The sequence below is a fragment of the Topomyia yanbarensis genome, chromosome 2 (assembly GCF_030247195.1).
Source record: "Topomyia yanbarensis strain Yona2022 chromosome 2, ASM3024719v1, whole genome shotgun sequence".
In the NCBI taxonomy this organism is placed as follows: domain Eukaryota; kingdom Metazoa; phylum Arthropoda; class Insecta; order Diptera; family Culicidae; genus Topomyia; species Topomyia yanbarensis.
In genome coordinates this window covers 157535199-157677312 of record NC_080671.1, presented here as the reverse complement: position 1 = coordinate 157677312, position 142114 = coordinate 157535199, and the positions used below count along the sequence as shown (strand labels likewise).

The 142114-nt window shown below is 38.3% G+C and overlaps 5 protein-coding genes across 10 annotated transcripts; 2 read left to right on the top strand and 3 right to left on the bottom strand.

The window, feature by feature from the left end:
- Nucleotides 1-19381: 19381 nt before the first annotated feature.
- Nucleotides 19382-30190, top strand: LOC131681865 (Golgi phosphoprotein 3 homolog sauron). Of its 2 annotated transcripts, none has more exons than XM_058962932.1 (5): nucleotides 19382-19517; nucleotides 19579-19852; nucleotides 25745-25991; nucleotides 28526-28701; nucleotides 28764-30190. In XM_058962932.1, exons 2-5 carry the CDS (start codon nucleotides 19652-19654, stop codon nucleotides 29010-29012), a joined length of 873 nt encoding a protein of 290 aa, XP_058818915.1. In that variant the 5' UTR covers nucleotides 19382-19517; nucleotides 19579-19651; the 3' UTR covers nucleotides 29013-30190. The 2 variants fall into 2 exon arrangements, with proteins under 2 accessions (XP_058818915.1, XP_058818916.1); XM_058962933.1 differs by having other exon boundaries at nucleotides 19383-19517; nucleotides 19605-19852.
- Nucleotides 30191-30633: 443 nt separating this feature from the next.
- On the bottom strand, nucleotides 30634-32352 carry LOC131681866 (uncharacterized). Of its 4 annotated transcripts, XR_009303990.1 has the most exons (3): nucleotides 32307-32352; nucleotides 32026-32052; nucleotides 31131-31163 (listed from the first exon to the last, which is right to left on the bottom strand). XR_009303990.1 is itself a non-coding variant. In XM_058962935.1 (2 exons), exons 1-2 carry the CDS (start codon nucleotides 32086-32088, stop codon nucleotides 30693-30695), a joined length of 534 nt encoding a protein of 177 aa, XP_058818918.1. In that variant the 5' UTR covers nucleotides 32089-32209; the 3' UTR covers nucleotides 30634-30692. The 4 variants fall into 4 exon arrangements, 3 of the variants coding, with proteins under 3 accessions (XP_058818918.1, XP_058818917.1, XP_058818919.1); XM_058962935.1 differs by lacking the exon at nucleotides 32307-32352 and having other exon boundaries at nucleotides 30634-31163; nucleotides 32026-32209; XM_058962934.1 differs by lacking the exons at nucleotides 32026-32052; nucleotides 32307-32352 and adding an exon at nucleotides 31275-31550 and having other exon boundaries at nucleotides 30634-31163.
- A 7334-nt stretch (nucleotides 32353-39686) lies between these two features.
- LOC131681864 (cullin-associated NEDD8-dissociated protein 1) lies at nucleotides 39687-55058 on the top strand. Its single transcript, XM_058962931.1, has 9 exons — nucleotides 39687-39977; nucleotides 50395-50564; nucleotides 50634-51137; nucleotides 51196-51358; nucleotides 51415-51673; nucleotides 51728-53123; nucleotides 53189-54078; nucleotides 54137-54283; nucleotides 54343-55058. Exons 1-9 carry the CDS (start codon nucleotides 39942-39944, stop codon nucleotides 54480-54482), a joined length of 3705 nt encoding a protein of 1234 aa, XP_058818914.1. The 5' UTR covers nucleotides 39687-39941; the 3' UTR covers nucleotides 54483-55058.
- Nucleotides 55059-68754: 13696 nt separating this feature from the next.
- LOC131681863 (uncharacterized) lies at nucleotides 68755-132068 on the bottom strand. The gene is made up of 13 exons (XM_058962929.1): nucleotides 131422-132068; nucleotides 92379-92622; nucleotides 91862-92321; nucleotides 90888-91786; nucleotides 90677-90824; nucleotides 90302-90608; nucleotides 89345-89598; nucleotides 89132-89260; nucleotides 80928-80987; nucleotides 80741-80872; nucleotides 78883-80163; nucleotides 76193-78750; nucleotides 68755-69438 (listed from the first exon to the last, which is right to left on the bottom strand). Exons 1-12 carry the CDS (start codon nucleotides 131607-131609, stop codon nucleotides 76493-76495), a joined length of 6360 nt encoding a protein of 2119 aa, XP_058818912.1. The 5' UTR covers nucleotides 131610-132068; the 3' UTR covers nucleotides 68755-69438; nucleotides 76193-76492.
- Nucleotides 124027-126450, bottom strand: LOC131681862 (uncharacterized). 2 transcript variants are annotated; one of them, XM_058962928.1, is made up of 3 exons: nucleotides 126223-126450; nucleotides 125230-126160; nucleotides 124027-125018 (listed from the first exon to the last, which is right to left on the bottom strand). In XM_058962928.1, exons 2-3 carry the CDS (start codon nucleotides 126148-126150, stop codon nucleotides 124668-124670), a joined length of 1272 nt encoding a protein of 423 aa, XP_058818911.1. In that variant the 5' UTR covers nucleotides 126151-126160; nucleotides 126223-126450; the 3' UTR covers nucleotides 124027-124667. The 2 variants fall into 2 exon arrangements, with proteins under 2 accessions (XP_058818911.1, XP_058818910.1); XM_058962927.1 differs by having other exon boundaries at nucleotides 125230-126450.
- Nucleotides 132069-142114: the final 10046 nt, after the last annotated feature.

The window sequence follows — 142114 nt, the reverse complement described above, 5'->3', positions numbered from 1 at the left end:
TAGCTCAATTGGTAGGATGAATAAGGGCACGTTATACACGACTTTTCGCTTCGCTCAAACGCGAGCATTTTACAATTTCAAGGGAAAATTTTTAACTATAGTGCTTCTTAGAAATGAAGCAAAGATGATGATACCTATTTAAGCGCAATCCAGTCTCTCTAGGTCGAGTTATCAAGTGTGACATCCTAACTAATAAGATGAATAAGGACTCGTCTACCCTATTTAACTGTCGAAACTAAAAAATGCTCAACGAATGAGAGATACAGCTAATGGTATCACTAGCGGCAATCCTGCCTAGTCAACACTCAAAAAAAAGTAAAAGTTATGCCTATTGATTTTACACATAGATTTTTGCAATTAACGGTGGCATATAGACACTATTTGCTGGCACATAAACCTAATGTGTGTATTTACAAGAAATATTAATCTTACATTCACATTTCATAACATTAGGCACATAAAACCCCATTCTATAACAATATGCACATATAACTTATGTGTGTGCATACATAGTTTATACAGTTGACACATAGAAGATATGTGTGCGCGAGATAACAATCGCATTTCTTCTTCATATGAATTTTAAGCGGTTTGAAGCAAATAGAATTAACGTTTGGATTTTTTTCAATCTTAATATATACCCGTACCGGTTCGTTATCCTGTATGGATTCCAGCTCAAATAAAAGAGCCGATTCCGAATCCGACTGATACAATTACTTGCCAAATTGAGAGTAAAATATCAATAAAAAACATTTCCAACGAATGCTGAAATTATCATCGCGTATATACTTGTAATATTTCTGTGTAAAATTCATTTGATGGTTTTCGTATATGAGGTTTGCCGCAGCCATCCGAAATAATCCAAATTGTCGTCATACTTCCAAACGTATGGATCAGTACCCATAGTTTCACCAGTGATTTTCCGCACAGCAGCAAATTCTCATTAAAATTGCAGTTAGGGCTAACTACTACTCTGCTACACTGTTAATCGATCAAACAATATTACTTACTGTGCTGTATCAATTTGTTAAATTATCACTACTAGACAATCTTTCAGTCGAATAACTGCAGTGAGAGATCAACAATTTTCATACGATCTGTTGACCAGTGACATTTAGCTTGGCGAGATTATGAAGGTAAAATAATTGGTCCAACCGGTGATTTGGAGTTACACTATACGTATTGCACTATTGGCATGAACTGCATCGAAATATCGTTTAATTTCAATATCCTATAAGAGGAATAATATACTGTCATTGGTTCAAGTGAACCGAGTAGATATTGTAGAAACGAATGTTCTGATGTTTTTCAGACCTAATACACTTATGTTTTACATCTTAAGTGACAATTAAATCAGAATGACAGCATCAGGGATGCCAGATATGAAAACATATCTTCATTTTGAATATGCTCGAAATTATTCTAATATTACATTTTAATGACTTATTGATTAGTGAAAACTTTTTTTTTCCAGAATTCAGAATTGTGGTTGGTTTCTGGAAGAATTCATGCACAAAAACAGCAACCGATTCCAAGTACTGGTCATTGAAGATATTTTTTTTTATTAAATAAAATATGGATAAATGTAAAACTGTAGCTAGTATCTCGGGCCGCATTGTAACAATGGGAGAGAAAACCATATGATCGGTATTAAATCAGAGCGGCCTAAGTAGTAAAATCTCAAAAGATGAGATAATGAGAGCATTCGATCGATTATTTCTTCAGCTACATTTTACTTTTGTCGATTTAGGAAATGTTACCATGAAAAGCTGGGGCATAAATCAAGGCAAAAATTAATTTTGAATGATAACGTTAAGAATGTAATCAAACTTTACTCGTTTTTCCTTGAAACTTAAACAAAACGTAAAATATTACTTAGTCTGTCTTAACACTTATCAGCTAATTTGAAGCAAACTATTATGACAGTGTTTCTTTTGGAACCACTGGAATTGCCAAATCCTCAGAGCAGCGATGCCAGATTTTTTTTGTTGGATGCCAGATTTACAGACATGTCTGTATTTTACAGACATTTAACAGCCTCCTACAGACGTAGCCAGAGATCTCCAGATTTTTCAAAGAGTAACAGTGTTTAACAAAATTGCACTAGAATAACTGTATTCGAATACGAGTGATTCCTTCTTAATAGAATTCTATTTTGTTACTATGTTTTAATTGCCGCAAGGTTCTACTGTATCGATTTTGTTGGCTATTTTCGGCAAATTTGAGACTAAGAGAAACGAAAGCAATGAAATTGAAAGACGGATAGGTATTCTAGAGCGAATCAGTTATAAACTTAGAACGGAAAACTAGAACTAGGCAGGCTCGGCGTCGGCGGTAAAACATGATGATGAGTTATGTTCTACCATAGACCATGCGGTAGACTTGGGTGGAACGCCCAACTCCTACTATGCAGAAGGCAAAAAATTCTTCACATTTCCTTTCGATCATGCCCATATGAGCCTGCCTAGTTCTAGTTTTCCGTTCTAAGTTTATAACTGATTCGCTCTAGAATACCTATCCGTCTTTCAATTTCATTGCTTTCGTTTCTCTTAGTCTCAAATTTGCCGAAAATAGCCAACAAAATCGATACAGTAGAATTCTATTTTCAATCTACTTTTAAAGTAATATTCTAGTGTAACTAGGATTTACACAACCATCTACAGACTTTTGCAGACATTTTAATTATTCTTATACAGACATTTATAAAAAACATGTGGCATCACTGCCTCAGAGTTGGATGTTTTATTTTAGCTGGAACTCCAACAGAAATTAAATTTTTGATTCTGAATTGAAAACTATTATTGCATTTGAACTTGAATCTGGAATAAAAGTTTAAATTCTGGCTAGTTTGACTGGGTGTAAACATTCGAATAAAGCAACTTACCTAGAAAATTCCCGATACTTTCATCCGACATACCGAAGGATGTTAAAAGCTGATAGAGCTCAATTTGACTTTCATTGAGATGATCGAATTTGACCTCTTCGATAAGGTCTTCCATTCCATGCATTTTATGCTATACTACCTGGGTCCGAAATTCGTTAGTAAACGAAAAATGGATTAATACACAATCCCCATTACCTCAAAAAAGTTTTATCCAACTATATTAATGAACACACAATAAACTATATTAATAATCATGTAAATACTTTCGAATCTTGTAAATAAGAGAATTTATTAAATGATTCCATAAATTATTTAGCATTAGTATTTTTTCGAAAATTTAAGTTAATTTTTCAAATTTTTAGTGGCGAAACAATGGCAAAACTAGTAACACAGTGATACTTACACGACGAAGCTTACGATGAACCACACACTACAATTACACTACAATCGTCAATTAAATTATATTATAATTTATTATATTAATTATAATAATTAAACTTTTTTAGCCGCTTACCACCATCGACAATATCGCGAACTTTTTGCACCGAGTGAAAATCGAGAATTAATCGTTGCAAAATGGGTTGCACGTGTAAGCAACTTTTAATTTTGTTGAACTGTTTCTTTATTTTGTCATGTCAGTCTACTAAGTGTTGCCAGAATAATGCTGTCAGTTATTTTGAATCAATTGCTAGCATTTTTTGTTTACAACAAAAAATTCAAGGTTCAAAATAAAGAAACAAATTATTGAAACAAACATGGATAATTCTTTTGCGTGAACGTATAGTAAAATTGACAAGGATATGCTACGATCATTTTATCTAGACGTTTTTCTTCGCTTGGGCACAGAGATGCCAGATTTTCAGACTTTTAATTTTAGCTGCAGTTTTTTTTCGATGACGCAGATATTTGCAGATTTTTTAGTTTGGTTGCAGATTTTTTAGTTTTCAGATATTTACAAATTTTTGAATATAAAGGCTTTTGGTTACACTAGCTTTCCTGACATTTCTTGTTCTTCCCAGACTTTTAAAATTATTATTGCAGACATTTGAAAAAAATATCTGGCAACTCTGCTTGGGCATCAAATATAATCGAACAAACAATGCATTCCAACAGGCAATCGTATAGTATTTTGAGCTGCTGTCCAGATTTGTTGGAAACACTTACTCCAACACATACCTTTTAAGCTAATAGTAATTTGAAGAGCGGTAATATTTACAGATCTACCTCGTTGGCTCTTCTATACACGGAAACGAAAAACTACCTAAAATTGATATCGTTCCGCCGAACGATCTTTCGCCGCAGAAGGGGGTGCTGGGTCTAGTTAGAAGCGTCCTGCGGTACAAGCCACTTCTAATTCTAGACTAAGTATAGTTTGTGGCACCTGCGTTACAAATACCACACGCTATAGCTTAATAAGCCGGGAATTCCTCGTCCAGTTAGTATCGTTCTGCGTAACAAACCAATACTAATTCTGGTCGTAAGACAATTTGCTTCCCCGCTTGCGTTACAAACAAGGAAGTAATTTGACTTTGGATTTAACAAGGTGGAAAACCAACGAAGAACTCCAGGGTCTGGACACGAAGTAAAGGATTTTCGACTGAGTGAAGTGGTACTTTCGACTGCTCGATTTCAACTTGATTTTATTATACAATTTTTTGGTTTATATACCTACTTTCCTAAAGCTAGCTATTTACAAATAATCGATTTTTGAATCGATTTTATTTGGATTTGTTTTGGTACAGAATGTTAACAATGAATATTGTTGTCAACTCTGCACAAATGTTTTATTATCCAAGCCACCGCGCGAAGTCAAATATCGATATAATTATCGTCTTCGAATGCGCTGTGACCGGCAGTGGCACCGAAAATGCCGATGAAGCATATATGACCCTTGCGTGAGCGCGCATTGACTCATCATTGGGCGCACTTGAATGTAATTTGATTTTCCTTCTGCCTCTTTAGGTCAGAACGAACTGTTCTATGTTGCGGTGGTTTGTTTTGATTCTGCCGAACGGTTTTCTTGTGCTCGCTGCGAACAGCTGTTTATGATTTTGCGTCGGCGACATATTGCCCCCCGTAAGTCTATCCCATAGACCTTACGAAAAACTAGCCGACGCGCCGATGGTCATCTTGCTTGTCGAGATTTTCGATGCCTATTTGATTATAAAGGTTCATATAATATTTACTTTTGTTACCTACTAATGATTTATGTTTTTGGAGCCTAGTTTAATATTTAATAAATGATAACGTTCCTATCTTTCAAGTTATTTTTTAATATTTGTTTAAGTTATTAATGCACTTGCTTTAAATTTGTGTAACACTATTTGCAGCTGTTGTTCGTGGAATTATTCTCGGTGGTCGTCTTGGAAGTGGAGTTGGTCTGCTCGATGTTCTAATGGTGTAACGTCGACTGCCTTTCTTATAGTAAAGGGCGCTGATTATCGTGGCCACAACAAGTACTGATGATACCGCTGCTACTATGACCGGAACATGATGATTTATCGCCTTTGTTTCAGGATCGTTGTGATAGGATGAATGGGTTGCAGCTATCGGATCAAGTTCTGTTGTTTCCCAAGTGTCTTCTGACGCATTGAAATTGTCGTTTTTCCATTGAGGTATTTGATCGTGGCGTTTGAAGTATATTTTTTGTTGCTTTGAAGTTCCGCCAATGCTAGCGTACGTTACGCTGTGCTTGGTTCGTATTTCACAACCAGGATCTAATTTTACAACCGCTATGTTGTATGAGGTGAAATTCAATTCCTTATTGCAGAGTATCGTGATTGTATTTGGATCTTTTGCGTAGTATAGTAGTGTGTTTGGTTGTGATAATATGATTACTTCCGCGTAATCGGTGGGCAGGTTATCGAAAGTTGTAATATTGCAGTTTCTTACGGGACGCTTGTGAAATATTGCTGCTGGCACGCATGACATTTCCATCTGTATTGTTGGCTTGAAGCAGAGGAAGTGTGTTTCGTTTAGTTTCCTTGCCTCATTAGAGGGATAGAAATACTGGTTGTGCTGATTGATGGCGATTCTTGGTTGATCAACATGAATTTTTGTTCTGTTTTCAAAGTCTGGTATAGCTATAACCTTGAAATTTTCGAATGATTCTCTTAGTATCACAATAGATCTCATCGTGATGTGATACGAATCATTCTTTATTTTGAGTTTATAATGGGTTGCAAACTCATCCTCGGGTATGTAGTGATTTGCAGGAAGTCGCAGGTTCGCTTGTTGGATGAATTCATTTCTTTCTTCTATGGTGACGGGTATACGTTTCAATTTTCTGTGACGTGTGAGAATACTCTCGATCAGTTGTTTAGCCACCATTATTGTGTCCATCAGATGGTTGGCTAGAGTTTCTGCATAGTTCATCGCGAACTGTTTGTTCAAAAGTTTGATTCCATCTAATGCGTGGTGAATCCGTTGTTCAAATTGATTGTTTTGTTGCAGGGTTCTTTCCCTTAGCTGATTCATGCTATGTGTGACGTCATGAATTTTTTGTTCTTCGTTCATTCGGATAGCCTCGATTTGCTCTGTCAGGTCATCGCCTCCGAATAGTATGTCTTTAAGGAATCCAAAAATTCCCTTTCCTCTTTTTACTCGAGCTGGTTCCAAAATTTCCTGCTTCGCGGCGTAACACTGTTGTTCAATCGAGGTAGCCAAGTCGATGAGTGTTGGATTTTTGTCGTGACTAACGACTTACCTTTCAATATAGGGGCCCCTTTTCAAAATTTCGGAAGAAAAATGATGTAAGATTTTGAACGCTTATATCTTTTGTTGTACTGAATGGATTTAATCAATTTATTCGGCATTTTGTCGAAAATATTTGTACCAATGTTGTATTAAATTTTGGAATATGTAGGATATTCATTATCAACGGAAAAATAGTGTTTTGAAAAATCTTTCGAAAACGACTCGGAAAAGTGAAAATTTTCAGCCCATCCCGCACAGAGCCGTCAAAATGGTGCAGCAAATGAACAATAAAATAATGAAAAGTTTATATAAAGGTCCACTACATGTTTGTTCCTATGATTATTCGTATTGGGTTGCTTGACGAGAGCAGTTGGTGGGGGAAAGCCGGGATATTAATTTTGGTTAAGCCATTAGAAGTCGGACGGAAAGGAAAGGCTCATGCACGCCACGAGAACGAGCGAGAAAGCGATAGTAGTGCATATTAGCGAAAGCGTTACGTACATTTTGAACCTTAATAACTTTTCTTCTACAAAACGGATTGCCAATCTTGTTTCATAAATCGGAAGGAAAACGTTCAATGCTTGCTACCGATGCGTTCTTTGCTATATAAAATTTGTTTAAATAGTTCGAAAACTACTTTAAATGAAATCAACATTAATGATAAAACCTATAAATAGGGGTGTCGCAGCTTTTCTCTAAGCCAGACGTGTGTAAGACGCAGTGCATAACAGACGTGCGTGGTCGTGAGAAGCTGCATCGGACGACCAATCAAATCAGCTACCATCGGAGAGAAGAAGAAAAACGTTGGTGGAGGTGGTGGCGGTGAGAAGTCCAAAAAGCCAAAGGCTAAGAAACGCAGTCACTGAAAAGGCGGTAGTAACTGCCACTAAAAATGCCACCAAAACATCGAAGGCTGCAAAGCGTACTCATTCGGTGTGAGCTGCGAAAGGGGAAAGATCGTACGGATGTACGCAGTAAAAACAATCGTCGGCAAGGTTTGAATTGTTTTAAAAGATTCCCGTCTTGTATCAACATAGTTATCTACAAACCGTCCTTATTAGGACGAATACAAAATGGAAAAAGAATTTAATTAGAAAGTTTCTTTTATTAACTGGTATTAAGTTTGCGCTTGGTAATTCTGTACTTTTACCAGTGAATCATAAGAAAATGTTTTTCTAATTTACAAACCCGAAGGTTTTTGCAAATCCTTCCAAGAAAATCAGTGAATGTGCCAACTCTGCCACTAAGCGAAAGCTACACCAAAACGAATGATGAAAATATTTTCATTTATCGAACAAAAGGACGTCCTTCCATCTGCATTGTAAAGCCAATAAATAGGAACACCATGATGAAAACCGTGCTCATTCGGTGTGAGCTGCGAAAGGGGAAAGATCGTACGGATGTACGCAGTAAAAACAATCGTCGGCAAGGTTTGAATTGTTTTAAAAGATTCCCGTCTTGTATCAACATAGTTATCAACAAACCGTCCTTATTAGGACGAAGGCAAAATGGAAAAAGAATTTAATTAGAAAGTTTCTTTTATTAACTAGTATTAAGTTTGCGCTTGGTAATTCTGTACTTTTACCAGTGAATCAGAAAATGTTTTTCTTATCTACAAACCCGAAGGTTTTTGCAAATCCTTCCAAAAAAATCAGTGAATGTGGCAACTCTACCACTAAGCGAAAGCTACACCAAAACGAATGATGAAAATATTTTCATTTATCGAACAAAAGGACGTCCTTCCATCTGCATTGTAAAGTCAATAAATAGGAACACCATGATGAAAACCGTGCTCATTCGGTGTGAGCTGCGAAAGGGGAAAGATCGTACGGATGTACGCAGTAAAAACAATCGTCGGCAAGGTTTGAATTGTTTTAAAAGATTCCCGTCTTGTATCAACATAGTTATCCACAAACCGTCCTTATTAGGACGAAGGCAAAATGGAAAAAGAATTTAATTAGAAAGTTTCTTTTATTAACTAGTATTAAGTTTGCACTTGGTAATTCTGTACTTTTACCAGTGAATCATAAGAAAATGTTTTTCCAATCTACAAACCCGAAGGTTTTTGCAAATCCTTCCAAGAAAATCAGTGAATGTGGCAACTCTGCCACTAAGCGAAAGCTACACCAAAACGAATGATGAAAATATTTTCATTTATCGAACAAAAGGACGTCCTTCCATCTGCATTGTAAAGCCAATAAATAGGAACACCATGATGAAAACCGTGCTCATTCGGTGTGAGCTGCGAAAGGGGAAAGATCGTACGGATGTACGCAGTAAAAACAATCGTCGGCAAGGTTTGAATTGTTTTAAAAGATTCCCGTCTTGTATCAACATAGTTATCAACAAACCGTCCTTATTAGGACGAAGGCAAAATGGAAAAAGAATTTAATTAGAAAGTTTCTTTTATTAACTAGTATTAAGTTTGCGCTTGGTAATTCTGTACTTTTACCAGTGAATCAGAAAATGTTTTTCTTATCTACAAACCCGAAGGTTTTTGCAAATCCTTCCAAAAAAATCAGTGAATGTGGCAACTCTACCACTAAGCGAAAGCTACACCAAAACGAATGATGAAAATATTTTCATTTATCGAACAAAAGGACGTCCTTCCATCTGCATTGTAAAGTCAATAAATAGGAACACCATGATGAAAACCGTGCTCATTCGGTGTGAGCTGCGAAAGGGGAAAGATCGTACGGATGTACGCAGTAAAAACAATCGTCGGCAAGGTTTGAATTGTTTTAAAAGATTCCCGTCTTGTATCAACATAGTTATCCACAAACCGTCCTTATTAGGACGAAGGCAAAATGGAAAAAGAATTTAATTAGAAAGTTTCTTTTATTAACTAGTATTAAGTTTGCACTTGGTAATTCTGTACTTTTACCAGTGAATCAGAAAATGTTTTTCTTATCTACAAACCCGAAGGTTTTTGCAAATCCTTCTGAAAAAATCAGTGAATGTGGCAACTCTGCCACTAAGCGAAAGCTACACCAAAACGAATGATGAAAATATTTTCATTTATCGAACAAAAGGACGTCCTTCCATCTGCATTGTAAAGCCAATAAATAGGAACACCATGATGAAAACCGTGCTCATTCGGTGTGAGCTGCGAAAGGGGAAAGATCGTACGGATGTACGCAGTAAAAACAATCGTCGGCAAGGTTTGAATTGTTTTAAAAGATTCCCGTCTTGTATCAACATAGTTATCAACAAACCGTCCTTATTAGGACGAAGGCAAAATGGAAAAAGAATTTAATTAGAAAGTTTCTTTTATTAACTAGTATTAAGTTTGCGCTTGGTAATTCTGTACTTTTACCAGTGAATCAGAAAATGTTTTTCTTATCTACAAACCCGAAGGTTTTTGCAAATCCTTCCAAAAAAATCAGTGAATGTGGCAACTCTACCACTAAGCGAAAGCTACACCAAAACGAATGATGAAAATATTTTCATTTATCGAACAAAAGGACGTCCTTCCATCTGCATTGTAAAGTCAATAAATAGGAACACCATGATGAAAACCGTGCTCATTCGGTGTGAGCTGCGAAAGGGGAAAGATCGTACGGAAGTACGCAGTAAAAACAATCGTCGGCAAGGTTTGAATTGTTTTAAAAGATTCCCGTCTTGTATCAACATAGTTATCCACAAACCGTCCTTATTAGGACGAAGGCAAAATGGAAAAAGAATTTAATTAGAAAGTTTCTTTTATTAACTAGTATTAAGTTTGCACTTGGTAATTCTGTACTTTTACCAGTGAATCATAAGAAAATGTTTTTCCAATCTACAAACCCGAAGGTTTTTGCAAATCCTTCCAAGAAAATCAGTGAATGTGGCAACTCTGCCACTAAGCGAAAGCTACACCAAAACGAATGATGAAAATATTTTCATTTATCGAACAAAAGGACGTCCTTCCATCTGCATTGTAAAGTCAATAAATAGGAACAGCTTGATGAAAAGTGTGCTCATTCGGCGTGAGCTGCGAAAGGGGAAAGATCGTATGGATGTACGCAGTAAAAACAATCGTCTGCAAGGTTTGAATTGTTTTAAAAGATTCCCGTCTTGTATCAACATAGTTATCCACAAACCGTCCTTATTAGGACAAAGGCAAAATGGAAAGAGATGGGTTGGTAATGTATATGACATAACAGGGGTGTCGTGACCACACTTCGAAGTTATTTCAAATCTTGCAAAGCATAAATTGACATAATTTCAATGATTGTTCCTTTATGAATGAAATAACAAATTTTCAGGTCAACGCGGCAATAACTTTGCAATTTATAGAACAATTTTATATTTTTAGTTATCATATATTAACTGTCATCTCTTCCAAACAACTTAACCCTCTGCTGCCAACCACGTGGTTTTGCAGGGTTAAGGAGAATCATTGTAAAATGTCCAATACATGATTTTATGTTGTTACCTCCACTAAAACCACTTCAGAACACTCCCACCTGTCATACATGTACATTGTCTGCATGTTGAAATCATTATATGAAATTATTGACCTGTATTCAACGCGGAGAACTCGGTAATAAAATTGTTTTGCTGAATATACTAACGAACGGGATCCCCAGGAAAATTTCGCTGAGCCCGGTGAATCGAACTTAATGCGCAAAATTTAGCCATTTGAAGGAGATACAAGCAGAATTTTAAGAATATGAGCATCGCGGTTATGTCCCGGACATTACCCGCCCCTAGTTTTTCGCTAAGCGTGTTCATTTCTGTACGGAAAAGATTCCGATGGTTGTTTCGAGAGATTTTAACATTGATAGTTCAAAGCAAGAAAATATGAAATTTGTTCATTTCATGAATGAATGTCTCAACGAGCTTAGAATCCAGCGCATCCCCGATCAACGCAGACGCCAACAACAAAGGTTCTTTTCAGAACCACCATAATTATTATAAAGAATAACTTGAAACATTCCCACATATTTCATTGAGTATCATTCGATTTGAATTACAAGTCAAACGAGTAGTCACGACACTCCGGTTATGTCCTAGACATTACCCACCCATCTTTTTATTTTCTGCTTTAGTCCATTTATAGCGTCTTCGATGTTTCTGTGTATCGTGTCAATGAGTTTTACATCGTCGGTGGGAGATATGTTTGTAGTAATTTGTGTGTCCCAAATTCCGGTTTGTATTAAATAGGTAGCTTCGTGATCGAATAAAAGTCCCGCATTTGGTACGGGTTTGATGGTCATACTAGACGTTGTATTTAAAGATAGTACTGCTGCTGTAGTGACGAGCATTTTTGCCCACATGTTTGGCCTAGCTCGAATAGTTTTCTTTTTCGGTTTGGTTGGATGAGCGGCTTTGTGCTTTTCTGCTAGTTGTTTTACTAGCTCTATGTCGATTTTTTGTCGCTTACCCCAATCTGTCATATTTGCCTTTGCATTTGAGCTACTATTTTGCGGGAAGACGTCTTTTCGTTTTGGTGATATTTCCTGTATGTGACCGGTGAATACCGTATCTGCCTTTACGTCTAATTTGGCCAATTTTACAGTTGGCCTAACTAATTTAGAGTTTTCAGTGCGAACGACCGCAGACCTTGTTTGGCCATCCTGCGCCTTCCTTACTTCGGTTATAATTCCTTTATGAAACTTCCCTTTCCGTTGTTCGTCTGGAAAAACAACGACATCATCAGGCTGGAGTGGTTCTGTGTTCTGTTTCCATTTTTCTCGTTTGTTCAGTTTAGGAAGGTATTCTGTACTCCACCGATCCCAAAATTTAGTAGTTGCCATTTGAGCCTTTTTCCAGTGTTCTCTTGTTGCCTCGGCTCGCGACGTGTCGTCGAGTGAAGGATACGTTCCTCCTGCGCATCCAATCAAAAAATGATTTGGTGTCAGGGGTTCATCATCGTTGGAGCTTAATGGTATATGTGTTAACGGGCGACTGTTCAGGAGATGCTCTATCTCGATTAGAGCATTCCTAAGTACGCTCTCCTTGGGTTTTGATACTGGCCATAACTTTTCATTTAGTAATTTTTTAACCTCTTGTATCATACGTTCCCATGCTCCTCCAAAGTGTGGAGCTGATGGTGGAATAAAATTCCATTTTATTCCTTCGATCGCTGTTCTGATTTCTAATTCCTTCATCTGATTACTTGCGCCAACCATATTGGTGCCGTTATCGCTGTACATTTCACAGACCTTGCCGCGCCTGTTTTGTAAGTTTTTTATGCAGATGAGAAGCGCGTCTGTACTTAAGTCGTCTGCTAGTTCCAGGTGTATAGCTCGAGTAGCCATACAGGTGAAGAGTGCACCCCAGCGTTTTTCACATCTTCTTCCTACTGTAACTTCCATTGGTCCAAAGAAGTCTATACCGGTGTGTGTAAATGGTTTTAAATTTGGAGTGGTGCGGCAGCTTGGCAATGTGCCCATTTTTGGAGGGTGAGGGCTTGCCTTCTTGTTTCTGCAGAGTTGACATCTTGCATTCACTCTTTTTACTGCCGCCCTAATCTTGATTATCCAGAAATGCTGTCGTATTTGAGCTATAACTGCTTCTGTTTCACGGTGTAGAAATTTCTCGTGGTATTGTTTTATGATCAAATTCGTTATATGTCCCTTGTTTGGTAATAGTACTGGAGTCATGTTTTGTATTCGTCCGCTGATTCGGATGAGACGGTTTTCATCTAATGCAAGCTCGTGATCTGCTACAGAGCTGTTCTGGTAAATACCTTCGCCGTTGATCAGAGCCACTAGCTCGGATGGAAAAGCTTCTTGCTGTGCTTGTTGTAACAATAGGATTTCTGCTCGCTTATAATGATCAGAAGTAATTGTCTCATCATATCTGGAGTTTGATACTTTCGTCCTCAATTTTTCCATGTATTTGAGCCAGTAACAAACTGCCTTCTTTAGTCGTCCCCAATCCGAGCACCAAGTTGTGTGCATAATAATGTTCGCAGGTTGTATTTCTTGAACGCTGCAAACCCTTTTTTCTTCTGAAGTTTCAATGACTGCACCTTTCTCCTTTGGCCATGATTCCACTTTTGTATTTAGGTACGTCGCTCCTGTATACCATATAGATTCCGTAGGTTGGATGTTCCGTGTTGCTTCGTCTGCCGGATTCATTCCTGATGGTACCCACCTCCATTGGGAGATCGTTGTGTCGTCGAGTATTTCGCTTACTCGGTTGGCTACAAATGTTTTATACCTGCGATGGTCACTTCGTATCCAGGAGAGTACAGTGGTGCTATCTGTCCACATGGTTACGTTTGTAATATTCAATCGAAGTTCCTTTAAAACGGTTGTTTTCAATCGTGTGCCTAACACCACGGCTTGAAGTTCTAGCCTTGGAATTGACATGGCTTTATTTGGTGCAACTCTCGTTTTTGCTGCTATTAGGCTTACGTCGTATCCATGTAAGGTTTCTGCTCGTATATATGCTGCCGCGGCGAACGCTGATTCTGATGCATCAACAAAGATATGCAATTCCAATGATTTTGCGTCCGGTATGTTGGGAGAGAAACACCTAGAAATTCTCAGATGTGATATTGTGGATAGTCTATTTGTCCAAATCGTCCAATCTTCCATTAATTTCGTAGATATTTTCTCATCCCAGTCTATACCTTCTTTCCAGGCTTGTTGCATTAGTAATTTACCTCCAATCGTAATATGCGCTATTAATCCAAGAGGGTCGAAGATTCTGGCAATTGTTGAGAGGACTTCTCTTTTGGTCGGTATGGCGTTGGACTTGAAGTCTGCTATTCTATACCCAATTGTGTCTTGGGTCGTGTCCCAGTATACTCCGAGGACTTTCTCTGATGTTGCAGTTTTTTCAATAAATTCCTTTTGGGTGGATTGTCTCGCGACGTTGCGTTCAGGTAGGACGTCCAGCATGTCGGCATCGTTTGAAATGATGTTTCTTAGTGTGAAGTGTGCAGCTTCATGAATTTTTATAACTCCGAACGTAACTGCACTGGCTTCCTCCGCTGTCGAGAAACTGTCCAGATAATCGTCAACATAGTGTTGTTTTATAATGGCGTTGGCTGCCACCGGATCGCAATCTCGGTAGTTCTCTGCGTTTGCATTCTTTACTGCTTGGGCACATGCAGGTGAGCAGGTTGCTCCAAACGTCATTACCTGCATTACGTAGTGTCCCATGGTATTTGAAGCCTTACCGTCCCTCCATAAGAATCGTTGAGCCTCCTGGTCCTCTTTGCGTATTTTAATTTGTGAGAACATCTCTTGGATGTCTCCTGCTACTGCGTACTTTCCTTCTCGGAATCTCAGTAAAATTCCAAAGAGCGATGTCAAGTTATCGGGACCAGAGAGTAATTCAGTGTTGAGCGATAATCCTTGTACCTTGGCAGCTGCGTCAAATACAAGTCGCGGTTTTAAAGGTGTTTTATTAGGATTTACGACAGCGAAATGAGGCAAATAGTATGTTTTATCGGTTGTTAGTGTTATCTCGTTTGCTGTTAATTTTCGTGCGTATCCCTTTTCAACGTATTCCTTAATTTTGTCCGTGTACCATTGGGCAAACTCAGGGTTTTTCCTCATCTTAGTTTCAGTGTATTCTAACCTCTTTAATGCTCCCTTGAAGCTTTCTGATTTTGGCATTATGGGCCTGGCTTGTTTCCATAAAAGGCCAATTTCGTATTGACTCCCGTCATACTTCATTGTTTCTTTTATCAATTTTTCAGCTCGTCTATCCTCCTCGCTCTGTTGGTTAGTGGTGCTAACCTTAACGCCAAACTCTTCCGTTGAGAAGTATTTCCTCATTTCTTCTCGTAGTGAGTCTTGCTCCTCTACTACACAGGAATATATTTCTCCTTGATGTCGGGAGTTGGTCCTTCCGTAAATGACCCATCCTATTGGTGTTTTAGCGGCAACTGGACCGACTTTGCTTGCTCTCTGTTTTGTTGCTGTTAATAGTCGGGGATGATCAAGTCCAATAAGTAATGTCGGCTCAGCATTCTCGTATCCTTGAATAGGAAGGTTTTTAAGATGGTTGTAGTTGTCATGAAGATCCTTGTAGTCAAGTGTCTGTCGTGGCAAGGATAATTTTTTTACTGTACGTACACTTTCCATTTGGTATCGAATTTTGTTGTCGCCTGATATTTTGAAACATACGCTTTGGCTTTCGTTATCTTCGTGTACGGAGTCATTTGTCCATTTTATGCATAATGGTGATACTGGCCCTTGCAAACCTAAATCTTTGGCCAAGTCGTCGAGGATTAGACTGTTCGATGAGCCGTGATCCAAAAATGCGAAGGTTTCTAATTGTCTTCCTTGCGCATAAAGTGTAACCGGCAGTATTTGGTAGTAGACCTTATTTCTTTTGGTAGCCTGTATGTTAGTGCGCACATCTTCTTGTTCCTTCGAGGTGGACGATGTTGGAGCTTGCGCATCTATTTCTTTCACTTCCTTCTTATCTTGGTTCTTCTTGTTGTCTTTTGATTGTCCTGAAGGTTCCTTGATTTTTTGTTTTGTTTCCTCCTTTTGGGAGGCTCGTTTTTCATCATTTGTTTTTGGTCTGACGTGAAGAAATGTGTGATGATATGCTGTACATCCTTCTGTTCTGCAGTTTGGCCTCATTTGACAGTTTCTAAAGGAGTGTCCTTGGCGTAAACAGTTAAAGCACATGCGTTTCTCTAGTGCCAGTTCTCGTCTTTTTTCCACACTCATCTTTTTAAAGACCGGGCATGCTACTATCCAGTGTTGTTGACTACAACAGGAACATTTGGCTTGGGATCTGGATGTTGTTTCAGCGTGCATATTGACTCTTGATTGGCGCTCATTTTTCGGGTTTTCCTTCTCAGATTGACACACCTTTTGTGCAATAAGAAGTGTTGCTCTTTGCTGTTGCGGTTTCAAAAACTCGTGTAATTCCTTTAGTGTGAGTTTTTGCCGTGGTCGTCCTTCTTGCGGAATCATTGCTTCTGCTTCCTTGTCCGCCCATTGTTCTCTTAAGTTCAGTGGTAAGCGGCAAACAAGTTCAGCCATCTGCAACGGATTAGTTAAATAATCCTCACACTGTATCATGGACATGTTGGACACCAAATTTCCGAGAGTCACTACGAAGTCCACCATGCTTTGAGGGTATTCCATGCGTGGGTTCCGTAACTTTGCCAAATCCTTCCATAGTTCGTTGTATATAGCCAACGGTTGTCCGTAAATACTATCCAGAGTTTCTACTACATGTTTCTCGTTTCCTGGATCCATCAGCAAGGCACTTACGTGTACCTTTGCTGCCTTGCCTAGACTTGCCATAAGTCTGTTTATGTTGTCGGTATCGCTGAATTGACCTTCTCGTTTGCTTTGTTCGTAAAGCCGTTTGAAATTTGGCCAATCCTTGTAATTTCCGTTGAAAACTGGGAGGGGTGTTGCTGTTTGCCTCCTCAGTAAGTTTGTAATTTCATCCGGCAATTTGATTGTCGGAGCCATTTGTTGTCCCGCTTCGGGGTCCATTTTTACTTGGTGCATTTTGGTTGCCATCTCAATCATGGCTTTTTGAAATGCCTCATCACGCAATTTTTGGCTTTCCATTTGTGCCTCAAATTGGCGTCTTAGCAGCTCTACAGTGTCTGCTGGTCCGCGTTCCTTGGACACACTCCGGGTAGTCTTCTTCTTTTGATCCTCCAGCTCCTTTCTTAGTTGCTGGAGCTCCATTATTTCCTCTTTGCACTTTGGGCAGTGCCAGAGGTCCTTAGTGGAGGGTCTTTTCTCAAGTTTGGTGCAGGTCATGTGGAACCAGTTCCAACACTTTGAGCACTCGACCATCCATTCGTCCGCGCTGTCCTTATCCTTGCACAGGCGGCAATTCCCATTCGGGTTGTGCGCGTATCCTCCAGATGCCATCCTTTAGATCCGCTTTCTCTTTCGGCTTGTTTTAGATTCACTAGTGATATATCGCACGGTGTGATATATATTGTGATATCTTATTCAAGCACTGTTTGTTTTCACCGAATCCGCTATTGGCTGCGGATACGCCTTATTAGCGATTTTGTAAGTGACGCGTATTGCAATGCGTATTACTGTCCGTTATAAGCTACGGACACGCTGTGTTTCTAGCGTTTTTCCACCACAGTTTGTAGGTGTTCGCTTAATGTTTATGCCTTTTTCCACTACCGTAGCTTGGTCAGTGTAGGACTTAGTAGTTTTTCTTTACTTCGTGCCTTCTGTGGCGAGAATTGTGAGGATAAATCCTCTCTGGAGCCACCATATATCGCTCCTCCGTACGATCTTTCGCCGCAGAAGGGGGTGCTGGGTCTAGTTAGAAGCGTCCTGCGGTACAAGCCACTTCTAATTCTAGACTAAGTATAGTTTGTGGCACCTGCGTTACAAATACCACACGCTATAGCTTAATAAGCCGGGAATTCCTCGTCCAGTTAGTATCGTTCTGCGTAACAAACCAATACTAATTCTGGTCGTAAGACAATTTGCTTCCCCGCTTGCGTTACAAACAAGGAAGTAATTTGACTTTGGATTTAACAAGGTGGAAAACCAACGAAGAACTCCAGGGTCTGGACACGAAGTAAAGGATTTTCGACTGAGTGAAGTGGTACTTTCGACTGCTCGATTTCAACTTGATTTTATTATACAATTTTTTGGTTTATATACCTACTTTCCTAAAGCTAGCTATTTACAAATAATCGATTTTTGAATCGATTTTATTTGGATTTGTTTTGGTACAGAATGTTAACAATGAATATTGTTGTCAACTCTGCACAAATGTTTTATTATCCAAGCCACCGCGCGAAGTCAAATATCGATATAATTATCGTCTTCGAATGCGCTGTGACCGGCAGTGGCACCGAAAATGCCGATGAAGCATATATGACCCTTGCGTGAGCGCGCATTGACTCATCATTGGGCGCACTTGAATGTAATTTGATTTTCCTTCTGCCTCTTTAGGTCAGAACGAACTGTTCTATGTTGCGGTGGTTTGTTTTGATTCTGCCGAACGGTTTTCTTGTGCTCGCTGCGAACAGCTGTTTATGATTTTGCGTCGGCGACAATTGAGTTCCTTTGACTCAATCTCGTGGTATCGTGGGGGAACTTAAAATTAGGTAAACCGTGTTGAAGGTCTCATTTAACCACGGCAAAAATTACAACTCATTGATAGGTTTTTTATGCTCAAATTTAAGTTGAATTTACCTAATTTTGAGTATACCCCAAACAACTCAAAAGTACCTTTCTCCACGGAAGACCTCAACTGAGTCGAATCTTTCGTTTTGTTTTTGACAACACTAATGAGTGCGAAAGCGACGCACAACTCAAAAGTAATGTAAAAGAACTTATGCTGCAGGTTGTTTTATTTAACCGTGTATAACATGACCTGCACGGTTAAATAAAACAACCTGCAGAATAAGTTCTTTTAACTTACTTTTGAGTTGTGCGTCGCTTTCGCACTTATTAGTGTTGTCAAAAACAAAACGAGAGGTTCGACTCAGTCGAGGTCTTCCGTGGAGGAAGGTACTTTTGAGTTGTTTGGGGTGAACTCAAAATTAGGTAAATTCAACTTAAATTTGAGTATAAAAAACCTATCAATGAGTTGTAATTTTTGCCGTGGTTAAATGGAAACTACCTTCAACACGGTTTACCTAATTTTAAGTTCCCCCACGATACCACGAGATTGAGTCAAAGGAACTCAATTTTAGGTAGTTTTTCGTTTCCGTGTGATGTATAGTGTAAACTAACAGATTTTCGTACGCAATAAAATGACAAATTATAAATTACATTTTTTTAGGAGAATTGGATCAATGTTACCCTAGAATGTTAATAGTGGTGTATGAGCGTGTGAGGGTCCGAATAATATGACACAAAATTGCTCCCACCTTTGTATTTTTAACCATCTTCATTTCTGTCTCTGCAATTTACATTCCGCCATGTTTTTTCTGTGATTCGTGTCAAGTTGTTGAAAAATTTCTCCGTGAAAACAGCTGAAAATCAAGCGCTTCAACGCTAGTTTTTGTCGATTTGTCCTGAAAATTGTAGGTACCCTCCAACCTTTCTAGAAAGTGTTTTGTGATCGGTTATATTCTCGGTTTTAAGTGATACACACATAAATACTTCAACAGTACGATATTTGCGATAAACAACACTGCGGAAAAGTCATTGCTACGCGATGAATCGGAGCGAGGGCCTTGTCCGACGTGTAAAAGCTCGTGACACCGAATCGAATAGTGGCGGTGGCTCATCGACTAGCAATAATTTTGACCAAGAGGGCAAAAACGATATCGAAGAGGAGTTGGATGATTGCGATTCGAAGGAAACGCGGCTCACCCTGATGGAGGAAGTGCTGCTGCTCGGACTTAAAGATAAGGAGGTAAGTTGCTTTGTGTAGTTGTGTCTTTATCGTCAGATACGCGATTGTAATTTTTTAGATGGTATTCATGCTTTTGGGTGTAGCAATGGATAGAACAAACATTTGTTTTTTTTTTTTCAAAAATGTAATAAAATTTGCAGTCTTCCAAAAAGCTGTTCAAACGCCGTAATGTTTTGCGATGTGTCTTCATTTTATTAGAATGACACGTTTCAGAATGACATAATGCTCACAATCTGTGAACAGAACGATTGTGTCTCAGGTTTATCGGGTCTTATACAGTTGCGTCGGTATTGACTTGCGTCCGTGTTGACCTGACGTAAGGTATACAAATGTAACCAACATGGTGTCGTAATAAATAATAAATTAATTAGATTTTTAAGCTTGGAAGAATTCGAATTATTTGGACAAGAAATCGGGGGACAATCAAACAACTTCTGGATTTATGGAGAGTGCGGTAGCGCAAGAGTATATTTGTCTCATGTATTTTGGTATTCCCAATTCAAATGGGACAATAGCATGCTGAGACCGGCAACGTAGATCCCACTTCAAGTAGAGTTGTAAAGAGAAAACCAACGTATGCAATCCTTTTCTTTGTAGCTCCAGGCTTTTTTTTCTCGTTGGGTTAGATAAATTTCTTTGATTGTCGTACTCCAACTGTTCTTTATAGTTGCATTTTGAGGGCACTCGGTGAGACTTCACAGAATGGTTTTGGGCCGAAAAAATTAGTGGAAGACCCTCTTCTTGCTAGCTCATGGTTTTTTAGAATTTGACAGTATTCAATATGCCTTTCCAGATTTCCAAATATTTGTAAGGTGCTTGTAGCACCTTTTAATAATAGATTTGATACAGTTTGTAAATACGAAAAATTAAAAAAAAATTAATACTGACTAGTAAAAAACAGCAAATTAATGAAGAAATCTCAAAAACAGGAGCTCGGCAGTAAAAACTATGTTCATTTTTGAACTCAGCGCATCCGATTTACCCTAAAAACTACTATCACAACCCTGCACCAAAATGGCTATCGACCAGTGTTATTTGTTCAACTAATCGTTAAGGTACGAGGAATACTCATGTACTAATGGAATTTTTTGAGTTTTGGGATTTTGGTTGATCTATTGGTTTTTAATCGTGATCACCGCAAACCTATTAAATAAAAAAGGGTTTCGGGGAAAAAGCCATAACTCCGCCAATTATTAATATATTTTTATAAACTTATGCTTGTTTATTTCACTGAAAATGTACTACCAAAATATTATAAGTTTGATGTACTGAAATTATTGCTTTATGCTTTTACGTAAACACAAACCTTTTTGACATTTTTCTCACAAAAAGATATGTAACCCCTTAAGGGATCTCGGTCCGTCCCGAGAGACAAAATTTGCAACATCGGACAAATTAGCAACTGTCTGCCAAGTAAACACCGGTCCTCGGGAGGGGGACTAAAATCTGCGCCTGTTTGTCTCGAAGTGTGAAACGTCAAGTCCTCTAATGTTGTCTAGTCTAAGGTATTCTATTCCTAAGAACGCGCGCTAAGTCGTCAGTGACGCAACTAAACTTCGCATTGATTCCGCTTGTCTTTTTCCTGATCTCCTCTTGGGTCCCCTAGGTCTGAAGCGGCTCGATCGACTATTAAGTAAATCTTATAGTCAATTCTTAGAAATTAAGTATTAACCGTAATGTCCACGAGTACTAAATTCCCTCCAGCTATTCTACCAGTTATTCTTTGTGTTCTAGTGTGCATTAATGATAGTTTAATCGGTGGTTGCATCAGATTTAATTATTATGTTGTGCCACCACTCTTATAACAGAACTCGATAATCCCTGTTCTAGTCAATATACGTATTCATTACATTATGGACCAAGCGAATCCTAGAATTTTTCAATTATCATTATGCTGAGTAGCTAGACGAGTGAAGGTATTTTAGGACTTCAAAAAAAATCTCTGCTCAGGGTACGGGCATAACGTAGTTGGCAAATTGATTGCCCCGTACGCAACTCATCTGGGTTCGACTCCCAACCTCGTACACAGGGCTAGAGATTCTTCCAAAAGAAATTTCTCGAAAAGAGGCAAATGACCCTAAGATTAAAACCTCTATAATAAAAAAAAACAGAAATCTCTGCCCAAAAAGGACGTAAATATTTATCCACTATTCTCCCTTAAAGTTTGCTCGAACGGAATGTCCGCCTGGTTCGACTCGAACAGACCACGCCGACCCGAAGGGGCTGCTTATCATTTCTGAGCCGGTGTGCTTGGTCAAGTTAAATAATCATAGGGACATGCCCTGAATAATTAACTATCTCTTAGGTGCCAGTCCTGCACTCCTTTGCTGAACTAGCCTCATACCCAAGGTCAAAAGAGTCGACAACTAACATAGTCCACATGTCCCCCACCCAAGCGAATTAATCGAACAACTTGCAAGTAGGAGCACATATCTACCAACCAGCCAAGAAGACTTGCGAACCAATGAGAATGGGCCAAGCCAGTCGAAGGCCACAGGCCCTGCGCAATCTCGTACGGTTCCTGAAATGTTTGTTAGTGCTACTTACAGATTTCGTTTTGTTGGTAGTAAGTGTCTCATTCCCTCTCGAAAAACTCGCTTACCGCTACTCGTCTCTACCGGCATTTCGACGCCGCCGGTCGACCATCTCATAGAAGAGATCTCTTTCATCTAATCATTTATATTTTTGAATCTTGAATGAGGAAGAAACGAGGACAACCGTACCGACCGTTTCAGTTTATAGGGGATTGGGATATATCGTTGGGAGTGACTTGGCTAGGAAGGTTAATGTCACTCCTTTGGTGCTTGGGATTTACTCCTTGCCCTGGCCAATAAGCCTAGGTCAAAGCGCCTTTACTCGCTCTGCAGGTCCATTTTGTTTCTTTTCAATCAAACACAAATATTGAGGCAAGAGCGACTGAAAAATAGAATAACGCTGATCGCATTATTCTATTCTCCAGTTGCTGCAACCTCATCATTTGCGTTTGACTGGAAAAAACAAAATGTAACAGATACACTTCATCTAATTTCATGCTATAAGCACCACAATGGCTGTCTGTGAAGCAAAGAATCAATTACTTGACAATGGTGTTCATTTTCAAAATGTTTGCCCTGGGTTGGCAGTAGGCAACTTTCACTAAAGGAGTCTGATGTCGATGATACAACTCGACCGGATTCACTGCCACTAGGTACGTCATTTCTCACCCTAGCAGGTGGTAGTGCCAATGTCTTGGTCAGGCGAGAGGAATCCTATAGGGTATCATCGGAAACGGAAGCCATTATATTCAACTCCCTATTCCATCAAGTATGCTCCCGGAATGGAAACATTCTTGATGGACCCAGGTTGTTGACGGATCATTCAAAATGCATCTAGTTACTCCATTGAAGGAAAGGTCATGTCTGCAAACAAAACCAGTCCGTTGTTTTGTTAACTTGTATTACCCTTCTCCTCTACAAACTCCTCCCACGAACGCCGCTTCATATTCAGGAAAGTACCAGCAAACCTCACTGAAGCACTAACAATGAACCCCTGTTTCTGATTACCACTATGGCTATTAACCCAACAGAACCATCCAAGACAAAAGCAACAACAAAAACGAAAGTCCCATGGCATGACAGCAGGAATCCAATGGATCGATCCCTGGTTCCAGTCGCTTGATGCCTGTATCTAGGTTCCAGTCGCTTGATGCCTGTATCTAGGCTGATTTGATCCAGAACAAAGGTGTTATCAACCTACTAGTGGCCTTAATTCCCTCGCCAAGTTTTTAATGGAATAAATGAACAATATAATTTCAAGAACGATCGCTAAAAAAAGATAGAAGATATAACTAGAACGGGCTAACCAGTAATAAAGTTCCAAATTATTTAACTCCGCTACCATCACTTGGGACTATACCAGAGGCGACGCGTCGGTGCGTTCAACCTGTTCATTGAACAGATAGGAACAATCAAACGACCCAAAACTAATTTTGAGTTAACATGAACAGCAGTAGCACGCAAACTATTTTTGATGAAAGTAATAATCTCCAAACCTTGAAGTTCGACAATTTGATCTGAACGATAAATCAACCTAGCGTCTGTAGAGAGTAGAATTCAGAAATTTTCTGCTTTCCTACGACCGGTTCAACCAGAAACATACACGCATCTCGTAATCTCACCGCATACATGGATGGAGCAGCAGCATGAACGACGGCTGGAATAGCAGCGTGAGTGTCATGGCTCTGTCTATTCCCGTTTGCACCGGTTCAAATCAATTATTGAACCAGTGTGCATTGCTGCAATGTACTTATGGGCATTGGAGCTGTTTGTAAAACGAGAGCTGTGTGCAAACCTTGCGCCGTACGTTCACAGTTGTTGTCGACCAACGCTTTTTTCTTGGGTAGCGTATGTATTTAGATACTTCGACGATAATAATGAACCGTCTACTTTTGCGCCAAAGAAAACGTATGTTCTTTGCATTTACATACTAAAAATATGTCTACTGAAGCTTTAAAATAGACAAATTCAAATCAGGGGTTGTTTTATTCATGAACGCGTAGATGTTAAATGTTTCCCACGATAATTTGCGAGGAAAATAAGTTTTTTTGATTTAATGAATTGCATGTGGAACGTTCAAATTTCTATCAAATTTGAAAGAATTAAGGTATGATTTTAAACCGGTTGACAAATGTTTCAATATATCTTAAACAGAAGGACGAATAATTATCGGTGTGTAGAAAATTAGATTCTACATTGCAAGTCAATTCAAATCATACAACGATATATAAGTATTCAATAATCCTATTATACATGATTGTATTGCTTATGTTTCAGTTAAGAAATCTTTTTTCAAGTCTAATTAAGTGGTAGCCTTCTCGGATATGATATATATTGTTTGTTCTTTTTCTATGGTAAATTAAACATTCTACAAGACGTTTATTGGACAATTAACTGGTGGTTTTTGTTTTGGTCAGCTCCAGCGAAAAGTTTGCTGTCAACGAACATTGGTCCTAATCGTTAGATGTTGGATTTAATCTATGACGAAAAAATCAGCTGAACAGAAACGTCTCATGGAATCGCATTAGAGATGATTGCAATGTTTTAAGCGCTTTGTGGTATATTGAACAGGTTGACAATGGAACCACACGTCGCCTCTGGACTATACTATTCCAGTAGCGAAGAGCTCTTCTCCTCTTACTCCTAATTTCCTCAGTCGTCACCGAAAGGTATTTTTACTTTTACCACAAATCAGTTTTCCCGATATTTAAAATTTTCACCGAAAAACAAATTAACGACAACGACAAATTTTCGCACCCGACGCACATGGTTACTACGATCAATCATCGCTGTTCAAACCTCTAAAAATTGTATTTAAAAATTCTCATCTACAAAACGGGTGAAAGGAGAAAGGTGTTTATATGGTGTTCATGTGCTAATTTGTCTTATCAACTTCAAACTTGGATTGAGGGGGGGGGGCACGCATCATTGGTTAGGGCAGAAATGCTGATCAGACCCGTTCTACGCCAAAAATGCACTATAATGAAACCTTAAATTAATCTGCAGACGAGGCAACAGGACACGCCACAAAATATATTCACTATGGATTTAGCTCTATTTATTCACACGCTGTTGCTATTGCTGCATTAGAATAGCTAGATAAAAATCTATAGGGAATATTTTTTGTAGTGTGTGTCTTGTAGCCTGTAGTAATCCATGCCAACCTACCTTCAATTAGCTTGTTGCAAAGAGCTATAATGTTTTTCAAATTGTCTCGCTCACTTACCCTAATTATACACACAAAATCTATCTTTTTGTATAGCCAGCACTTTGACAAAGACAACTTTTGAAAGCATGATACATCACATTATTATATCAAATATTTGCATACCTATAGTATAGTACCTTTTTTATTTAGGGCTACACATCTTTCTGGAATGACTGCATATCTAGTGGTTTGCGAGGATGCATCCTTATAGAATTGGGCCTTCGTGGCCGCGTCGAGCTTGAGCGAGCGGGTATGCGACGGAAGGGATTATGCACGCGTAAAATAATCCTAAAATCGGATACACCCACCGGAGATGTTCTGCTGGACGAAGCGTTGAAGCACATCAAAGAAACCGAACCACCGGAAACCATACAAAACTGGATTGAATATCTGAGCGGTGAGTCCCCGATACCTTTTGATTGATTTACTGTACAACGCACAGAAAATATAATGGGTCAAACAAAAGATGGGTAAGTAATGTCAGGTACATAACCAAACTGAAGTAGAATGCTGCAATTTTTACCATCTGCTGCATGGTTGCATTAAAATCAGTTATTTCGGTATATCGCGTGAAAATTCCGATATAATGGTACACGTACATTGGTAATATGTTATACTTATGATTATTGACCGGGCCAGCGTCACAATTTTTAGCCCGACTGGGTAGTAAGATATGCATAGTCTGAGCGGTTTATTGTTGGGAATATGTTGCATTTTCACAATACATGCGCTTGCATAAATCACCTGCAATGCGTTTGTGTAAATGGAATTGTGGCCCCCTCACGAAAATTTCAAGCGTGCGAATTGTGTGTTTGTTCAGCTCCGAAAGAAAGAGCGTTCCACTTTTTCTGTGGTGTGTGGTGATTGTATGCATGGAACTGGCACTGTAATGATGCTTGGCGGCAGTCATGCAATATATTCCTACCGAAGAGTTTGAGCAGACATAAAACGTAGCTGCTACTACGAAGTTAGAAAACAATCTAAAGAAGTTTTATGTTCCATTTTTGCACGTGTATTGCAGTTCATTGGATGAAAAAGGGACAGTCCTAGCAACACTCGCTGGTTGGTCAAATTGTACGGACCAATTATGGCGCAGATAATTTTTGTTTCACAGTATCCGTTATTTTTAGTTATTGTTCATTCTACGGAATTTAGTTACGAAATTGTTGTGCACATTTCAAATAAGATAGTGTGAACATCTTTTTTTTATCTGGGCAAATGTAGTTATTCACGTTAAAAAATCAGGAGAAATTGTGGCCGAAAATTTTGAAACGAGCCTCCTATATTGGAATGTTTGAAGTATTCTACTTTCCTTTCATTTGGTTTACATTTCATAATTTTACTTTTCTAACTGAAGTATTGAAGTTTAGGAATTTTTTTGAATAAAAGTCATTTGGAATAAAGGCCATTTTGTATAATGGTTATTTGGCATAATCACTGCACTGAAATGAAAACTTTAGACAGAATATTAATCACAAAATCATGTTGCGATTACAGGTTTGCTTGCGAAGTACTGCCGCTTCCGGCACCATAAATAAATTTAAAAAAAAACTTGCCAACCGTGCTGTCCGGCTTCGCTACCGCTCTGTCGGACTTAACCTAACTGTAGCCCCTATGTTTGAGTAATCTGGCCACACGAGTGGATTTCAGATTTACTTGCGATGTATTGTTGCTTACAATGCTATAAATAAAATATTTGCCACCGTCGATTGTATGTCGTTTCCCGGAATAACATTTCCCGGAAAACCTTTTCCCGGAATGCCATTTCCCGGAATGTCCCATTTCCCGGAATGGCCCATTTCCCGGAATATCGTTTCCCGGAATGCACCATTTCCCGGAATACTATTTCCCGGAATGTACCATTTCCCGGAATACCATTTCCCGGAACGTACTTTTTCTCGGCAATTTGTTGTACTATTGAAATCTGAAGTACTTTGAGAACATTTGCATTTAAAATTATGTTGCTACTCAAATATTTGTTTGGTTTTCTTCACAGCTTGTCTTTGCTCACTGATCATGTTAATGAATTTGAAAAACTAATTCTCATGCATATGTAATTTTATTTGAAACCATTAACCATCAATCGAAGGTCCAGAAAATAGCTTATGCTAAAAAGAAGGCGATATCAAAGAAGGTCGTAATTTAATTTAAAATTAATAGCATTTCACAAATATGCTGCGAAAATTTTAAAGAAGGCAAATCCATTTCATTGTATTAATTGTATTTGAATCAATGAAATTCTAAAATTATTTCCATTGATTTATTGTTCCAAAGAAGGCTAATTCACATAGAAATTTTTAATACGAAGTGAAATTTAAAATAACTGAAGGTATTTTCAATGCACTGTTAGTATAAACAAATATTAGTGAGAATAAAAATCAATGAAAGTTCAAGAGTATTTTCAAAGAAACCATATAGATTAAAATAACATTCTACACATAATTCCAAAGAAGAATGCATATTTATAAGAAGGCAGACAAATACATTCACAATCTATAAAATTTCAAGGGTTCCAGGAATATTTATGACTAAATTTTAGGAAATGTTTATATTTTTTCATTACCTTTTACCTAATCTTCATGAAAATCAATCAACGTATTGAGGGCATTTTAGAGTACTGTGATAATAATCACGTGCAATTTATATGATTTATTTTTTGAGTGACTCTGTTTTAAAGTATCTTCCATCTACATTGCGATTAGTTATTTTATTTCCTACAGCTAAAATCATTTAACTGTGAAAGCAAATTATAATATAATTGTAAATAACCTAATTATGTGAACAATAGAATATATATAGCCAATTGAAATTATTATGCATGCAAAGATCGAAAAACATATTGTTTTCTTCGTTGGTAATGATATTTTAGAATTGATGGAATTTGGCGGATATTCGATGTGGGATTTATTTTATCTCTGTTTATTGTTTAAGGCGAAACGTGGAACCCGCTCAAGCTGCGCTACCAGTTGAAGAACGTTCGAGAAAGGCTTGCCAAGAACCTAGTAGAGAAGGGTGTTCTTACAACAGAAAAACAAAACTTCCTCCTTTTCGACATGACGACGCATCCGTTGAACGACAACGTTATCAAGTGTCGGCTAGTAAAAAAGGTAAGCTAGCTAAAAAAAATATTTTTGATTGTAGCAACTTAACCACGAATGATAATTTCCAGATCCAGGATTCCGTGCTAACAAAATGGGTAAACGATCCACAGCGCATCGATAAGCGCATGTTGGCGCTTATTCTGCTGGCACACGCTAGTGATGTATTGGAGAATGCGTTTGCCCCTCTGAACGACGATGATTACGAACTGGCGATGCGACGCGTCCGAGAACTGCTTGACCTGGACTTTGAAGCAGAAGCAGCCAAATCCAACAGTAATGAAGTAATCTGGGCGGTATTTGCTGCGTTCACGAAATAAATTTGGTTTGGTTGGTGGTGGTTGCCGTGTAGTAGAGAATGACACAATAGATAGCATAACTAGGAAGACTACAGTTTCGGTTTGCATCGAAGTCAAGATACAATGAAAGCAGCAACCTTTCCGATTCTAAACTTGCCCCTTGCATTCCTTTTAATTCCTACTCCATCTGCAGCCTTCCTAATCCTAGACGACATCCTTTACTGAAAACTATAGTACGACATGCGCCGAGGATACAAGATAGCACTAGTAATACACTAATTAAATATATTTTATTTTACCTATTTATAGCGGATAATCCCATAATCAAAAACAAAAATGAGAACCGTTTTTAATAACTACCGATACAATCGTTACAAGCAGTGCTTATGATAAAGAATTATTAACAAATAAACACAGTTACTATTCAGACAGGTCAAAGAACAACTGAACGAACTTTTTTGAAACATACCATAATCTGTACAGTGTACAAAAACATTCAGACTTTAATATTATTGTGATTTCATGTTTGCTATTGACTAGATTCAGTGCTACTTTCGAGGAAAACAGTACGGTAGCTGTTGGTCAAATTCCATCTGACGAAATGCGAATTGAATTTTCTGAGTCGTGATCAATGCTTTGCATTCTATCGTTGATGTAGTCATTATATCAACGAAGGAAAGTTATTATAGTAGGTAACTTTTTTAATTTTTCGATCGATATTGACAGTAAAAATTCCTCACGCACTGAGTATATACTGTATGCACTGATATATGAAACACGAGACATTTGGAAAATTGTTTTTCAGGACCTGCACGCTTTCTTGTATGGCCCCTTTCACCGCATCGGATATGTGCAAAGCAGAAACGGCACTGAAAGGAGCTTTTTTACATTTAAAGGAATTACGATAAATACAAGTCTTATTTTTTCTACCGGTTTTACCAGACCATTTCTCAAGAGATGAGTTGACGCCACCAAAAGAAAAGGCAAAACGTAGAACCATTGTGAGGTAAAAGTGGTCCTATAAAATTAGGGTTATTACAAGCACGTAAGAATGTAGAGAATAGGGACAAAATACAGTTCATTCTCTTAGGAAGACAAGTGAACGCTGAAGAGTAAACGTCAAGTGTATATAGATTGAAACGAAAAATTTATTGTTATCGAAATTATTATATGTAAAATACATGAGTAATTCAGAAATACGCTTGTATTTACTGTTAATATTATGATTACAATACTAACACCGAAATACCTGTGATGCTAATTGGCGCCTCTTTCGATAAGAAATTGTTTCTATATTCGAGCAATTCATCAGAAGTTCAGGTTTACTATGTTTTATATCGCAGCTAATATTTTAATGTTCTTATAACTGATCGTCAAAAGATCGCAATTACTGAAAATTGACATTTTTTCCATATGGAATATCGAGCAATTTTATCCAAAATATGGTCTTATGCGCAAAAAGTCTCTCTTTGTTTACTGCTGTGCTCTGCATATGTTATCGGCAATCATAGCCTTGCAATTTGCACCTCGAATTTATTGAAAATTAATTCGATGGTGTCCGAATAATCGAGATATTGTAAACAGGGAGAGTCTGTTACACGTATGATTTGAAATGTTTGGCTAGATATATGAATTACGAATATTACTTTAAACTGATTTATTTCTCAAATATTCACAATTCAACGATTCAGTATGCCTAGATTACAATTGGTCCAGTATAGTGGAAATTGCCTTCTCTCGCAGGGCACGTTTCTTACGGCTCGTCTCAAGTAACCCTAGTAAACTCTTTCGAATGGAATCTTTTTCTTTTCGCATTTCTTCCTCCAATTGCTTACATTGCTCAAACATATGAGCATTCGCTTCCAGGCCGACTTCTACCTGGTCTAACCGTTTCTGGTATGGATCAACTAACTCCCGACAAGCTTGAAGAAACCTTTGTTTATCATCGTGCATCGCTTCCTGCAGATTATTCAAACTGTTGTCCATAAACGCAAAATCGGCATCATGGGTTGCAATAAGCTGAGTCTGTCCGATGGACATTTCTTTTTGTTCTGGATGTGTTCCGTTGCGTTCTACAATCTCCGTGTACCGAGTTGAACGTGTGACTTCGATCATTTTTCTGATCTTTGCATTACGATCGGGGGAACTTTGCGAGAGTATGTCGGGTGAATCCTGAAATGCACGTTTAGTATCTGTCATTCTGGAAATGTTACGGAGGCTAGCTTTTGATAGGAAAACTAGATCACGAACACTGAATTTTAAATTCGATCTTGAACAACGCACGTGTAAATGTCGATAAAGAAGTTTGGAAATGATTTTTGTATTGAGTTTTTGTCGCCCGGTTTCACGTAAACTTCTGCAGCTTCCTGGATGAAAACGATCCCAATTCCCATTTGCGTTTGCCGCTTTATTTATTATTTTCCACCAGCTAGTGGTGTATAGTATTTGTGCCATGTGACGTGTACGTACATGAGCCGTAGAAAGGTATATATCCTGAGACACTTTCATTCCCGTCTCTTTTCTTCTGCCGTGTTTTTTATGCATATTAAGGTTGCACAGAGAATGCGTAAAATTCGCAAACGAAACGCAAACGTATGTAGAATGTTGTTACTGTACTGCTGATTGATTTTTATGAAGATCTGACATACGGTGTGAAAAAACTGCTTTTTTCGTTTGCGAATTTTACGCATTCTCTGTGCAACCTTAAGATTTCTGACAGCTGATTTACAACCACAGATGCAAAGGATTTTGGTTTGTTTGCCATTAAGATTTCTGACAGCTCATTTACAACCACAGATGAAAAATCAAACCAAAGGAAATTGGCTTGTTTTCATCACGAAATACCTAACCTCAACCGATTTTTGCAGTGCAAAATATTTTGTTTTCATCGCGAAATAATTCAGCGCCTTTTCTTTTTTAACGGGAATAGAAAGGTCAATACGACGAGAACATTTCAAATGGGCCGATAAACAAAACGTAAACAATTCCGGTAAATACTTACTTCAAATGGACACTAACAAAGCTTTATACATACCTTAAATAAGCCGAATCTGAAGCCTGGCTGTTGGGGAAATAATGGATTATCGAAAAGGCACATAAGCAAAATAACTTGTTTTGCTTATGTTCCCTTTCACTTCCCCTCAAAAATTAACGGCTCATAAACACCAAACAACAAAACGGAAAAATTTGTTTATGGGCCCTTTTTTTTAATGAAAAAGACTATACTTGAAAACGGAACAAAAACATCGCAACACCAAGAAAGGGATCAAAATAAACGTCACATAATCATTTACTACTGTAAACAAAAGGGCTCACCCGCACGCACTATAAGATAACGTCTAGCCGCAAAGGGATTATGGGAGAGGGCACAAAACCAGTGCGATGTTTCAAAAGGGACCAAAACATTTATCTACAAAATACGTTCAAAATACAATTTTTTTTAAATAAATCTGTTATATTATTCGGAAAAAATGGTTAATTTAACACGGCATTGAGTTGTTTGGTTCTTAAATCAAGCTCCTGTTCATAAATGGGAATATAAAATACGTGGTAATTTTTCGGACGCCATTTTCTCAACATGAGCATATTGAAATGTTGACGTCGAATAGTGCAAAATGTTTTGTTTTCTCACGAAATAATTCGGCACTATTTTTTTTTACGGGAGTAGAAAGGTCAATACTTCTACACGCAGAAAAAAGATTTGCAGGTTCATTCAAAATATGGGTTGAATTCAATAAATAAAATTATTGGTCGGAAGACAATAAATTTGTTTATTGAATTCAAAAAAATTTATTGATTGTTTCAATAAAAAAATTATCGTTCTCTTTTTAGTGACTTTTTTTTATTGAAATTATTGCTGTTCTGATACAAAAAAATATTTTCAAGCAAATAATTTTTGTTGGTTAATGCGATAAACAATAAATTATTGGATTCAATAACACATACTTTTAGCACAGGCTAACAGACATAACACTCAAAAACAAAGCTTCGCCCGCTTTACCGGCCATTTTAAATACATTTGTAGTTGGGACTGGCCACATTTGAAATTTTGGCGCCACTGACCTATGAACAAGCATATGGGGGATAGACCACTAGTGAAAAATTGTTCCCAAACCAGTAAATGAGTGTTTGGGACCGTGAATAAAAGGTGGAGCTAGTGTTCTGGGAAAATTGTCGGATCGATGTTTTTTTAGGGAAATCCCTCATAGTGTTATGTCTGTTAGTCTGTGCTTTTAGTTTAAATATGCTTAATTTTCCTGCATATTAAAGTATGCTATCGATGCATAAATAAAATTCTGCGTGTATATACTGCCGTTCTACGCCTAATTGTCCCATGTTGCAAAACTGGCAACTGAGAAAAACGCGATTGAAGATGAAAATTGTATTAGCCATCTGGAGGGATACGGTGTAACAAATAAAGCTTTATTGTCCAAAATTACGTTCCTGGCAATCGTTTTCATTATAATCAGTCCAGTTTTTTATTATTCAGGTTTTTGTTCGTGGCTGCGTTCTCAAATGCGCACCTTACTTTGACAAGTCGTCTGTCCAGTGTCAATTTTGACATATCAGTCTTGTTAATTTTGACAAGCCGCTCCTGCGGTCTCAATTTTTACATCGCGGTAGGCGTTCATTTCAATTCTCAACTCCAGCATTGAACGTCAAATCATATTTTTTTATTTTCTCCCTCGAAGAAAAAGCCTAGTTCGGTTCGAGTCGGCGCAATGGATTCAGCCGATTGTAGTCCCAGCGGCACAAGTACAGAACATAGAATATTCGAAATCACGTATACGAAAATGGCCTTCAATAATCGTTCCACTAACAGCGCACAATACGATGACCATTCGGTCTTATAATTTAATCGGGCGATCGCTATACTGAGGAAAGCTAATTATCAGAATTATTTTTATAATTTTTTTGCTACAAATTGTAATCGAAATTAGCGCAGATCTTTAACAAACATTGCTAAGGTGCTGTATTGTTAGAAGATTGCACGGTTTTCCTGATCATTTTAAACCGAGCTTCATTGATTTATTACTAGTCGTATTATATGTGATGAGATGAGATCTCGACTTTCTTAATTCTCTTAACACATAGCTTTCAAAAAGCTGAGAATATGCTTATAAATTTATTGATCAGATTATAAATAGATACGCGAAAAAATTGATAGCAACGAAAAAGGTGATTGAAAACAAACAAACGAATATAAATTTGACGTTTAACGTTTGAATTGTGAACATAAATGAGCAGGGAAGGTGAGGGTTGTGAAACTTGTGGCTTGTCAAAATTGACATTACTGACGAATTGTCAAATCTGACACTGGACGAACAACTTGTCAAAGTAGAGTGCACATTTTAAAACGCAGCCACCAGCAAAAAGCTGAATAGAGATTCAATTAACGTTAGTTTTTAAGAAAAATGTTAAGTGGGACTGTTATGCCGAGAAATCGAGCGGAATCCGGAAAGTTCTACGCATATCAGTCCCATAACGATCTATGTAAATGATGCTCATAACTTATTTTTTTACAAAAGTGTATGTCGTGAGTTTTTCTGTTACTCGGGAGATTTGTTGCTTTATCAAAATTGGACATAGGGTAAAGTACCTATTTTTACACTATTTAGAAGGGTACCTCACAAGATCATTAATTACTCTGCCTACACTCGATGGAGTGCATTAATTTGGCATTCACAACCTTGCTTCGTTCTTAAGAACCAATCTAATAACACAAATGGCCTAAAAACGATGAAATGCTAGTGTTTGATCGCAACTAAAGTTCCAATCGAGTGCTCCAATTGTCGCCCTACCATTTGATCCAATTTGTTGAACAAAGATAGCAAACGCTGCACTAACCAACGGCTTCAAATGGGTAGCGTGATAATAGAAACATTGCGAAAATAGGCTCATTATCCTAGATGCGTTCGCCATGTTATGCAAGCGACGATAGTAATGAAGAGTTTTACAGGATTGTTCTCACTGCTGTGATTAATATTTCCACTGCCATTTTTAATGATCCTGTATTTTTCCATCAATTTTTTCAGTGCCCGACATCTAGCGTAATGTACTTCTTAACTAAACGCTACGCAATTATTTTTTTATTGCGCGCTTTTTTGGGATTTTTGTTAGTGGGACAATTATGCGTAGAATATCAACAATGGGACAAACAGACTTGGTATTTTTTCACGAAGTCTTCGAACAAACTTTATGATTTGGATGTGTTTCCTGAAAATATACATCAAAAAGGACTGTTTGGTTAAAAAAAGTGAAAATGACCAAAAAGCAACATGGGACAATTATGCGTAGAACGGCAGTATATCTGTCAAGACATCGAAAGCCTTTCTGGTAAAAGTCTTTGGTCCACACTTTTGGTACACGCAGAAAAATGAGGCCTGCAACAGACAAAAGAGATTTTAACTACTAGAGGTCGCATGTCGCCGTTAACACTGAAAATTTATTATCTCGCTCTTACATATGCTAGGCCCATTAGTTTGACACATATTGCCCGGGTTTACACCTGTCAAAGTAATGGGATACAATATGCTAGAGCGAGACCACATGTTTCAGTCCGTGAATACATGGAGACAGTAGCGCTTTGCTCCCTCTACTAGTTATAATCTCTTTTCAACAAACCGTTTAGTCGAACTTCAAATTGGAAAATGATAGTTTGCATATTTTTCATTACCATCTCTTTTATTCTGTTATATGATTTTTATGCTTTCAAGGCCGAAAATGTCCAATGCATAAAATTTACAGCTGAAGACACGAGAGACAAACAGAAAAAGGATGCAAAATTTGTTACACACAGAAAAAAATGTTGGTAAAAATAAAAGTTTTTCTCTCTTAGCAAAAAACAACCAACGCATACTTCTAGCACAGACTAACAGACATAACACTATGAGGAAATTCCCTCAAAAAACATCGATCCGACCATTTTCCCAGAACACTAGCTCCACCTTTTATTCACGGTCCTAAACACTCATTTACTGGTGGGTTACCCCTCAGGTTTGGGAGCAATTTTTCACTAGTGGTCTATCCCCCATATACTTGTTCATATGTCAGTGGCGCCATAATTTCAAATGTGGCCACAGTCCCAACTACAAATATATTTAAAATGATTGTTAAAGCGGGCGAAGCTTTGTTTTTAAGTGTTATGTCTGTTAGTCTGTGCTTCTAGTTTGAAAATAAAACTTTTATTTTTATTACCGATCTTCATTAGCTTAAAAGGAAATCTTTTATTTTGATTATTATTCTTGATTAATTTAAAAAATTTACTTTCAACCTGACAGTAGGCGTTGGTTGTTTTTTGCTAAGAGCGGAACACTTTTACTTTTACCAATATTTTTTTCTGAAAGTATGAAAGAAATTTCTATGTGGTGTATATTAAGATTTCTGACAGCTCATTTACAACCACAGATGCAAACTCAAGTCAAAGGAAATTGGTTTGTTTTCATCAGGAAATACCTAACCTCAATCGATTTTTGCACGGCAAAATATTTTGTTTTCATCACGAAATAATTCAGCGCCTTGTCTTTTTCAACGGGAATAGAAAGGTCAATACTATCAGCATACTAGGTAATCACCACAAAACTATAGGAAAAATAAATGGTGAAATTGGTATTACATACCAAAACTTACCACAATCTGACGTTTGTTAAGATTTTAGGTCAGGGATCTTGTTCTACTATACTTACACACGATTCCACAATTTCTCACATTCGTTGGTTAAAATAAAGTGCAATATACAAACATACTACAAGCGAGAACACACGAATTGATTAAAAACACAATTTTAAGTTTAAGACAAACATAAATCGCCATGTTAGAAAAACGCGAAAAACCAAGTCCATTTCAGCCGCCAGAAAATTTGTATTGAAATTACCTTCAAATCACATTCGCAAATTGCGTTTGTTCTTAAGAGCAATTAGCACAGGTGAGTCAAGTCAAACGTCAAAGTGATTAAATCGTCTGGTCACCCTTTTAACATGCAGGAAAAAAAATCAGTACGGAGAAACAAATTTTGGTATCAATGAACAACTTCCCTGTTTGGTGTAGTAATACACAAGATTTAGGTTTGATTCAATCAATACTGTTGCTTGAAATTACCAACAGATTCATTAGTTGGCTTTTCTCGGACTTTTCACTAGCTTCAACAAATATTTCGTTTGAAACAATATAATCGTGATAAGTTTAACCGAACAAACAAGTTCGAAGAAACAAAAAAAAATCTTTGGTATTAATCAAAGAAGAAAACGACTCAAATTTAGTTGAAATCAAACAAAGATTCTGTTGGTTTTTAACAAAAGCAACAGTTAGATCTAACAAATTTAGTTTAGAATGTATAGACTTATCCAGCTGCGTTGGTATTGTGCCGTTTTGACGTTTGAATTAGGAGGAAAACAAATCGATTGCACGGCGAATTGGGAGGAAAACAAACCGCTTCTGGGCTTGAGGGGAGGGTGGTAGTATAAAAATGTAAGATATCAGTGTGAGTATTTTAAACGTCAGATATCTCAATAACAAATTTGCATCAAATTGAAAAAAATGCATTTAATTTCCATTTTTGCATCAGCTTTGCACTGCTTCGCAAAAAAGTTTGTTTAACAAACGTCCTACGCTGATTCACTTTGTTCGACGTTTTGTTAAATGTAGGGCTAGTTTTTCTGTTGGGTTTTGACGTCTTACACGCAACGCAAACAACATTGCACGTAACGCAAAAACATTGCACGCAACGCAAAATACATTATGAATTTCTATTTTGATGGAAATAAATGCATTTAATTTCGCTGATTTTTAAAAATGCATCACAAGTGATCTGCCCCTAGGTTTCAACCGAGTTTCAACAATGTTTCTATTTAAAATGCAAACAGAAGTATTGTCTATCCCGAGATAAACTAGCGTTTCGTCGATTTGTTGTTATATGTGACACACATGAGTGCGAACGAAACAAAAACAAACGTCAAATCGTTTTCTCGCTTCCACTAATGCGAAGTGAACATGCGCGTAACTCTGCGCACGGCTGGGTGGCGCATGGCTGAAATGTCACGATGTGGATTTTAGAAAAGATTCGCAATATTTGTTAAACTAAACCAAATACATGCTTTCGAGAAACGCCCATTTCAATTTGAAATAGTCATTCGTCAAGTTTTGTGCTGCAGACGGCTAAGACCATAGTTTGGTCCATCTTGCCATGTTGTCGTTTCTTGTTGTATAGTGTGTTGTTAATGCAGTTTCACTTTTTGGTGACAATTAGTTGTTGAAGTTTAAACAGTCTCATTTTTGTAGGTTTTATCTTCGTTTTTCTATCGGTGTTATATGTGTATGTTTGCTTCATGTAAAAATTGTTTTATGCGCTTCATGCTAGCTTCGCATTCTTCGATTAATATATTCTCCAGAGGTTTGCAGTATTCTAATGTGGAGTAGGGTAGACGAGCCCTTATTCATCTCATTAGTCAGTATGTCACACTATTTCGTTGATAACTCGACTTAGAGTGATTGCATTACACTTAAATAGGTATCATCATCTCTGCTACGTTCCTAAGAAGCAGTGCAGTAAAAAAAATTGCATGGAAAATGTGAAATGCTCGCGTTTGAGCGAAGCGAAAAGCCAAGTACAACGTGCCCTTACTCATCCTATCATTTGAGCTAATGCGTTGAATAGAGATAGCAGATACTGCTCTAACTAATGCGTTTAAATGGGTGAGATGAATAGAGGAGCTAAGATGAATTAGGGAGCAGTAACCCTATTTGACACGGATCATGTTATGTTTTGGATAATCGTAGAGTATGTGTTTGATGTCTTCTTTTTCTTCGCAGATGTCACATAGTTCGTCTTGTTCCCGTCCCCAAGCATATCTTCTATCCTTGGTGTTCATGTGTCCGGAGCGATTTCTACTTATAGTTTTCATTTCGTTTTTTGTGAGTACTAGGTTTTCAAACCATATCTTCCTCCTAGGTTCAGGCTCCATAGATGCGTACCATTTACCTTTCTCTTTAGAAGTTTCTCTTCCAGTAATCCACCGTTTCTTCCTTGGTAAAAACTACCGTGTTTCCTAGTGTTAGTGCGTTGAACATCGTTTGCGGTCCTTCTGCTGTTGTAACTGCTTGATCGTCCGCGATTTCATTGCCTGTTATTCCTGGGTGACCTGAGATCCATTGGATTTTGTAGTACTTGCATTCTTTCCGTTGTAGTTTGCATTCGTCAAGTTTGAAATTCAACTAAACGTTTTGTTTGTTCAAAAAGGGGTTATTCTTCTGCGTATAGTAGTAATTTATGCGGGTTGTACACGGTTAAATAAAACAACCTGCAGAAAAGTTCTTTTAACTTACTTTTGAGTTGTGCGTCGCTTTCGCACTTATTAGTGTTGTCAAAAACAAAAAGAGAGATTCGACTCAGTCGAGGTCTTCCGTGGAGGAAGGTACTTTTGAGTTGTTTGGGGTGAACTCAAAATTAGGTAAATTCAACTTAAATTTGAGTATAAAAAACCTATCAATGAGTTGTAATTTTTGCCGTGGTTAAATGGAAACACGGTTTACCTAATTTTAAGTTCCCCCACGATACCACGAGATTGAGTCAAAGGAACTCAATTTTAGGTAGTTTTTCGTTTCCGTGTACAGTCAAATTATTTGGAGTGTATCAATCAAACTCGCCATCAATTTTGTACTGGGGATTGTCAGAAACCTTGCCACGTTGTTCTGGCAACTCTGAACGGACAAGATTGTGTGTGTGTTTTGTACTGACCGGTGCGCTGCATCTCATCAGCAAGCAGAATTTAATTTTTTCATTGCGTTTTCGTCGGAACGTCATTCGAGAGCAGTTGTGAAAAGTGCCCAGAAATCAAGCAAATTTTGTTTAAAATAGCATTAAAACTGCTGGAAAAGTTAGTTGCTGTGTTGTGTAATTGAATAAAAGTTGTCTCGTAGTCCAAAATTATCGGGAAGGTGCAAAAAAGCACAACGATGGCGTCGTATCAGATTGCAAATTTGCTCGAAAAGGTACGAAACAAAAAATCATTCCTCTTTGAAGGTTGCATTTTTTGTCCCGGGATTCAACTCCGGTTGGTTTGTTGGGGGAGGTAGGATATTTCGTGACTATTTTTGTAGGTTCTGCTGTCACTCGATTCGAGAATTCGATTTTAATATGCCTTACTAGGTGACTGATGTTTTGAATGATGCCATGACATGTCTGGAAGGTTTAGTCGTAATGAGATTATCAGGTTCTTTATATACAAAAGAAAAAGAAACAAATATTGCGTTTCGGAATTCATTGAGGCCCAACCACGAAAGATTTCAAATGTGGAACATTGATCCTAAAATATTCTTCATTATTACAATAATAAGAGATCGCAAGATACGTTTCGAGAAGTTGGTGCTGCGCCTAATACTCTTCTGAATTTTGTAAATATTGCAATGTCATTGGTGATATTTATAATTAATATTTTTTTTTGTCAACTATTGTCCACGGTCATGTGTTAGTGACTATTTACATCGAACTATTGTTTTTAATATTTGAAAGTGTATACAATGACAAGGTATAGCTATTTCGACAGTTTTACTTGCATCGCGTAATATTTTGCTGATTTCATTTGGGACCATCCATAAATGACGTAGCATTTTTTGAGTAATTTTCAACACCCCCTCCCCCATCGTAGCATTTCGTCACAAACCACTAAATACCCCCCCCCCCCCCCCCGGGATAATTACGTAGCTTGACGGTAACTATCCCCCTCCCTGCCCCCGAAATTAAAAAAAAAATGAAAAGCGATGTTAGACCCCCTACCCTCCCCGTCGTCACACATCATCACAAAATGCCAAACTCCCCCCTCCCCCATATAAGGCTACGTCATTAATGGATGATCCCTTTCTAGATTCAAGTCGTTCCAGTGGAACCATTTCGAATCGACTTTTTCATGCAAGCTTGCATAAAAATTCCTTTCGTTTCGAGATGCGTAATGCCACCCCAGGTTCACTCAAACTCAATTTTATATGGATTTTGCAAATTTTGAAAAATGTGCCACTCGATTCTAACGCTTTACCACTGACAACGGCAAGTAGCAACTTGCCACTGGTCGGCGCTTTGATCGGCCAGCAATCGCTATACGGGACTTGTATGCAAACTTGAATACAATGGTGACTCACGCATGCAAACCTGTATGCGATGGTGATTTTCAACGTATTTTTATTTAAATGTTTACACATGTTTTTCAGGAAAGTTTGTTCTATCTCATATGTCTGTTCTCTGTGGCTTTACGTTTGCGTTTTTGCTGTCTCATACTAATGCTAATCGTTTTAGAATTTAGTTCATATAAAATGACAGATTAGAGTTACCTTAGGTTTGCTCGAATCTGTCATTTTATATGAATTTATGTCGAGATTTGTTGTCACGCCTTCCTTCGATATGCCTAGTTTACATTATTGACCGTTTACATTAGTGCTGGTTGCCATCTTCATGCTGTCAACCAGCGTGCTACCAGCATAATGTAAATGCTTATCAGCTGCTGGTAATTGCCAGCATGAAAAGTTCTGATGTTTCTGAATTTCATGCTGGCAAACGATGCTGGTAGGTAAAAGAAAGATGGCGAAAAAGAAGAAAATTTGTAATTATCGTCCATTTTTCATTAACTACTCATATGTGCAATAAAAATTGGACTAAACCGTTTCGCGCGTTAAAAGCACAAGATCCATATCAAGAAATAATCCTGTAGCATAAAATACTTTTTTTATAACACTACGCGCAGGAAAATTTAGCCCATTTAAACTCAAAATATGTGTTATTGAACCCATTAATTTATTGTGTATCACATTAACCAACAACCTTATTGTTTCGAAAATATTTCTTTATTAGAACGACCATACATTTTTGCTTTCAATAAAAAAGTTTAGCTTCAATAAAAAAATATTAATAAAGTGAACAATAAATTGTTTTATTGAAACATTAAATAAATTTTATTGAATTCAAAAATAAATTTATTGTCTCCCGACCAATAATTTTATTTATTTAATTTAATCCATATTATTATTGAACCTGCAAATTTTTTTCTGCGTGTGCGCTTTCGAACTATATCTCTTCCTTTCAGTACATGATGAAGCTACAAAAAGCACATGTTTGCATCACACATACTCACTCTTTATTATTCACGCATTAATCACATTTTTAATAGAAAAGTGGAGGGAAAATAAATTATCGGGAGTGTCGATCTTACCCCTATGCGGCGTCGGTTTTACACGCATTGCCTAAAAGAAGACACTTTGCTTTCCAAGTTTTGCAACCAATAATTCTTAATGAAATTAATTTTTTGAAGCGTTGACAAATTTATGCCTTATTAAGAAGTTCCTGAAGAATTCTGCGTAAAAATTATAATTTTATTGGTTTTGTGGTCACCCAGAAAAATTGTTAAGCTTAAGGTGTCGGGTTTAACTATAATTTCCCTAATTGTTCTCTTCGGATTGGGACGGTGGTCAGCTTTTCTCGTCCCCGTCTCTTATTAGCAATTTTAGTTAGGTGATCCGTCAACAGTGCAGTGAATCACTTTGGTTATGCAACTATTTTTCTCCGCTCTTATTTTGTTGCAAATAATTAGTAGTCTTCATTTTATTATTTTTAAAGTATTTTTAAGCACATATTTTGTCGGATGCAATTTTAAATTTTCATTCTTTTTTTTCGAAAAACGTGATGCACCAAGTGAATTGTGAGGCTAACTTTATTTCATATCTATTTGCTGCAATTGTGTTTGGAACGTTGGAGCGGGTATTTGTAGTACTTGAAGTTTTGTGATCATTCGGAAAAATTGTGGAAGTTGCTCCTGATGAAGCTCTCGCCTATACCCTTCAACAAGGGTTACAACGGAAGAGACTGTTTCTTTTGTAATTTAAATATGGGCGTTGTCATCTAGAAGGATACCAGGAATATCAGATGAAGCCATCTTGAACAAGCCTAAGACGTCTGTTTGATAAGGGAGTATTTGCTTGCATTTTATATCTTGCACCTAGTATTCTGATGCCGTTTTTGCCACCCAACACCGAGTCCCTTGAACCCTAACTGACGTCAGTCCATGTACATATTACATATTTATATTCCACTGCAACCTGTCTTTTCCAGGTAACTGGCATTCCTATCTCTACTTACAGAGTTTGACAATAGCCAACATCGTTTTTCAACCGATGGATGGGATTCAGTTTGACAACGTCAAAATCGCTTAAAATGTCATTAAAAAACAATAGTAGCAGTAAACAAAAGAAAACAATGAACACTTTAACTGATTTGATGTAAACTAAAGTGCTCCTCGTTCGTATTAAAAATAAGTTTCGTTCATTTTGTTACAAGCAAAGCTCTTATGTTGGCTACGAAAATATGACGTCACATCACCCTCTTGGTCTTTTCATAAACTAATAATTCAATTTTTTTGGTCTTTTGGCTTAAGTGCCAATACCTTATTTAGGACTGGAGGTATCCAACGGGGAAAAACGATCGGAAATGGTGAGTGAAGCTAAGCAATCATGTGAAAAAAAATTCACCACCCAGAGGCGAGACTCGAACCCGGTGATCGTACCCTGCCTGCAAAGCGAGGAATCACACAACGGCAGCTGATCACCCCAACATATTTGATCTATTTAATTTCCCCGCTAGATACCAAGGCCCGGGTTTTTATAATCGTTTGATGTCTAATTTTTAGTTCATTACCCATCGATCACCGTCGCCAGTGGGATAATCATATGTTCTTTCTGGGATGTCACCATACCCAGGGATAGCATAAGGGTTAGTGCATTGGGCCGGAGTCTCAAAGGTTGCGGGTTCGAGTCTCGCCTCTGGGTGGTGAATTTTTTTTCACATGATTGCTTAGCTTCACTCACCATTTCCGATCGTTTTTCCCCGTTGGATACCTCCAGTCCTGTCTTTTCATCTTTTGTGGCAGGCCCCGTTTAATTGTTTGCCGCATCAGGATGTTGTATCACTAATAATCTGAGTGATTTCCAATTGCTGACCATAGGCGCGGTCCCAGTATCTTATTATAGAACGTATTTACTGGGTGAAGTCGTCCATAAGAGCGAGTAAAGGCGCTATCCGTCTCATCCCAAAGGACCAAAGGAGTGACATTAACCTTCTTAGCCTAGTCACTCCCAACGATTTATCATATCCCCTTTAAACTGAAACGGTCGGTACGGTTGTGCTAGTTTCTTCCCCGTTCAAGATTCACATTGATTCGCTAGTTATATTATTCATTTTTTTTTTTTTATCCCTTTATGGGCAGCTAGGGCCGAGGGTGGTGGCTAGCGGGTTTCATACATCCTTGACCTGACGGACAAAGCTATGGTGCCTTGAACACAGGCAACGCAGATCCAAGGCCATCATTGAAATGATAAGTTCTGCGTTTGAGATGTACTTCCCCCGGTTGCCAGACGTATACCTGTAATTATTACTTGTTGCTTTGTATGTATGAATCTAATGTTCAGTCCTGGGTGGTGTATGCGTGGAAGGTGTGGTTTTTAGCGTTCGAGTCCAGGAGTGCATATCTGTCTGGGTTAGCGTGGGCGTTTACTAATTGTGTAATAGTGTGATCGCTAAAGGCTCGAGCATATGAATGCCAGCGTGTCTCCAACTTTGCGTGCATAAATCCGGTTTCAGATCCGTGTTGCCATTCGCACATTCACGTGTATTCCCGAACGATCGCGCGCGGACCGTGAATCTAATAATCAACCTTCAGTGTATGGTAGAGAAACGTGTTGTCTAGTGAATATGAGCATCATTCCCGATCGGTCCAACTGAAGGCATGAGTCTAGGCTGATCGAGAGTAGAGAATTCCGAACGTAGCCGGTCTATGATCGCGCGAGTGGTGGGTTAATGCTTGAGACCGCGGTCGTAAAGTTATAGGTGCTGAAAAGTTCACTTAAGTAAAGGGGTGTTGGCGAAATTGCGAGCGTAGGTGTGTGTGTGGATGATTGAAATTGTAATGTAAGTTCGCGTTTTTGACCAGGTTTGTGTTATCGCGAAAGTTAGGGGCGTTTGCACGTTTTGGATGTGAATGTATATGGGAGAATATGCAATTGACTGTGCTAGTGAATATCAGTATGAAAAATAACATGCCGAATGTTTCTTTTTTTAGGTCAATAACCGTGCATTGAAGAATGCTCAAAAACTCTGAACTAGGCCCCGTCGAGTCCAGTCTGTCCGTCTCGTTATGTCGTGTCTGGGGTTTCCAGGTTACATGCATTCACCAGATGAGACTAGCTTATGTCAGCTTACTTGTGCACTGGTTTCGTGGAATCGAGGCGATCATCGAAATGATAGATCCTACGAGTGAATGCACTTGGCCCAGTCACCTGTCAAGCATTTGTGTATTTGTGTATGTTGAGATATGTGTGGAGCCTGTAAATAATATTTTAATACGAATATCTTATACTTTAAAACAAGAAATGTGTAATATACTATTTGCAGTTTGTTGATCGTTCCTACTTATCTGATACCATCGAGTATGAGAATACATATCCATTGTTCTAAAACCTGGCGACGTCCGATGGCAGAGAAGAATCATTGTTGGCAGCAATGTTGCTCTTCTTGGATGTATGAGCTCAAATAGGTCATCACAAGAAAATGACGCATGAGACCGAAAATAAATTAAAAAAATAAAATAAAGAGAAGAGTTAGTATTGTTATTGAGTATTAATAATATGCCGATTTTTTTCGAGAGTTGTCCTGCTGGAACTGTAGAGCTAATTGATTTAATTAAGGCATGGACCTAGACTTCTGGAATCGGGGATAGAGACTTCCGGACGCGAACGATTCATGAATGCGCCAGTGCGGGGGACTGTAGGTTCACGCTTGAGACTGCGTTTGAGTGATTACAAGTGCCGCGACGTTCATATTATCACCGGGATGTTATAATGTCTGAAAGAGCGCGAGTATAGGTTGCGTGGATGGTCGCGAAGGGCTCAAGCATTTTGATATTTTTTTTGTCGCGTGTATGTATGTGACTTTGCATTCGATTTTTATGTAGTTTCGCGCGAACACAGGCATTTGGAGGTTCACTCTCGAGACCGGGATTGTTAATTTATAAGTGCTAAACCATTCACTTAGTCACCAGGGTGTTATACTTTTTACGAGATCGTGGGTGTAGTCGTGCGTGGATGATCGAGAAGGACTCGAGCGTTTGTATGTGGACGTTTTTGTCGCGTGTGCTAGTATGTAACTTCGCGTGGACACATTATTTTTATAAGCGTGTGGCCATTCGCATGTTCGTGTATTCTTCAACGATTGCACATGGACGTCTTGTCTAGTTTTTATTTCTATTGGTCCAACTAAAGGCATGAATTTGGGCTGCTATGATCAAGGGCGGAGACTTCCGGACGTGACCGATTCATGATTGCGCGAGCTTAGGTTCTTAGGTTCCAACGTTCACCTAATCAGTCGGGGTGTTAGAATATTGGCGAGATCGCGGGCGTTCGTATTTGTGACCAGGTTTGTGTTATCGCGTAGGCCACGTTTGTACGTTTGGAATGAGGTGCCTGTAGAGAGAATTGGGCCCAAAACCCACATTGTATATTATTTGACCATGGCAGTGGATAATAAAGGTCGCCAAGTTAAGTACTAAAATTGATCACAATGTAGCTTAACTAAAAAGAAAATAATCGTATCCCAAGTTTATGTGATATAATCACTGTAATACTGCTTTGGTGGAAAAGCCCCCGGACCACATCAAGGTACAGTATCATGCCGAGGGGATTCGCTAGTTATATTATTCATTAAAGGAATAATAAAGGGTAAAAAGGTAAAAAGGTATAATACCCTCGGCATGATACTGTACCTTGATGTGGTCCGGGGGCTTTTCCACCAAAGCAGTATTACAGTGATTATATCACATAAACTTGGGATACGATTATTTTCTTTTTAGTTAAGCTACATTGTGATCAATTTTAGTACTTAACTTGGCGACCTTTATTATCCACTGCCATGGTCAAATAATATACAATGTGGGTTTAGGGCCCAATTCTTTCTGCAGGCACCTCATTCCAAACGTACAAACGTGGTCTACGCGATAACACAAACCTGGTCACAAATACGAACGCCCGCGATCTCGCCAATATTCAAACACCCCGATTGATTAGGTGAACGTTGGAACCTAAGAACCTAAGCTCGCGCAATCATGAATCGGTCACGTCCGGAAGTCTCCGCCCTTGATCGTAGCAGCCCAAATTCATGCCTTTAGTTGGACCAATAGAAATAAAAACTAGACAAGACGTCCATGTGCGATCGTTGAAGAATACGCGAACATGCGAATGGCCACACGCTTATAAAAATAATGTGTCCACGCGAAGTTACATACTAGCACATGCGACAAAAACGTCCACACACAAACGCTCGAGTCCTTCTCGATCATCCACGCACGACTACACCCACGATCTCGTAAAAAGTATAACACCCTGGTGACTAAGTGAATGGTTTAGCACTTATAAATTAACAATCCCGGTCTCGAGAGTGAACCTCCAAATGCCCGTGTTCCCGCGAAACTACATAAAAATCGAATGCAAAGTCACATACACGCGACAAAAAAAAATATCAAAATGCTTGAGCCCTTCGCGACCATCCACGCAACCCATACTCGCGCTCTTCCAGACATTATAACATCCCGGTGATAATATGAACGTCTCGGCACTTGTAATCACTCAAACGCAGTCTCAAGCGTGAACCTACAGTCCCCCGCACTCGCGCATTCATGAATCGTTCGCGTCCGGAAGTCTCTATCCCCGATTCCAGAAGTCTAGGTCCATGCCTTAATTAAATCAATTAGCTCTACAGTTCCAGTAGGACAACTCTCGAAAAAAATCGGCATATTATTAATACTCAATAACAATACTAACTCTTCTCTTTATTTTATTTTTTTATTTATTTTCGGTCTCATGCGTTATTTTCTTGTGATGACCTTTTTGAGCTCATACATCCAAGAAGAGCAACATTGCTGCCAACAATGATTCTTCTCTGCCATCGGACGTCGCCAGGTTTTAGAACAATGGATATGTATTCTCATACTCGACGGTATCAGATAAGTAGGAACGATCAACAAACTGCAAGTAGTATATTACACATTTCTTGTTTTGAAGTATAAAATATTCGTATTAAAATATTATTTACAGGCTCTACACATATCTCAACACACACAAATACACAAATGCTTGACAGGTGACTGGGCCAAGTGCATTCACTCGTAGGATTTATCATTTCGATGATCGCCTCGATTCTACGAAACCAGTGCCCAAGTAAGCTGACATAAGCTAGTCTCATCTGGTGAATGCATGTAACCTGGAAACCCCAGACACGACAGGACGAGACGGACAGACTGGACTCGACGGGGCCTAGTTCAGAGTTTTTGGGCATTCTTCAATGCACGGATAGTGACCTAAAAAAAGAAACATTCGGCATGTTATTTTTCCTTTTATTACTGTATCTTGAGTTGGGTTCATACTGATATTCACTAGCACAGTCAATTGCATATTCTCCCATATACATTCACATCCAAAACGTGCAAACGCCCCTAACTTTCGCGATAACACAAACCTGGTCAAAAACGCGAACTTACATTACAATTTCAATCATCCACACACACCTACGCTCGCAATTTCGAAAACACCCCTTTACTTAAGTGAACTTTTCAGCACCTATAACTTTACAACCGCGGTGTCAAGCATTAACCCACCACTCGCGCGATCATAGACCGGCTACGTTCGGAATTCTCTACTCTCGATCAGCCTAGACTCATGCCTTCAGTTGGACCGATCGGGAATGATGCTCATATTCACTAGACAACACGTTTCTCTACCATACACTGAAAATCAATTATTAGATTCACGGTCCGCGCGCGATCGTTCGAGAATATACGTGAATGTGCGAATGGCAACACGGATCTAAAACCGGATTTATGCACGCAAAGTTGGAGACACGCTGGCATTCATATGCTCGAGCCTTTAGCGATCACACTATTACACAATTAGTAAACGCCCACGCTAACCCAGACAGATATGCACTCCTGGACTCGAACGCTAAAAACCACACCTTCCACGCATACACCACCCAGGACTGAACATTAGATTCATACATACAAGTAATAATTACAGGTATTCGTCTGGCAACCGGGGGAAGTACATCTCAAACGCAGAACTTATCATTTCACTGGGGCAAAATGCCCCTTTTCAATTTCCAGGACTTATATAAAAAGTAAAAATGACTGATAACAGTATCGTTTCATGAAATCAACGTACTAAGTTAGTTTGGTATATATGTCGCAAAACAATGTACACAAAAGTTTCAAAAGAGCTATTTTGCTGTAAGCTCCCACTTTTCCCAATAGCATTACAACCAATTAGAAACAGTTGGATTTGATAGAACTATTTCTTGTAGCTTACTAGAATATTATAGTTACTATCTTAGTTTTAGTTGTTGTAGAATTATTCATCCATTCACAAGAGCTCATCGCCGGCTCAAACGCCTCACTTATTGTTGTGGGGCATACTCACCGATTGCTGTGGGGCATACCATCCTCTTGTTGTGGGGCATATTACACTGTAACCGGGGGCATTTTGCCTTGGGTGAAAGAGAAAACTAGAATTTAGGCATCTTTGAAAAATGTTTAATAAAACTTGTATCATGATGTCTTTAATAATAAATGAAACGGGTACTAATTTCTAACTAATATAACAATAAATTAGAGTAGTTGGTGCGGAGATCATAGTGTCGATTGTTGAAATATAGTTATTTTTGCTTAAGGGGGCGTATTAGACATGTTTGCCCTACAATTTTTAAACCAAACTCTGCACAGTAGGCCTGGCCGCTACTACTTGCAACATATTACACATAATATGCTTCACTATGTCGCACATATTTTGTCGTATGCAATTTTAAATGTTTGTTGTTTTGATGGCGTTGTAAGGGTGACGTATCTGCCGAGTGTTGACAATCGAGCGGACATTGCTTTGGACTGAGCAGACTAATTTCTATGTTTATTTGGTACTTGTTTGACCAACTAGGTAACTAGGTAACTAGTTTTTATTTGGCCAATCGTAATAATATAACAAATGAAAAATTTCCCAAATTCTCGGCAGCCGGCTGCCCAGAACTATTATTACATGATATCGCTATTGGCATATTTACTAACAACTCTCCCCTTCCCATGATACATTTGGATATGCAGAGGATTCCTCGGTCTCTAGCAGTGACATGTATCGGACTAACATTCCTTCCTTTCCCGGAAGATCAATATAGATTGCACAATGTGGCTCATCATGTTATTCCCAAGCATGTTGTTCCAATGAATATTTTGCAATCTCAATTGATTCTGGCCAGTAACGGAGTAGCAACCACGGGCGATTTCTTATGCTTATGCGTAGCCGGCCGATAATTTTAAAATATCTTTTCTTGTATCCCCAGATGACATCCAATGACAAGGATTTCCGATTTATGGCGACGAATGATCTGATGACGGAGCTCCAGAAAGACAGCATCAAGTTAGATGATGAATCGGAGAAAAAGGTCGTTCGGATGGTACTGCGCTTGCTGGAGGACAAAAATGGTGAGGTGCAGAATTTGGCTGTCAAATGGTGAGTTTTGCCCTGGAGTGTTGTCGATACAACATGTAATATTTTTTATTTTACTTTCCAAAATTGAAGTCTGGGACCATTGGTAAATAAAGTGAAGGAGAATCAGGTGGAAACAATAGTCGACTCACTGTGCGCTAATATGGTATCGAACAACGAGCAGCTTCGTGATATTTCCAGCATTGGTCTCAAGACGGTCATCTCGGAACTACCGCAGTCTTCAAATTCGCTTGTACCGAATGTGTGCCAACGAATCACCGGCAAGTTGAGTAACGCTATCGAGAAGGAAGACGTCTCTGTTCAGTTAGAAGCGCTAGATATTCTATCCGATTTGCTGTCGCGTTTCGGTGATTTATTGGTTCCGTTCCATGAGCTTATTCTGAAGGCGCTTGTCCCCCAGCTGGGATCGGCTCGTCAGGCAGTCCGCAAGCGTACGATAGTGGCACTATCGCATCTCCTGACAACTTGTAACAATAATGCATACAACAAGGTAATCGAGCATTTATTGGACGGTTTAGAGAAACCTCAGAACCAGGGAATGGTGCGAACTTACATCCAATGCTTGGCTGCTATCTGGTTTGTTTGTTGCCACTGCTAAAAGAGTATCAATTATAAATAAAATATTCATTTTCAGCCGACAAGCGGGACATCGTTTGTGTAACCATATCGAGCGGGTCATGTTCTTGTTGAATCAATACAGCCACCGTGATGACGATGAGTTGCGTGAATTTTGCCTACAGGCCTGTGAAGCATTTGTGCAGCGGTGCCCGGAGGCGATCCTACCGCATATCCCATCAGTATGATTTACAATTATATTATTGTGAATGCATATAACAATCTTTCCGATTTACAGATTGTTGAGCTCTGTCTGAAGTACATTACGTATGATCCAAACTACAATTATGAGGCTGATGATGGGGATGGTGGCGTAGCCATGGATATGGAAGATGATGAAGATATCGATAGCGAAGAGTATAGTGATGATGACGACATGAGTTGGAAGGTGCGTCGTTCGGCAGCCAAGTGTTTGGAGTCCGTCATCTCAACAAGACATGAGCTTTTGGAGGATTTTTATAAGACCCTGTCGCCTGCATTGATAGCTAGGTTTAAAGGTAAGGCAAAATGTTTGAAAACTTTTGATCCATTTCTACGATAATTTTTTGCAGAACGCGAGGAGAATGTTAAATCGGACATCTTTCACGCGTATATTGCCCTGTTGAAGTCAACTCGACCCATTGGTGATGACATTGCTCATGATCCTGACTCGATGGAACAAGTACCGAGCTCCATAAGCATGCTGCAGGATCAAGTACCGATAATAGTAAAGGCAGTGCAACCGTTGATGAGAGAAAAATCTGTCAAGACTCGTCAGGATTGTTTTCTGCTGCTACGTGAGTTATTAAACGCTTTGCCCGGAGCTTTGTCCAATCATATCGATCAGTTAATGAGTGGCATCCATTACTCGTTGAATGATAAAAATTCGACATCTAACATGAAGATTGATGCACTTGGTTTCGTTCATTGCATGTTGGCAGGACACAACCCGCACGTTTTCCACCCACATATTAAGACATTGGTTCCGTTAGTCGAAGCTGCTGTTTTCGATGCATTTTATAAAATCGCCACCGAAGCACTAATGGTTTTGCAACAATTGGTGAAAGTTATTCGCCCGCTGAATATACAAACCAGTTTTGATTTCACCCCCTACGTCCAGCCATTATATTCAAGTACCTTGCAGAGGCTCCGATCTCCCGAAGTTGACCAAGAAGTCAAAGAGCGTGCCATTGCCTGCATGGGTCAAATTATCGCCAACATGGGTGATGTTTTGCAGCAAGAACTGAACACCTGTTTACCGTTGTTCATGGAACGACTGCGCAACGAAGTGACTCGACTGAGTTCGGTCAAAGCCCTAACTATGATAGCAGCTTCTCCACTGCGGGTGAATCTTAGTCCCATAATTGCAGAAGTAGTTCCAGTGTTGGGATCGTTTCTACGCAAAAATCAACGTGCCCTTAAACTCAATTCACTAACTTTATTGGACACATTGGTTACTCACTATAATCACTTTATCGATCCGACATTGCTACGTAACGCCGTCTCTGAAGTGCCACCATTGCTGTGTGAAGCTGATCTTCACGTTGCCCAGCTTTCGCTTGTTCTACTCACATCCGTAGCCCGCCAGCAGCCACAGGCACTGGTTGGAGTCCACGAGCAGATTCTACCAGAAGTTATGATTCTGGTTCGATCTCCGCTGCTGCAAGGAACAGCTCTTAACTGCACGTTGAATTTGTTCCAGGCCTTGGTACAGGCAAACTTACCCGGTCTCAGCTATCGTCATTTGCTAAATATGTTGATGCATCCTGTGTACAGCCAACAGCAAGGGCAAACTCTCCACAAGCAAGCGTATCATTCGCTGGCTAAATGTGTTGCCGCCCTGACGCTACAGGTACCGAATGAAGCAGTCACCGTGGCCCGCGAGTTTCTTCGAGAAATTCAAAATAGACGCAGCGATGCTCATTTAGTTTTTTATCTTTTAACCATTGGGGAAATTGGAAGGCACTTGTGAGTATTTACGGACATAAGGGAGAAAAATTTACCTTATAGCTCAATTTAATTTTCATTTTCAGTAATCTCAACGCAATCGACTCACTTGCACAGATTATACTGAACTGCTTTTCAGCGTCTTCGGAGGATGTGAAAGGAGCAGCATCACATGCTTTGGGAGCGATTGCCGTAGGAAACTTGAGTCACTATCTGCCCTTCATCCTGAATGAAATAGAAGCCCAACCGAAGCGGCAATACCTGTTACTCCATTCACTCAAGGAAGTTATCACGTCGTTATCAACTACCAAACAAGGCTTGGAACAACTTCTCCCGTCGGTACCATCCATCTGGGAGCAGCTGTTCAAACACTGCGAATGCTCCGAGGAAGGCTCGCGCAATGTGGTAGCTGAATGTCTGGGTAAACTGGTGCTTGTTAATCCCGAAGAATTACTGCCTCAATTGCAGCTGGCACTACGAAGCGATAGCCATCTGATGCGTACGGCTGTTGTTTCGGCAATCAAATTTACCATCTCCGATCAACCGCAATCGATTGATCCATTGCTACGACAGTGTATCGGACAGTTTCTTTTCGCTTTGCAAGATCCTGAGCCAGCTGTACGTCGAGTAGCGCTTGTGGCATTTAATTCGGCTGTACATAACAAGCCAAGTTTGGTTCGTGAATTACTTCCAGAGCTGTTGCCTCAGTTGTATTCTGAGACGAAGGTGAAAAAGGATCTTATTCGAGAAGTGGAGATGGGTCCATTCAAGCATACCGTGGATGATGGCTTGGATATTCGGAAGGCCGCATTTGAGTGCATGTATACATTACTAGAACAAGGTCTTGACAGGGTGGACATTATGCAATTTTTGGAACATGTGCAAGCAGGTTTGAAAGACCACTACGACATCAAAATGTTGACCTACCTGATGACCGCTCGACTAGCCGTCCTTTGTCCCTCTGCAGTGCTTCAAAGTAACAATTCATCGGATTTGTTCCATAGCTAAATTACTCATATTGTTTTTGTTTTCAGAGCTTGACCAATTTGTAGATCCACTGCGAGCTACTTGCACATTAAAGGTGAAGGCCAACTCAGTCAAACAGGAATATGAGAAACAAGATGAATTAAAACGATCCGCTCTTCGGGCCGTAGCCGCACTTCTACAGATCCCCAAAGCAGGTTTGTTTTTTAACTGTGTCTGATTGATTCTATCAATAATTATTTGTTTGGTGTTGCAGATAAAAATCAACACTTAGCTGAATTTTTGTCGCTGATTCGCAGTTCTTCGGAGCTACAGCCATTGTTTGAATCAGTGCAGAAAGATTCATCCGTGCTGAGCAACAACAATGCGGATAGTCTAACGATGGACCAGAGCTAGGTGGAACGCAGTTGCGGAGTGGTTGTTTCGAGTTATTGGTTCAAAAAACGCAAAGTATGGTAGATGCTGCTCATTGAGATTACTGTCGACTCGGGTGTGTAGCAGTTTTCTCCTCGACTTTTTTCGTTCATGTCAATGGTGTGGTACATGCGAGTCGTTAAACAACTATATTTAATCAGATGAATTGCGAATGAAGGATTCGATATAAAAAGAGAGACCGAATTTCTATGGAAAAACACGTCTCAACATTACATTTACCGAATGCATTTAGTATAGGTGGAAGAATTTTTGTAGGGCGTTGTTTAAAATAATCGATCGAATCTTCTTCAAAAGCGATAAAATTGAACAAATTGCGATATATCAATTGCTATTAGACAACCTGATGCACATTAACAGAATTTTATTTGTCGTTGATACATAACTATTCGCCATGAAAGGCGTAAATAGTGTTTTGCAAAACAATCTCCACCTTTTAGTTTCAAAATTCAGCGTTCATGTAATAATAAATCGACTACAGATTACTGTTAAAAGTAACCAGTGAATAAAAACCAGATTAATACTGGCTTGTGGCGTTTATATTTCGCGTTAATTTATTTCCTAATCCGTTTCTCTACATTGTAAATATTCTATCGAATGTCTTCCCACTCGTTCTAGAACATGCAGCACAACAGGACCTGCTGTGACCATATGCGACTTCTTATATTGTGTAACAGCCTGGTTATTTTCCTGCTTATGGTCTGTAGAGCTCCACAACTTTAAACAGTTATAACTAGGTTTCCACTAGATTTGTTTACAAAAATGAGTAGATTTGATAACTGGAGCTATCACCTTTCATTTGAACACTCACAATAATTATTAGTGTCATGAACTCAAATCAACTAAAATGGTGATGGTATACTAGCGCCATTATCAAATCAGTGGTACAAATATGAAACATGCACTTTCTGTTAGATTGTCTCCAGACTGGGAAGTTGCATGATCCAAATTGCTGCATGAAAATATATAAATTTCCACGATCTTTAGCAATTGATCGCAGCAATATTGTGCGTTCTGTTCAAGCCATTAGCGGATTTGTAGAAGTTCCGAGAACTCCATCGAAAATATCGAAGCATCTACTGGCGCGCATACCGTACTATATGAAGCATAAAAGAATTTATATACTCCATCATAGACGATCGTCCTAACGCTACATTAAGAACGCGTCAGAAAATATTGATTGACACCCTTCGACACAAGTTGGACCGGACCAACCACTGACGCGGGTGACGACGTGTGAACTGTCGAATACGAGTTATCAATTGCTATAGCTTAATTTAATAAATTATTACAAAACTACTCTTGTAGGAATGATTTTCGATACAAAATTAGAAATTTGGTGCGACGGGCAAGGTTGTTTGAAACTGTCATCATTAAGCTTTTTGTTTTCCTATGAGTTAGCCGCCGATTTATCCTACTTTCCGACGTTTTATCAGTTTCTCAGAACATTACAAATCCGACGTAATAGTAGATATAAATGCGAATTAAACTCGCCAGTAATATAACCGAACGCGTAACATGCTCCTTCAGGTTCGAGTGATTCTATAATTCTTAGATGAACTCCAGCTCGGGCGCCTAAAATTAAAAATTTTCTGGATGTCAAATTTTAAATTTTCTGGTTTGGTCTGGGTTTTTAAATTTTGAAATTCTCGGGTTTGGATTGTACAAAATGTTCATGCTCGGGTCGGGTTCGGGTTTTTCAAATAGTATAATTTCGGGCTCGGATCTGGTTAGGGTTTTTCAATCATCAAGCTCTTGGGTTCGAAAAAATTAGAACCCAATCATATCTAGGCTCCTACCACCATTATCATGCACATTAGAAGTAGTTTTTGGACTATTTAAAAAATTATACAACACACAATATTTTAATAACAAGCGTTGAACACTTTCCTCTCGTTTTGTGTTATATTGTTGTTGTTATTGTTATTTACCAGTGTGCAATCGGGCTGTCTCAACAACCTATTTCTGCAACCTATGTGCATTAACTGTACACCTACCGTCTATCCGTTGCACTTGACAGTGTGTGCAGTGCTTTATGGTCACACCTATGACCGCGCACCCGGCTTCCCATGAGCGTTTTGGCGGCTCTGAGGTGTCCTTTCATGTTGCTCAGGGATACATTGGTCCTATACACATCCATGCATACAGGCATACATACGGGCTTACATTCATACATACATACAAACTATTTGGCGCAAGTTTAGAGCGTGTAACGTCGTGTCATTTAGTCTGTCATCCTATGGAAAATCATCCTACCATCGCCTTGAGGTCAACGTCATGTTGGCAAATTTCGCATTGAATCCGCTTCTGTCTCTTCCTAATCTCCTTTTTGTCTGCTAGGTCCGAAGCGGATCAATCGACTATTAATTGAAACGGTACACATACTAGCAGTATTATTAGTCCTTACTCGCGAATACTTTTCCTACAACTGTGCTGTTTCTTCTCTATCTTATAACTCGATTATCCCTGTTCTAGTCAATATACATATTCATTACATTATGGATCAGGCAAACCCTTAATTTTTCTATTATTATTATCCTGAGTAGCTATACCAGTGAAGGTATTTTAGGATTTCGTTAAAAAGAATCTCTGCCAATAAAGGCGTAAGCAATATTTATCCACATAAAGTTTGCTCGAAACGAATGTCCGCCTGGTTCGACTCGAACAGACCACACCGACCCGAAAGGGTTGCTTATCATTTCTGAGAGCCGGTGTGCTTGATCGAGTTTAATAATCATAAGAACAAATCCTGAATAATTAACTATCTCTTAGGTGCCAGTCCTGCACTCCTTTCCTGAACTAGCCTCATACTCACGATCAAAAGAGTCGACAGCTAGTAGGATCTACATGTCTTCCACCCAAGCAAATTGATCAACTTGCGAGTAGGAGCACATATCTACCAACCAGCCAAGAAGACTTCCGAATCAATGAGAATAGGCCATGCCAGTCGAAGGCCACAGGCCCAGCGCCATCTCGTACAGTGTCATTGTCATTTCTCAGCCCACCCTCTGGCAGACGTTTATCCGCCCATCTAGACTCTGTCAAGATGAGAACCTACAAAGCCTAACTGTTCGTATGTGCTAGTCCGTTTAGATTTTGGTTTGCTGAAACGAAACAAGAAAAGCAAAATAATTGTGATTAGTATCGTAGTTATAATAAATAAGTAAACGATTTCTCCTCTGTTGTCCGTTCCCTTGTTCGTAGTCCTCCCTCCTGTTCCTGAACTGTTTGGGCCACTGGCTCTCCGTTTCCTTGGCCGTCACGCTCCATCCGCACCAATCCGCACATATCATGGCAGGAGAAACAAATGAAAAGACAAAACAAAACAAAATGAAAATAAATGGACGTCTGCTATCTGTGCTTAAATTGATGTTGCTTCTCAGTTTTGCACGACCCAGGGGGGACTTGGCCTTGATCCAAATGCTCTGTCACCGATGTTACGTGATATTCGTTATGAAATATTCTTTGTTTGGGGGCCATTCATAAACAATGTTGTACTTTTTTTTATCCCTGATCCGCTGATACGTCTAAAATTCATTTTTAGTTTTTATCTCGTTACGTGACGCTGTTCCCCTATTGTCAATATCCAACATCATTTATGAATGGTCCCCTGGTGATATATTTAGAGCAGACAATCCAATGAAAAATGGATTGACAGGATTTTAGTGCGCTCTTGGCGCCTTGTGTCACATCTTCATGTTTGTTATACATATTAACAATACCAAAGCATGCGATGTGATGACCGGAAGATTAGAGAAGCAACTCCTCCCCTTCCCCCCCCCCCCCCCAACAAGCATTGAACACTTCTCTCGATTTGTGTTATATGGCTAAGAATTAGTTGAGTATGGAGAAAGTTATTAGGGCTCGAAGTGTACGTAAAGCTCCTGTTTTGAAAATATTGAAATGACAAACATGAAAGATGTAAGTCGTGCGTGTTTTTTTTATAGTAAGGTTTAAAATGCTTCAAATGCCTGGTCCGTAGTGTATTGGCACTGTGTGGAACTTACGAGTCACGTTCATGCCTAACCAGTAAAAACAATCCTTACTTTTTAAGCTCTTCTTCCCCACGGAACTACGTCATTGTATTACTTCGTGAGGGGATCGTTGTGCTTTCGTCGCACCTCTTTCTTCTGCTCTATCTCGGAGAATCACTCGGTTCATGCAGTGGCTCGACCTATGAGCTTTGATTTAACTCTCGACTCTTCTCTTACTTTTTGTCTCCATCTATTACGTCGCCGTTTAGCTCTCGTCCCCGTGAGCCTTTTAGGTGCTTATTCTTTGAGCCATTTGGTTCATGTTTCCGTGAGTCATTCAGCTTCCGGCCTTATCACGATCTTCTTGGATAGTTCCCAACGGTGAACTCACTCTACTCCGACCGATAGTTTCCCGACGGAGGTATTTCTCCCGACACCTCCCTTTTAGCTCCCAGCTCCATCGAGTCAACTCGGCTAGAGAATTTCACTCGGTACCGGTATTTGTTTCGTGAGCCAATTAGCGTACCTTTTCGTCAGAGTAAGGGGATCTACGTAGGCGTTGATTAAATCTGACGCAAATTTTAGTGCTCTTGAAAATTCATACATTATTCGTACACCAATAAAGGAATGTGAAAAGAATAGTGTCTTAGAAATTATTTGTACAAAATTTGTGCGCGTGTGAGAGGAATATTTCTATTATAGATAACTCTGGCGTATTCTGCGTAGAAAGAGGTCGGTTCCTGACAAGGTGTGTTAACAGAAAGTGGAAGAAGCTAGAAGTTCTTGACCTCAAGAACACGATCCAGGCAGGCCGACGATCTCAACTCCCGTGAGTAGTTTCAGTGTTAAAACTCCGTTTTACACTACATTCCAGAGCGTTGGGCCGCGTATGGAGCACTGAGGTATTCCCGCCGTGACCTTAATCGACCTCTTCCCCATGTTCGTTTCGTAGACCAGTACTCGGTTACGGAAGTAACTTTTCAGAACCATGCACAGATAGTCCGGAACGGCATTCTGTGCAGCGCTACGGCGATTGCCCCAAGCTGGCACTGTTGAACGCGTTCATCATGTCGATCGTAACCACGGCGCAGTAGTTTTGTTTCGATGCTTTCTCCGCGCTCTCGATGACTGTGCGGATGGCGTCCACCGTCGATATCCCTTTCCAGAACCCGAACTGTCACTTTCAGTATAGGTCGTCAGCCTGTTGAGGATGACCCTTTCCAGAAGTTTACCAAAAGTATCCAGCAGCCATATAGGCCGGGTGCGCGACGTTTGGCATAAATACGTTAGACATAAGTACGTTAGGCATAAGTACGTTAGGCATACATATGTTAGGCATAAGTACATTAGGCATAATGGACGATTGGCATAATATACGTTAGGTATAATGGACGATTGGCATAATGTACGTTAGGCATAATGGACGATGGACATAATTCACAAAAGTAAAAAAAATAATCGCAAAGCTTTCGCTATTATAGAGATTTCAACTTTACGCTTGGTTTTTCGGGTTAGAAAAAAGAGACTCCAAAATAAAAAATAGCAAGCGAGATATTTATTCTTTGCAAGTGTAGAATTTTTCTCTATTTTTCCGTGGACGAAATGAAGAAAGTATTCATTCATTTAAGTGAACGGATTTGGTACAAGCACATTTCAAGCCTCTTAGATATATTACCAATACTATGTATCTAAATATTTAAATAAGGAAAGTAATGAACAAACTTTAAGTTTTGGCACCAATGGCAGCTTGCAGTGTTATGTACAGCATCAGCGTTAGGGTAGGGATTTTATGTTTATGACAAATGATGATACCTTTTTCGTTTCGGTAACGCGTCACAGTACACGAAAAAACTCTCCCTCATAGCAGACAGTTTTCGTAGTTCTATTTTTGATGGCCTCGAGAATATAATCATTAACCTTAATAATATGAGAGATAATCAATATAGAAGCATCAATATTTTAGTGTTGAATGAATAGTAAAACGCATAATTCTTTCTTTCATGAGTTGTTCTTCAAGGTTATATATTTTCTTCTTGGACAATTACACCATGCATGCATGTAGGATCTAATCTAAGTTAACCCTTTCATTCCCAAATTGTTTCTAGCGTTCATGGGGTTTAAGAAAAAAAGGAAAATTCCGTTTTAAAAACCCGTGCTGGAGGCTGCTCAATATTTACCTTCCGATGCTCAATACAATTCTCCTAGAAAATTTTTAATAGGGAGAGTTTTTTGTGTACTGTGACGAGTTACCGAAACGAAATATGCTACGAAAAGATAGTCGAAGACGGTCCAAATTGATGCATTTTAGCAGTTTTCAATAACAATGAGAAAAGAACGAAGATATATCAATATTCCATTTATCAACGCTAACTGAAAATATGGTATGGAGTATGGAGTATGGACTATGGAGAAAGTTATTAGGGCTCGAAGTGTACGTAAAGCTCCTGTTTTGAAAATATTGAAATGACAAACATGAAAGATGTAAGTCGTGCGTGTTTTTTTTATAGTAAGGTTTAAAATGCTTCAAATGCCTGGTCCGTAGTGTATTGGCACTGTGTGGAACTTACGAGTCACGTTCATGCCTAACCAGTAAAAACAATCCTTACTTTTTAAGCTCTTCTTCCCCACGGAACTACGTCATTGTATTACTTCGTGAGGGGATCGTTGTGCTTTCGTCGCACCTCTTTCTTCTGCTCTATCTCGGAGAATCACTCGGTTCATGCAGTGGCTCGACCTATGAGCTTTGATTTAACTCTCGACTCTTCTCTTACTTTTTGTCTCCATCTATTACGTCGCCGTTTAGCTCTCGTCCCCGTGAGCCTTTTAGGTGCTTATTCTTTGAGCCATTTGGTTCATGTTTCCGTGAGTCATTCAGCTTCCGGCCTTATCACGATCTACTTGGATAGTTCCCAACGGTGAACTCACTCTACTCCGACCGATAGTTTCCCGACGGAGGTATTTCTCCCGACACCTCCCTTTTAGCTCCCAGCTCCATCGAGTCAACTCGGCTAGAGAATTTCACTCGGTACCGGTATTTGTTTCGTGAGCCAATTAGCGTACCTTTTCGTCAGAGTAAGGGGATCTACGTAGGCGTTGATTAAATCTGACGCAAATTTTAGTGCTCTTGAAAATTCATACATTATTCGTACACCAATAAAGGAATGTGAAAAGAATAGTGTCTTAGAAATTATTTGTACAAAATTTGTGCGCGTGTGAGAGGAATATTTCTATTATAGATAACTCTGGCGTATTCTGCGTAGAAAGAGGTCGGTTCCTGACAAGGTGTGTTAACAGAAAGTGGAAGAAGCTAGAAGTTCTTGACCTCAAGAACACGATCCAGGCAGCTGACCAATAGGATTACTGTGAGAGGAGTTCATCTGCAATAGGGTGAGGGCTATCTAATTTATTTTGTGATTGTCTAACAGCATGATTTTGCATTGTATAGTTTTGTATTACGTTCTTTACTGATACAGTAACCTCAGTTTGTCGCCAGTTCACTAATACTGTTTGCATGGACTTATAGAATTTTTGTGCACGACCCTATTCGCGTTTTTATCGAACAGATATTGTGAGAGTACCGGTAAGGCGTGTTGTGTTCGTTGTGACCCGTTGCGTTTTTTAGTATCGGTTTGGCCTATTGTGAAATATACGGTACAGTTATTTGTGTTTTCCGTCAACGCCCAACAAACGCGGAAGGTTTCTGTTTTCATGATCCTATACTGCCTATTAGGAGATAGAAGTCCTGTATAGATTTTTGTCCAAGGTGAGTTGTCTGTTGGTTTGTATTTTTATGCGTTTTTTGTTTATATTACTACTAATCAACCGATTTCGCCAATTTTCTCTATTGTTTCGGAGAGCGAGTAAGGGCACTATAACCCTGGCTCATTAGCCAGGGCAGGGCTTAATACGTCTGTCCCATTCCAGGAACCTAGGACCAAAGGAGTGACATTAACCCTCTTAGCAAAGTCACTCCCAACGATTTATCAATCCCTCATCAAATTGAAACGGTTGTGTACGGTTGTCCACGTTTCTTCCTTATTCAAGGTGCAAAATAATCCGCTGATTAAATTATTCATTGAATGAATAATTTGATTGCCGCATAATTTTGAATCATCTTTATTTTGTACGCTGCACATTTGGCCTGGCCGCTTTAATGCTTGTGTCATATTCAATATGTGTCACAAACATTAGTAATGACAAGAAAAATTGTGGACGATCGTCTGCAATTTTCCAGGATCCCTACATGAAAGCTGTGTATGTGTAGACTAGACTAGACTAGACTAGACTAAAATAAGCTTCCCTTTTCGTCAGCATTCTGTCGGGTAGTCCATGGCGGCAAATCTACCATACTGTAAATTCCCCGCGGTAGATTGCTCCCGATACCGATGTACCTTTCCGTGAGCCTATCGGTTTAGTCACGGCGGTGGACCTAGCCTACTCAACGGATAAGCCTGTAGGTGCTGAGGCCCATCTAGTGATTCCGGGTGGAGCATACCTTCCGGTTTACTGGATCCCCAACGATGGACTGCTAGCTATTCGACGCAGTCTACTCGGTCTAATCCCCGGCGGCGGATCTAGCCTACTCACGAGCTACCTGGTAGGGTGTCGATCCGGCGATTCCGGCGAAGCCTGACGTCCGGTTCACTGGCGTTCCCCCGTCCCAAATCCGGTGTCTCTTGTACGTCCACACTCCGGGCAAAGGGGTGATGAAGCGTGTTCAAACCGACGCAGGTAACATTCCACGTCCTCAGCCAGAGTGATGCAGATGGGAATCATCCCGGCAATTACGCATACCGCCTCCGACGATATCGTTCTGTACGCACTCGTGGCACGGACAGCCATTAGGCGAAACGTGCTTGTTAACTCCGGTTCCGCTTTGGGCTCAGCGCAGCAGCCCAGGCCGGTACGCCATACCTCAGTATTGAGGATGAGACGCCCGCCAGGAGACGTCTCGTGCTGCCTTTTGCTCCTCCGTAAGTCGGCATGATCCTTGTCAACGCGTTAGTTGTCCTTGCAGCCTTCTCACATACATAGTCGACATGGCTGTTGTAATTCAACCGATCGTCGACCATCACACCCAGGTGCTTCAGCGCACGCATCGATGGGATGGATTGTCCCCCGACGCTTATCTCGACACGCTGGATTTTTTTTACAGTTGCTGACCAGCACTACCTCGGTCTTGTGGAGAGCCAGTTGCATCTTGACATTTGCCATCCAGGTTTCCACGATGCCTATTGCCTGCAGTCAACATCTTCACCTCCTCAAGGGTCTCGCCGATAATCGTAAGGAAAACATTATCCGCAAAGCCGACGATCTCAACTCCCGTGAGTAGTTTCAGTGTTAAAACTCCGTTTTACACTACATTCCAGAGCGTTGGGCCGCGTATGGAGCACTGAGGTATTCCCGCCGTGACCTTAATCGACCTCTTCCCCATGTTCGTTTCGTAGACCAGTACTCGGTTACGGAAGTAACTTTTCAGAACCATGCACAGATAGTCCGGAACGGCATTCTGTGCAGCGCTACGGCGATTGCCCCAAGCTGGCACTGTTGAACGCGTTCATCATGTCGATCGTAACCACGGCGCAGTAGTTTTGTTTCGATGCTTTCTCCGCGCTCTCGATGACTGTGCGGATGGCGTCCACCGTCGATATCCCTTTCCAGAACCCGAACTGTCACTTTCAGTATAGGTCGTCAGCGTTGTATAGCGTTGAGGATGACCCTTTCCAGAAGTTTACCAAAAGTATCCAGCAGCCATATAGGCCGGGTGCGCGACGTTTGGCATAAATACGTTAGACATAAGTACGTTAGGCATAAGTACGTTAGGCATACATATGTTAGGCATAAGTACATTAGGCATAATGGACGATTGGCATAATATACGTTAGGTATAATGGACGATTGGCATAATGTACGTTAGGCATAATGGACGATGGACATAATTCACAAAAGTAAAAAAAATAATCGCAAAGCTTTCGCTATTATAGAGATTTCAACTTTACGCTTGGTTTTTCGGGTTAGAAAAAAGAGACTCCAAAATAAAAAATAGCAAGCGAGATATTTATTCTTTGCAAGTGTAGAATTTTTCTCTATTTTTCCGTGGACGAAATGAAGAAAGTATTCATTCATTTAAGTGAACAGATTTGGTACAAGCACATTTCAAGCCTCTTAGATATATTACCAATACTATGTATCTAAATATTTAAATAAGGAAAGTAATGAACAAACTTTAAGTTTTGGCACCAATGGCAGCTTGCAGTGTTATGTACAGCATCAGCGTTAGGGTAGGGATTTTATGTTTATGACAAATGATGATACCTTTTTCGTTTCGGTAACGCGTCACAGTACACGAAAAAACTCTCCCTCATAGCAGACAGTTTTCGTAGTTCTATTTTTGATGGCCTCGAGAATATAATCATTAACCTTAATAATATGAGAGATAATCAATATAGAAGCATCAATATTTTAGTGTTGAATGAATAGTAAAACGCATAATTCTTTCTTTCATGAGTTGTTCTTCAAGGTTATATATTTTCTTCTTGGACAATTACACCATGCATGCATGTAGGATCTAATCTAAGTTAACCCTTTCATTCCCAAATTGTTTCTAGCGTTCATGGGGTTTAAGAAAAAAAGGAAAATTCCGTTTTAAAAACCCGTGCTGGAGGCTGCTCAATATTTACCTTCCGATGCTCAATACAATTCTCCTAGAAAATTTTTAATAGGGAGAGTTTTTTGTGTACTGTGACGAGTTACCGAAACGAAATATGCTACGAAAAGATAGTCGAAGACGGTCCAAATTGATGCATTTTAGCAGTTTTCAATAACAATGAGAAAAGAACGAAGATATATCAATATTCCATTTATCAACGCTAACTGAAAATATCTCTGGTACCACTGCAGAGGAACTATTTTGAACAAATTGAATTAAAATTATTCATCGTATCATTAGACCCGGAGAAATCGTAAAACCCGGAGGTCCGTTACCAAAAACCGGAGTCTCCGGGCCAAACCCGGAGGGCTGGCAACCCTATTCAGCAATCTATTTCTTCTGACGTATTCCATAATGTCCGACTATCCGATGATCCTTTGGTACACTTTTCCAGTGAAAAAGCGCGCAAATACGTACCGAAATGACAGCAATTTACGGAAGAGTTTTTCACTTCATGTACGACCAACCATGATGGAAGACCACCCCCATGAAATATGTAAGTCCTATACGAAAAAAACACACCCGAGTGAACGGTATTTCGCTATGGTGTTACCGGTAATACCAGTACATCTGCATTACCGGGACGTCAGTCCAAACCAGTTATTTTATTCGTACACTCAAGTTGTGTGTTCTTTTTGAACAGTGCCGGCGGAATACTTTTTTCCCGAGTGGGTAGTAAGATTCGGAGTTATTTCTACTCGTATTGATGAACGTTTAAACATGGCGTGTGTATGTGAAAATGAAAACTCCCTGTATTCATTTGGAACACCCTTTGTTAACGGGTTAGCGAAAATGTGTTTATTTATTACTGATACTACATAGAACATTAAATTTAAACTTAAATTATAATTTTTATTATACAAATTTTGTACAGCTAAGTACCAATCACTCCATTCTTTTCAATTTCGTTGCATTCCCTGCGATAGAACCTTCTTTGGTGGATACTGTAGCCCGCATGATAATATTGACTGATGGGGAGTTATCTCCAACGACCCACATAGAACGATTTGAATATTTCTCTAATGGCAAAAATAATGCCGATAAGTCTCCTTTTCAATACAAACAATATCCAACTAATACAACCGGCCCTTGGACGGTCTACTTCCGGACCAAAGATAAGCCATTTAACATAATCCATAAATCGCGTGATCTAACTGATCAACACTCGGGCGTATATGAATAAGTATTTGTATACGTACCCGCCCGGGAAGTAGAGATGGATGGTGTAGTCTCCAGGAGGGGCCCTAATTGTGAAATATGGGATTGGCTCCTTCAAGAACCCTTCGCTTCAGTCAGTGAATATTCTGGCATGCAATCAATTGCGTTAAGCAACAATTGAGGAGTATAAGAAAGAAACTTTTTTTCAATTGGCCTCATTTCAAGCCTTTCGCCGAATCTGTTCTTCCAAACTTTGTTCTTTTGAACGGGGCTCGTCTAGAAACCTTTTAGAAACAAGGGACGGAGTGGAAAAAAAAGGAAAGAGGAAAATCATTTCCTCTCCTGAGCTTCCTCGTGAACGCCTGAAAATGCCCCTTGATGGGTGCTGTTACGAAACCGAAGTAAGTGCGTCATTCCTATTATTTTCCTAAGTTTTACACAATGTATTTGAATTATAGAAAACCTGGTTAACTTTCGACATAGATCTTCCACAATTTTAACAATATTCGTCAGAACCGCAAAAAAAAATTCGTGGGGCAATGAATGTTTTGGAATCCGAACGGTATCAGCAAACCTTGGTTAAAGGGAATAGACGAAGGTCGTGAATTCCTTTTGGTGATATATCGGGTCATGTCCAATCATGGTACGCTGAATGCGCATCTTCGGAGTATTGGGGTTGGGGAGAACGGTCTCTGCACTTGTGTTCTAGCGCCAGTTATCCGATCCTGTATGTCTCTCATATACATATTTTTAAACACCCGATAGATATCCGAATTTAGATATCTCTTCTCTTTTGGCTGACAGGCTAACAGCTACCTGGATATCTGATCCCAAGAGTTCCTAGCGGATCCGAGGAGGCCAGTCGGTGATCCGGTTCATGATGTCCGGACAGCGATTTTCTGTTTGTCAAAAAACTGCAAGTTTAATATGAAATTGTTGCTCAGCGAGAATTTCAGACGCATGCATTTTGTGCGCGAGACACTACTTGGTTAATTTCAGGTTGTGATTTGTTCCAAACTTTCTAGTGGGTAATTCCCCCCTCGGTAATTTTCGAGTGGGTAGTACTAGCCATACTAGTCTTATATTTGTTTGTGTAAATCGTGATTGTTCTCGAAAATATACATTGGGGTAGGTTGGCCGAGTTCTGTGCGGGGCTGATTGGCCGAGTTGTAAATTTAGTGTAGAGTAATGTGCACTTTGATATTTGTGAATGCCAAACTTTTCCAAAGTAAAATTTGATATTATGCTAATATTGATGATTATAAGGAAAAATATGCACGAGAAATAAGTAATAAAAATAATTTAAAATTATAACAAAATAGAAATAAGAGATTAGAATCATTAAAAGTCGGAAATTGTTTATAAAAAGTTGATTCCGATATTTTATGAATTAAATACCAAACAGGTTTCAGAGTCGTGTGCCGCGTCAATCCTGAATTTTTTCCACCTGAGGAGTTTCTGGCAGGATTTGTCACAGATCGACCCAACCCCGAACAAAACTCGTCCATTAGCATAGAATCTGCTGCAGATGATCTCTGAAGACGTCAGACCTCTTCCCATGGCGAGTGCACGATCTGTTTCGAAGAAGTGGCAAGTTCATAAACGCCAGTCGTCTCAAATTTTGACCTAATCCCCAATAAAAGCAGTATTGGAGGAGCAGAAAAATGAAATCAAACGTAAGCGTACGCTGGCGGAGGAAAAAAAAATCAGCGAGAGCTGGTAAAAAGTTCACTAGAGCTACCAAAGGTAAGTCCAAAAAGGTTAAAAAGACAAAAAAGTGAAAAAACGATATTTTTTCTTTAATTAAATCCACTGATATATTTGACGTGTTTAATTTATTTTGCCAAACTCGGCCAACCTACCCCAGCCATGGGGTTGGTTGGCCGATTTTTCTTTCTGCATTTGTTTGCTAATAACTTTTTCCCTGATTTTTTTTCATAAATGAAAAAATTACATATGTGCTCTAGGGTTGTATCTTCATGAGACCGCAAACCGGTTTTCAAAAAGTTCAACCAGTACAGAAATTCCGAAAGCAAAACTCGGTCAACCCTACTGAAACAAGCCGATTTACTTTCAGCTTCCTCCGTGGGTATCCCGAGAAAACGACAAGCCCTTAATTCCCCCATGCTCATGGTCCAAATTCATCCCAAAACTGCATGGTGTTTTGGTAGTGTTTGAAATGGGTTCAAGCTATGGAAACACCATCATCTCGGTCCAGAGATCCCATATAAAAACTATATGCTGGTATACTTATGGGTTTTTGAGACCATTTTTTATGGTGATTTGATGGTTGTGAAATTGGACGCAGCCCATATTCATGGGCTTGTATGGTGTTTGAACCCATGGAAATTTGCTCGGGATTACTGTGATATTTGTAAAAATTAGGCATTACATGTCCTGTGTGATAACGTTTTATTTGACATATCAGTAACAATACACTTCAGTTCAGGCTATTGTTTTAACATGTCCTGCGCTGTTCATTCCTTGCACATGTTAGAGCAATCGCGTCCGATAAATTCTATGCCTTTAACATTTCAGTTACAGAAAGATTCGGATCAGCGCAAATAAATAGTGTATATTAATAAAACAAACGAAAAATAAGCATTATGTTTTTCTTAAAAGTAAAATATTTGACACATTTCGCTTTACCATTTTATGTTTGATTATTTTAAGATCAATTCTTGCTATTTTGCATAGGTATGGATCAGCATTCAACAAAAGTCGAGCCAAATATTATCAAGATTTCAGATTAAGGCCACAATCGAAATCACAACATTTTCATTTGAGATCTCACACTCACACAAACTTTTTTTTGTTTATTAGAAAACGATATGGGATATTAATAAATCTTCAAAAAGGACTATTTCCAGTAGAAACTGTATTTTTGTGAATTTTCATCGTTTCGTCCCAACAGTAAGCTTATTTAGCAGTATACACCTAATGCTTGTTTTTCCCTTTATACAACTAGTAAAATGCTACAACAATTTCGTTAATATGTGCGTGTTTACAGGATCCGTGCAAAGGTGTGGAAGCCGTGTGTGTTGTTCCTTACTCGGTTAGAAGTCAGTTTCGCCAGGACCTGAAAGGATGGGAAAATCAGTTATTTCGATGTGAATTTTATTGTATTGAAACTGCGTTAGCAAGCAGACAAGTGACATTGCCAGCATTTTTGGATGAGTTAGAATTTTATTATTATAGCAATTTTTGCCTTGTATAGACTTTTCCACTCGTCTTTATTATTTTTCCAAACATGGCATTTGTTTAATGAAGTTAGTCACAAAAAGTAAAAAAAAAACGAAATCGCTTTACGATAAAAGCTGCCCTCAAACTGTACAACGAAAAAGCACGCCTTACACTATTGGATATTGTTCAGTCAATGTGTATATATACTTAATCTCGTGTGTATATGTTCAGCTTACGAGGAATTCTCATAATAGGGATGTAAGGTTGAACAATAGACTACCCAGCAAAATAGTGAATTTTTGAAAACTCAATCGACTCACCCCTGATTCGATTCCTTGTCCCACCAAGAGTACTTGGACCAAATTTGAAGCAAATCGGACAAGTCTAGCTACCGGACCAACGTGCCTGAAGTTGTATGGGATTTTTCGACAATTTACATGGAGAAACTTGCAGTTTTGCCGCTAGGTGGCACTATATGTATCGTATTATCACTGTAAGTGAAAATAAGAAAGATAATTTAATTGTCTACAACTTTGTCGAATACTGCTAGTGAATCAGGTTTTGTTAAAAGAAGTTATTAAACTTTTAACGAAGTGATCTATAAGTCAGTTTTGCAAGGGGCCTAGTTATGTATCAGTACTCGATTCCCACGAAAAATGCATTTTTGTGAAATAATCGTTAAGTTTAGCCCAATAGTATGTTCAGAAGAATTATAACACTTAATAAATTTAGTTCCAACTGTGACCGCATAGAGGACGCCAACATTAACTTTTCATAGAGGAGAGATAGAATATCAAGATGTTCAAAAGAATTATTGCAAAGTGCCTGTTCTACAACTTTGTGGAAGACACCTAATTTCTATCTCTTTCCATTGAAAAGTTAGTGTTGGCGCCCTCTATGTGGTAAAATGTGGAACTAAAACTTTCTAACCAAAACATGGCTTGTATTATTTACTACAATTCATCTGAACATACCGTAGAGCTAAATCTTACGGTTATTCCACAAAAATGTTTGCTTCGCTCGAATCGAGTTTTGATACACAACCATGCACTGCTAGGCTCCATGCAAAACTAACTCAGACATCACTTCGTTAAAAGTTTAATAACTTCTTTTAACAAAACCGGATTCACTAGCAGTCTTCGACAAAGCTGTAGACAATTATATTATCTTTCTTATTTTCACTTATAGTGATAATACAATACATACAGTGCCACCTAGCGGCAAAACAGCGAGTTAGTGGGTTTTCTCCATGTAAATTGTCGAAAAATCCCATACAACTTCAGGCACGTTGGTCCGGTAGTTAGACTTGTCCGATTTGCTTCAAATTTGGTCCAAGTACTCCTGGTGGGTACAGAAATCGAATCAGGGGTGGGCCCATAGGGGTAATTTTGTTCCTGGCACTATTGAACAATGGGCAAAAATCGAAAACGAAAAAAGCAGTTTTTTTCCATACCGTGTGTTATATCTTCATAAAAATCAAACAGCAGTACTGTAACAACTTTCTACATAAGCTGATTGATTTTTACGAAGATCTAGCACACGGTGTGGGCAAAAACTGCTTTTTTCGCTTTCGATTATTCCCCATTCTCTGTCCAACCTTAATTCCAAGAACAGTTATGGGTTATCCAATTTTTCTAGTAGCGCAGCTCAAATTATGTGTAATTATTGCCAAAGAGAATAGTACAATAAAGCTAGGTTGTACTATTCTCTTTGGCAATAATTATTCTCTTTAGCAATAATTATAATTTAGTAATTCCAAATGAAGCCTGAGTATGACTCAGACTTCATTTGGAATTACAATTCAGGTGCAAACATTTACAGCTGATTTTGAATTCCAAATGGAACCTATCATCATTTTGCTATTCTGTTTCTCTAGTGTGCATCAAATATAAAATCTTAGACGATCGGAATAGATAAACTTTCAAGAGACTTCCAAGAAAGCTAATCATTGAAGATTGCATGGACCAAATAAGCTCCGATCGTCGATGTTCACCGATCTATACAAAACACTTGGTTTACAAAGTCTCACATTTTGACATAAATTATGTTCAAAACATTGCATTTTACTGAAATGATCATTTATATGCCAAAATTTACAACAAAACAAATTAGAGTGTTAAGAAAAGTTATGTAATCTGGTACTGTCTGAACTTTCTTGTACGAACCTGAGCGATAGAAATTTGTCATATGGAGAAAACATGACCTTAGTCTATATGGATCAAACAATACCATATCTTAAATCAAATCTAGCTATTCATGGAAACAAAACGGAAAACACCTAAAACACTGTAAACATGAGTGTGGAGAAGATTGCGCCGATGGAGGTGGAAGAAAAGAAGGATTTCGCGGAAAGCAAATTCGGGAAGTTGCTAAATAGTGGCTCGTTGGAGGAAGTTGTGTCCTGAACTTCTTTCATTCTCAACTCTTCATTTAGAGACGAGGATCGGACAGTGGCCAAGGAGGACACAGACCAGTCCGGCGGAGCAACCGTTGGATCGGAGAGCTCCGAGAATAAAGCAAGAGGAACACGTCACTTAAGCGCAGTTGAGTTGGCAAAAATCCCAATGGCACAGGTACCAGCCAACCGACAGCATTCTACGGACACTGAGTTTCCGAACAACAGTGTGGCAGGAAAAAGATCAAGGGGCAGGATCCTAGACAGACACTAAAAACTGAGCAGCGCCCAAACTTCAATAAAATGGCCAAATCGTACTCGATGGCCATCATTCTGTTCGGGTACCTTGGAAATACCTTTAGCAATGAACAGCTGAATGCTACTCGATGCGCGCTGATCGATAGCACCACAGAGCAGAGTTCAAATAATCGAATATACAAACAAAGATACAGCTAAGTGGCTGCAAAATGTCACAGCTGCGATCAAGTCCTGGGAAGGCGCTTCATTGGAAGCCGTTGAAGCGTTACAGATGCCAAAACAAGCGCTTTACATCGGCACAGCATCGACAGGTCCGATGGGAACATCTTCCGCCTGGTGCAGATTCATAATGATAATTTCTGCATAGAACGCTGAAGATAACCACCGACCTCAAAACGGTAGAACTCCTGTTGGCGGCTTCAGTGAAACTGATAACCTCCCAACAACCAATTTAACTATACGTATTCTGAAGGGCTAGAATGCACCAGTTGAAGGGCGCCCTGGTCTTAACCGAACCTGGAAGTTCTAGGCAAGCGTGAACTGAAAAAGCTCGTGTAGGTGACCCAACACGAAACTCCTTACGATGGACGTCTGAGCATAGCAAGCATGCAGTATAGGTGGCAGCCCGTCTCACGAGCCATACACAAAAGCACTGGCTCACGAACTAATACGGTAGAACTCCTGTTGGCGGCTTCAGTGAAACTGATAACCTCCCAACAACCAATTTAACTATACGTATTCTGAAGGGCTAGAATGCACCAGTTGAAGGGCGCCCTGGTCTTAACCGAACCTGGAAGTTCTAGGCAAGCGTGAACTGAAAAAGCTCGTGTAGGTGACCCAACACGAAACTCCTTACGATGGACGTCTGAGCATAGCAAGCATGCAGTATAGGTGGCAGCCCGTCTCACGAGCCATACACAAAAGCACTGGCTCACGAACTAATACGCAAGATGAGGATCGAAAACCCCCTGTAGGCGAAGGTGCACAAACGACAAGAACCTATGCAAATACTGGGCCAATGAAGGCCACTGGAACGTTGAAGAGCACACAGCCTGCGACTATCCGTCGGCACAATAAATGGGACGAAACATTGACTTCGAAAATCAACGATAGAAAAACACCACGAAAATGAGCGGTATTCGCTGCATCCAAGCGACCCTTCATCACTCAAAAGGTGCTACCAGTGTCCTTGTAAGGAGGTTCACCAAAGAGCGCCTAGACGTCGATCTTCTACGAGAGCCGTGGGTAAATAAACACAAAATTTATGGCTTAAATTTCTTAGCTCACAAGTTAGTATATAGTAAAAGCCAAGTCCAAGTACTGCAGATTTGATAAACGGAGCGATTTAATTCTGTCCAATTACAGGATTCATTCAACGGGACGTCGTTGCAATAACAGTGCAGTCACCGACGGCTAGTTCCGTAAGTTCCGCTAAACAAGTACCAGTTGGCATATCAAAAGATCAAATCTATGGAAATAGCCCTACATATCTTAGTGACACCTATAGAGAAAACCCTCGATTTCAAGGAAATTTGCGCTTTTCTTGACGTCGAGGGTGCTTCTGATAATACGTCATACATACATATCAATTCACAAAGCCCAGGCAAAAAGGGGAGTGGCAAAATCGATAGGGGACTGGATTCATCCAATGTTCAAGAGTCGAGACGTTACAACCGCCGCAGAACTATTGGACATTCCACACGCGGAATGACTGGTTGGTACTGAGTGCTAAAGAGCAACGGATTAGATAAAATCAGGCTAAACACCGAATGCTTTCAGCGGGTACAGGGTTTGGTAAGTTGAGGGCAGCCGAGAAAAAACTTCATCGGTGTAAGAAATCTGGGTGCGACGAAAAGGTACTCGCAGAGGCAGAGCGAAGCTTTATCAGGACGCGAGAAAGTTTTATAACAACATGAGGATAAGAAGCGAGATGCGATACGAATATCTGATGTGCAATGGAAAGAAACCATCATAATGAGATCCCGTATATGCTTTTTGACTTCGCGGTTGACATTTACATTATTGGGGTTGATCGCAGAACAGTGGTAGAGCTATATATACCTTTTAAGAGGCGGGGGGGGGGGGGGCAGACAAGTGCGTAGTGGCTGGTGTTGATTCTGATGTGGAAGTAGATGGAGTATGATACGAGGTTGCGACGAATCCATATATCTTGGAACACTAGTTAAATGTGATAACGATGTTAACCGCTGGGTAAAAAGGCGTGTTATGGCTGTGGTTTGTATTGTCAGCCGTAGCCTATGGGAGCGCAAGAAACTTACTCTATACGAATCACTGGTATTCACTGTTGCTCTATACGGCCCTGAAGCATGTGCGTTGAAGGTAGCAGTCGTCAGTTAAAGAGAAGCAGTTAAAGAGAAGAGTTGCTGCGTTCGATATAGTGGGAAATGGTGAATGGCGATGACGCATGAACCAAGAGCTGTACTAAGTATACAGACATCCTGACATCGGGAGACTGATAAAACGGGCAAGGTACAATGACTTGGATATGTAGCGTGAATGCGGGAAGAGATACCAGCTAAAGTTATACTCAGCTGAGAACCTGGAAGACTTTGGGGTAGACCTCGCTCTCGCTGGTGATGCGGCTCTTTAATACTACAATTTGATTCATTTCAAGCACATTTTAAATCTGATGCAGATGCATAGTAATCCAACAGTAAATCAGTAAGATTAGTGAAATTTTACGGTCTTCCAAAAACCATTTTACTAAGCGTTATTCTTTCCGATTCGTCATTAACAAAGAAAACTCAATTTTGGATGCGTTCGTACACGGTTCATCTTTTTACTCACTAAGATATGCATAAGTGTGTGTGATGATTGTTTTATCTATTCATTGTAGTCTCTGAATGTTTATTATTCTTTCATTTCATCGGTACCTTTTTTTCTGAAACAAAGAACAATAAAAACAATTTATGCATTCCTTGTATGTTGTTTGGCGGTTTGACTTGCGCCTTGTTGGACTATTCTATAATGGCAAACATTAGCACATGTTAGTTTCGTTAGGCGGGACATTTGTGTTTTGTTTGGGTTTAGTGTGAAAAATTAGAGGAAAACTTCACCTTCAACTTGGAATTTGTTTTAGTGCTTTTAAAACCGCAGAGCAAATCGGTTTTGGAGCTGAATTTCGCTGAACAAGCTAAGGAAGTTCGAAAAGATTGTGGAACTCAGATTTGAAGCAGATTCAATGTTAATTTCTGAAACTGTAGTGGTAGTTGAAATGTAGTAAATGATTAAACCAATTTAACAGTTCTCTCTTGTGTTGAATGTAGAGGTAATAAAGGAATTCCAAAATACAAAACAAGAAAAGCTGCGCATTGCACTGTGTAATTATTTATGTATTAAACTTCCAAATTCGCTGTAATTATGCTCTTCTTTTTTTCGACCGTGTATCTCTACGCCAAAGGTGGAGTTTACTCTTTTGTGTACTGACGGGAATTTTAGATGCACTTTTTTAATTTCTATTAATTTGGTTATTTATACAACAAGCACTACTTGATATTGCTGTGTTGAGAAATACACAACATTTACAGCAATGGTACGAAACAAATTTTTGTTGCTGTTCAAAACATCACGAAATACAAAAGCTGTGAGTTTGTCGCATGTTGCTTTTAAGAGAGAAAAATCAAACAAAAAGATAAATTTAGAATTTTAATTTTTTCAACTGAACACTAAATGTATCTTTTTGTTCGATGAGTAGTATTTAAGGTAATATTTATTCTATGAACTGTCTAATAAGGCTGCAAAATTCCTTCCTTGAACGAAGATATGGTGTTCGAAAAAAAGAAGAAGATAGAATTACGATTTGAATCTCTGTTTCCTTATACAGTGCGGAAGTTATTTCAGCAAAAACGCGCAATACTTTTGTACCTATGGTTGTAAAATATTACTTTAAATACTACCTTAGGAGTATATTAAAACACAGAGGTGAGATGAGATTACAGCCAATAAAATAAAGAAAACCAAGTAATTTTGAAGATACCTGCTTCTCTGAAATCTTGATGATATGCTTTTGTTATGAATGCTTTCTGCTACCTCGTGATCTGAACATTTTCTCATAAATATACATTTCGCTAAATGCTCAAGTACAATGCTTCAATACAATTTTACTACAGGAAAAAATACGAAAGACATTCGTCGCGGAAATGTATGCCACCTGAGCAGATTATCATCTTTTCGCATCCACAATTCAGGATCTTAGCTGCCCATTTTCCAAATTTTTAGTCTGAATTGTACGTTTCGCACTTTAGCATTCACTACTGCAGGCGCTTTTCCATCAGTCCTAACAGGGTGGCATCGAGTGAATGGATGCACGTGAGGGCGGACGGGATCGCGAGGTAGTGCTAGGTTCAGGAGAGTCGGATTCTCGAACTTCCGCTAGTCGCGATATACTTTTATTGCTAAACACGCGTGGACATCGAACGGACCAGTTGGACGATTTCCGGTTTGTGGTATGTTCCTGTAAGTTTCGAAATGCTTTCGATGGCAGTGTTTCCATGGAGCCCACCGAATCCTGCGGCGACGCTTTGCCATTTACATCGCTCCATGTATCGTAGTAATCGGAATAAGAGTTCTGATACTCAGATTTAAACTCCTGTGGGGTTAGAGCAGGTGTCGAGTCCACAGTTGCGAGGTTATCCTCGTTCGAACTAATTGTGGCATTCGATTCAAGATCTTCTTGAAGAATCTTTAGTGCAGCTGCGTGTAACTTTTCCAACGGTAAATTACGAAACAGTCTACCCTTTTTCTTCATCAACAAGCTTAACACTAGTTCTTCGGCAAGTTTATCATTGGTTACTCCTGATACAGGAGATGCGGATGATGTGGAAGACGACAGGCTGTCGATACCAGATGAGGATTGGTGTCTGATTGGCAGTGATAGTCGATCTCTTCGATCGGTGGCAGTGTTGGATGTACTGGAATTATCTTCGAACGAAGATTCTTTGCATTTACTTAGCTTCGGATGAAGAGGGCTTTCGATGCCCTGTGTACTACTGTTTCCGTTAGGCAGCTCAATGCATTCAACTGAACGCATTCTTTGTTCTTCTTCGTCTTCACTATCACCGTTATTACTTTCGTCCTGCAAAAGTTTGAATAACCTGGAATGTGTCGCTGCTCGCTGATAACGTGTCATTTTCCGCATTTCAGGGAAGCACTCTGAATCAGTTTCTACTTCTGATATGTGCTTGCTCATGTCAGATGTGACACCAGAATCATCTTCTGCTTCGGATTCATCACAAGACTGTTTCTGTTCGGATGAAGGTCTTAAACGATTGCTTGAATTAAGCATTTCCTGCCGCTTTGGTGCCTCCAGTACAGGATTAGTAGTTTGGTTTTCGAATATTGAAATTCTGTCTCGAACCGAAAGTTTTTTATCATCTGCTCTGGCAATGGTGGATATTACATCCAGAATACCATTACATTTGTGATCAACTTTATCAACCGTTGGAACTTTCTTAAGAACAATCTCAGGAGTTTTTATTTCTTTTGCTGGTACCGAAGGATTTTGTTCTGCCCGTAATTCAATCGCATCCATATCGGATTCCTCCTTTGAAGTATTAGTTGTTTCATATTCTTCGCTATCATCGTCGCTTTCTTCTTCTGAGCTATCCGTTTCCTCGCGTTCAGCGACTTGCTCCATTGTCTCGCCTTCATCCGCCTCTGGCTTGTCATTATTTCTATCCTCTCGGCTGTCTTCGCTGTGTTCCACTTTTGAAATCTGGCTGCGTCTGTCCCAGATTCTAGAATTATTATTCTCATCCATAATTTTGCAGTTAGTATCTGTTTCGATGCTGTGTTTTCGCTTTTTATACAAATCGTTAACAATTCTCTCGTTTTCGCTCTGCCAGAAGTCAATTGAGTCCTTTCTTTCATTTTTCTTCTGTCGTTCTAGTAATGTCTCAACTGCTGGATCAGCCTTCCAGAGATCAATTGGTTCATTGGGACCATTTTCGTTGTTCCAAAAATCTGTATCACCATCTATGTTATTATCATCACCATCTTCCTGATTCCAGTCTCCATCACGGTCCATGCTAACCTCTCGGCTACTCCAGTAGTCTCTTGAGTAGGACCTACTAGGTCGCTTAAATTCATCTTCCTCTCCAATCTGGCTCCAAAAGTCTACCTCTTCGTCATCATCTTTTTGTGCTTCGTTCTCGATTGTTTCTTCTGTTTTCTCGCATCCCTCGGTTTCTTTCACAGTGCCGCTTGAATCATCTATGGTCGATGATTTTAGTTTAAGCGGCAATGAAACAGACACTGAAACATTCGCATCATCCTCGTAATCAACCATGAAGTTCCGCTTGACTACTTTCTCTTCCCTATTAATTTCTTTATCTATGGATTTGTTACTTGATGACGGTATGGTAATAGTAACCGTTACGTCAGTATGAGTTCCATTTTCAACAGTTTCAACCATTGGCATTACTTTCATAGATTGATCATTTTTTTCCTTGTCATCTGTTTCTTCTTCACTTTCTTCAGATTGACTTATAGCTTCTTCATCTTCTGCCACCTCTTCCTTACCGTTGTCCACAGTTTCTTTCACATTTAAATTAATCGGTGTCTCTTTTTTACCCACAAGTTCAACTTTCTCGGATGAATAATTTTCTTCTTCGCTTTCATCCGTTTCCTCTTCGTCCTCGCTTGTCTCCTCCGCATCCTTATTTGAACTGTTTATCATTGATGATTCTACATTGCTGATGGGTCTTGCCGTTTCATGACCATTTGATTCCTCTTCCTCTTCTTCCGTACTATCTTCTTCAGTGCCTGATTCACTGCTTTCATCTGAACTGTCCTGCTCGGTCGTGTTGTCTTTTGTATCTTGTACTTTAATCTGCTCTGTTTCCAGTTTGACACGTGAGCGTTCGTCCGAACCATACTCAACATCTTCTAAGTGATCTATGTCTTCATCCGTTTGGTTACCATCACCGGCCTCTATCCGTTGGTCAAGATCGTCTGCAGCGTCCAGATCATTTGCGAGTGTAGATGAACAATCGCTTAGTGTTGAACTATCACTGCAAATGCTTGCTCTACGACTGGGATTAGCTGAACTCGAATAATTGCTTTCTTCCTCGAATATCACACTCAGTTGATGGGGCAGATGCTCGGGTGGATTGTTGTCGTAGCCTACTGTTTCTTCATCCTCACTTTCCTCACTGCTATCTTCTTCGTCAAATTCAACGGATTTTGTTGTGTGAGCGTCTTCACCCATAACGCTATCAGTATTGACGGCGTTATCTGATTTTTTGCTAGTTCTCTCTTGCGTATCAGAACAGATAGACTGAGGAGAAGGTGTAGAGGAGGTACTTTCCTCAAACGTACGGTATCTTTCATTCAACGGACTGCTGGGTGAACAACGTATTGATGAGTCTTGGTCCGTAGGTCCCAAAATTTCCGGCGAGTTGCTAAAGTTAGCCAAACGTTCCGATAGGCGTTTAAGACTGCTTTGTGAGCGGGACAGAGGATGCGGCCTGTTGTTCAAATCACTAAGAATCGATTCAACGTCGGACGAGTCTTCAGGAGTTGGGGTAACCATGATACGCGGCGGCGGTGTCGTGATAACATAGGTATGAGTCGGCGAGTCCGGCACGACGTTTTCGCAGTAAGCGAATTGTGGTTGCCCTATCTGATAATATGGCGGGGGCGTACAGGGTGAGCATGGTTCTTGAGAATAATAGAAATGATGTGGTGATATATAGCCAGCGTAATAGGCGCCGCGATCGTAGTGACTGTGCGGCGATGGAGGCGGATAATAATAACCGGGTGCGTGAATGGGTGGAGGTGGTGGTAGAGGAGGATGGGGATAGTATTGAGGATTGTTAGGATCATAAAAATGCCAATTGGGATTGCAACAGTAATATGGCTGCGGTGGATAAGGGTAGGGTGAATATCGGATTTCGCCGCTGCATGGTAAATTTTGGTTACCTTCAGTGTCAGAGGAATTTGTATCGGCTGTTGAAAGAAACGATAAATGAGAAAGAAAAATCATCGAGATTGTGAAATTATGCACCGATCGGCAGAAATGAGAGCTGGAATGACTTGATGAGATTGATTGGTTTCAGTAAACAGTAACAAAGATCGTTTTACTTATCACTGAAATCAATCAGGATGTGAAACGGTATAAACATTGGACAACTGGTTTTGTTCACCTGGGCTATCTAAAGTATTTTGAAAATCATCGTAAAATCCTAGTTTCGAATATTTCAACACAAGTCTAATGTTAAATTGATCAACCATTACTAGTTAACATTGTTATGATTTTCGTATTGAGGAATGATTTGTCCACAAAGCAAACGAATGAAAACGTGTAAAGTGATTGGATGTAGTTAATGGTTTCAAAACTTCTTATCTTTTCGGGTAGGATATAAAATGCTAGTGCAGTTATTGTGTGTATATAATCATCAATTGTCACTGTATCCATTAATTGTAAGTAAAAAACATTTTATAATGTAATTAAATGGACATGACTTACGAGAGATTTAGCCCTCAATATTTGTAGTAAATTGCAAATACTAGTACAAGAACTTACCAGGAGCGTCCGATTGAGTCATTGCTTGTAATATTTTGAATGATCGGCTTGGAATAGCACTTCCGGTATATTTTTTGGGTTCCTCCACTTTTTGCTCGCTTGGAGGTATGTACTGCTGGGCCGTCTCATCCTCTGAAAGACAGTTTTGATGAGTTTTAAATGATTTATATGAATATAATTAATTTACCAGATTCACTGAAGTTACCACGATTTTGCACAAACATTTGATTCGTGCGGCTCACTGGGCCTGAAAATATTAAAGATAAAAATATGCATTGTTGTATCTCATAAAAAGGCAGCGAAAGCTAAGCGGAAGAGAGCACAGCGATAATACAATCACACTTGCATATTTTATTGGAAGCCACACATTTTTCTGTTCTTTAAATAAATCTTTGATAAACAGTATATAAAATAAAGTTTATCCACCCCTATCACAAAACCAGTATTTGTTCAATATTCCTCACAAAATCTTTCAAAGGTACGTTTTTATTTGCATATTTTATTGTTTATGAACTAAAACATCAAATCCATTACAAAAAGTCTCGAGCATTTTTTGTTGTATATAATAGCTGTATCATCACTAGAATTGTATACGCAGAAACATTTTCTCAGATTTCTGTGCAAAATTCTATGTAATGTTGAATTTTCTTTTGATATTTCAAAAATACATGATAGAGCATCATCAAAACTGGCAAATGGCAACGAAATTACCAAGATACATCTATTTCGTAAGAATTCTATTACAAAAGTTACGCCCAAGCTCACAAAGTGTGTTGGACTTATACCGACAAAGCATAAAGGATACTCGGTCGAGGGCAATACAGTTTGAAAGGCGGAGTTGTATTTAAAAATCAAAAGTTTTACCAGAAGAATTTGATAAAAAAGACCAACTTGGGGTCAAGATCAAATTTCATGGGGCACAAGCATCTGTAAAAGGGAAATTTTGTCCAACAAAACTAAAACAATGCTTTTTAGGCCTGATTATGATGTCAGTCGTAAATACAGAGTCTACATGAACTCTGGAAAATAATGTTTAGGGCAGGCAACTGAACATGATGCAGTTTCCTTATTCCATAATTTTTTTATCTCTAAACAACTCTACATATTTTTACATTTAATTTGGATGTATGCGAAATAAGTTGCCAAACCTATTAATTATTTGTAATATCAAGTAAATATCGAACTTATTGTCTTTTAGCTTAGCCATCATAGTTCGTCGCTGTTGTGCTATCTTATGACAAACGCCATTTTGGGGTAAACTGAGTTAGATAAGCCACATTACATGTTTGAAAAATCTCCACAAAGTGGCGTTTTCAGTATTTTGAAATTCTACTTGGTTACTTAGATATGCGAGAAACATGATGAGAAATTGTGAGTTATTTGTTTCAAATCACTGTATCTAGGAATTTGCTCAAGTTATATTGAAGTTTTAGATGTTTTTATGTGTGAAAATGTTTGAGGAACACAATGGCATAAACATTTTCAAAAGAAAATTACACGAGTTGTGAGAAAAACACAGTTTTAGTTTTAAACTGGAAATAAAGGATGTTTGGCAACACTGTAACCAAAAATAACAATTTTTTCTAGATTCCCTGATTCATTTCCTTCAAAATGCATTTCACCGATTGTTTATAGACCATATGAACGTAAAGATATGGATTAGTTAAAAATTGATGATTTTTTTCTATGGAAAATTTTCCATGCACGATTATGACACGTCATACAATTTTTGTCATTAATACACGCCTATGACACGTGTGAGTGCGACTTTTGTATACATTCATAGTAAAAACTCGCAACATAGTACATATTTATTTATTTATTTATTTATTTATTTCGTCAATCGATGTAGACTGGTATAGTTACAGTAATGTTTACATTTTTCTTATTTATTAAAATATATAACTTAATTTTATTATAAATAAAAAAAATTCAGCTTTTACAGAATCATTTTCTTATGCGTTAGAATTTCTTTTATGTATAAAATATTGTGTGAGTTTTAGTTTGGACATTGTAAAATCAATTGATTCGCAATAGCGGTTATAAGCAGCCATCATTCGATTTATAGGGCCATATTTTGCATAATTTGTGCGATATGGAGTTATTGAAAATATGATTCGATTTCGTAGCTGTCGAGAAGGTGCATAAAAGTTCAATTTGGATAAAATTTCGGCTGAATCAATACGATGCGAGACGATATTATTAATGCACGAAAGCATTGCAAATTCACGACGTTCCTTCAATGTTTGTATATTGATAAGCATGCAGCGTGCTTCATAAGATGGCAGAGGAAATGCTATCCAACCTAGTTTAGGAAGGGCAAATAATATGAATTGTTTTTGTACAGATTCTATTCGTTCTTCAGGTGTGCTTGAAAAAGGGCACCAAATGATGCTGCAATATTCCAATATCGACCTAACATAAGCAATATATAATGTTTTGATTGTATACGGATCTACAAAATGATAACTAAAGCGTTTTATTAAACTGAGCATGTTGTTAGCTTTGTGAATAATTGTGTTATAATGATCAATAAAATTTAACTTGGAGTCTAATATAACGCCTAAATCCCTAATTCTTTCACATTTTGCTACAGTCTGTCTTCCTAAGGTAATCACAACATTCGGTGTTTGTCGTTTTCGACTAAAAGTGATTGAATGGCATTTTTTACGTTTAGCTGTAGGAGGCTTTTTTGACACCACGTGTGGAAAACTAGAATTTCGTTTTGGAAAGTATCAATATCCTCGGCATTTCTTATCTCCAAGTAAAGTTTCATGTCATCGGCATAGATTAGTACTTTCAGTTTTTTGAGAAGGAAGGAAATATCGTTCACATGTAAAATAAACAATAAAGGTCCTAAATGAGAGTCTTGTGGAACTCCTGAGGTGAGTCAACCGATCTTCGTAATATTTGAGAGATTAATGCAGAATAGATAGAAGCATCAATTGTCTTCTTTGGATTGTTTATAGCATTTACAAGTCTCAAGATATTCAATCTCAAACTTTAAAAATCGTTTTTCTCGAAATGTGCTAAATGGCGTTTGTCATAAGATAGCACAACAGCGACGAGTTATTGATAAAATATGATTTTGCATCGTTATGTGCAAAATAGTTGAGCAAATCTTTGGATATTTGCGCTGTCACGATCAATTAGGCAATCCATGAAACATTTCTGATCAGCTGATTTTTTCTTGTTTATTTCTTCTGATGTTACTCCGATGGACGTCGCGCCTGACAAAGTCGTTAATTCGATCCAACATCAAAAGAATCGGATTAATGAAAGATGTTTGTCGGACGGGTTTTTCTGTTCGCAGGAGTAGAGCAAAATTAACTTGTTGACAAAACCCCTTCGCTGAAATGCCAAACAAACGTCACATGGATTCACGTATATCTCGTTTATGTTGATTACATAAACAAGATATACGTTTATTGTTCGGCATATTTGCCATATAATAAACCATCACATTCTGATGATTTCAAAAGGGTTATATCATACTATGGCGTTTATTGTTCGGCATATTTGCCATATAATAAACCATCACCTTCTGATGATTTCAAAAGGGTTATATCATACTATGGCAGAAATGAGTTTCCCCTCATTATCGACGGTGATGTAAATGCCTAGCACATAATTTGGGGCAGCTCAGATATCAATTTAAGAGGCACCGAATATATGGAATACTTAAGTAGTACAAATGTACACATACTAAATATAGGAATCCGCCTAGCATTTGCATGAGCTGACAGAGAAATGTTGTGATTCTCTGCACTGACGGTATTATCCCTCCGGCACTCGCGCCGTTGTATTTTTGGATACGTGATATTACTTTTAAGAAGTAAGTCCGTTACAGTATTTTGTGCAACACCTTCCGAAACTCTAGCGAAATCTTCTTCTAGCACCAGAGGCTGCTCATTCGAGGAGCCATTCGCGCGAGTGCTGGAGGGTTATGTATGAGTTGGCAAACGAGCTCGTTATCTGCTCATAAGTACGTCGTCTTTGATCATCTAAACATCTCGCTAGATATTGCGTACTTCCCACTAACCTGGACTCCGCACTTTCAAAGTGCGAATGATGAAACTGCTACTGAAAACTGCGATCTGTCAGAACATATGTATTCCAAGTGATAGAGATGGTACTTTCATAGACAGATCAGTCGAACTAACGAGTCAATAAGAAAAATTTAATAGATAGTAATAGTAAGTGCGCAGTGCGATTAGACTGGATGTTTTAGTGCCACAATATCGTCATATAAAATCAATATCACGCAGTCGTCCTAGAACCTCTACGAAGATGGCGACTAGGTTTCATGGGTACCCTTCGACGATTGAATCTCCAAGTGACTTGTATGAGGACGTAGATAAAACAAACTCACTCATAGTAGTAGCAAACCAAGAGGCTTGTCGTCTTCGAGTTTTGCGTGCTTTTAGAAGAACACCTTGTTACTGCTAAAATACCAAACTTGTTCGACTGAAAAAGTTATTTAAAGGAGCTTGGAATCGCAAACGCAGAGACAGCATTTAAGTTGGCTCGCAAAGCACACAGAAATGCCCTCCGAGCCTCTGAGCGAAGTGGTTGGAAAAGCTTCTGCACAAATGTCACATGTCTCAACGAGATGAGAAGATTAAATAAGTTACTCTCGAAATCAAAAGATTTTCATGTCAGATTAATTAGAACTGCTAATAGTGAATACACGTCTGACGAAGAAGTAGTACTCAATTGTTTTTTTTGACACACACTTTCCAGGCTGTACAGCCACCATCACTGACGACTGCTCCTGAGTTCTTTTTAGGTAGTTCTGATTCTTGGGCATTTGCTCGTAGAATTGGTTCTTTTTAGTTAGTTCTGATTCTTGGGCTCGTTTGAAAGTTTTGCTCCGTATAAGTCTCCGGAAAAGATAACGTCATCCCCAGTTCTACTTCAAAATACCCTCACTTCAAGTATATTTGAAAAAAGTTCTTATATGTAGTCTTGTAAAAGGATGCATATCATAAGCGTGGCGGAAAATAACTGTAAAATTATTTTCCAAAGGTGTACGCGTCACTTATGAGCAGGCAAAGAGCTTTAGACCGATCAGTGCGACCTCCTCCCTTCTCAAACCAGTGGAACGTTTTATCGACTACTACATGCGGGATGTTATCTTGGTCGAGCACCCGCTGCATGCAATGCAACATGCATATCAGTGGGAGAAGTCTAGTACCACCCTGTTACACAATGCTGTCTACAACATTGAAAAGCTTTTTCGCAAAAGCAACCAAGTTTAGGAGTTTTTCTTGATATTGAAGTTGCTCTTGACAACATGTTTTTCGAATCCATTTTGGAAGCAGCACAAGATTATGGAATACCTTCATATATCACGAACTGAATACAAGCAATGCTTAGCAACCGACATTTATGCTCATCATTAAGACAAGTAGAGATAAGGAAAAAGTATATCATGAAGAGCGTTTTTTCTCGGCTTGTTGTTTTTCATTGTAGGACTTATTGACTCTCCAAAAACAAGGTTATTGGATGCATGGTACGCAGTTCTTGTACATACCTTTTTATTTTTACGAGCACGACATTCATTCGCACTTTTTGGCGTAATGTAGCCCCCCTGTGGGGGCGACTTACCGTCAATTTTTAGTTCTTTATATCTCATATTCATTCTTGATTTTCCAAAAGTTCTTTTCACTGACTTTTGAGGTACTTCTGCCACATGTAAAACATCAAAAAGTTTCAAATTTGAAATTGCGTGATCGTAGTTCTTGAGTGTTATGTACAAAACGTTCTATTTTTGGCGTAAAGTTACCCCCGATGACGGTATTAATAATATTGTCGCAAAGGTATCACGATGTTTGGGATTCGTAATGAGAATATCTAAGCACTTTTTAGATATTTACTGCCTGAAATCTCTCTACTGTTCTCATCGTTAGATCAACACTGGAATATTGATCAGTTGTGTGGAACCCTCATTATCTTCACGATAAAGATTAAACTAAAAGTATTAAAACAATAGAAATTTATATAAATGTCGAACATTTTCCACAACAAATGCATCACATCTCAAAATGTTTAGCAGAATCTTGAAGGACCTTTACCATTTCACCTTTTATACCTTTTCAATTCCGTTGTATAACAGTGATCATATCTGTAACTTCGCTCTATGCATTAGCCATTGAAGGATGCGCTTTTTAAATCCTTTTTAACATCTAACTGTAGACAGAAAAGTCTAAGAGAATCAGTTCACGTGATTCTCGCCGTATTCAGATAGCGCGCATTATTACTACAATACGTGGCTGTGTGACCCATTCTTTGCAATAAAGGCAGTACATGACCCGCGCTACAAACAGGTGGGCAGGCAGACGAACTTTGTACAAAAGTATGTAGTTCGGCAAAGTAGACCCAGCAAAATTCACTCGAGAAGAATTTGATTGGGAGTACAATTTCAATCTATTCCCGCTGGTAACGCTATCATCGGTGATTACGTCATCAATCTCAACATTCCGAGCTGGCATATAGATTGTTATTTCACCGATGTCATCGATGGCATAATCAATCTATCTTACAATGTAAAAATTGCTCAAGACTTTCAAACTTTGCCAAGAGAATTACCCGGAAGTTCAACGATTGAACTGTCAACCGGAGATAACCTGAATACAGCATGGCTTCCAGGTTCTCAAGACGGTCAATTCAACAGTTACAGTGTTTGAATACGCCGTAAGATTGATTAGTCGTAGTAGTACGAGGAACAAAATTGGCACGGTATCGGTTAAGATCAATGACCTGTTGAACGCTATATAAGAGTAGCTGTGGGGTGGACTTTGATCGTTAAACGCGGAATACAAATAGAAATCGACAAAATAACAAAAGGCGATTAAGATGTTGTGGATTTTTCTGCATATGATGGATTAAAAAAGGAGAAGATAAGCCCGAAAATAGTAAAATGGCGTTCAAGAGAGGATTTCGTTGTTGCGAGTGCGATTTCACCCGGATTCATTGGCGGTTGTGCTGTTCGATTCTAAAAGTGATTCCACAATGAAATTGGTTGTGTTTCTGGTGAAAGTGCCAGTGAAGGGGCGGTCCAACTGGTTTGTCGTGAAAGGTGTCACGAGGAGTGCGTGAACGGTTGTATTTTAGACTGGGCCTACGCCATCCGGCCGCTCAATGCTTGAATCCAACATTGGATGCAGGTCAGGGTGGCCCTGGACATGTGTTTTTGTGACGAAGTGAAGATGTCTCACTGCATCGGCCGTCTGTTGGTGGTCGGCACGTTGCCGTTGGCGCTTGCGTCACCTGGCGGACGGTAGTGAAAGCTCGTGCAATTTTCTACTTCAGGCGAGGTGCACGGTCGTCTCGCCATGGAGGGCAATTCACGCAGAGGGGCAGCGGTTCCTGGTAGAAATGGAGGAAATATTTCGGAGGAGGACTGAGAGATGTGAAGGCGATAGACGGTGGTGTAATCGTTTTTTATGCTCACATTTGCCCAAATATTTTGAAAGGTGCAAGGTGCAAATTTTTATTCTGGAAGTGTGAATGCATTGTGCGTGTCCGGTTGATGCATGGATGTAGTCGTGCGGGGCTTAGTGTATTTTATAACGACTTCAGAATGGACGTGTAGGAATAGGTATTCTTGAAATGGGTCGTGGGATATACAGTAGAGCTTTTATCGCCAGGGCTAAAATTGTTTGCATTTATGCATGAAAAAACTATACCAATAAATAAGTGCAAGCAAATTTCTTCCATAAAAACACTGCTGGTCAGTAGGAGATAAATTGTATAAACACACACACATACATACGGTGGATTACAAAAGTCCATTATAGAACCTAGGAAATAGGACACTGGGAATGGCGAAAACTCTAATGGTTGAAAGCACCTGTAAACGGTGATTAGCAACGGCGCATGAAAATGTGTTCGCATCGACAAGACTGCGATGAAATTTTGTCAGACATTTTACCAATTTTGTTCGTTTTCCCTGATAAATATTCTCTAAAGCTAAAGCTCCAAAGCAAACGTTCTGCAGATGTGACTACAAACTCTCGGGTTTTGTTTTAAAAAAGAAAATGATTGCGTAATTATACAAAACTAGATTTAGCAAATCATTCAAGATTTCTTTTTGCATGCTGCAATTATCATAGGAAAGTGCGGAAGTTGAATCACGAAATCGTCAAACTTTGGTAGTATAATCCTTTTGTATAGTTTATTTTGTTAATTTGTTTAGATTGTATCCTCGGAAATCTAGTGGCCTAGCAGAAATCTTATTTTGTAGGATAAAATCGTATACAACATAACAATCTCTTTCTTTGTTTTTAGTCTTGCATAGAAAGAATAGAACAAAAGCTTGCCTGAAGCTGACAAAGGTAAACAGCGAGTAAAATTAATCAAACGAATAAACGAAAAAAAAAATCGTACCAGAACTGCTGGAGTTCGGTGGTTGACCTCCATCTGTTATATTTTGGAGATATCGAAACGCTTTCGAAGGTATGGCGGCTCCCCGATAACGGGGATCTTCTTCGTTGTGGAGGTACGTTTCTCCATCAACTAGTAGTATTAAAAGTTCAACAATACTAGTAAAAGTTTAACGAAACAAATATGCGTACAAATGGGTAGAGTCTAGATTATTACCTTGGCTTTTGACTCGATTCAGCATAGCTTTATCCTCGTTGCTCAACTGCATCCGTCGGAGTTGACTGTCCGGTGTTTCGACACTACCAGGTTGCCGTTGCTGTTGCTGCTCCGCGCCTGGAGTCGATGGTTTCGACTGAGTATCGGCATCCTGCATCGTGTCAGTTATTTGTTGTAGCACCCTGAAGGAACGAGACTGATTGGGTATAGCGTTACCATTCCAAGATTGGGAGTTGTTGCTGCTTCGTGGATCACTGGAAGTTATGAAAAAGGCATGGATTTAAAGAAATAGGTTAACAAAACTGGATGAAATTTCGTAGTTGATTATCACTGAATGTCAGTCATGCCGGAGGCGGTGAGTTGTATTAATCTGTACAAGATGTCAAAATCTCCCAAATTGTAGTGAACTAATATTTGTTGTTGTTAATTATGGCCCGAGATCTTAGTTGTTGAAGTTATTGCGAATACTGAACAGTGCTCTGAAACATCATTCCAATGGAAATGTTTGGTTCAATGAATTACGCAGCTGAGAGCGAGAACATTTTTTTGTAGTTAAACTTTAGACCCTCCCTCCCCTAATTTGCACGACCAAAAATAAGACGAAAATGAACGCGAAAAATGAATGAAAACAGAATGATTGCAGCACCTTTCTATGAGAGAAAGACAAAAAGTTAAGGGACGTACGAAGCATACAAAAATCACTTGCTTCTTCCTGGTTATCGATGTACCTGAGTCTATTTTTAAGAAAACGAAGCTTAGCTTCTAGCGGGATGTCGTGGATGATATATCTACGATCGCCACTACGTAGCGATAATTGGACAATATTCGTATACAAAATAGAAGAAAAAAGAAAGCGCAGAACAAGATAAATTTTTGTTAATTGCCGTTTCTTACTAGACTAGATAGGGAAAGTAGCAAGGATAAAACGATGCATGGTTTATTAGTTGCAAACCTTACCTCTGGATGATCGCTGGAGTGTGAGAGAGTGGTCCTCGAACGGTTGTTGAGCCAGCTCCGTTATCTGTGCTTTCAACACTAATTGGTATGATGCGAACACCTCCCTGTTGTTGTGTTGGCGTTTGTTGCTGCATTCGTTGCTGTTGTTGTATCATGTGTTGTTGTTGCTGAGGTGTAGGCGGTTGATGCTGGTAAGGTTGTTGGTATAGTTGATGTTGCGGCGATGGTGGTGGATATGTTATGTTGTTGTAGCCTTGGTTCACAAAGTGGTTCGGGTTCGAGAACATTGCCGTTGGTGTTGTATATCCTGAAATAGGAAATTTATTAGCTATTCGTTATTATTATTAGCGATTCGTTTAATGGAAAGTGCTGTACCACTGTGCGGCATTGCATAGCCCACTGTAATCGGTGACTGTACGTTATATTGCTGTCCCGGACTATAGTATGGTGGCGGTGCAAATATCGGCGCTGACGCAGGATTTTTTATCGGCGATTGTTCGATTTGGATCGGTATGATGCGTTCCTGTCAAGAAGTGTCAGTTTAGTTTATGTCGTTGCATGAATCGTTTTGTATAATTTATTATACCTTTTGGGATGTTGCCAGCTGAGGAGAGTACATCTGGTTTTGAACGTATACGGGGGTTTGTGGATAACTCCGATTAGCCGGCATAGTGGCTGGTGGGACCTGTTGTACGACCGTAGCTATTTTTGTTGCTGGGTTTTGCAGTTGTATGTAATGTGTTTGTGAAACTGCTGGATACTCGTTTGCTTGGTGCCTGCTTGTCGGTTCAGTTGACTGTGAAGGTTGTTGTTCTTGGGACACTGAGGTAGGTTTGGCAGGACTGGGTGAAACTGTAGCAATGGTTTCCGAGACTTTAGTTGGAGATTCGTTACGATTAGATGGGTAAGTTTGTGATTTTGTGCTGAGGAGCTCTGGATCATCTTTGTGAACCCATTCGGGCTGTTCTTTAAGGCTGTTTTGTCGTGATGACATCCATGGTGGGCTTGTTTGATTGAGCAGAGTTTGCTTGCTGTTAGCAAACACTTCATGAGCTGGAGGAATATAAAGTGAACCTAAAGGTTGTGGGGCTGGTTTCTGTGCTGTTGGCGGTTTTGTAATTGCAGCCCCTGTAGTTTTTGTGTTTTTTGTGTTTCCATTGTTAGTGCCATTAGGGGTGGAAGATAATGGAGTAGATGATGGTGAGACTTGACGTGGTTCAGGAGACAGTTCATTGTCTTGTGGTGGAGTTACTGGAGAATTGTTTGATGTTTCTGATGGAGGCTGTAACACTTTAGTTGGTGTGATTGGTGGTGGGAGACTGGCTGGAACAGGGCTATGACTATAGACTGGTGGTGTCTTTATCGATGACCCCCGTGAACCGTTTTCGAGCAATTTAGTTAGATTGGATGGGCTTGGTGATCGTTTCTTAGGTGATTCGTTCCTAACACTGAGTTCATCTGTGCGATTTTGAGTATTCTTAGCGACTGGAATGGTGAAATAATGAGGATTAATGACATTGTTCGTCTGTAGATGTATAACAGCACATGCACATGCTTTACCTTCTTCATCTGCTTCCCTGCAATTTGAAGCTGGAACTTGACTAGCTCGATCAGGCATCTCATTGAGTTTTTCATTGCGATACTCTTCGATCCAGAAGTCATTCCTCGGTTGGGGTCTTGGAGCTTTCCGTAAATTAGCTATCGGATTCGGTGGAATTTTAATCTCTGGCCTGCATCCCATTGGAGGAGGTTCAAATGTTTGTGACCTCGGAGTCTTGTTCTCTGTCGATGGTGCTGTTGGCGGTGGTGGAGGAGGAGGCACAGGTCCACCGTTACCATTAGTTTGGGCTTGATTTGGCCTTTTGTTCATACTTGGCGGTGGTGGTGGCGGTGGAGGTGCAGGTGCTTCACTGGGAAACACTTGAAAAGGCATACCCATAGCAGCAGCTCCTAATGTAGCGGCGGGTGATACTGCTGTCTGATTACTTGCATTACTCGTACTACTACTATTGTTGTTATTCTAAGTAAGAAAATACATAGAACAAAGTTGCTTTACCAATATATTTCCATCACTTACCTGTGCTAAGGGAGAAATTTTTGGTTGACCCGAAACACCCTCGGATTGCGCATTCCTTGATATTCGTTTCGCCATTCGGGGTGATTTAATTTGTGATAGGTCAATACCACCGGGTGTGTATGTGAAAGGTTGTTTGTCCCGGCGCATCATGGCATTTTGAACACATGCCGGTGGTTCTGCAGGTAATTGTGCTTGTATTCGTCGTGCCGAGTTGCCGATTGTGGATTGTGGTGGGCCTCCGTAGCTGCAAAAATAAGAAAAATATATTTTTGGTATATTATTAGAAGTAGACAAATTAATCGAAAATTATAGAATGCGGTGACAGCTGGTAAGAAGAGTGATTTTCCTCTGACTATATTTGTTTAACTTCTTGTGTTACACGGGAACAAATCCGTTCCTCGAAATGAGAAAACTGACTCATGATTTTCGGAATATAGTATTTTTTCATCTTATGAAAATACACCATGATTTTTGTGCATCATATCATGAACTATTTGTCCGTAACGCAGTATATGCGTTACTCTTTTTTCGTCGACGAGTATAATTTCAGGCGTTTTAATGACGATTCTGATTCTAGGTAACATGAACTAATTTTCTGAAAATTGTCAATTTATTTTATGAAATTGAAAATAAATTATGGATTTATCTATCCAATTATAATTTATTTACTAAAATTAAATAACCTCTCACAATTACTATTATTAAATTGGCAGAGTTTTCATGCAAAAGCCCTAATTTCAAATCGACACTTATTCATTCACCAGGGTTTTTGTTCAAAAACCGTGTTAGAACCCTAGTGGATAGATTTTAAAATCGCTATGATGAAAATGATTGAGCTGCAGTATTGATGCATCGTACTATAAATGATGCATGATGCAACGAATAACTGCTGTTTGAACATATTAGAATAGTTCTTCGTGTTTAAACAAACCTGTCACTATTAAGATCCTAATGTGCTTATTAAATAGTATGCGCAAAAAAAGTAATACTTGCTTGATTTTCAAGTTAATTAGGAAATTGGCCATTATAAACAATCGTCATTGTCAGCTTTCGCAACCTATTTCTAACGCGCAATTGGACAACTGCGGTGTAGTGCTGATCGTACTGGTAATATTTCCCAAATAAAGGGCCTTTTGAGATCAATGCTTTAGCTTCTGCACCACCAGCATAGGATAGAGATAACCTAAATACTGTTGCTATTTTTACTTCGTTGACTGGTTCGGGAACTTATGCCTTATCTATTTCTTATTTGGCATGGGAGAAAATTTACACTTCTAAATAATACAAAACACCATGTGAACTTTCGTAATTTTTAAATAAAGTATGCTGTAATTTTTTCCGTAAATTAGTGCTAAAAATTTACGATAATTTGCCTATGTTCAAAACATATTAGCTTGTGAGCTACTTTAAAACAGGATTGTAATATTGTCATAGTATAACAGCTGTGTCCAAATCCACTTAGCCTCGAATAAACGCCAATGGCTAGTTCCGATTAGACACTTTGGTTTGGGCCTAGAAACCAATTATAGTTAATGGACTCAAACTTCCTTTATTTACGTGATTTTATAGTTCTTTGTTCATTCCGAAAGACTTAGAGTTTTATTAAGTTTATTATTAGAGTTTATTAACGTGATTTAAATTTTTTTTATTCGTCGCGCAGACTCGGACTGCATTTGTTCAATTTGACTCATTCAATATGATGTCCTGAAGGAAAACAGTTGAATGAATACCCCTAAATAGCGGCAACCAGGCTCTCACATGGCAAACATTTCTGGTATGTGTTACACAAGTAGCGACCATGATCAGTAATCATGGGAAAGCTTCTTATAGTTCATGATCTTCGTCTTTTTCATTATGATATGATGAATCATAATCATGATTTCTACACTCAGAAAAAAGTAAACGTTATGCCTATTGATTTTACACATAGATTTTTGCAATTAACGGAGGCATATAGATACTATTTGCTGGCACATAAACCTAATGTGTGTATTTACAAGAAATATTAATCTTACATTCACATTTCATAACTATTAGGCATATAAAACTCCATTCTATAACAATATGCACATATAACTTATGTGTGTGCATACATAGTTTATATAGTTGACACATAGAAGGTATGTGTGCGCGTGATAACAATAGCATTTCTTCTTCATATGAATTTTAAGCGGTTTGAAGCAAATAGAATTAACGTTTGGATTTTTTTCAGTGTAAGGATGATAAAATTTTTGGTTTCATGATTTTTTATTCATGAAAACGATAAAGGATTTGTTTCCGTGTATATTAGCTGTTTAAGGGGTTACACCACTGTAGAACGCGAAAAAATAGACATATTTCAGAATTTTTTCTACACGAAATAAAGAGGCGAATCGAGTTCTTGTCAAATTGAGTTTATAATACTACACTAAGGTTTTTTTTACACGGTTTTTTTTGCACGGTTTTTTTTACACGGCTTTTTTTACACGGTTTTCGCAATTAGCACGGTTTTTTTTGCACGGTTTTCGCAATTAACACGGTTTTTCGTAAAAATATTCTAAGTCCTTTTAAAGGCAAAAGACTTAGACGATTTCTCAACAATTTTTTTTGCACGGGTTTCGCAAAAATATTCTAAGTCCTTTTGGAGGCAAAAAACTTAGACGATTTTTGATCAAGTTTTTTTTGCGCGGATTTCGCAATTAACACGGTTTTAGCAAAAATCCTTATGAAGGCAAAAGACTTAGACGGTTTTTGACCAAGTTTTTTTTGCACGGATTTTGAAATTTACACGGTTTCTGCTTTTCCATTTTGAATGCAAAGATTCGAAGATTTTTGGAAAAGTGGAAGTGATTGCTTTTGGAACAGCATTAACCAGTAGATGCCAAATGTTCATGTCTGAGGCCATTTAGAAAACCAAGATGGCGACTTCCGGTTCAGTGGAATTCTCTGAAACCCCATCAATATGGCTATTTTTGGAACGGGATTGATGAGTGGACGTCAGCTATCGATGTTTAAGGCCATTTTGAAAACCAAGATGGCGACTTCCGGTTCAGTGGAATTCTCTGAAACCCCATCAATATGGCTATTTTTGGAACGGGATTGATGAGTGGACGTCAGATATCGATGTTTAAGGCCATTTTGAAAACAAAGATGGCGACTTCCGGTTCAGTGGAATTCTCTGAAACCCCATAAATATGGGTATTTTTGGAACGGGATTGATGAGTGGACGTCAGATATCGATGTTTAAGACCATTTTGGAAACCAAGATGGCGACTTCCGGTCCAGTGGAAGTCTCTGAAACCCCATTAATATGGGTATTTTTGGAACGGGATTGATGAGTGGCCGTCAGATATCGATGTTTAAGGCCATTTTGAAAACCAAGATGGCGACTTCCGGTTCAGTGCAATTCTCTGAAACCCCATCAATATGGGTATTTTTGGAACGAAATTGATGAGTGAACGTCAGATATCGATGTTTAAGGCCATTTTGAAAACCAAGATGGCGACTTCCGGTTCAGTGGAATTCTCTGAAACCCCATCAATATGGCTATTTTTGGAACGGGATTGATGAGTGGACGTCAGATATCGATGTTTAAGGCCATTTTGAAAACCATGATGGCGATTTCCGGTCCAGTGGAAGTCTCTGAAACCCCATCAATATGGGTATTTTTGGAACGGGATTGATGAGTGGACGTCAGATATCGATGGCCATATTGAAAACCAAGACGACTTCTGATTCGGTGGAATTCTCTGAAACCCCATCAATATGGATATTTTTGGAACGGGATTGATGAGTGGACGTCAGATATCGATGTTTAAGGCCATTTTAAAAACCAAGAAGGCGACTTCCGGTTCAGTGGAATTCTCTATAACCCAATCAGCATGCATATTTTCAGAGCGGTCCTAATAGAGCGCATGATAGAGATCAGTGTCAGAGGCCATTTGGAAAACCAAGATGGCGACTTCAGGTTCATTGGAATTCTCTAAAATCGAATCAATATGGGTATTTTTGGAATGGAATTGACGAATAGACGCTAGATATCGATGTCTGGTGCCATATTGAAATTCAAGATGGCGACTTCCGGTTCTGTGGAATTCTCCAAAGCCCAATCAATATGAGTATTTTTGGAACGGGATTGACGAGTAGGTGCCAAATATCAATGTCTGAGACCATTTCGAAAATCAAGATGGCTACTTCGGTTTAGTAAAATTTTCAATTACTACAACAATGTGAGAATTTTTGTAATAGCGTTAATGAATAGATACCGGATGTCAATTCCGGAAGTCATGTTTTCATCTAAGATGGTGATTTCTATTTTAGTGCCAAGACGATGTTTTAAATATAAAAACACGCGGCGAGAAAAACAGTAAATTTGGCTGCAAGGTTTTACAAATTATTTGTCTGCTAGTTTTGGCAACCAGGAATATTGTGTAAACAGCGAGTGACTTGTAGTTTTAATGAATGCTTGGCGAATTCCTTTTTTGAAATATTTCCCACAATACTCAATCATGTAACTTGGAAACGCATTGATTTACGTTACTGAGCCTGTCTACATGTTTTTCGTTGCACTAGAAAAAATGTATCGAGGATGCAGGATGCAGACGTGCATTTCTTTTCATTTCAATCTCGATACTCCCCACGCATTACTTCCTAAATCCGCCATATTTGTTTACATTGCTAGTTTGGAACCGTTGTTTTGGGTTCGATTGGAACTTTTGGCTTCAGTTTTCGCGCATCTCTATAAGCATCATCTCTGTTTTAGTGTACATCTCATTCATCTTAAGGGGGCGTCTGGTGTAGTGGGCAAAAAAATCGACTTTTTTATCCGCTTAATTGTTAGTATTGAGCCTCTAGAATAGTCTTCCGCAATCTCGGTGACCACGCTGAACTTCTTTTGTTTTAAACAGCCATGCATTCCACGCGCGTATTTGCTGTGACACACGCAGATTTCAATCTATCGGCAACAATTTTCTTAAGACTGACAGCGATAAAAATACAGTGTGAACAATACACTTTAAACTACTTCCACCCAAATTTTTAAGAGAAAATACCAAATGGATTGTTTTCCACGTCATTTTTTCCGTGATGCAATTTGATATGGAGTATCCTTTAATAGCGTTTTTTCGAAACCGCGTTTTTCAAATTGGTGAACACGATAACTCAAAAACTAATCAAAGAATTGACTTGATTTTTTTTATGAAAATGCACAATATGTGTAGCCTATCGGTGAACCACAGAAAACAGAATGAAAAAATTGTTCTCTCTATTATTTTGAAGAAAAGTGCACGAATTTTACAGAAAAATATGAGATTTTTCGGTTTACATGAAGCCATTTTCCTAAACTCGAACTTTTCTTTGGGTTCATCGAGTAACTACAAGTCTAAGCTTTACAAATTTTACTTAATTTCCTGTGTCAAACAATTTTATCAAGAGTCATCGTGTTAGCCGCGGCGCTCCTCGACGTGGAAATGGTTGGACGTCTACTCTTGGAACGCTCGTATGTGTGGCTCTGCGTGGCTGCCGACCCTATTCTGCGCGGCGTGTGACGTGAGACGACTAATCTCACCTCACTCTACGTGACTTCACCCAATTCTGAAGAGTCACTTCGGGTGACGTGTGACTCCCATTTAACCGCAATGAGGAATCTCACCTCACCCGAGTCGACTCTCAGAATCGGGTGAGAAAAGTCACGTAAAGTGAGGTGAGTTTCGTCGTCTCACGTCACACGCCGCGCAGAATAAGGCCGTGCAAATATTTTTTTCGTACAGAATAAACGTACAAATTTAAAGCTTAACATTACATAAAAGATGCATTGTTTCCTGCCTTCAAAATCGTAAAACAAAATAACTTTCGGTTTGAGCACTTTACACCAGACGCCCCCCTTAATAATACAGCGAAGACCTGATTTTATTATTTCCTTCTGATTATGTCAGCTTTTTGATTCGACTTTCAGTCTCGCATGAAGATTCGCTCGATTAGCTCTAGCAGACGAACCAACTCAAATTCGAGTAAATCCATTCATGAGTACATTTTTCTTATCTTATAAATGCAAAATATACAAAAATAAATGTATCTTTTTGTTTTACGCTGGATATTTATACTAAATAATCAGAACCATCTTGGGTGTTACAATGACGTCAGACCTCTGGCAACTGCATATTTGTCAATCCAGTTCCAAAACACTCCATGTTGTGAGTTATACAGAATATCGCTAAGCCGATAGTCTCAATGTTGTATTTCAAAATGGCCTCAGACATTGATCTCTATCATGCGCTCATTAGGCCCGCTCGGAAAGTATGCATACTGATTGGGTTATTGAAAATTCTGTTAGACCGGAAGTCGTCATCTTGGAATTCCAAATGGCCTCAGGCATCGATATTTGGTGCCTACTCGTTAACACTGTACCGAAAACAACCATATTGTTAAAGTGCGGGACAAAAGGAAACCTCAAGATCCGACGTTTCCACTTTTCCAAAAACCTAAGGAATTGGAAAAAGCAAAAACCGTGCTACTTGCATAATCCGTGCAAAAAAACCTGTTCAAAAATCGTCTAAGTCTTTTGCCTTCAAAAGGACTTAGAACATTTTTGATAAAACTTCGAAATCATCCCTTTTCCTAAAATCGTCTAAGTCTTTTGCATTGAATGTAACGCGGTTTTTTTTGCACGATTTTCGGAATTAACGCGGTTTTTTTTGCACGGTTTTCTGAATTAACACGGTTTTTTTACACGGATTTCGCAATTAACGCGGTTTTTTTTTACACGGATTTCGCAATTAACGCGGTTTTTTTTACACGGATTTCGCAATCAACGCGGTTTTTTTTTACACGGATTTCGCAATTAACGCAGTTTTTTTTACACGGATTTCGCAATTAACGCGGTTTTTTTTGCATGGTTTTTTTTACACGGTACGTATCCCCCGTGTAAAAAAAAACCTTAGTGTAGTTATGAAGCAAAAAATATATTTTTTTCAAGTAATTTCGTCACAAGATGGTGGTCGTGCAGCCTTTTCCCGTAGACCCATCTTTATGGAAAGAGTCCACGGCCGGAAACCTATCTCCTGTAATTTTTAACCTAGAGCTTAAAACTAAAGTTTTTCAATTTCGTATGACAACAGCAAGCGAAGTACATATAATTTTTTTGACATTTTGCTTTTTTTCGCGAAATGGCATTTTTTTAGTAAAAAATCGCCAAAAATGTCATAAAAAACAACACAAAATTGTTGATTAAAAAAATTTACCAATAAAAAATAAAATCCTATATACGTAATTCGCTAGGAAAATCAATTTTAAAAAAGCTGTAAAAATTTCAAAACGATCAAAAATCGTTTGTGCGAGTTACGTTTCCGGCCAGCTCAAAAAATGTTGGTTTGAGAAAAAAGCGGTTACATAAGATGCTTTGCGGCAGAATAGAAAATTGAAACATTTAGCAATGATTTTTGCCTGTTGTTGTTTGGTATATTATTTTCAAGACATTACAGTACATTTTAGACCAATATTTTTTAAAGAAAAAGGAACTGAAGGTGTTCCTATAGAACTAAACGCACACTTTCTGATAGCAAAATGAATTTATTAAAGGCTTCAAAACTGTAAATACAGATATCTATCAGTGGTTTAATTTCTCAGTACAGTACAGAATTACTTACAAGTAGTGTGCTTATTGCATGAAACATGTGGTTCATGTTGGTCTTCAGTAACCGTACGTTAAACCTTCACTGTGTTTCTGTTATGTTGATTAAACTATTCATATAAAATTTTTATCATATAGCAAATAATAATAACGTACCAATTGATCTTCGTAAAAGCTGTACAGAAATTTCTATACGATTGATCCGAAATTAATCCTCCTACATTCAATGATGTTTGCTGTGTTCTTTATTCTGTGCTGTCACACAATGACTGTCCAGTTGTTCATCAGACACGAGTAAGCCGATGACGGGTGCCTAGGCTGGGCCGGGTTGCCGGATTTGATGAAATACTATGCGTCTACAGATGGGAATCCATTGGGAGCGGTGGGTAGTCGCTGTAGATACAGCCCCCACTTTACACAATGTAGCAAACCCGCCACGACTGTAAGCGCAATGGCAATAGTGTAATAAAAATCGATCCCGGCATTCGAAAGGCAAACAAAGGCTAATCGTCGACAGGTTTTCAGTGGCTTTTCTTTTGACGGTTCTCACGGTGAAGAGGGACAAGTCTGCATTTATCAGGAGGCATGTTGGTGGACTTGAGTGATTCGTAGTTACGTTGCCTAAGCTCGACCCCCATCAACAGAAGACAAAAGTTAAACCTGTACGATATCAAGCTTGTTCTAATGACCCTGCGACTTCTAGTTCTCCGATCTGTATACTTCATATCCTTGCTCTCATGTGAGTACTACGGCTCTAAATGTTCATAACTTTCCCTACCCAGTAATCTCTAGCTAATTGAATGTCATTAAAATTAAAGAAGAATGTTTTAAGAGCTTTGGTTTATTAAAAAGAAAGAACAAATATATGTCCCGATTTTGTCAATGTCCCCATTTTATCATCTTAAAATTCACCAAGAGGCTGATAAAAACAGGTCTTCACTATAGTGCGAGAATTTACTTCTTGAGAAGATTGTTACAGTTAAAAAAACTAGGTGCTCCAGAACCTCTCTAGTATTTTGTCGAAATCGAAAGGAGCTTCAAACCGTACTGGACCGTAGTGATTATTATTAATGTTATAGTTAAAATCGTAAGTTGAGTGAGAATTGATGAAAATAAAGTTCAAATACACTTGTCTCCGATAGCTACATAATTGCATCCACAACTTTGACGTCGTGAATGTGAAAGGGTGTGTAATTGCTCTCTAGTGATCGACCTTGAACCGTGCGCAATGTGGTCCGGATATATGCGGATGGCCAGTCTGCGTTAAAAAAAATTATGTTTATACTGCGGAAACGTGTGCTCATATAAGAATAAATATCGGATATGACAACGTAATCTGCACATCTAGCACCAGGCAGTGATTTGATTGGGTCGTTTTTTGAATAAAGTTCTAAAAATATCAATGATGTAAGAAAAACCACGCTACCACGAATCGTGGGAGAGCAATATTGAAAATTTTCCGCAAACTCGCGACTTTAAGTGTGTATTGTAATTCTACCTAGCTTGCGTTAGAGGAAGCTTGTTTGTCACTTTTTCGTAGAATCAGTGCGTAAAATCTTAATTTTATTTCTAGGATTCCTTTTTATAGAATGATTTAGAACACCTAAATACATTATCCATCATTTCTATATTGTACCAGTGCAACTGGTGACATGCACAAGTAATTAAATTTTAAGATTGTTTTGGGAATTGTCTATTTGTTCCCCACAACAGTATGCGTCGAAAATGTTGATACTGTTCCTTTAACGATTTCAGCAAAAAGCTTAATAACAGCGTTCAGTATAGTTTCACATAAATTTGTATTAGTTATTTTGATATTTAAATATTTTTCATATTGTCATCCGCCTCATAATCTTATTGATTTATTGAAAGGAAAAATAATTTTAATGTGCTTCACTGCAAGAGCTTTAAGTAAGGTATGGAAACGGTTGTCTATGTAAGTGTCGGACATATTTGTTGAATGAGCAAAATAATCATTAATTATCATTACATTCATTACACAGGTTAAAATTCAGTAATAAAAAATCTGAGCTCGAATGCAATACAAAATATGTCATTATTCTCTGAAGCATACTATACTATTGCATTCGTCCCAAAATTCTTTCGTCTGTCTCAAATATGTCAAAACATTTCAAACACGGTCATTTGTTCATTTAAAACAACAAGGTTTAGTGTATCCTTGAGAGACCATTAGTGTAAGGGTACGTCACACAGACGTCAACATCAGGTGGGAGCTTGAAATTACCTAAATACGTTTTATTTTACTAGCGGCAGTAAGACTCGAATTGCAAACTTCAGGCACCTTTGTCTGAGATGATCGGTTTTCCGAGCAATACATCAGACATTCAAAGTTCCTATAGATTACTGCATCCTATCAAAGATAAGAGAAACTAGCTATCAATAATCACGACCAACTCATCCTTATCACGCCTTTTTGCAATTTGCTTTTAAAAACCGGCATATACACTGAAGTTTGTATTGAAATGTTTGCGTGATCACGTGTGTCCTCACACTACTAGGTGGTGCGATTTCAGAATTTTTACGTTAGTTTAATGCAGGCTCAAAGTTGTCTCGATCTCATCCTATCGATGCAACGTGGGTGAAACATCACTTGTTCATGCACAGGTGACTGTACTGATACTTGATTTTGTTGATCTTTCTCTTAGAAGAAAAGTTATTTATATTCCACGTACTTTCTTGTTTGCGCCAACTGCTCGCTCTCATCACTCAGTAACACACCACACCTCTCGGGATGCACCTATCACGTGTATGGCGTCGGATCTTAGATCAAGTGTGGGTACAATATTCGATTCAAGTAACTACCTAAGGAACGATTAATACAAGTGGAGTTATGTTTAGGTTTGTCTGGCTGTATTGGTATTAAGCCGCTTTTACGTTAAAATTTGTATTAAAACAAATCCTGTACATGGGGCGTTTCAGAAGCATTTGGGCTTAAGTGAAAGGTGGCAATGTAAATAAGTGAGATTTCAATGCGCTTTTTTAAAATGACAGATATCTCAAAAGCTTCGATTTTACCGTTTCCCTGCTTTACGCGAAGAATGAATTATAATTATAATCTTATATCCTTTTGATTCCGTGGCTAAAATAGTTATTATGTCTGTAAAACATCTCCGAGTCGCACTAAATAGCACTTAGTAGAGGCCCGGGGCTAGTTGGAAGTTAGGGTAAGTTGGCTGAGTTACCTTTTCTCCGTTTCCATGAGCCATAAGACGCTGTTTTCGTTGTGTAACCTGAAGTAATGTGAAATACAGTTTTCAATATGGTTATGTTGCAAAACATTATATTAAATATAATGATATTCATTCAAATTTTGATAGAAATTGCAGGCGATATTGTATTTTCGAGAATATTAAGTAAATTTTCTTAATTTTAAACATTTTGCGTTATCTAAGGTGATTTTTAATCCATCCCGCAAATGATTATATTTCATGATAGTGTATTAAAAAATCTATTGATATTGTTATATTACAGCTTTTTATATAAAATATGCGGTTGAAGCATGTTGCCGGAGACCGACGCGTTGGAGGTACTATTGACAGTGCAAAAATAGGTATCAAATATTGTTCATTTCTAGAATTCACTTTAAAGTACGAGAATCTTATTCTTATGCATCAATACAGGGGACATTTGCTTCGGCCAATCGCTTATATAATTTTTCGAAAATTTGCTTTCGAATATGAAGTACGCGTCGAAGTGCAAATGCCGGGATATTATGACTGTAATGTAAGCTGGGCAAACGTCATTTAATATACAATTTTATTGAAAAGACTTTCAGCACCTTTAATAGGACCCCTGAAGTAATTAAATTTCCATTGAATTGTTCATTTTCTGCAGTTAATTCCTCATGCATTCCGCCAACTTACCCCGGGGCCAGGCTACGTTGGCGTGTTTGCCGCGTCGTATATTTTTGTCAATAAAATAAAGTAGTTGTTGCGGGAGATGGTTCAAAAACGTACCCCCTTATTGGGTAACCTTCGCTGGTACCACTTTGCCGAACTACATCCTCTTGCACAAGGTTCATCTGTCTGTGCGTCTGTTTGTACCGCGGGTCATGAGTTGCACTAAGTGTAAACAACACAGCCATCCATTGTATCAATAAGGTCCGCTGTGGAAAATGCGGTGAGAATCATGTGGATGATTCGTGCAGTAAGAATGCTGACGAGTGTCCTTACTGTGCAGAGATTCTGCATGATATCTTGGCATGTCCCGCGTACAAACTACGCGGCGATAAACTAAAACGTTCCCTTGCGGAACGTTCCGAGCGTTCTTTCGCAGAAATGTTAAAGAAAGCCACGCCACCATCCTCAACGAACCGCTATGCTCTCTTGCCTCCTAACGAAGGTGAGGCTGATGACCCACGAGAGGGGGTCTAGGGTGCCTAGAAGGTATAGAAAGAGGAGCAACATTTTCTCTCCTAAAGTTCTTTGTAAAGGCCATAAGGTGTCCCTTGACGGGGCACCGAAAGTTTCATCTCTTGGAAGTGTTGCAACCAAACCGAAGCAAATAGCTCATGGTCTATCGACAGTACGCGATGTTAGAAACGCAAATGAAGAGTTTGATGAAAGCCAAGAAACGTGGTTACTGACACCTATTCGTTGATGGATTAACGCGAAAAACAGCTATGAAAACTCTTTGGGGCACAACCCGGTGTATGCGAAACCGAAACACTACTAACGAGAGCGTGGAATATTCAAACCGGTGGATATTCGATTACGCCAAGAAGGTTTGTCCGGGTTCCGCCCCAGCACACAAGATCTACCGCGCCGCGTACCCTTAGGACAACGATAACGCGAACGAAACACCGTTTTCGATTGTGAAGTTCTCACTCGCTCTTTTATCATGTAACAATAAAGCTCTAGGGCCAGACAGAATCAAATTCAACTTGTTGAAGAATCTGCCAGACTCTGCCAAAAGACGCTTGTTGAATTTATTTAACAAGTTTCTTGAGAGTAACATTGTCTCACAGGATTGGAGAAAAGTGAAGGTCATTGCCATCCAAAAACCAGGAAAACCAGCCTGGTTTTTCTGGTTTTTGGCCGACCACAATTCGTATCGACCGATTGCAATGCGGCCCTATATTGTTCGAGAAAATGATTCTATCCCGCCTCGACAATTGGGTCGAGGCAAATGGCTTACTGTCAGATACACAATTTGGCTTTCGCAAAGGCAAAGGGACGAACGATTGTCTTGCGTTGCTCTCAACCGAAATTCAAATGGCATATGCTAGCAAAGAGCAGATGGCATCAGTGCCCTAGAAGCACACTTTGTTGGTTTGCAGTATTCTTATCAGGATGTGGAACAAAGAATTTTGTTGTGAATACCTAAATCACTACCTACTGTACGACCCAAAAGCGCACGTTGAGGCGCGATATAGAACAAGTTTTCTTTATAATATGTTCTCATGCAGTAATATTGTACTCGGTTAAACACTTGTTCAGGATGTTTGACAAGCAGTATTATTTACAATCCAAAAGTTGCTGAATATAACATGTTCATACAGCAATGGCAGAAAGTTTATTGCAAAAACAAATTGTACAAGATTTCATAGAAATATGTTCTAGCTTAGTTTATTTCCAAATGATTGTCGAATCAAACAAAGTTTGATCCCACAACGAATCCATATTGAATATAAAATATGTAAAAAACGTGATTAGTTTACTATTCTTAGACCACACAGCGAAAATTCATGTAGAAAATACAATTTTGAATTGAAAATAATCATAAATGATTTATTAGCTTTTTCTCAAACTTTTACACATGGCCGGGGAGGGATTTGTGCAAATGATTCTTGTTGTCAATGTATCACTGTAGAACATCATAGGAACTTGTTTGTTTGTTGCATAATACTCAGATTATTATCAGTGAATCAATTGATATCAATGGTTTTGTTAAGTCCTTGTGATACATTTTTATAATAAAGCTTGGCTGAAAACGAAAGAATATGTGCAATTGAGAGAAGCGAAATATCGAATCGAGCGATGTGTGGTTTTCATACACATGTTTTAGATTATGAATGTGGAACATTAGTGGTTCTTATGTTGATCAATATGTTCTTGTCGCTCCGGGTGCCTAGAGTGCCGAGTGTCGAAAACGGTTTTCGAAGCTCGGCAGCTAGATTTGTTTCGCCAAGGAAGATGTCGAAGTGCAAAGCGAATGAACTGACGCTGGACAGTCTGGATTTTGTCAACCCCGTTTTGGTAATACGAATTCAAAACTACAGAACAATATTGTAGTGTTGAGCGGAGTAACGCTTAATAAATCGATTTTAGACAGTATACGTCCCTACAGTTTTTCCCTATTCCGAACATGAAGCCCAGCTGTGAATATGATCCGTTAGGGTAAAAGGGTGTAATACGCCCCACCGGGGCAAAATGCCCCTCTTCGATTCCCAGGACTCTTGAATTATCTGAAAAGTAAAAATGACTGATAACAGTATCGTTTCATGAAATCAAGGTACTAAGTTAGTTTGGTATTTTCAATATGTTGCAAAACAACAATAAACACAAAAGTTTCAAAAGAGCTACTTTAATGTACGCTCCCACTTTTTCCAATAGCATTACAACCAATTACAAACAGTCGGATTCGATAGAACTATTTCAAGTAGCTTACTAGAATATTATAGTTACTATCTTAGATTTTAGCTTGGCTTAAAACTATGTGTGCGTGTAGGTATTCACAACAGCTCATCACCGGCCAAAACGCCCATCCATTGTTGTACTCACCGATTGCTGTGGGGCATACCGTCCTCTCGTTGTGGGGCATATTACACTTTCACTGGGGGCATTTTGCCCTGGGTGAAAGAAAAAACTAGAATTTAGGCATCTTTGAAAAATGTTTAATAGTACTCGTATCAGGATGTTTTTAATACAAAATGAAACAGGTACTAATTTCTAACTAATATAACAATAAATTAGAGTAATAAGTGAGAAGATCATAGCGTCCAATGGTGAAATATAGCTATTTTTGCTTGAGGGGGGCGTATTAGACCTGTTTACTCTGAATATTTTGAAAGGAGCGTTGAACTCACTCAATTATGAAAATGTTGAGCTAGTGAAACATGCACAGTGAAAATCACTTGCTCCTCCCCTTCTACCTAAGCTAAACTAAGCTAAGAGCATAGACTTTTCATGTACGTACACGTCACATGACACAAATACTACATCACTAGCTGGTGGAAAATAATAAACAAAGACGGCAAAAGCAAGTGGCATTGTTTTCAACCAAGGAACTGCATTAGTGTTCGTGAGACCGACCGACAAGAACTCAATTGCACTCACTCGATGTAGGGGAGAGAGGGTAACGGTGGAACAGCAGGAACTATGAAACATTCGTAATAAAATCATAATTTATTTATTTATTTGATTTCATCTTTGCGACTTGCGCATACAGATTACTTCTTAACCTAAGAACATTCGACATACAAGAAATAATATAATACACATCTCACAATTGATAACGAAATTAGCAGTTCCAACGGTCATATTTGTTTAACGCTGGACATTCGGCTCCCAAACTCCAAATTCATCGTGGAACTCCCGGAAACAAATTCCCCGCGGCCAGGTTGATGAGCATAATGCGATTTGTTTTAGTGAAGCATCGATTCCCACTTTGAACGAGATGAAGGGCATCATAGACGTTTCCTTCCATTCAGGCACCAATTTTTTCACAAACACTGCGGTAGGTCCGAGAGAATCAGTAACCATGTCGGAGATATCTTTCTCGGTTACAGTATTTTTCACTCTTGTAAAAAACAACCAACATTGTGAGGTGCTTGCAGAAGAAGAACGAGTGTAGTTAGAAACATTCCGGGCACCTTGCATCAACCTCGTTGATGACAGAGGAGACGATACAACAAAAAGAGAGTTCTCTCTTGCAGATAAACCAGCGCGCGAATGAGATATTTCGGTTAAAACTTGCTGAATATCACCGATTTGCTTTTTCATTTCGGACATTTCCTCATGAAACCGCGCATCACACTGCTCTGTTTGAGATTGTGTGTGAATACCAATAGACGGGGTGCGGGTAGGAATTACGGCAGCAGCCTCCGATAGCAGTTCGCGCTTATCACGAAAAGCTTGAATATGCGAAACATCACTCATAATTTTTGAGCATGGTGTACACATCCAGTGTATATTCTGGTGCTTATTGCAGCTCATACTTCAGCATTAGTTAACGCGGCACATTTTGCGTGATATTGATCTGCACAAAAACCACCACATACAATGCTCTCCTCGTCCGGTGAAATATATGATGAACATTTACTGCAGACCATCGCGGCGATTTGGACGGCTTTATTCGTGAGAAGTATTTCGCTCTATTGTTTACAGATAACGTATGGGTAGAGGTTGTGATGATCGTAAATAGCAAAAACTTTCGTATTCTCGGTAAACAAATATCAATTCAATCCACTAATTCAAGCTGATAATTTTATATCAGAATCATGCAATAAACACAGCGATGATTCACTTCAATAATAACAGTCCGAAAAACTCAGAGATTCACGATTTCGTTGGCACAGCGAAGGCAAATGTACAAGACGTCCACACGGTACAAAGGCACACAGTAACACAATGAATGCACAGAATCGTCTCATTCTCTCATATTTCATGACTTCTAATTCTTTACACGTATTGCTATATTTTGGAAGACTTCTGATAACTCCACACAGAAAAAAATATTTTGTAATTTTAATTTTATTTTCATGCACATATTTGGAGCATGAATGGAAATGCAAAATTAAGTTCGACCACAAATACACACAACTTGTTGTGCTTTCTTCAACGAATTTTATAATAATTTTACACGTTGATTGAAAATTACAGCTTCATTAAACGATGTTATTATGTATGTGAAACAGTTAAAATGTCTTGTTTTTGTGATCTAAATGTGAAGGGATTTCGATTTTCACACGAAATAACACTCATCTAGTGCATAATTTGTCAATTTGAAATAGTTTTGTAGAACTTTTCTCTTAGGATTGCAGCTTATATGCATATGCATGGTGGTCCGATGTTACGCGATGATATAGTGATTTCTTTCGTAAATAAACGATTTTCGCCCTAACATAACTTTAATTAGAAGCGTTAGGATCTCTTTTCGTCAAATCAAAAGAATAAAATTTACAAGTAGAATATTTCACTGGAGACGACGTCGTGTTTCATAGTTCCTACTCATGAAGCACACTGGTACATTTTACCACCAACTGGTTATTATCCACAAAAAGTTATTTACCGTGAATTTTTCCAGCTGGAAAAAATATATGTATTAGTTAACAACAGAGTGGAACTAGGTATCACTTTTGGTTACACAAATAACATGTATTATCATCAAAATTAAATCGTAGAAAAAAATGTGTTTCACTGTTCCTCCCTCTCCCCTACATCTTCACATGATTTAAAATGCTAAATGCACACTTTCGGGCTCATACCGATAGCTCAAGAACAGACAATATGAGTGTGTTGTTTTGTGTGTATTTATAATATTTGGAAATTCTATTGCGAATTTAACCCCCAAATAGACTAACAGCAAAATAATTTTGTCACACGAAAATATTCTCACACCGCATCTACCATAGTTTGGTTGTTGCGGTGGCTAACAAAAATAACATTTAACGCCCTCTCTAGGATTGTTCATGAGATATTCGGTTCGTTTATTTGCTGTCTCCCGTGCAGTTTAACGTGAGAATATTTATTTTGCTGCTTTAAAAATGTGCACAAAAGTCTATCTACAGACGAAACGTGCAATAACGAACGATATTTTTCGAACATTGCGGGGTCGAAGAACTTAATAAAGATAAAAAAAAAAACAAATGATTTAACTTTTTGTCGGTTCCGACAGCAAGAAGTAACAAGTTACTTTACGCTTGTCCGGACATGCCGTAGACTCAGGTGATTCGCATTTCTAATGCCAAAAGACCCTGACTCCTACGGTAGCAGACAAAAAGTTCCGGTGAGCTCTAAGCTTGCATATATGATCCTTCCACGCTTTTCTAAACTTTCTCCCTTCAACTCCTTGCTCTCCCTTGAGTACTATGGCTCTAAATATTGAAAAATATACTTCACCTTCCAGTCCCTTGCTAATTAAATGCCGTAACAACTGTTGAAAAACAAATGACTTTTCTCCTCGAAGAGACGAATATAATAACTGTCGCACATTATCGAAGAGCAGTAGAAGTGGTGCTCCAGATAATAAGGTTCAAATTAAATTGAATTTTACAATTTTACATACCTCAACCTCAACCGCAATACTGATCAAGTCTAAGAATAAGGCGGTCAAGTTGTACCCAGTGATAAAATCTGCTTCATTAGGTTTCCTATATCGTACTACGAGATTACTATAAACATGGTATACAAAAATACAAACTCTATTCGAGTATTCTATGCACCGCATAAAAATCGCATATTTGAATCACCATCACATGAACTCAGCAGAATTAGATCACCGAGATAACATTTTTTTTTGTATGAAAAGCTAACTCAGTTAACACGTCTCAATATGGGCGTTGAGTTTTCATTCGCGCCAAGTAGAACGTTTCTACCGGAGCAACAATAAATAATCGCCCATATAGAAAGGTGACTCACGGCATGGGAATGTTTATTCACATGGCTTGGTTCCTTTTTTCTCGCCTATGCACCATATTTTGACCAACAAAATGTATTGTGGTGGTGCCGGCGCTTCTAGGACATTTCGGCGAGCCAATCTGGCGAACTGTTGCCGAAGCCATATAAATATTTACTTTCACTCAATATTTCTTTAGAACGATTTATTGAACTGTAAACATGGACGAAATCAATTACACAATTTATGAATTTGTGCACATGTTTTACATATTGTTTTGTTCGTTTTCATATTCTTTGTGTAGTGGGCAGAGTTTCAACATAATTTGAGAATTTTTAAACCGGGAACAAAGAAGCGAAGATGAAAGCTCATAATTTCATTACTTTCATTTATGGCAAGGTTGGATATCTTAGAAAGTTATATTGACTGGTCACTATGTATTGGAACGTATTAAACGACTGCTCGCTGAGTGCCATAGCGGGTTAAGGAGCAAATCATAAGAAGTGGTCCGGGATTACATCACGCGCCGTGACTGATCGAGATATACCGCAATTCATTGTACAATGTATGAGATGCGTCAATCATTTCACCGAAGAAAGGTCAGTCCATCTGACGAATGACCATCGCCGATTGCGCAGCTTGATTCCGTTACGTAATGTTAACTATTAAATTAAGTACCGTCCTAAAGGCAGTCGATAATTATGGTACTTCGATTTGATAGTTGTCCTTTCGACTAGCTTCAATGTTATTAATTTTCGGTTCAGTTTGTTTATTTGATACGACATGATTTGTAAGGGGCCATTCATAAATGATGCAATGCAAAAAGTGCCTAAAATAGACTCCACCTTCTCCCATGTAATAAACTGTCACAAATTTTTTTATACTACCCCCTCACCTAGTACGTAACAAATTGTACATTTTTTCTATTCTGTCAAAACATTTTTCTAACATTCTTGCTTATATGTCACATTTTGTCATACCCCCCTAAATGTGTTACGTCATTTATGCATGGTCCATTACACTAAACGCACTCAAAATTTGGGATCGGAGCACTCAATTTCAAAAGTAATAGAAATACATATGTAAAAAATCACTTTTAATTTGAGTAGAATTAACTCGTCTCTTGAGTAATCATAAAATTTTCAAAGGTCTGAATGAAAAAATACTTATTCCCAAAGAGTTTGTGAAGTCAGGTGTCGACTTGCAGTTTAATACGCCGATCGTTCATAAAATTAGAAGAAAAGTTTCATTAAGTTTTGTTTGTTTTCAAATCTAACTTTCAGTTGTTTTTGTAGTTTCCAACTTGAAAATATCTTAAACCTGTGACTATTTCAAAACTAGGAATTCAGAAACTATCCTTAAGCTGGAGGCATACCGAAACGAGGAATATACGTAGTATTGAAGACTCAGGGAGTGGGGCTGTGTGCTTATCAATAAAAGAATTTTTAAAAAGTATAGGCACACAGCTCGGCAATTTGATTGGTTTCTTTGGGAATTAGATTCAAATTTGCAATTAATGAAATCTCGATCTATTATAGAAAGAAGGCCATTTTTACAAAGGGGTTTTATTTCATCGTCGAAGAAACAACAGTATCAGGGACAGTGTAGAGAGGACGAACAACGATGACAGCGAAAAAAGAACATCAACCTTGAGGCAAACGGATTCAATATTATTATTATGTTGTAATAAAGGATGTCAAGTAAACATATGCAACTAATGGACCATTCATAAATTACGTAACGCAAAAATTAGCCCTCCTCCCTCCCCTCATATAACAAATTGTCACAGATTTCTCTATCCCCCTCCCCTATTACGTAACAAGTTCTATAATTTTTTTTCTTCAGTAAAAACAAGTTATGTAGCTTTATCCCCCTCCCCCATATGTCACAACTTATCACAATTTGACGTACCCTGTCCCCCCTAAAAGCGTTACGGAATTTATGAATGGTCCATAAAGAATTAACATTGCTCAGATTCAAACAAATCAGTAAAATCTGTATGTTTAGTCGTTCATTACAATACACGCTCACAAAACTTGCTAACACTGCCGCAGTTCACACATTTTCAGGTGAGATAAAAAATTAGCTTAACTTCCTAAGTCCATCACTTATATACAAGTGTAACCACCGCCTTTTTCTTCTATAATTTGTTTATCGAATCGTTCCTGCGTTGGCGATGGTGATCCAATCGTTGCCAGATTGGCTGAATGATCGGACCGTCGTCACAGCTTAATGCGTTGCACCAGTTCCTACGGTAATGCTAACTATAGGGTCGCCGTTTTAGCCGATCGGACGAAATGAGTGGATCGCGGGAGATGCACCATCATTTATATATAGCCCTGCTTACTCATGTGTGAAATATTTCAGATCAGGCCAACAAAGGTATCCACAATACATACAAATTTTGCGGAGGCTGGTGGATGGCAGGAGATCGGCACAGTGTTGTTTTTGTTTTTAAGCTTTGTATATGACCACACCGATCGTATAGGGAAGTGTGGTTTATTTCATTAGGTTTGAACTTGAACCTTCCGAATAAGGAACAGTGTATAAGATGTTGTGCTCGGCAATCGTCTGGTGTGATTAATGGATATTTTGTTCAAATGAACCATTATAGAACTTTAGTAGATTATTGAATAATGAAATTAAATGGAAATTAAAATCAAATCCTATCCTATCCTAAAATAAAATGATTTGAAAAGGCTGATCATATGCCTAACATAAGAAACTAAGTATTGTTCTTTATATCATTGGATGCTCCACTATTGTAACGCCAATCCAAGATGGAGAGGAAGGTGGGAACATTTGACACTTTTGAGTGTATTAGTATTATACTTGCAAAATTGAGCATGGCGGCCGGGGCCCTTGAAGTAAACAACAACATCCGAACAAGCATCCTGATTCTTTGGCGCACGACGAAAAGTGAGAACAGGCCGAGCTTCACTTCGGATCTATCGAATATAATCTTTTAAACCCATCTAATAGTGCGATGAGATTTTTTCATAACTGAACTTGGTGCGATCCCCAACCCCCATCCCCCCAATAGAAAACAGACGTCCATCACGTTTTTTAGCTTGTGTAAAACATAAAAGCCTGTTCATACCTGCCTAAAAGCCTGCCTCATACCTGCCTAAAAGCCAGTTTAAAGCCATCTAATAGTGCGATGAGATTTTTTCATAACTGAACTTGGTTCGATCAAAAACCCCCATCCCCCCATCCCCCAAAAGAAAACAGACGTCCATCGCGTATTTTAACTTGTGTAAAACAAAAGCCTGTTCATAGGTAATTGGGATATCACCACTAGGTGTGTTATTTTCTACATATGAGAAAGGCAAACATTTGGGAAGTAAAAGATTTGAGCCTAATTATCCATTAAATAAATAAATTCACCCGATTATCCACTAAATAAAGAAATTACCGACTATACAAGATGGCAACAAAGCATCGGTCACTTGCAAATTTGATCGTCATCTTATATAGTGTCGCAGTAGGTGTTTTGAATGTTTTTAAAGTATTTAGGCAATTCATTTTTATTTCGGTCTAATTTACAGGTGGGCTGATGTTTTTTTCACAAGCAAATCAGATGCGCTATGTTTACGTCATCGGGAGGCAGGTGCTTAGTATTTACGCTGAAACGAAAATTATAAATAGAACAGTTTGCATACTCCAACCCGATTGTTTAAATGGAATAGGAAAACGTAAATAGACTTAATTTATAGATTCAACTGCACATTATTATATAATATTGTAGGAACAATACTCACTGTGAAAACATACTATTGCCCAGTCAAAATATAGCAACTCTTAAAACTCATCGTACATTCAGAGCACCCGCACCAATGCGTTGCTATGCCTGGTTGGACAGCATTCGGCAACCTTTACCACAACGCGGCAACCACACCGTAGGTTGCCGTACGAGTGCGGGTAATAGCAATTTATACCTGGAGTAGTAGCGAGTAAACAAATCTAGCAACTCGATAGCAACGTATCGAAAAGTTGCTATTTGATACAAACGGCACAGTTTGCTTCGGTTTCTGCACACTTTGTGTTCATGGATGGAAGTTTGCTTGCGAATGATAATTTCAAATGCTGATACATATTACAATTGGAGTACAATAGGTGCTTTAAAAGGAGGAACAAACTGGACCACGCAAGAATACGTAGCATTATGCGCTACGCTGCTTGATAGTAATTTTGTAGAAGACTGAGCAATAAATTCCTTAAAATTAGGAGCTTCTCTAGCTATTGGTTGCCTTGATTAACTACAATGGATATAATGATTAATTAGGTGCTCAGTAATGTTTAATGACGATTCTAACGACATGTGCATTTGATTTGACAATCTTTACCAAAATTAGTCTTAAAATGAAGTTATTAAATTGTACACAATGCGATTTTCACTTGTAAATGTCATGTATTGTGTTAAACACATTAAGCTTTTCATACAACCACGCTCATTTAAAAAAATTTCTATTTGTAGAGAATGGTATAGTCGAAAAGTCAATTTTGTATTTTAACAAACCTTTGAAAAAGTCATTATTTGATGATATCAGCAATACCAAGAAAACTTACCAAACCTGTTTTAATCCACCTATTTGTGCAATAGTGTCTTTCTTATTCATAAACATTATGATTCCTTGATATATTATGTTTAACATAAAGTTGAAAATGTCTATTACATTGTTAATTCTTTTGGTATCTAAATACAAGAATAAAACACAATATTGGGATTCGCAAAATGTGACAAAAGACAAAAAGACTTAGCCATAATTAATCCTTTCAATTTTACGCCATTTCATTTCATGAATTTTGATGCCCATATTGCGTGGGGTTCACGCAAACTCATTTTCATTCTCGTAGGGCTTCTGGAACCGTCTACGTTAATCAATGCTACTTAAGACTTATTTTGAGCAACTTATTTTGGTTGTATAGGAGGATAAGACTATGTTGTACAAAGAGTATATGAAAACCAAAGAAGTTGTTTTATTTTTATTTATAATTACTAGCCTTCCCAGTACTAGACGACTATTTGATGTTATTGAAGTGCAGTTGATTTGTCTTACTCATATAGTACATGCAGCCGACATTGATAGAGCGGCCGATTGTGAATTATCAGCGGGCATCGGTGGTTGATTGTTGGGTTTTCTGTGGTAGATGAGTTTTCACTAGTTGCATGGGTGTATGTTTTTCCGAAGTGGTAACATATTCCACTTTCTCGAATTTTGAAAATTCGTTTAATGAATCCTAGTTTAGTGCGCGGTTCTAGGTTATGTATACGAACGTCCACTTTATCATCATCTATATGCACGAGGACTTGGTGTTGGTGTTATTGTATTCGACGTCATCTCGCATGTTGTTCTTCAGATTGCATTTTTTGTGCTTGAGAAAAACTTCTACACATTATCAATACACAGTTTTTCGCGTGGTGCAGTTGTATGTAGGTTATCTAGGTTATTTGTTTCGATTATAGAAATTTTAAACTTAGGGTCATTCGCCTTCTATTAGGTTAGAAAAATTTCTTTTAGAAAAATCTCTAACCCCATATGTGGGGTTGGAAATCAAACTTAGGTGAGCTGCGTGCAAGGCAATCGATTTACCATCTAGAGTATGTCTGCATCCTTAAAGTCAATCGAAATTATGTTATCCAGTAGTACTCGCATTTTTGTTTCCTGTGGCTGATTCATTTCACTGTATCATTTGTGTGGATAAGTAGCAAAGTGCGGTAAAATTGTCTTTGCGAAATGAGAAGTTAGACCAGGATTTATCAGTACTCATACCGATTTTGGGCTTCCCTACCGATTAACAGACGACCGGGGTAAAACTACCGATATTTAAATTTTCCTACCGAAAACATTTTTATTGATTTTGGACACAACCTACCTCATTATCCATATTTCATTTAAGTTTGGTTCACAGGCGGTTTCAGGGGGTGGCATGAAGGGGCACGCGCCTCCTCTATTTAACCGGAAAGTGATCCAGTAGAAAAGCGTGGGTTTTTGTTTTTGTAAATCATTATGAATCAGGAACCAGGAATCAGTAGCGTCTGACTCAAATGACACGTTTCCCATGCTGATCGGAGATTTGTGCCTTGCCAAGAATCATCTTTTCATCATTTTCCTGATGGGAATGATTGGGGAAGTGGTAAGGATAGGGTTAAGGAAAGTAACGACACAGAACAATTAAAACAGAGCATTCTGCACCCCTGGAGGGATGCTGAACGATCTGCAGGTGCTACAATAGCAGGAATAAAACTTCCAACCCCCGGAGGGATTTCAAATGTTTATTTAAGCAGTGAGCGGATATATCAACACCCCCGCGGGGATATTGAGATAACAGAACGATAACACCCCCGAAGAGATATTGTCATTCAAGTACGGCTAAAATTATAGCTCTTTACCACACTGGGTTAGAAAAAATAGCATATCCTTCAGCTTCAGCTCTCTGTACTTAGGTTCATCTATGTATGGAGAACCAAAAATCCTGATAAGTAATTGCATTACTACAGGGTAGTTGCATATCAAATGATATGATGTTCCGTAATCGGATTCACAAAGATCACGTGAATAATACTCAGCGCGCTGAATAGTGGCCTGTGATAATTGAGTTTGCAATGTCCAGTCAGTGTCTCTGGCAGCACCGGTCCAGTGAAATCCAATCAGAACAAGTGCAATAACTTTAGTTCTACAGATATTTCTTGTAACTAGTAGCGTTCAAATAAACGGTGATAGTCACAATTATTAGTTTTACATTTTGTAAGAAAATCATGTTTACCCCCAAAGTTATAGCTGTTTGAAAACGTGGTTGTTCATAAATAACAGGGTAAACAGAGGGTTAATAAACTAAATAAAATGAATAGAATGAATAAAATAAACAAAATGAGGAAAGTGATAAAATGAATTAAAATGTTTTCTTTCTATATATTTTATCATTTTTTTTTCATTTTGTTTTCTTTAAAAAAATTAAATGATCGAAATGAAAAAAATTAGTGATAATAAAAAGTAATAGAATTAATAGAATAAATTAAAATGTGTCTCATTACACTGATAATATAAATTCGTAAATATGATAAAATTTATCCTACAATGCACGAATTCATTCGTCGTTTTCTGCAACGAATTTTCGTACATTGTAAATATTTCATGAACAAGAATGGCCGCTTGGTGAACGATAGCTTTCGTAAATTTTACATTTTTAGCATGCACTCCATAAATGTTATTGTTGATAACGACATTATTTTTCGTGAATGAAACGAAATGTTTTGTTTATTTTAATAAACGTTTATGTATATTACGAACGATTTCGTTGGTCTCACGAATTCATTTCGTTCATCTTAAAAAAGTTTTCGTATTTATTAGCATATTATTTTTTTCATTCAATCTTTTGGGATCGATGTTTGACAACACCGATTTTTTTTTTTAATTTAAAAAAAATGATCCGGCCAAATCGATTTTATTGTGGCATGAAGAAATGACCGTTTGATGAACGAAAGTTTTCGTAATATTTCCTTATTTGCTGTACATTGCACGATTGTTGTCGTTGATAACGACATCATTTTGGTGAATGAAACGAAATGATTCGTTTATTTTAATAAGTGTTTACGTATATTACGGACGATTATCATATTATTTTCAATCGATCTTTTAGGATCACAGCAATGATCGATGACAACAAAGATTTTTTTAAATTTTTTGAGCTGGCAAAATCGAATTTATTTCAATCTGCTCACCTCTATTGAGGACTACAAAAATTGTGGTGTTAAGTAATGGTCGCTTGATGAACGAAAGCTTTCGTAAATTTTACATATTCAGTGTACATTGCACGAATGTTGTTGAAAACGGCATTATTTTTCGGGAATGAAACGAAATGTCTCGTTTATTTTAATAAACGGTTGTGTATATTATGAACGATTTTGTTGGTCGCACGAATTCATTTCGTCCATTTTAGAAAAGTTTTCGTATTTAATAGCATACTATTTTGACATTGCTTCAGCAGAGAAAAACTCAAACTTCTTCATACAAAACCAACGAGTTCACGATGGCTCAACTGAATCCGTACTGCTCCGGATTATGGATCAACTGGAAGCGTAAGAGGTTCAGGAAATCTTCCTGAAACTGGAGGACACGGATACGGTTACTAAATAGTCAGACCGAGATCATCGTGGTGATCAACAATTATTGACTCCATATTCTACCTCTATCGAAGCTCTGTTGACGTTGACGGTTTGACAAATGGTACTCAGAAATATTATTATTAAGACTTTCGTATACCATAGTGAAAAATTCGTTTGCCTAATGAAGCCGTTTCGTAATAAGCCGTTCGTTGTCGTTTCGTGGTTTTCACGAAAAACTCGTAATAAAAAATAAAAGTGTTTCAATAGAAATACGAATGATTCATCATATGTACGAAAAATTCATATATTTTATGAAAATTGTGAGTACGAATCTAATTAGCAGGGATTTACGAATACATTCTATCAGTGTAACGTTCTAGATGAAATGAATAAAATGAATGACTGAACAAAATTAGTCAGATTATTAAAATTAATAAAATATGTGAACCCCACAAATAATATAAAATTGCATAACACGAAAAAAGTGAATAAAATAAATTAAGTGAATGATACGAATAAGGTACATGAGATAATAAACTGATCGAAATGCATACAAAGAATGAAATGAATACAATAGATAAAATGAGGTCAAATAAACAAAATTAATCATAACGTTTCAAATGTTTCTACTTTGTTGATAAGCCTTAATTAGTCATCAGGAAATCTAGAAATCAGAAGTTTGTCTTGGAATTAAAAGATGTCTTTTTGGTCACAGATATTTAAAAAATGATTTTTGTACAGAATATAATTTTCAGGTCCAGTATTTTAACGCGTAATAAGAAATAGTGAACTGAGATAAGGCCACCTATAAATAGTATTGATTTTCATTAAAGTATATAAAAAAGAGTGTCAAGTATCTAGCTTATGTTAGCAACTACCGGTGCGTAACACGGTTGTTAACCAAAATAATGACGAATAAAGTTGGTAATCTAGCATGCTTTGCCAACCCGAATAGCAACGCGTTCATCTCGGATTATTCCATTAAAATTTGTTTCCGAGTGACAAGTGATTGAAAATGAGTGCTTCAAAACGAGGAACCAACTGGACTACGCAGGAGGACGAGGCATTATGCGCTGCTTGGTTGAACACCTCGCAGGACGCTAGCATCGGCATTAACCAGCGCGCAAAAACGCTTTACGATCGCGTGTTTGATCGTTTTCTGGAGATATGCAGCGAAAATCACGTTCCGGGTAATCCAGAACTACGCGCCCCTAGCGGAATAAAAGCTAGATGGCATCACATTAGTAAAATGGCAAGCAAGTTTGCAGGTTGTGTTGCCCAAATCGAGAACCGTTGCCAAAGTGGGGCGTCTCCTGAGGATTTTTTGAGACAAGCGATTGCACTATTTGCAACGACGGAGAAGACTCCATTTACTTTAATGCACTGCTACAGCATACTGCAAAGTGCCCCGAAATGGCAGCAGTATCACACAGTAAAGGTACGTCTTTTTGATTATTGCTTCCATTATTTTTGCTTATTGCTTTTATTTTTGTTTTAGAAATCACCCACTCCAAAAAGGTTAGCTGCAGAAATTGATTTGGCCAGAGGCGAAACAGATCTGCCAGATCCAGTGCCTTCATCTTCCGACCGTCCTATCGGTCAAAAGGCCTGTAAAGCGCAAAGGTTGAGCCAAGGATGCGCCTCTAATCACGTCGGAAGTGAAATAGCGAAAGCGGGGAATATGTTGGCTATTGCTGCGAAGGAACGACTGATGTACTGCAGGCAAAAGGCACTCGCCTTAAGCAGAATGGCAAACCACGCCATTATGTCTGTGGATATTAATGGTTTAAACGAAACAGCAAGAGAGTTTTACTTGCTGGAACAAAAAAGGATCCTGAACGAAACCAAAGAGGCTTTCAAAAACGAACTGGAGCCTAGACCGGAGCCTCTAGACGATGATAGGGAGGATGTAGAGAATACTATTGAAAATAATGATGTTGTAGATAAGTCTGATTCTGATGGAGATTTTTAATATTTTATTTATTTATTATTAATTTTTTTTTTCGCCGTATTTATAGGCTTATTCTTTTTTCCGTTACATCATATGATTTATAAATATAATGCAGTATTATGAATTTAAAAAAGCCTGCTTTATTCCACCTAGTGGTGCGATTGTATCTTTTTCGATTGTCCAAACTATGATTAATTAGCTCATGTTCAATATAATTGTGGAAACGTCTACTACATTATTATTATACTTGGCACGTAAGTCGACGCTGACACACTTTAAACTACCACGAAAGTCGTTACAAATTGCCTGAATCCAATGTAGTTGGAAGCGAGTCGATTTTTTGTCCACACGTGTCGTCCTAATCGGGTAGTACATTATTAATGTAGCTGAGGATCCGTTTGGGAGAGGTATGCCATACCTCGTGAGGCGTCCTTAGATGCCTTCCGAAGTATCGCTCCCTTCGAAGAAATAGTACTGCACAACGGCAAAGAATATGTTCCGAGCTCTTGGGCTCGTAGTTACGAGTTGTCATCTTCACTTTTGCCATTTTTTTCAGATGATACTTAGCATGACAATGTCCCGTAAATAAACCTGTGATTATACGTAAAGCTTTTCGTTTTAGATCCATTAGTTTTTTGGTTCTCGTTGTATCTGGATCTATGAATTTCTTAGCTTGTCGAGCGCCTCCTACGTTACGCCAGTCGTTTAGTAGTTGGTCTCTTGCCCAAGTTGACAGTTCTAGTTTGATTACACAGATAGATATACCAAAAAATGGTTTTAGTCCAACAAACAAGCTTGATGAACCACGCCTGGCTAATTCATCAGCTACTTCGTTACCATTGTTTCCTTGGTGGCCAGGTACCCAGAATATGATCACTTTATTCCGAGTTGCCAGTTGTTGTAAAGATGTGATGCACTCACAAAACAGATTGGACTCACATTTCGACGACCTTAATGCCAACAGTGCTGCTTGGCTATCCGAGAAGATTGCGATTTTGGCATGTCTGTAGTTTCGTTTCCTACAGACCTTCGAGCGGGTGTATATTACATATACCTCTGTCTGGAAAACTCCACTTTCCCATTGATATTTTTGCAGCGAATTAAGTGATATTGATTTCTCAAAATATTATATCTCCAGAGCACTTTCTGTATTTTTCAGTTTAATATGATATGAAGTAACGTTCAAGGAATGCGAAAAAATACTTCCAGGTATCTCGTTACCTTTCTTGTATAAAGCAAGTGGCACATGCCATTCGACATCAGTGCGTCGACATCGGAAAATTTTTGTGTGTATGTATGTATGGCTGTGTATGTGTGTCAGATAATGCCTTTAAAGTTTTTCGGGGCTGGCTAAACCGGTTTGTTTAAACTTAGTTTAAACAGTTTTTATTAATTCGTAGATCTGGTTCCATAGATGCAGGTAGAGGAGTGCGGCATACAGTAAATTTCCAAATAATCTGATAACACTAAGATTTTAAAATGACGAAAAATATGTTAATATGGGTGCAAAGTTACTTGCAGAAGCACGTCCAAATCGTTTTGACATCATTGGCCACCTATGACGGTTCTTGGTGCCCCGGGTAACTTGTCATGTTACTAATGGCATTTTTGTTTTTGACAGTGCACTACACCGGTGTAGTCGGTGCTACACTCATTTAAACTTGGGTGTAGTCAGTCTATCTCTTTCTTTGCACTACACCGGTGTAGTACCAAGAAAAAACGAAAACGCTATAAGTTGATGCTACACCCATTTCTCAGTGCATTCTCGGCCGATTTTTTAAAACTTGAACTCATATTAAGGTTACAATACTTCTATTGACTGCTGTTGAATTACTTTATTTTGATGTTTATAAAATCTAGGAGTACGATAGATCACTATATTCGAGGTTCAATAAAACAATGTACACGCCTAGAAAATCAGTGGTCCAACTTTTCTTTGACGTCTGTGAATACTGCAAATTATTTTAAAATTGGTAACACAAATAATACATTCAATCCCTTGACGTCATTTAGGTAAGAAAATGAGGATGTGGCAAATGATGTGAAAAATCATAAAACCGCGGATGGAAATAACATATTTTTTCAACAGCTACACCTGACTTTGTACTTGCGAATGACTTCTTCGTTGTTCTCGTCGTCACCAGAGTGTGGAATTGAAGTTGTGCATTTCGGCTCACATGGCTCAGTTGTGTGACGATAACGTTTGCGCTTCGGAGCATTTTTTTCATTTCCCTTCTCTTTTTTGATCATTTTATTTCGATTATCAACTTCAACAACACCTTAAATTATTATCTTTGGCAGCCCTCCGCGACCATTCACGCACGCCTACGCCCGCGATCTCCAAAGCACGATAGTCCCCGTTGATAGAATGATCCTGATAGCATTCACAAATCTACAAACGCGAACCCACACGCGCCCGTGTTCATGATCATGCAATTGCAACATCTACATATACTTATGTCCGCGGTATCGCCAACATTAAAACACCCCGGTAGTTAAGTAAACGTTGTAGCACCTATAAACTTACAAATGCGGTCTTAAGCATTATCCCACCACTCGTGCGATCAAGAAACGGTTACGTCTGGAAGTATAGCCTCGGTCCTAGCAACCTAGACTCATGCCTTCAGCTGGACCAATAAAAAATGACACTCATGTTCTCTAGACAACACGTCCCATGGTGACATAACAGGGAATTCTAGCTACATGGGGAAACAAGAATACACGTACCAGGAAATCAGTTTCCTCACCAACAGCAAAGTAACATCGATAATGCCAATTCGTCGCTGTTGTGCTATCTTATGACAAACGCCATTTTGGGGTGAACTGAGTTAGATATGCCATGTTACTAAGTTTTAAAATCTCCATACGGTCGCGTTTTCAGAATTTTGAAATTCTGCTGGGTTACTGAGATATAGCGAAACACGATTATGACAAGCGCCAATTTCTCGAGTGTTCGAGTTGTGCTATCTTATGACAAAGAAAAAAGAGACAACATTCTTAGTTTGTTGGCTTGCTATAAGCCGAAAAGCTTATAGCAAGCCAACAGATGTCTCTGATGACATAGGTAATTCCTATGCAGATCAACCATAAGCATTAGCTAGGTTCTTGTCTCGGGAGCAAAACTTTTCCTACCGTAGTTTTTTTCTGCCAATGGTTGGTTTATATATTCATGATTATTGAACAAATTTCCTTTTGAGATTTCTACTTGTTGTGGAAAGTATACCGAAATGTAGTGATGGATTATGCAAGAAGAACATTTGTTTCGTCTAGTCACCTTTCAACAATAACATTGTTTGATATACATTGTCTCTAAATTGTCAATGAAACCAATTTCATTGTTCTTCCTGAATAAAGGAGGAAAATTGGAAAAACTTTGTGTTCTAATACCATCATTTTGTAACCTGATATTGCTGCTATCGCATGGAAAAGTATAATATTGAACATAGTGATCTATAACGCATAATTTTACGAATCAGTTATAATTCATTTTTATATGAAATCTTCTGTACACATTTGTGACACGTCATACATATTTTATCATCAATACACACTTATGACACGTATGTGAGCGACTTTGGTTTACACTTTAAGCAAAAACTGTAAATATAGTCAACCGATCTTCGCACAAATCGAGAGTTTACTTCAGAAAAGATAGAAGCATCGAATGCCTTCTCCAAAAAGCTTCTAACATTTATAAATTTTAAGATATTCAATCTCAAACTTTAAAAATCGTTTTTCTCGAAAAGTGCTAAATTGCGCTTGTCATAAGATAGCACAACAGCGACGAATTTTCTCCAAGCCAAGCTGCGACAGACAACACAACTAATACTCCTCCGCCAGCGAACGACATGACAACACGACCCGACCAATAGATATTAAATTAGCGTTAGTTTTTTGCGCATACTGTAAAAATAAAAAAATAATCGCGGCTCAGTTATGCTAATTCATTCAGCCATGTTAAATAAATTATGAAAAAGATGTGTGAATTTGTGGAAAGATTTAATTTTACATACAAGAATATGAATTAGTAGTGTAGTGAATGTAAAACTACTCTTCATCCCCTTTCATATTCCAAAGATGCTCAATCAGGTCATTCTGTAGTTGATGATGAAGGCTGGTGTTATGTACTTCTCTGTATCGACCCAGAAACGCTGTAAAATCATCAACTGGTCTCACTACTTCATGAACATTGCTTTCCTCTATATCGTATGACGTTAAATCTTCCCGTTCATCTTCAATGATCATATTATGAAGAATTATACAGGTGCGCATAATAGATTTCAAATCCTCTTTATTCCACAACCTAGCCGGATTTTTTATAATGGCAAACCGTGCCATCAACACACCGAAGGCGCGTTCCACATCTTTTCTAGTAGACTCTTGCCTTTCTGCGAAGTACTGCAAAAAAAAACAAATAAAATAAGTAAAATGGACTAATTACTATAATTTTTGTAGGCAAAAATGCAGTTACAAGGATTCTTATTACACGAATAATATCATTTGTTGTAATTTAACTTTTCAGGAATGAGACATACATACGGACTAAGTGTTCATTAACATCTTTTAAAATTTTTCTTTCTAGACAAACAAAGTATAGACTACAACATACCTTGCGCTTTTGGCCAACGGGCGACGCTATCGTTTGCACAAGTGTGGCAAGGGGAGGATATATTCCGTCTGCTAAATAGTACCCGGTATTGTAAGTGTGACCATTAACCTCATACTTCACTGATGGTGTTTTGCCGCCATATAGGTTTGAAAATAGAGGGGACCTATGCAGTACAGTAATATCATTGTTTGATCCTGGCATACCAAAGAATGCATGCCATATCCATAAGTCGTACGATGCAACCACTTCAAGAACAATAGTAGGTTTCTTCTCTTTACCTTTATACTGCCCTGCCCAAGCAGTAGGACAGTTCTTCCACTGCCAATGGCAGCAATCTAACGATCCTAGCATACCCGGAAAACCTCGCTCATTTCCGACTTTAAGTAGACGCTTCAAATCTGAACGCGTGGGTGAGCGTAGGAATTCATCGCTAAATATTGTGTCAACCGTGCGACAAAATTCCATCAAACACTTTCGAGCTGTAGATTCGCCGATTCGAACGTATTCGTCCATTGCATCCGACGGTGATCCATATGCTAACTGACGAATAGCAGCCGTGCATTTCTGGATGCATGTCAGTCCCAATTTTCCAGTTGCGTCTGGTTTTTGAATAAAGTATTCGTTTGTTTCAATCTTCGTTTTAATTTTCAAAAACAATCTACGATGCATCCGATAACGTCGACGAAATTGTTCATCCGTATATATAGGTGTTTCCGAAAAGTAATCTTTGAACAATCGAATGGCACCTTCCTCTGCTCGTCGGTCAATATTCGGTCGTTTTCCAGGTTGGGAACCACCTCGGCTTCTTCGGGTGATTGAATTTGTCGTTCCATATGCGTATATCAATATTTGTTCCGCGAAATGATTTTCTTCATCGCTCGAATCAGAAAAATACTCAAGAAAGACATCCGCGTTCTCCATTATTTTTTTTCTACCTACGGGTAGCAACTTTATTTACCAACTACCGGTGCGAAAAGGGAAAGATAAAATAACAACCATGATAGCAACCACCGGTGCGTAACTCGGTCGTTAACCAAAATAGTAACGAATGATGTTGTCAATCTAGCATGCTATAGCAGTCCGACTAGCAACGCATTGGTGCGGGTGCTCTCAGTGTGAGATGCATTTGTTTATTATTAACTATGCTATCGCGTAAAATAATTCTCGCGTGTTTTTTTGAGAAGGGCCAATTAGCATGCTGTCAAAATTGACTTTGAAAGGAAATTCTGGACAAACCATCATTCGCCGATTATAAATTACAGTAACAGACGAAAGAGAAAACATTTCTCTTTCATAAATTGTTAACATCCATTCTCGGCGAGTTACGGTTTGTCCGGAATTTTGACAGCATGCTTATTCTCAAAAAACACGCGAGAATTGTAGTAGACCGTGGCGAGAGAGCACGAAAATGAGTAGTGCGGACAATTCGAAATCATCCTCATATTACTACAATATTGACACGATTTTGTCAACTTCCGATATTGTCTGCCTATGATTTTCATTTTCTCTACCATAGATTTTATTGGCTCACTTAATTCGATACAATTCTGGACAAGTATAAAGGGTGTGCGGAATCAAATTGCATCACAAGAAAAGGTTCATCAAAATTCACACAATAACCCGATCGGTTTCAAACTTTCAGGGAATAACATAAAGCATATTATTAAACTTGTTCATGTTCGTTTAATTCAATTTCATATACTAATGCACGAACCTTCCTCTCAACATTGATCATAAGATTTTACACAGCGTAGAGATGGGCAAACTGATTCAGTTTAGAGAGTGAATCGTGCCCGATTCACTCATTAAACTGAATCGACTCTTTTGATCGATTCAGTGATTCATTTCAGTACTTTGAAAAGAGTTTGAGATGAAACGGAAAAAAATATATTTATTATGCGTTAAGGCGGGGTAGGTACGGGGATGCGTTAGGGTTTCAGCGCGAAAAAACAGTTTTTTGATATATATTTTTAGAAATTTAAGTGAATCGAATGGATTGAAACTTTGGTACACTATATTGTATCATTTCAATAACATTATGTTATTTTTATATGCAGAAATAGGGACAAGCGGCTCGGCGACGAAACTTTTTGTAGAATGTCTCTGGAAAAGCGCGTCATTCAAAAGCTACTTAACCGATTTATTTCAAATTTTGCATACACATTCTTTGTATAACTCCTACTTTGAATTTTCGAGACATTTTTTTCAATTTAGAGAGTTTTTAACTCATTTGAAATAAAAATTATTCCGTGTACGATAAATTAAGCTCTAGTTTAGACCAACTAATTTTCGAGTGGAAATATATTTTTTACTCATTTCTACTTTCGATTTCACTTCATCAGGATGCTTTCGGAGTGTCTGCTTCATGATTGTCCAGTATTACTAAATTGACTGCATTTACGGGGTGTTCGGCAGTAGACGGCGCCGGTGATTGAGTGGTAAGCATGACCGCCACTCATTCCAATTGGCCTGGTTTCAATTCCAGTCGAGGTCGTTGAGATTTTTCTGAGGTGAAAAAACTGTGGTCACGTCTTCCTTCGGAAGGGAAGTAAAGCCATTGGTCCCCGGTTCATGAGTTTGATGGATCGATATCTCGTCCAGATAGTAGTAGAGTCATCTCTCTAGCGTCGGTAAAGAAGAAGTAAAATTCAACTTCTATGCTTACTAACAAATATCCTCCTCCCGTGATACTTGTGGAGTGCGCAGTAGTATATACGGCCTCTAACAAAAGCAAGTATCGAACTAACAATTCCTTCCCTTTCCTTCCGCGATCTACGTTCGGGCCTAGCCGGCGCCGGTATTGATCAATAAACACTTTGGGATTACCAGGAGTTACACATTGAAAGATGTGTCACTACTCTCAAGCATAATTATCTACTGATTCCCTATGCAATTTCAGCTAGTCCAGATCGATAACGGAGTAGCAGCCAGGGGTGGTCGCACAAGCTTCAAGCTCAAGCATTTCCGGGGTGTTCGGCAGATTGAGATTCTTAGACACGAAATTGTAATTTGTAATTTTGTTTATTGGAGGCTTTAACCAGATGGCCCAAGACACGAAATTGACCTCCTTAACCTTGCACCACTTCAGAAGGAATCCATGAAGCTGCCGCGTAAACTGTCAAGATTCTCTTATAAGGGAAATTCCGGAAACACCCTTATTGGCCGAACATATGTTATGTTTGTCGAGAATTGAATGTTTTAAACGTTCTTGATTTATTGAATGTAATTGAATTTTTAAAAGTTCGTGGTAAAACCTACTACATATAGTATGTAAATAAAATGGAATTATTCTCATACTCAACTAATAATGCAAAACAAGTATTACCAATGGGTTGATATTGTGCACATGGTCTGGGCTCCGAAAATGGCAACCAGAGGCGGTTTTTTTTCGCATTTCGCGCATTTTATTTTCCGTATCTATTTAACAATATGGGTGACAAACCCAAAAATATTTCCATGATTACCATTTTTAAAAACTTGTTGGTAACTTCTTACACAACCTGACTAAAAGATCGTAGAGAGATTAAAAGGCAAATAAAATGAATATTTTCACATTTTTGGTTGAAAACATATTTTTCCGTTGCAGTCTAATTTAAATTTTACAATATCGTATCGACAACTCGAAAATTTTTGAAAGTTTTTTTGAGCCACACCGATAACATTCATAAAATGTGTAACTTATATTTGTTTTATTACGTTGAGTCTACTTTTTGAAACGACATTGTGAAAATAAGAAAGTTCTAGTAATCGTGGAACAAAAACAGTTAATTTATGCAATGTAACAGATATTTCGTGCTGTAGAGCAATCCCATCAAAATTAATCCAGCTACGCGAAGAATCTTCGATTCAGATGAAACTTTTTGGGATACTAAGTATTTTCCACTGGCAACTAATCAATTTTAACTCAAGAGCTGTTCTTTAAAAGGGCGTATGAGAGGTACTACTTTCAAACAATATTGTTCGACAATTTCCACTTGAGAATGCGTTGTAGGGAATTAATTGTTCTGGGTGGAAAAATATGACTCTTTTCAAAATAAACTAAAAAATTATGTTAAAAAATGTTATAACAAAAAATCTTATTTTCCTATTTTTTATTTGGCGTCAGCGAAAACCTGCGAGAAAAATAAAGGAAATATTCTAGCTATAATTGCCTTATGGAGAAGTCCTCAGTTTCTTACAACAACTCAAAATATGTTTTTATATTTCATACTATTTACCAGACAAAAATATAATTTTCTTAAGTTTTTCAAAATGTCCCTTAGGTCGAGAGGTAGTATTAATGTGCTCCGAGTTTGACTAATATTTCAGCGTTTGTTTGTACATATGTTGAATGGATTTACGTCAAATATTAAATTCCTTAGAAGATTAATCCTTATTCACTGTAGGAGTAAATGCGTGAAACTGATCCTGCTCCTGAATGGTCGTTTTGAATATCGTGAGCGTTCGTATAGTTTTCAAAAGGGTCGCAAGTGCTCTGAATGGCAGTACTTGGATTTGTATCGTTACCAACAATATTAATAATATTCTATTTTTGATTGCAGCCAATTTTTATTTTCTTGGCTTAGATGCGGTGTATGAGATGCAAATGCATTTTACCTTTTAATCACCATTCTCATTTTCAGAATTTTCAAGAATTCACCAAAAGTATTGTGTGTTCTGTGTACCCACTAGCGGATTTGAGAAAATTTTCTAGTTGTTCTAAGAGCTTCGCTGGATGTGTCAAAATATATCATACTATCTGAAGTGACAAAGAAATTATTTACCACATCATAGACTAGGATTCTAAATCTATTGGTGTGATGTCATGAACACGTCAGACAACCTTGATTGACACCCCTCGACACCAGTTTTTTGCCTTACCAAACCGTAACGCTAGTGGCGTGGTGAAAACTGTCGAATGGGAGATAACAGCAGCTTAAAGCTTCAAATAAGCATATTATTTGTTGTAATAGTTAGCATTTATTGCAAACCGATGTTTTAAAATTCCTGTAATGAACTATACAAATCTGCTCTTTGCAAGAGGGGTTTTAGATAATAAATAAAGAAATTTTGGTTGAGTACGACGGGTAGAGAAGAGAGGGTAACGGTATTACAGCAGGAACCTTAAAACATTCGCAATAAAATCATAATGCATGCATAGAATCGTCTCAGTCTCTCCCATTTCATGATTTTTTATTCTCTCCATATGCTGCTATATTTTGGCAGACTTCTGATAATTCTGTCTCTATTAATAATTAATAATTTCTATTTTCAATCCAAACATTTTGTTGATCAAAGTGACGGAAGAAAGAGATTTAAAACAAGAAAAATATCATCCAGTTGATTTCAAAAAAAGTTGTTCAATTTTCTCACTTTTTACGGTATCAGGTTGTCGTTATTGACAACTCCGTAAAAGGTGTTCAATCGCCATCGAATTGGCGCCACTATTAGTGCTTAATTATTTCCGTCATTACCAACAACTATTTTTCTATGTGCTAAGATGACACCCCTTTCACGGATGTGTCATTTTATATTCGCATACCAAATATGCTTTAACAAGCTGCTGTTGAAGTAAACGACAAAAACAAGCCATTATTGAGTTGTTGTCCAAAGCAAATCGTTCAAGTAGAGTAGAGCAATAAAGTGAGACGAAATGTGGACGATTATATGAACTCGACACATCTTCTAAATTTTGAAAGAAGGACCGACTCCTATGATAGAGTCCTCTGCAAAAAACCAATGTGATTACAAATAAACAAAAAACTCCACACTCCTCTGACTGCTTGTTATAGTAGCATATTTTGAGAAGATTCAAGACGTGCGATAATTTTATTACTGTTATTATGAGCTGAAGCTGAATAGTAAAATAACCTGGCACATCATTGCGTGCGGGATTTATTTTTTTCAGATAGGGTATAAGTGTGTGTTTATTGAAGATGGATTAACCAAAACAATTTTTTGATACAGGAAGGATCTTGAGAAATGTATATTTAATACTATCCAATGACTCGGTGGTTAAGTCACATTTAAATTTATCGATTTACCACTTACGGTTACATATGTTTTCTTATGGTATGTTTACATATGCTTATTCATTATTCAGATATCTATTTCGATTGAACATGAACCATCTATGACTCACTGTGTGGTCAAGATTTCCCACAATTTAATGATGAAACAGCACTCGGTCTGCTGACCGATCATATTACTCACTTGTCTACAAAGTTAAATCCTTTGTCTTCTTTCACCATGTGCGCCGGGTACGATTGCAGAATTTCATTCGCTTTGCCATTATAGGACCCCAGCAGTTCGCGGTACTTGGAGTACACTAGACGCTTAAGCTGTGGGTTTGCAGTCGTTCCTCTTCCCGGCTGGGAATTCGGTATGGCTTGAGTTGCCATTAATGTGATTTTTATCTGTTCTCTCGATTGGTTACTATAATAAACTTGTTTTGTTACACCACCTGTTCCAAAATATGCTTCAAATCAAATATAGCATCATACTGCACTTTAAAAACAAACGTCACCAATCACACGATATATGGCAATATGACATCAGCACAATACTCCTCCGCGATTTGACTGAACTATGATTGCATTTACTCAACAACAAACAATAACAACTCTTGTAAAAAGTCTGTACATAATACATTTATCAATACAATCTTTAGCGAAACTGACGAAGGCGTTCCGGCTACGTCACGGCGCAAAGGAATTCGAGCTATTTTGATGATAAGTGCTTCACGCGAGCAAGCAAAAAGCAATTCACTTGGCGAAGGATAACACGCAACGCAATACCGCAAGTCCAGCGATCCCGAACGGTGATTGTAGACCTTCGGTGCAATTACAACCGTTCGACGAGACGTTACTTTTTGAACTGAAAATCTTGCGCCTCATCAGCAGCGGTTCAAGCGTTATGAGAAATATACTAAATAAGGCTGCGCGCCAAGCCGGCGGCGGCGGTGACGGCGACGGAACAACGCGCATGAAGCTACAACGCCTGCTAACATGGGGAAGAGGGTGATTCTGAATCGAGTTTATGTCTCGTTTTGAGGCAGTAAAACAAGCCACCAGTGAGTCCGCTTGTTGGCACGCAAAGAAGTGGCTGGATGTCTTCAGCTGGCTTTCCGTTTCATTATCACTATATCCAGGGTCGGTCAAAGCTCGCCGTGTTTCTATTTATATAGGGATATTTTTTCTTCCGATTCGTCATTCTCAGCAGCTTCGTCGAAGCCTTTCCGTACGCAGCACAGTAGAGCAATCGGAAGAATAGGCTTGGCAATGCAAGATAGCGCAAACGGAACAGAGATGCAATTTATGGCATTTAATTACAGAACGTAGTAATTGCTGCAGTTTGAATTATATGGTCGACTGCAAAATTCCGAGTACCTGCAGCTTTGCAGCAGACATTGCATTGCTTGGGGTAATCCCACCTTGGGAACTTTCACTCCTTCGGTTTCGGAATAAGTATTAAATACATTATCCAAATATTCGAATATGTTAATACTGTTGAGGTATGTTCTTAAATGAAACAAAAAGCGAAAAATTCTACTTTTTATTTTCTTCTGTCAAGAAATTTCCCCAAGATTAACACGGTCTATCACTTTCATCACACATTACCTACACTAAAGATCCATATTTTGTTTAGTCACTACTTGAAATCTTCTTCACTGTATACACTACGATCGTTCCAAAAGGATCATAAAATAGTAATAAAACATTACATCACGGGTATGGGCTATTAAAATTGTGGTTGGAAAGCTACAAAGCACACATTTCAGCAGCATACAGTATGTGGGTGTGCAGATTCATTTCTTTGCTCATCTTCCATCTAGTAAAACATTTTCAAAGCCGCTCTAATCATATCTGTCCCATGTTCGAAATCATCCAGTTAAAAAAATGTGAAGAAAGTTTCAAACATGTTCTATTGTTCAAGGCAAAACAATGATACTAGCATCTCGTTTGTCATTGTATTTCCATTAATATAGTGGTTTTCAACCTTTTGCGTTCCGTGTACCCCTTTCCGAATATTGATGACCATGATGTACCCCTTTCTGAAAATTGTTTACCATCATTACCCTGTCAGAAAAAAATAACTTTCAATTAAATGAAAACCATCATTTTACAATCAGAGACCTGTTCTCGAGCACTCTCAGTAAATATCTTAATTTTTGACACACTGAAACAAATATAAAAACAAATATCCGACGAGAATGTTAGGATAACAAGTAAAAATTTATCCCGCATAATTCACCCCATACATTAGTCTAATTTACCCCTTGGGGTGAATTCACCCCCGGTTGAAAACCGCTACATTAATAGGACATATCATGAAATGCACATTTTGATATCGCAAATTCTTTTTAACGTTAAATCTCTTTAGTGGGTCAATTATGCCTGGAATAATGAACTAAAATTAGCCAATTTAAAACCTGCTTGTCCCAGTGCGGCACGCGCGTTAGCAGGTTTGCAGGGGAAAGTAGGCTGAGACGGACACTGTGGGTAAAATGGACACTTTGCGTGACTAGAAACTGGAAAAATTCAGTTAGAATGTACTGATACTGTATCATTTTTAGAAGATTTCAAATGATTCAGAAGGATACTGATATTTATTATATAATATGCGAAATATCAGATATTTAAGCAAAACGATTATTTGTCTCGAGAGCACGCTAATGTATAAGTTTTTGACGCAAGAAAATAACGATTTGAACTTGAAAACCGTTGATCTCGGGAAATATTTCTAGCTTGACATGATGTACTGGTTATTTATTTATTTATTTTATTATTATATTTGACTGGTGAAAACACAGACATTTTAATAATATGATCATAATTTAGGAGCATTTTTTAAATTTGGTTTCATGTTGGGTATGACGGAAACAGTAAAGTAAGGAAAGATGGATATATTTATTACATGAGTACAGAATGTTTTTAAATTGCATACTCTTAAGTTATGTTTTATTATCACATCATTGTGATGTACTGACGAGAAACAAAATTTATTAATCGAAAAGCGTCTCACTCTGCCCTTGTCCTATGTTTATCTTTACCAATACCGCATGTCCATCTAACTCATGCTAGGTATCCCAGTTTTAAAAAGACGGTTTTGTGCCTCTTTTTTTACAACCATTTTAAACATTTAACATCTTTCTGTTTTAAATGTTATTAGTATAAGTTACTATATTGATAGAATAAACTTCAAGCATAAAAATCGGACTGAGACATTCCTTTGTCGGGTCGGGTAAAAAAACCTTCAGTAAAAAAACCGGAAAGAAATACATCCGATTCTTACAAAGTAGTTTTTGTTAGCCGACTTTTAATCTTGAACATCAAGATATACGGATACTACTAGCTCGACGATTTGGGACAATGTCTGTGTGGGTGTATGTAACGGACAAACTCTCATTCGTGTTTCTCAGCAATGGCTGAACCGATCTTATCCAAACCAATTTTAAATGAAAGAACTAAAAAACAGTAAGAACGCTATTAGTTGTAGTTGTTGATGTTTAGTTTCCAAGATATGAATGTTTGAATGTGCAAAAATGGCGTTTTTTGCAGTTTTTTTTTAAATTATCTGCCGAAATTGACAACAATTAACAATTTATATATTTTTAGGCAGCTTATACGAATACCTTTCGAACAAACTATAGCTTGTTGAAATCGGACTATTATCAAAAGAGATATTTAACATTAAATGCGGACGAAAGATTTTAATCATTTCCCATTGCCAGAAATATGACCAAAAACTTGTAATCTATTATTAACGCCAAAATGGCTTATTTTAGGTCAATAGTATCTTCAGAGAATTTAATGGAGGCAATATGCCCTTTCTTTTGGTATTTTGCTTTTGCTGATTAATCCCCCTATGAGTGAGATATTTTCACAAATTTTCTTGGAAGTGATTATATCGAAATGATGTCTTCAGCAAATTTGTAGCTCTTGCTTTTGCGAATAACTTTACTGAAGACTTCAAATATCTATTTTGAATACTTTAAAAGTTATGGCTTGTTGTTTGTGGATTACCTTTTGTCACCTATTTTTTGTTCAATATAGTAATAATCCATTGAAATAAGCCAAACATTATTACGATAAAACGAATTTTGTATTTCATTTTTCTATCTACAACCGCTAGAAATAATCACCGAACACTTCCAAGTTGTCTGGAAGGAACTTGATAACTTATCAGTGCAAAAATGTTCATTTGTGCGAACCTTCTGACTGCAATTTTTCTAACTTATAACCATCGGATCGATCTGAAACATATCGGAAAATGAAAAGCGAAGTAAGTAACTCCAAGCAACAGCGTAGCCAAGAGAAGGTTTTGGGGTTTAACACCATACAACTCCCCCCCCCCCCTCCCACCACACAAAAAAGAATTGGATTGAAGTTGAAAATTTATTGATGCTGACTGATTTAATTCAATATTACAATAACAATTATCTGATCCGTACATTGATAACCTGTTGTTGTAAACATCATGAGGACTTTTGATAAATTGTCGGAATGGGGTCCTGATATGTAACTGATGTCAAATGTGATTTCAGAGTTGTCTAATAGCATCAATATCAAATTTCTGCCTGAAAACATTCCAATAGAAAATTGCAGAGTTCAGCAATCAATCATAATCCTCAGATTTCTTTTAAAATTGAGCTCGTTTTTGTAGAGATGTACTGTAATAAGAGTCTTTATTTAATAGAAAGCGAAGTTAAAATAGATTTAATGTCTATGAAATATAGAACTGCTCACCAAAAAAATGCATAAATTTCAACATTTACTAAAAATGTTTTTGCCTTTCTCATTCACTCTAAAATTCGTCAATTTAATCCCGACCGGGAGGGCCGAGTGTCATATGCCAATCGACTCAGTTCGTCGAGATCGGAAAATGTCTGTGTATATGTGTGTGTATGTGGAAAAATGTGACCTCTGTTTCTCAGAGATGGCTGGACCGATTTGCACAAAATTAGTCTCAAGCGAAAGGTACAACCTTCCCATCGGCTGCTATTGAATTTTTTATTGATTGGACTTCCGGTTCCGGAGTTACGAGTTGAAGAGTGTAATCACACAGCAAATTCCCATATAAACTGAAATGAAAAATTTTCAAAATCAAATTTGTATTTTTGATGCCAAATGACTTTAAAATGCATGAAACATTGAGATTTGATGTAAACTTGAAAAAAATGTTTGACAAAAAATTTTTTTTTTGGGCTTTGGTACATTTTTGCCTTTCTCATATAGAAAGGTTATGCAATAGAGTGACAGGAAAAAATGATCTCTATCGGCCCACCCCTGAGTCGATTTCTAGTCCCACCAGGAGTACTTGTTCCAAATTTGAAGCAAATCGGACAAGTCTAGCTACCGGACCAACGTGCCTGAAGTTTGTATGAGATTTTTCGTCAATTTACATGGAGAAAAGCCACTAGCTCACATTTTCGCCGCTAGGTGGCACTGTTCGCATCGTATTATCACTGTAAGTGAAAATAAGAAACATAATTTAATTGTCTACAACTTTGTCGAAGACTGCTAGTCAATCCGACTTTGTTAAAAGAAGTTATTAAACTTTTAGCGAAGTGATGTCATCAACAACTACAACTTGCCATAGGGCCTAGCAGTGCATGGTTGTGCGTCAGTATTCGATTCGCACGAACTAATCAATAGTATGTTCAGAAGAATTGTAGTAAATAATAGGAGTTATGTTTTAGTTTAAATTTAAATTTAGTTCCACATTGTACCGCATAGAGGGCGCCTACACTAACTTTTCAACGGAGAGAGATAGAAATTAGGTGTCTTCCATAAAGTTGTAGAGCAGGCATTTTGAAATAATTCTCCCGAACATCTCGATATTCTATCTCTCTTCTATGAAAAGTTGGTGTTGGTGCCCTCTATGCGGTTACAGGTGGAACCAAAATTTTCCAACCAAAACATAACTCGTATTATGTGATATAATTCGTCTAAACATACTATTGAGCTAAACCTAACGGTTATTTCACAAAAATGTATAGTTCATGGGAATCGAGTACTGATACACAACCTTGCATTGCTTGGCTTCATGGAAAACTGACTCAGACATCACTTCGTTAAAATTTTAATAACTTCTTTTAACAAAGCCGGATTGACTAGCAGTCTTCGACAAAGTTGTAGACAATTGAATTATCTTTCTTATTTTCTTAGTAATAATACGATGCATACAGTGCCACCTAGCGGCAAAAATACGAGTTAGTAGGTTTTCTCCATGTAAACTGTCGAAAAATCTCATGCAAACTTCAGGCACGTTGGTCCGGTAGCTAGACTTGTCTGATTTGCTTCAAATTTGGTGCAAGAACTTCTGATGGGACTAGGAATCGAATCAGGGGTGGGCCGATTGAATTTTCAAAAATTCATTATTTTTCTGGGCAGTGTATTATGCAATCACTCTAAAAATCGTCAATCATACCGGCCCGGAGGGAGTATGCAGTGAGGGGTTGCTACTTTAAAATTAAAACTAGTTTAAAATTTCTTAACAAGTTGAAAATTTTCGGCAGGACCCGGATCTTTCTCCATGATCCGCCGCTGGTTTCAAGCGATGTTTCAGTATCACATAGTATCTCAAGATCGTGGCTGTCGATCCATTGTATGTATGTGCAAATCGTACTGAACATGTAATATTCATTTCCACCATTGTATTGAACATAACCAGCCATGGAATCGTAGTCTGGACAAATGAGAAAAGCACAATTGCACCACTAGGTGGATTAAAACAGGTTTTTATTTTGCGAATGCGTCGAGTTGAGACGAAAACGTAATATGATTAATAACGAGGATAACACTTTCCGAATGTAGAGAGAAATTTATGAAAAATGACGATTTCCATTCGACTCTAGCAGGTCCTGATCGATTTTGATGAGCATTTGATTTTTGTTGTATGACCAATTATATGTATAGGTCAAATGTTCAAAAACAGTAATTTAAGGTCAAGATAGCATCATTTTGAAACCGCCTATTTCGGAGGTTTAGTATCTTCGATAAGTTTTACAAACGTTAAACAGCGCATCATTTGATAAAATAATTTTGAAGGTATATCGTCCAAGAAGTACTTATGGTGAATTTTCTCAGGTTAATATTCATGACTACAATAAAGTCTCAACAAATTCGCTAAAGACACGAACTCTGTTACTATTTTCTGAAGAATTAATTCTGCATAATTTTAAAACTTCAAAAATTACGGTTTCGTAATTATGCCGTTTGGACAGTAAGATCGATTTTCACCAAACCCCCACCAATTGTAAAATTGGTATTGTAAAAAACGTAAGGGCGATACTTCAATACTGATAGGTGGAACCGAAAAAGTAAACAATCGCCAAAGGGGAGATACTATCATTTTGTCAATTTCAATAGCAAACAAAAATTTTAATTTAATAGTTTCAAATACTTCATGAAGTTTTGGGTTTCGATCACTGAATCATGCAATCTAAGATGTAAAAAACACAATAGTTCTTAAATAGGAAATAAAACCAAGTCTGGAAATATTCACTGTTGGTTTTCTTTGAATGGTGTCACTGCTAGTATCGCTTTATACATAACCCCTTTAGAAAAATTCAGTTTTCCCACCACAATGCATTGATTAAGGAATTTAGATATTTTATTAACAGAGCATTAGCAATAATTCGTTTGTATGTCTATTTTATGGGCCATTTTTTCGCTTTCCCATTGATTTGGTTTAAGATTTCTAACACTGATGTTGTCCTATGCTGATTTGAGCGATTCTCTGAGTCCTGCCACTATCCCATGTAGTATGTGTTATCAAAAACATCACGAAACATCAAGTTCTAAATGTTCTCAAACGATATAATATCCGAAGAGAGTGATAAGAGTTGAAAAAACCGATTTAATCCACCTAGCAGTGAGATGAGACATTTCTTACACATTTCACTATTGGATTAGTTTGCAGAACTCACGAGAAGTAGGCACCCAACTAGAGGTGGGATGAAAACAGTTTCTAGCCTTGCACGAATAAAATCTCGAATAAACTGAATAAATTATAGAAATCTACAAAACGACCGAAATGAAAAAGTAAAGTAAAAAATGAAATAATAGGCTTGTAAATTCATGAAATAAGTAGAAAAATTCATATAAATCAAAATTATAAAATACGCGAATCAAATTAGATTAGGTTATTAAATAAAAATTAAGATTATATTTAGAAATAGTTATAAGATTAATAAAATAAATTGACTCGTACTAACAAATTGATTGAAATATAACGAATGACTGAACATGAAATGCATAAAATTAAAGATATGAATAAAATGAATCAAATGAATCAAATGAATCACATGAATCAAATGAATCAAATGAATCAAATGATTCAAATGAATCACATGAATCAAATGAATCAAATCAAATTAATCAAATGAATTAAATGAATCAAATTGATTTAATTCATCCATTGAATACAATGAATCAAATTAATGAAATGGATCAAATGAATAAAAAGAATGGATGAACAAAATGAATAAAGTAAAAAATAAATGAAATGTATAAATAAAACAAACGAATCAAATAAACAAAATGAACTGAAGTGATAAAATGAATAAAATGAAGGAAATGAGCAGAATAAAATACATTGATTAAAATGAAAAATTAAACAATGGTAAAAGGTTATAAATCAATATAAAGAAATAAATTGAATCAAATAAATTATTTGGATGAAGTGATTAAAACTGAAAAAGTAGTCAAATTATTAAAATGAAGAAACTGAACAAATTGAATAAACTGGAAAAAAATGCATACAATGAAAACAATGAATAAAATAAGTTAAATGAATGATATGAGTAAAATGCACAAAAAGAATAAACTGATCAGAGTAAATCCAAAGAATGAAACGAATAAAATAAGTAAAATGAACGGAGATGAACAAAACGAATAAAAATATGCTGAATGAAATAATTAATTGAAATGAAATGGTCATATATTTGAAGCTAAAAACATTTTTGAATAAAGAAAATGAATAAATTGGATTGTACGAATTTGAGAACCATTGCATCAGAAAGTTTTGAAATGTTTTTGAAAATACCATCTTCTGAGAAAAGGCTAATAAATTTGCAATGGACTTTCTAGGGCTTCCATTTTTTTTTGGTTTTATTCTTTTTGCTTTCATGCTTCTTTACTAGACGCGTTGTTTGAAGATTTTCTGGTGTTTCTACTTTATTGTTGGACCCTAATTAGTTATCAGGAACCTGGAACGTTCAATTTGATTTGGAATTCGAAGTTTACTTTTTGGTCACATATTCCCGAAAAAAAGGTTTATGTACAGAATAGAATTTACTGGTCTAGTATTTTAACGCGCAATTGAATATAGTAAAGTGAGACAAGGTCACATGTGCTTTCAAGCCCCTTGAACAGAGAACGACAGGGAGAATGCGATTCGTGAATGAGACAGGTAGATATTTAAAAGTTTTTATTTGCATTGAAGTAAATAGTGTGAAATGTCGATAGCATAAAAGCCATGCATTCAGTTGATTGCAATGCAGTCTCTTTCCATTCATCCTTATAGCTTTCATATTGTTTCGTTCGGAATTCTCGTGCAAGAAATATGGATAAATAAGTCCTTTACAGACCAATACTGTGAAAAAAATGGTTCAAACTACTCAGTATATCCAGATATGGACGACGATAAGTTAGAAGACACATTGTAGTTACACCCCCCATCGAGAATGGATACTTTGGGAGACTTCTTTTTCTGGATGTAATTTGTGGATATTTTTGGTCTTTGATCCGTTATTTCTCATGAAAGTTCGTACCAATATAACGAATGTGCTGCTGATACAACTCATGGTTTATTCGCCTGTGCCACGTTCCGTCTTCCATCTGCACTCCACCATAGATGGTACGCAACACCTTTCGTTCGAAAACTCCAAGGGCGCGTTGGTCCTCAACGAACATAGTCCAGGTCTCGTGGCCGCAGAGGACCACCGATCTAATCAGCGTCTTGTAGATAATCAACTTTGTGCGGCGGCGAATTTTGTTCGACCGGAGCGTCCTCCGGAGTCCAAAGTAGGCACGATTTCTCGCCAAGATCCGTCTCTGAATTTCTCTGCTGTTATCATTGTCATCGGTTACCAGTGAGCCCAAATACATGAATTCGTCGACCATCTCGATTTCGTAACCGTCAATCCGAACTCGGGTGGGAGGTTCACATTGTCGTCTCTAGAACCTCTTCCTCTCATGTATTTTGTCTTCGAATACGTTGATGGCAAATCCAATCCTGCTGGCTTCAGCTTTCAGTCTTTGAGCATATGTTTCATTCAAAATTCAGTAGAGATACGAATAGTTTAAATATCGCACGTGAAATGTTTGTTTTGGAAATTTTCATGTCAAACTTTCATATTACCCAGTTAAGCCAAATATTTCTCTGATATAGCCATGAATTTCCTTAATTATAGTGTAGATAAAGGCTTTGAATACAATTGAATTAAAGTTGAGTTGATGTAACAGCAGACAAAAAATAGTTTTGTTTTCTCAAACCTTCGCAATTACAATTAATAAATATTTCATATTGGCAGAAGATCTTATCACACAACTTAGAAATGGATACAGAAATAGCTAGATAGATGCGATAGAAGAGAAACAGAGAGAGAGAGAAATGGGGGGGCGTGTGAGGAATGGTTAATGCAGTGACATTTTTATAGGTATATTATTATGATATATTGATTTCTTATAATAAATAATGTAAGTAGTAATTTTTGCGCCATAACCAGTATAACCTAAGTCTTGCAAAAGAGCTAATTTTTCGCTAGATTTTTGGGTTTCAAACATACTTACTACTTTACTTTCGGTGACGCCACGAGTATAATTATATGAGAAATCTTTTATCTCACTATTAGGTGAATTACTTGTTGATCTGTGTATTGATATACCATCCAACATTT

Bases quoted from the DNA above. Each gene is read 5' to 3' on its own strand.
- LOC131681865 (XM_058962932.1), top strand. From the start codon at position 19,652: ATGAATCGGAGCGAGGGCCTTGTCCGACGTGTAAAAGCTCGTGACACC. The intron at 19,853-25,744 runs GTAAGTTGCTTT...TTTTTTATTTAG, and splicing joins TCGGACTTAAAGATAAGGAG to GGCTACACATCTTTCTGGAA. The intron at 28,702-28,763 runs GTAAGCTAGCTA...GATAATTTCCAG, and splicing joins AGTGTCGGCTAGTAAAAAAG to ATCCAGGATTCCGTGCTAAC.
- LOC131681866 (XM_058962934.1), bottom strand. From the start codon at position 31,535: ATGCATAAAAAACACGGCAGAAGAAAAGAGACGGGAATGAAAGTGTCT. The intron at 31,164-31,274 runs GTGCGTTGTTCA...CGTGCATTTCAG, and splicing joins TTCTTTATCGACATTTACAC to GATTCACCCGACATACTCTC.
- LOC131681864 (XM_058962931.1), top strand. From the start codon at position 39,942: ATGGCGTCGTATCAGATTGCAAATTTGCTCGAAAAG. The intron at 53,124-53,188 runs GTGAGTATTTAC...TTTCATTTTCAG, and splicing joins GGGGAAATTGGAAGGCACTT to TAATCTCAACGCAATCGACT. The intron at 54,079-54,136 runs GTAACAATTCAT...TTTTGTTTTCAG, and splicing joins TCCCTCTGCAGTGCTTCAAA to AGCTTGACCAATTTGTAGAT.
- LOC131681862 (XM_058962927.1), bottom strand. From the start codon at position 126,150: ATGGAGAACGCGGATGTCTTTCTTGAGTATTTTTCTGATTCGAGCGAT. The intron at 125,019-125,229 runs GTATGTTGTAGT...TTTTTTTTGCAG, and splicing joins CCGTTGGCCAAAAGCGCAAG to TACTTCGCAGAAAGGCAAGA.
- LOC131681863 (XM_058962929.1), bottom strand. From the start codon at position 131,609: ATGGCAACTCAAGCCATACCGAATTCCCAGCCGGGAAGAGGAACGACT. The intron at 92,322-92,378 runs GTAAGTGATGGA...TTTCTTACTTAG, and splicing joins AAATTTCTCCCTTAGCACAG to AATAACAACAATAGTAGTAG. The intron at 80,873-80,927 runs GTAAATTAATTA...ACTGTCTTTCAG, and splicing joins TGGTAACTTCAGTGAATCTG to AGGATGAGACGGCCCAGCAG.